This window comes from Coenobita brevimanus, chromosome 14 (assembly GCF_032717465.1).
Source record: "Coenobita brevimanus isolate Jiangsu-jjx chromosome 14, ASM3271746v2, whole genome shotgun sequence".
Lineage (NCBI taxonomy): Eukaryota > Metazoa > Arthropoda > Malacostraca > Decapoda > Coenobitidae > Coenobita > Coenobita brevimanus.
Genome location: NC_136967.1, coordinates 27,221,138 through 27,365,316, shown reverse-complemented (window position 1 = coordinate 27,365,316; position 144,179 = coordinate 27,221,138). Strand labels below are relative to the sequence as shown.

General features: G+C 43.2%; 2 protein-coding genes across 2 annotated transcripts in view; one reads left to right on the top strand and one right to left on the bottom strand.

Moving 5' to 3' along the window:
• LOC145390263 (uncharacterized) overlaps positions 1-43,827 on the top strand; it is a 355,704-nt gene extending 311,877 nt beyond the window's left edge. Inside the window, exons 6-7 of the mRNA XM_080265244.1 lie at positions 8,160-8,242; positions 43,690-43,827. Coding sequence (XP_080121370.1) covers positions 8,160-8,242; positions 43,690-43,827 — 221 coding nt within the window. The remainder of the gene's footprint in view (positions 1-8,159; positions 8,243-43,689) is intronic.
• An 18,432-nt stretch (positions 43,828-62,259) lies between these two features.
• LOC145389591 (carotenoid isomerooxygenase-like) lies at positions 62,260-134,355 on the bottom strand. The gene is made up of 12 exons (XM_080264846.1): positions 134,281-134,355; positions 92,786-92,883; positions 90,526-90,637; positions 89,665-89,805; positions 77,567-77,711; positions 77,044-77,179; positions 76,319-76,518; positions 75,580-75,759; positions 70,162-70,308; positions 69,731-69,862; positions 63,527-63,625; positions 62,260-62,573 (listed from the first exon to the last, which is right to left on the bottom strand). Coding segments are annotated over exons 1-12 (1,566 nt in total). The 5' UTR covers positions 134,283-134,355; the 3' UTR covers positions 62,260-62,399.
• Between the last annotated feature and the right edge of the window lie 9,824 nt (positions 134,356-144,179).

The following is a 144,179-nucleotide window of genomic DNA, read 5'->3' as shown; positions in this document are numbered from 1 at the left end:
TGGATATTATTAAACATTAATGGGTACACCTGTGGAAGATTGTGTCAGGTTGATAGGTGTAAAAACTGAGTTTTTGATGCATTAAAAACAACAAAATTATTTTTATCCCCGTGAGAGATACGAGCCAAGTCAGACATTAGGTGTGCCGTTGCCTTCCTTTGTTTGTTGAAGTAACTGCTAAGATGGACATTGCGGGAACCGAATGGAAAGGTGAAGGGTGGAATCATCAGTGTACGAGTGGATAGGGTTATGTGTACAGCTTAGAGGGTCATTGATGAATAAAAGGAAGAGAGTTGGTGATAGGACAGAGCCCTGAGGAACACCACTGTTGATAGATCTAGGAGAAGAATGATGGCCGTCTACAACAGCGGCTATAGAACGACCAGAAAGGAAGCTATAGATAAAGGCACAGATACAAGGATAGAACCCGTAAGAGGGCAGTTTGGAAATGAAAGATTTATGCCAGACTCGATCGAAAGCCTTTGAGATGTCAAGTGCAGTGGCAAAGCTTTCGCCAAAGTCCCGAATGGAGGATGACCGGGAGTCTGAAAGGTAGGTGAGAAGATTGCCAGTGGAGCATCCCTGATGGAACCCATACTGACGATCAGAAAGAAGGTTGTACTGTAATAGGAAATATGCTTTAAAATTTTCCTATTAATGATTGACTCGAAAACTTCTGAGACACAGGATGTTAAAGCAGTTGAACGATAGAGGGTTGGGAATAGTCACCTTTCTTTGGGGCTGGCTGAATGAGAGCAAACTTCCAGCAGGAAGGAAAAATACATGTTGACAGACAAAGACGAAAGAGTTTACTTAGGCATGGTGTAAGCAATGAAACACAGTTCTTGAGGACAACAAGAGGAACTCCGTCAGGCCCATATGCTTTGTTAGTATCAAGGTCAGAGATGGCAGAAAATACATCAGCTGAAGAAATTTTAATGTCAGCCATGAGGAAGTCTGAGGGGGAAGTGATGGAGGAACAGCACCGGAATCGTCTAAGGTGGAATTGGAGGAGAAAGTCTGAACGAAGAGATTTGCTTTATCAGTAGAAGAAATAGCTACAGAGCCATCAGAACAGAAAAGAAGAGGGAAGGATGATGAGGTAAAGTTGTTAGAAAGGTTTTTGGCAAGGTGCCAGAAGGAACGGGAAGAATTCAAGTTGGAGAGTTGAGAACATTTAGTACGGCTGAAATTATTTTTAGCAGAGTGATGAACAGACTTAGCACGATTCTGGGCAGAAACATAAACAAGATGTGATTCAGGGGTGGGTTGGCTCCGGTACCTATTATAGGCCCTCTCCTAGTTGCGGACAGCATTAGAACAAGCATGATTAAACTAAGGCTTTCTTGCATTAGTCAGTGGATATGAGAAGGGAATGTATGCTTCCATGCCCGAGAGAATAACTTCCGCAATGCGCAAGGCACACTCAGATGGTTCCCAGCCATGGAAGCAATAATCATTCGAGGGAAAATCTAAGAAGTACTGCCTGAGGGCCTCCCAGTCTGTAGCTCCAAAGTGCCAAAGATGACGTTTCTTTGGACGGTCCACAGGCCGTACCGGAGCGATAGGACAGGTTAAGGTAATAAGGTTGTGATCGGAGGAGCCCAACGGAGAAGAAAGATTAATAGTGTAAGCAGAAGGATTAGTTGTAGGGAAGAGGTCAAGTATGTTGGAGCTCTCTCCAAGGCGGTCAGGGATACGGGTATGGTGCTGTACAAGCTGCTTAAGGTCATTAAGGATAGAAAAGATGTAGGCTTGTTCACCAGGTGAATCAGTGAAAGGAGAGCCAAAGGTGGTGGTGAACATTGAAATCTCCTTGTTGACACATAGGGAGCACGTATTGTTTGGTTGTATGATTACCATCCAGCATTGTAAATGGTTTCTTGGCTTATAGGAAACCATTTGGCTTGTCACTAAATGTAAAGCTATCTGTAAAGGAGAGAAAAGCAATAAGAAGTGACATGAAAGATGGGAGAATTAGGAAGAGAGGAGGGCAGTCACAGAAAAAGAGTGATAAAGGCTAAGGAAGAAGTAGGTAGCACTACTTCATGTGAGTGGATGATGGTCGCCACCACCTACCACCCTGTTCCATCGTAGAAGTAAGATATTTTAGACCCTTCAGGACTGTAGGCTACCTCTACCAACATAATTAACATACACAGTACGTAAAATAATAACACTGACACAATCATTAGTATAAACATAGTACATACCGGAATAACATAAATATAAACATAAATACAGTATATATAAATGGAAAGTATAAATACTTGTACTTACTGAAACACTGTAGGTGAAACTATGTATGCCATGATCATATAGTAGGACCCCAGAATGACTTGTTATTCGGAGTTGGTGTCACCAATGACCTCTGTGTGTGACTGGGTGATACCACTGGGGCCAGGTTGAGGTGACTCAGGTGCAGTTTGAGGTGAGCAGCGTCTGGGTGAGGCGACCATGGCCTGCCAGCCCGTGACGCAAATAAGCTTGAGATTTTTGTCTGGCGGCTCACCTGGTGTTGTTCTTTTATTATTACACCATGTAGCAATATTGATGATATTGCCCGGCCTCAGCCCATGTCTGTGAAATCTGAAATACGGGAATTCGGGGTACGGGAAATGGTGGGTCAAGTGTATTTTAATTTTTTTGTGGAAGGAACAGTTTGTGGGCTTCTAGCCTTTGGTTCCTTCTTCCTTGCATTTATACATACATACATACATATATATATATATATATATATATATATATAAAATTACAAGAGACAGAGATACGACCACATGCGTTGGTGGTTGGACATTGGCAAAAGTAGCAGCTGGGAGATGGCTGCTCCCTCCAGCTGATTGATTCATTAACTTTAATATTTTTTTATAATTTAACTTTGCCACAACATGACTATAGTACTTATGCCACAGCGTGAATCCTTATACTGTGTGTTAACAATCCAGTGGAAAGTAATTATTCAATAGCTGGTGCAATGAAGGCCTTGATAAGAAACAGAGGCTTGAGTGTTGCAGCTGCACCAGGCATGCATGAGGGAGTGTTAGTGCCAACCTTAACATATGGATGTGAGACCATGGTGTGGCATGGAAATGAAAAGTCAAGAGTAAGAGCATTGGAGATGGGACTGCTGAGGAATGTATGTGGAATAGAGAGGGTGGATAGGATACGAAATAATGTGATTTATGAAAGATGTGGAGTGAGGAAGTCGGTGGACACCAGAATAGAAGAGAGTGTACTGAGATGATATGGTCATGTGGAGAGAATGGATAACAATAGACTGGTGAAAAAGGTATATCTGTCCGAATTTGAAGGAGGGAAGAGGTGAGGTAGGCCAAGGAGAAGGTGGAGAAATTTGGTGGATGAATATGTGAGGAAGAGAGGTTTGGAAGTCGGTGAAGCTAGGGAACTGACAAGAGATCAGGTTGGCTGGATGAATGTTGTGAGGAGAAGTGCATGATCAGGGATTTGGCACCCCTTTTTAATGTAGCAGCGTCCAGATTGACTCAACCAGATACGTTTATGTGAAACTACAGAACGTGGTGAATGTTTTTGGCGTATCCGATAGAGCCAGGATTCCGGGGGCCTGAATGATGAGTGAATGGGAGCGTGGCCCATTGGATTGGGCAAATTTGAGCTTTCTGGACATTGCTACTCCTCACCCTGTCCCAGGGTAGGAAAGGAGGTCTGGATGATGATGATGAATATTGTGGAAGGAAGGTAGTGGAAATGGATGTTGTCAGGAATACATCTATATTTTTTCATGCAGATTCATTAGAAACAAAGGATCTGTGATGTGATGAACTGCTTAATTTTGCAAAATTGGAGAACAAATGTCTGTCGTATGTCAAGGGTATGTACTTGATAGGGCAGAGGATGTTGTTGTATCCTTAGTGAGAGAGGATAGGATTTGGATATTGCCTGTACAGTACTAGTTCGTTCAGACAGAGGACGTGTTTTTTGGAAATTTTTTCACCCATTAAGAGGTGTTTTGTGTAAGAATGGTATACTGTATGTGTGCCTATGAGGAATAGTTGTCATTGTTAGAAGCAGAGGATTCAATCACAAAATGGTGAGTTGATTGTTCTGAGTGTTATTTTAGGCCTTGGAACTAACATTCCTTTTCTCGATTAATGGTCCCTTATAAAGACGAGTTTATAAAATGGTATTGCATCTGACTTCATAGGCAGTTAGTCTATTCTGAAAATAATTTATTCAGCATAGTATCTATTGTAGTATAAATAATGATTATTAATAAGCATGAAGCTAAATGTTTCATGCTTTGAAATCCACGAATTAGCAACCACTATTATGGAGTGTTCCAGCAAAGAGAATGTATTGCACTCCAATATTATTAATATAGAATTGGGTGTTAGTTTCTGCAGAAAACAAATTCAGACTCATAGTTACATTTTTGTTGCTAATTTTATGAAGTAATGAATTAGGGTTTTAATATTTCATTTAAATTTGATTATATTAGTAATTGGTAACTCCAGAGAGGATTAGAGGAAAAGCCACATGCTCAGCTTATTGTTGTGAATTCTTCGGAGAGTAAACATCTTAGGATAGTTGCTTCATGACTACTATACTGTCCCACTAGAAATTGCCCTTTCAGCCAGCACCCTGTCATCATTTTGGGTTTGACATCTTGAGCAACGATACTGAAATTTAGAGTTACATCATTCTATCTTTTTTAGGCAGCAAAATAGGTACTTAGTGGAAATTAATGAGTGGTGGTCAGTAAAAGCTCGATTAACTGGAATGCACGGGGATTCTTCCATTCCAGATATGGAATTTTCTGGATAATTGAATGTTACCCTTAGAAATTTTCTGGGAGGTCAAATGAATGAAATAGTACCAAACTTGGGACTTTAATTCATAAAGTTCATTATTCAGTATTAGATACAGTACAGGTAAGATACAGTACAGGTACACTCATGCTTACTAATATCTGCCCAGGGGTGCTCCCTTCCTACCTCAGAATACCGAGGGAAGAGGGGAGGGGGGGACGAAATGAGCTTCACCGGCACTACCCCAGCTGCCGACCATCCCCCATACCCCTACCCAACCCCCCACCCCACCTGTCATTCTTAACTGGCAGATACATCTCAAGCTGATTTCATGCTTAACCCCTTAACCGTGGGTTTGTTGGGAGTGTGCCGTGTGTGTCCCGCGGGGATATTCGCGCTCCGATTGACTTTTTAAAAATATTTGCCAAAAATCTGTTATTAGTCCTAGAATATTATAATTTTATAAGAATATGGCACATACCTTCAGGTTTCTCCTGGGATGTTTGTTGAGCCTTTGTCGTCTACCGTAGGACCTGTGGAGACTTCTGAAGTTGGGTAACGAAGGCTCCACTTTACACTTCCTGATACCCCGTGATATGGTTACCACTGCCTGATATTATAACTACAAACACTATTCTATGAATTTCAAGTACTTTGGAATCCATATTTAAAAAAAAAAAAACTGTGAAAGCAATGTAAATTACAAGCGCATATGAGCTTTCCTCCCCTGTTGGTTCCCCGATGGTATTCTGAGGCGGAGCTGTCATTTAATATTTATAAACACACACTTTATATTCCGAGTACTTTATTACACTTATTTATATATACAGTATTTATCTATAAGTTTCTTTCAGTACTAGTACAGTAGTTTATTTTCACTCTAGGCATTCACTTTCTCATTCTGTAAACTAGCGTAGAGAGCGAATCTTTCACTTTCATTACTCCCAGTAGTTATACATGATAGAGCGAATCTTTCCCTTTCACTTTCATTACTCCTGGTATTTATACTCATATTCTTATATTAATACTTATTTACATTTCTGTTTGCAGTCTTTATTTTATTTACATTATTTACATTTCTATTTTATTTACCCTATGTTATGCACTGTCACTTGCAGTAACTTATAAAACTATATTCCACTGTTCAGTTATATTTACAATAATTGCTTTCACTTGCTGTTTACACATCATTTACACATTATTTACATTTCCACTTGCACTGTTTTAGAGTCACCAGAAAGATCGTAGTCATTGTCCATCATTATCATTGATAAATTAACCAGTTCATGTTCCACAGCAGAGTCACTTAGCCCTTTACCCCTTCCCACACGAGGTTTAGTAGGGGTAGAGGTCACACGGCCCTTTGCATGGGGCTAAAAAGCGGCAGAATTGGACAGGCGCGAATCCGACGTGGTTTCACCTTGAAAGACGACAGTAAACTGAATGCTGTGGCCTAGGGGCAGTGAAGGGTTGCCAATGTCAGCGTGGTGATAACTTCTAATATATACGCTATGAAATGATTGGCAGGAAATCTAGACAATACATAATAAATTAGGTAGTCCCAGGTGAATGTAGATATCACTTAGGCTTCTCCCTTCCTTTCATATATATATTTTTATTATGAGAACAGGTCATACAGCATATTTCAAGGGGAAATAAACAGGGAAAATTAGCGAACGAGTGCACGTGAGGTGTTGCCAGGTGATAATTAGCCCATTCCAGATGTATGGCAGTATCAGTTACCTTTTCTCTTTCTTTTATATATTATTTAGTGTAAGTATAGGGCAAAGGGCTCATTTCAATGGATAAAATGAGTGGAAAAATCCGTCCATGATTTTTGTAGCTCAGCGTAACTGGTCAGGCGGGAGGAGAGGGTAATGGAGGGGAGGTAAGGAGAGGAGTCAAGGACAGGAGAAAAATGGCTAGATTGTCAACAGTGGATGGGAGTACAGGTGACATTAGCAGAACTGAGTGTAGCTGGACACTGGTAGTACTGATATATGATACAAGCCACCACTTGAAGGCCCAGGCGAATTCAAAATAACACAGAATCACAAAAGTGACGCCCTGCGGTATGATCCCTTGCTCCCTAGTGTCACAAAAATGCCGCCCAGTGGTTAAGGGGTTAACACTCTTCGTCCCACTACTAATACGAACAAAGAACATTAGGATATGTTAAAAGAATATAACTATCAACATGTTGCAGCAAGAAATTAATGCATTATGACGACAGTAAGACAAAAATGTTAACAACGGCCACCTCAGGCCTCCTGTGTTGGGTGCACTGCTTTACACACACACACACACACACACACACACACACACACACACACACACACACACACACACACACACACACACACATTGAAAAACACAGACATAAACACACCCAAACATGCAGGCATAGACACGGACGCATACAAACACCCAACGCATGAGGCCTGGGATTGCCGTTGTTAACGTTTTTGTTTTATTGTCAACGTTATAATGCACCAATTTCTTGCTGCAGCATGTTCATAGTCATATTATATACTTTTTACATATCCTAGTTTTTTATATTTGTGTATTAGTAATGTGACTATGAGTGTTTAAAGTATGAGGTTAGCTTGAGATGTAACTGCCAGTTAAGAATGACGTGTGGGGGACTGGGAGGGGTAGGGGCATGGGGGAGGATTGGGAGCTGGGGTAGAGGCGGGTGGAGCTTGTTTCATCCCCCCCTCCCGTCTTCCCTGAGTATATGGGAGTACGAAGGGTGCACCCCTGAGCAGAAATTAGTGATCGTGAGTGTACACTACAATGCACACAAAAAGACAGCAAGAGAAATTGTACAGGACTGAACACAAACCAGCAAACATTACCAAAAATTATTTAAAGAAAAATTTGGCATATGTTACAGGCCATAATAATTTTGAAAACTTAGCTGCATACACTACTTTATCCTGTACTGTACAGAACTACTCAAGAATTATAGGGGGACGACCAGGAATATTTTCGACCCCATGCCGGATCGAATTTGCGTTCTGGTTATACGGATGTGCCGATGCATTGGATGCCTAGTTAATCGAGCTTCTACTGTATTCAGGTTTGGGGAGACGTTGTGATTATGGTAAATAAAGGCTATATGGAACCTTTGCAGTGTGAATAGTTTAGTTTTAGCTGATTAAAATTATCTGGAGGCAGTAAGAATGAATTGAACACTTCATTGAGCTGAAGGAGTCAGTGCAATATTATTTTCAGTGTAATTATTACCATACCAGTATATTAACAAAGTAATTGGAAATATTTTCTGTCCATTTTATTGAACGGATTTACTGACAATGAATTGTAATTACATGTCAGGAAGGTTAACTTTCATTTTCTTTCTTTTCAAAGGTTCAAGTCACTTGGATAAAAATGATGAAGAAAATTGTTTGGTGACTGCTGTTAAGAGTTGCTATGCATCTGTTGAACTTAGTGTAAGTATGAACTCTACTCTACCATACTGTTTTATGATGATGGCATTTAGAATGTTATTTATAAACCACCTATATTGATGTCATTTATGTAGGACAATTAATGCTTATCCGTTCATCATCCAGTCCTTTTCCCCATCATCGGGAACAAAGGGATCTGGGGCTGGGCTACTCAGTCCCAGCATTTAAGGCAAGTGTGACCAGCCTAGGTGACAATATGTGAGAAATAAACCCCAGCCATCCCCCATATGGAAATCCTGACAGGCGTCCTCCCATTAGAACACCTTAATCCACTATACCATCTGGCATAAGTTGGTTACACTCAATCCTCTAGTAACATGGACAATAGGGACTGGAGCAGCTCAGACCCGTGTCACTCATGTATTGTATAACGGTACAATGTGTTCTGGTGACTTTCCAAAACTCTCAGTTTTACCCCATGTTACCATCCTACTACACGTAAATTATCCTCTGCTTATGCGCATCATCAGGTAAAACAGTGAAAGAGATACAGTATTACTGTTGTAATTATCAACATCAGTGGCATTAAAGATAGCATTAACAAAAGCAAAAGTTGGGCTGGGTACCCTTGTGCTGTTGATGCTTAGCCCCCAGAACTGTCCCCTCATCCCCTACCCCCAATATTATTCTCATAAAGCTTCTCTTATATCATGCAGCCTTCGGTAGGGACATCAGGCCCTGTGCCTAGATGAAAAGTTATGGGTTTCTCAGTAGTAGGGGACAAAGTGGAACAAATATGTTTGCTAATCAGAAAAAAATCACTCTTTTATCCATGTGTTCTTGGAAGTTAGCATTCAGTTTCACATTCTCCATTTGATTTCACACTTCCCAACATATTTCAGGCTAACTGAGCAAATGGCTAGTTTTTCTCTCTCTGACATTCCACATAACACCCTATGAGCTTCTCAGTCACCTGCAGGACAACATTATGAACTTTCACTGCTGCCAGGCTCGTATTGCTAGGGTTCCCACACACGATCTTCTTTACCTTCTCCTGGCCCTTCCAAATCATTCTGATGGTGCCCTCATTCATGCAATGCTTTTTTGCCATTTCTACCTGCCTCTTTCCCTGCTCTAACTCCTTTATTATCTTATACCTCTGGGCATAATTTCTACCCACCCACTGCCCTGCTGTGACTCCTTTGCTATCTCATACTTTGGGCATGTAAGAAGATGCGCTGCTCTATGGGTGGCCGGGGCTGATCACGTGGCATGACTAAGAGTCAATATCCTCGCTGGACTTTCAGACACATGCACAAAAAATCTTCCTGCACAGAGCAGGTAGAACTCAGTATGATGGAAGATAGGACTGATAGCTATATGCTCAGTCGGTCTGAAATCTGTTGGGAAGCGCAAAATCAAACAAAGAATGTGGAACTGAACACTAACTTATGAGAACACATGGATGAAAGATTTTTTTTTTTTCTGATTAGCAAAAACTCGTTCCATTTCATCCCCTAAAATTACGAAACCCATATGAGTGTGGGGTAATATTGGAGAGATGCTTGTTCAGTCTGAAATGTGTTGGGAAGTGCAAAACTGAATGAAGAATGTGGAACTGCGTGCTAATTTACGAGAGCACATGGCTGAAAGAGTAATTTTTTTCTAATTAGCAAAAACTTTTGTTCCATTTCATCCCCTAAAACTGCAAAACCCACATGAGTGTGGGGTAGAACTCAGTGAGCTGCGAGAAAGGACTAATAGCTGTATGCATAGTCGATCTGAAATATGTTGGGAAGCACGAAATTGACTGAAGAATGTGGAACTGAATGCTAATTTATGAGAATACCTGGATGAAAGAGTACAGGCAACCCCCCAATTTCGCAGGGGTTAGGGGACACAGACCCCTGTGAATGTGAAATTACTGTGTAATTTTAATACACCCAGCTCAAATGTCCCTATGGTAGCCTGTAACCCCTCTATGTCCTTAGAACCCATCACAGGAACCAAAACTGTCTTAAAACGGCACAAATATATACTGTACTACAAGTCAAGAGTGAGAGCAGTGGAAATGAGTTACTTGAGAGGAGCATGTGGAGTGACGTGGAGGGACAGGTTGACGAATGAAGAAGTGAAGGAACGTTGTGGGGTAGATGTGGATGTGGTTGAAAAGATTAGGAGAAATACACTGAGGTGGTTTGGACATGTGGAGAGAATGGAGAATGAAAGACTGACTAAGAGGGTATATGTAGGTGAGGTGGAGGGAGGGAGAGGGAGGGGTAGACCGAGGATGAGGTGGAGGGATAGAGTTGAGAGGTATATGAGGGAGGGGGGGGTGAGTTGGGGGGAGGGGAGTCAAATGGTGGGTGACAGAGTGACTTGGAGGCATTTTGTCTGCGGCCACCCTTTACGGGATTAGGGCGTCGGGCTATAGATAGATAGATAGACTGCTCTACTGTACAATATACAGTTTACTTCAGTATGAAGTAACTTGTAAATTGGTGTGATTATAAGAATTAAGGCTAATTTTATTGTTGCTGACTGCCTCCAACACTGCAGCAGTGTGCATAGACTTTAAAAATCATATCTGGACACCATAAAACATCACAAATGTATACTGAAGTATTGTATAAAAACTTAATTAACAAATAAGCATTTAATGCGTATGACTAAAATAAGTTAGGGCAAATTATTTACCTGGTGACTTCCACCAGGTAAATAATTTGAGAGAGAGTTCTGGACAAATGTAGAAGTGTGCATGGAAAAGTTTGGAAGGAATGAGAGAGTGTTTTTGGTGATATGAATGGTAAAGTGGGGAATGTGAAGGTGGATGAAATAGTTGTTGAGTGGGGTGTGCCTGCTGAGATAGATGAGAGTGGCAGTGCGTTAGTGGACATTTGTGCCGGGAGGGGGTTGGTGATAGCCAATACCCTCTTCAGGCACAAAATGATCCACAGTATACATGGCGAGTGATGAGAAGGGTGGGTCGTGAACTGAATGAAAGGATGGCAATGATTGATTATGTGTGTGTGTGGATGAAAGGATGCGAAGATGTGTAGTGGAAGCAAGAGCTTGTAGAGGTTGGGGGAGTGGACTTTCTGACCACTACTTGGTGGTGGCCAGAGTCAAGATCCAAGTAAGATGGAGAAGTAGAAGAAGCGTAGGATGGGAGGAAGGAGTAGTTGCAAGGAGAGTGGAAAGGTTACATGAGGATGAGAAAATGGCAGAATATAAAAGAGAAGTGGAGGAACGATTGGGTAAATATGAATTGGAGCAGATGGGGGACGTGGGAGGTGTGTGCAAGATAGTCACAGAAGAAATATGTGCAGCATGTGATGTGGTGTGTGGGGTGAAGAGAAGGCAGCAGGGGGTGCAAGGAACAGCATGGTGGAATGAAGAGGTGAGACAGGCTGTGGCACAAAAGAAGAAAGCATACAGTGAATGGATGAGAAATAGGGGCTTGGAAGAAGTTGAGAGGTGGAAGAGAGAGTTATATGTAGAAAGGAAGAGAGAGGTGAAAAGAATAGAGAGAGTGAGAAGAGAGTGGATGAGGAATTTGGAAGGGATTTTAGCGTAAAGTGGAGGAACTGTAAGAAAATATTCTGGAAAGAGGTGAAAAGAGTAAGACAGGGTGGCAGTGAAGTTAGTATGGGAGTGAAAAAAAAAATGATAGATTACTTGTGGAGAAAGGAGAAAAAATGAGCGGATGGAGAGAACACTTTAAGGAATTGTTGAACATAGAGAATGGAAGTAATGCGAAAAAAAGTGGCTGGGGAATGGCAGGGAGAAGGAGGGAGGTGAGAAGACAGGAAGAAATCAGTAGCATAGAAGTTGTGGAAGCGATGAAGAAAGTCAAATTGGGGAAAGCCCCAGGAATTGATGGAGTGTGTGATGAAATGCTGAAGCATGGGGGAGAGATAGTAGTAGAATGGATGTGCAAGATGTGCAGATTGGCCTGGGAGGAAGGTAGAGTCCTGGAGGATTGGAAGTCAGGTATAATTATACCCATGTACAGAGGAAAAGAGGAAAAACAAGGGTGTGGTACTCATAGGGGCATTTGTCTTCTTAGTTTAATAGGAAAAGTGTACAGTAGGATGCTTATTGACAGAGTTAGGGAAATAACAGAGGAAATAGTTGGAGAACAGGGAGGCTTTAGAAAGGGAAGAGGTTGTGTAGATCAGATATTCATTCTTAGATCTTTAGTGGAAAAGTTTCTAGAGAAGGGAAAGAACTTGTATGCTGCCCTTATGGATTTGGAGAATGCATATGACAGGATGGGTAGGCAAGGATTGTGGAAAGTATTAAGAATATATGGAGTAGATGGGAAGTTGTTGAATGCTGTGAGGAGTATGTATGATGGTGCTAAGGCTGCAGTGCATGTGGATGGTGAAGTGAGTAAATTTTTCTCTTGGAAGGTTGGGTTGAAACAGAGATATGTCATGTCTCCATGATCGTTCAGTTTGTACATGGATGGGGTAATGAAAGAGATACAAGGTAGGACAGTGGATGTTGGAGTGCCCCTAGTGAAAGAGGGTAATGTTTGGAAACTCCCTGTACTGTTGTTTGCAGATGATACTGTGTTGTTGAATGAAGACGAAGGGGAGCTGCAGGGCTTGGTGGATGAGTTTAGGAGAGTGTGTAAGAAATGGAATCAAAAGGTGAATCTAGGGAAGAGTAAAGTGATGGTCTTTGAGAGAGGTGAAGTCAGTGAATGTACAATGAGGCTGGATGAGGAGGAAATGGATAATGTGAGTACGTTTAAGTACTTGGGGAGTGCGATGAGTAAGGATGGAAGTTTGGAGGGTAAAGTGCTTGAAAGGGTACAGCATGGAAGAAAGTTGCTGGTTCCATTAAAGCAGTGATCAGAAATAGGGAAGTGAGCATGGAAGTGAAAAAGTTACTACATGACAGTATTGTGATACCAACTCTAACGTATGGAAGTGAAGCATGGACGTTGTTGGAAGGACACAAGTCAAGAGTGAGAGCAGTGGAAATGAGTTATTTAAGGGGAGCCTGTGGAGTCACATGGAGAAACAGGCTGACAAATGAGGATATAAAGGAGCATTGTGGTGTGGATGTGGATGTGATAGGAAGCATTAGGAGGAACACACAATGGTGGTTTGGACATGAGGAGAGGATGGAGGGTGAGAGACTGACGAGGAGAGGGTATGTGAGTGAGGTGGATGGGGGGAGAGGGAGGGAGAGGCCGAGGATGAGATGGAGGGATGGCGTGGAGAGGTATATGAGAGGGGGGGGGGGTGAGTTGGGAGCAGGGCAGTGAAATGGCGGGGAACAGGGCGATGTGGAGGCAATTTTTTTTGTGGCCACCCCGTATGGGATTAAGGCGTCTGGCAATAGATAGATAGATAGACGTCCACCAGAGAGGTGCGGGGTATGTATGGGTGCGGCCTCCTCGTGAAACTGCGCGGCTGCCTGAGCGTGGGAAATAGCCGATGCCGCGAATGCCTCCTAGTGCTTTCCGCGGACTCAGATTGGTGAAAATATTTTTTGCTTGGGGAAAATCCACGTAAAAGTGGGGGCCGTGAAATTCACACCTGTGAATTTGGGGGGTTGCCTGTAATTTTTTTCTTATTAAGATATATTTTTGTTCCATTTTCATCCCTTAAAATTACAAAACCCATAAATTTTCACCTAACCATGCAGCCTTGAGTGTGCCCAGGACAGGTACCCGGATGTAAGCCAGCCAATCATGGCGAGTCTGATGCAAGACATCTGTAATGGGGTACAGTCATCCCGTAACATTCGCGGGGGTTAGGTAACAGAAACACCCGCGAATGTTAAAAATCTGCGGATATCTGCTGCCCCCACTAAAAACACCTGAACCCACCATTTCCTAACTAATGAAAAACCCTATGTGCGTATTTACAACCACATTTAATACAAGAACAGTAAAGAACCACTTTGTTTAATACAAGAACACTGAAAGTTAAAAATAATGAATAGTGAATGCATGGCCTCTTCTGACTACTGTACTCATCCCAGCTCCCTCCTCCAGCCTCCCCATCATCGACACTGCTGACAACAAAAACAAATGTTCCATGAGTACTGTAACAGCAACCTCCATTTCCTATGTACTGTACATCTTTACAAACAATAGTACAGTAATAAGGGCAAGAGAAGCTATAAAAACAGTTAAAATTTCCATGTTACTGCTTCTTCTTCTTCTTCTTAGGTTGAAAGGTAGTGAAGCAGTGAAGCTTATACACTCTCCCCAGGTGGAGGTGGTACACCGGGAAGTGGGGCCTTGCAGGGATGACCATGCACTAGCGATCAGTTGAGATCTGGAAAAAGCAGTGGAGACTCATGTCACTAACAGGGATTACAGGCGTCGAATTTGACCTGTGATGCGGAGGAATTGTTTCATGCGGCGTAGCACCTTGGTCTTGAGGTCCTCTGGTAGCCCGACACCAGCTAGCAGAATGGGGAGCATGAAGTCATATGCACTACAGGCAATCAAGGCTGAACGGAGAAAGGTTCTAGCAGAGAAGAATCTCGGGCACCAAAAGACGAAGTGGAGGATAGTCTCTTCTGTGTCATCGCACCATGGGCACGAAGGAGTAGGGGAGAAGCCTATCCTGTGCAGGTGTGCATTGAGTGCAGTGTGGTCAAGCTGTAGTAGAACCAATGCAGTGTCCAGGTCGCGGCTGGGGGAGCGAACCCAAGGTTGTGGGACAGATGAGGAACGGTATGCCGAGAGTGTGGTGTTGCGGAGTAGGTCAGAGATAGCAACATTCCATAAGGTGAAGAGGGTGCAAAAGTTGTGTGATGAGAAGGAGGAAAAGTCAAGAGGATAGGAGTGAATATCTGTCATGTCATGTGCCAGTGTGGCCGCAGCATCAACTACGTTTCCATGGATGCCAGTGTGGGAAGGGACCCACTGAAAATGTACTATATAACCTTGTTCATGGAGAAAGAGAAGAACAGAGTGACAGTTGAAGACTAGTTTGCGATGAGAGGATGGACGCCTGGAGCACAAAAGGGCTAGGGAAGACTGGGAATCGGAAAAAATGACGACTGTCAGGGGAGGAAATGTCTCTCTGATAAACTCCAAGGCGCCCAGGATGGCATAAAGCTCGGCAGCAAGGATAGGGTGAAGCCCGTCTAGTTTCCAAGTTTTATACAGAGAAAGGCAAGGGACAAAGATTGCTGCCATCGTGGAGGGTGGGGAGGAGTCATGAGAGCCATCTGTAAAAATTTGAATAAAGTTAGCATAACGGAGGGACACTAGATCACCAAAGAGGGGTAGGGCATTGGGACAGTCAGTGGACTTAGTAAACAGGACATGGAGGTTTAAGTTAAAAAAGGAGGGGAGTGGGAACCAAGGGGAGACTGGAGAGACAAGAGACATGGGGAAAGGATGAGGCAGAGGCAAGGACAATCGGCAAAAGGATTGCAATGCACAGACGAGGAATGGAACACAGGAACGTAGAGGCCAGGATGGATCATCATGGGTGATACTAGGATGGGCATAAAGTATAGCCAAGGGATGGGAAGGGGAGGAGGAGAGACTTCTATATAGGAATGAGCAGTCTTGGAACACTCGCCAACGCTCCAGGGGTAACACATTTGCCTCTGCATGCATTGCAACGGCTGGCGAAGAGCAGAGTGCTCAAAGTGCTGTCCGGAGGGCAGAGTTTTGAATTGTGTCAAGCTTACGTAAAATGGAGGGGGATGCAGATCCATATATGGTACAGCCATAGTCCAGTTTACTCCTGATATACGTACGGTAAAACTTCAACAGGATTTCCCGGGAGATGCCCCATCGGAAGCCAGTTAAGCATTTCATGAGGGAAAGGCACTTCATGCAGGAGACCCGTAAGTAATCAATGTGTGCCTTCCAAGTTAGAACTGGGCCATCAAGTCAGGGCCCCAGGAAAGTATGGTGGTGCCTGAGAGGGACCAGGGTGTCATGAATATGAATAGTGGGCAGAGAGGGTAGTGCACGTCTAAGGGTGAAAAACATTATAACACTCTTGTCTACATTAACCCTGAATCCCCAGTCTGCAAACCAGGTTAGTAGGGTGTTAATCCCCGACTGGAGACAGTCCTGTGCCTCTAACAGAGTGGATGCTGAGCTAAAGAGGGTTAGGTCATTTGCATATACTAGGAGGGAGGTGCCTGGAGGATGGGGAAGTGTGGACAACAACATGTTAAAGAGGAAGGGACTCAAGACCGACACCTGAAGTATCCCTCTACAAGATGTTATCCCCCCAAGAGAAACTGAGAAGGTTCTACCTGAGAGGAAATTATGGAACCAAGTCAGAGGCTTCCCCACTATCCCCACTCTCGATAAATTATAGAGGATCCCCTCGTGGGAAGCAGAATCGAAGACCCCGCCCAGGTCAATAAAAAGAACCAACATGACTTCTTTACTTCTATATGTAACATGGATGAAATGCTCAAGTTGATGAAGGACATCCAGAGTGTCGCATCATGGCCGGAAGCCACACTGCTCCTCCAGAAGACCCTTTCTCTATGCCCACCAATGTAACCTATTACTCACCACTCGTTCCATGAGTTTTCCAAGGCAGGAGAGAAGTGCTATCGGCCTGTAGCTGCTAAGCAGGGTGGGGTCTTTCCCTGGCTTTGGAAACGGGAGAATGGAGGCACGTTTCCATGTCGTGGGAAAGACGCCCAGCTGCCAGCTGTCCTTTAGCAGCTTTAGGAGGAGATCATATCCCACTGAGGGAAGGTGAGTCAGGAATTCATACGGTATAGTATCCGGTCCAGCAGCTTTGCGTGGTGGCAGAGCACGGATTGTGACTGACAACTCATGGGAAGTGATAGGGGACGACAAATCTGTGGGGGAGGGCTCTGCTTCAGCTACCACAACCACATGCATGACCCAGGGCAAGTCAGGGAGGGGAGCAGGGATAATAATAGACATGCTGTAATGTCGTGCAAGTGCATCAGCTTTCCCCGTGGTAGTAAGTAGATCAACACCATCTTGAGTTAGTGGATATGAGAAGGAGGTCAGCTTACCCTTCATGGCCCACAAAAAACGCCAGGTGCATGTGGAGGAGGTGGAAAATGATAGCGAGGCTACGAAAGTTGCCCAGGCCTTCCGTTTTGTGGCTGTGACAGTACGAATGCCTTCCGCATTTAGCCGACGATACTGAATCCTGTTGCCCTCAGATAGGCAGGTCTGCCATGCGTGCCAAGCCCGGCGCTTTGCTGACACCACCCGGTGACACTCCTTTGTCCACCAAGGGACACCACACCTTGGGATCCGACGGGAAGTGACTAGCGAGAATGTATTCTTGCCTGCCGCTATCAACCAGTCTGAAAAAGCACCCGCAACGATATTTAAGGAAGACTGAAGCACCGGCGGAGAGTTCGTCAAGTTTGCGGAAAACTTTGTCCATCCACCATCCCACAGACGCCAACGCGGGCTCATGGGAATCAAGGTGGAAACAAGCATGTCAGGGAAGTGGATTATCAGTGGGAGATGATCGCTACCCGTAAAGGGTCCCACGGTAAGCTCCACCCCATGAAAGTAAACATCCCCTATACACAGGTCTGAAGCTGAACCCACTCCTGTGTGTGGATCGTAACGGGTCTTGAGGTCCGTCGGGGAGAGAAGGGTGTATCTATCCGACTGTAGCAGCTAAGAAAACAGGGATGAACTGGAGGCATTGACAGAGCTACGAGGGAGGTCAGGTTCCCACAGGGAGTGATGGGCATTGAAGTCACCAAAGACCAGTGCCGGCGAAGGGAGCTGATCAAGGTAATAAGTTAATTCGGCGACTGTGAGAGTGCGGCAGGAGTTGTATAACAGTATTAGGGAAACTCAACGTCCCTGCAGCTCTACCTGTGCACCCAAGGTCTCCAGAACTCCATTGTGACAAGCAGTGAGGGGAAAGGACCTACAGTGAATGCCTTCCCTAACCAGTAAAGCCAAACTTTCCCCTTGTTGAGCCAGCCTATCTTTTCTTACTACAGTGTATCCCCTAAGGTTAAAGTGAAGATGTAATTGTAACCATGTTTCACTCACCCCAGTAACTGAAGGGAGTAATTCATCCATATTCATCTTAAATTTGTGGGTTTTTCTCGGTACTGAACGAGCATTCCACACCACCATGGTAAAAGACTGAAAAGTGGAGTTTAAGAAGATGGTGCGAGGGAGAATAACCTGGGCATGAGTTGCTCACAGATCTCCTTGGGTGAGGTTCCCTGAAGATAAGTGGAGATGGGATCAATGATGATCTGGAGAAGGGCAGCAAGGTCCATAGCGGGGAGAGGTTGCAGCTGGCTACCGAGGGGAGGGGGCGGTGAAGTAGGTTGCTGGGGTCTGGCTGTCGGGGTATGGGTTGCGTGGGCACGATGAGGGGCCCGTTCCTGTTGTTGACCTGAGGAGGGGAGTGGAGCTGGCAAGATCTCTTCCATCGGGGTCCTGTCTACTGGGAAACATGGGTGATGACGATGACATTCAGGCATGTGAGGGTGCTTTAACTTCGGGGACGAGTGGACAACCGCTGAATATGATAATCTCTGGGCGGGCGTATCAGCCTGTGTGGTTGGCGAGGGGTCTGAATCCCGGGTACCTAAATCCGTTGTTACATTCCTGTTGTCCTGTTCTTCCAAGACGCCAAACTGATTCTTAATGGTTATTCCCACCGAAGGAGGAGTCAACCTCAATCCTGAGGATAAGGAACTACAGAGGGCAGGGGCACGCGAGGGGACCCTGAAGCCGTTTTGGGGGGCATTTTCCAAATGAGCCGGTGGATGTAACTTTCCACTGGAAACAAGATGATCCAGTTGGTAGGTGGCTGGAAGGGCACGCAGGGTCTTATTGATGTCTGCCATGGGTGTTGAAGAGGTCCTGCCTTCATGGTCGATATTCAAGGCCATGCGATAGACCGGACACACATGCGAGACCGGCCTATGGGCACCACCACACAAATAGCAGTGTGGGTCTAAAGCACAAGTGGTACCATCATTCTGTTGAAATTTGTGGTTGCCACTACACATAGAACAACGATAGCCAGATTTACATGTGGCAGAACCATGACCAAAAGCATGACACCGAGAGCAACGATAAACGGGAAATGTATAAGGCCTTACCCAGAAAAACACCCCACCGTAAACCACACGCGATGGTAGGGGACCTGTGAATCGAAGCCGCAGTGTTGTGGAATCCTTTGGTTCACCTGGTGCAGGAAACCTGGCTGGGAGCCGAACCACCTCCACCAGTCGACACGACTCCAGGGGTCGATCGTGGTTGTGCTGCAGGATGTTGATGTCTGTGACAAGATCAGCTATTAAACATTCGCGGGCAATAGGGCCTATAGTGCCAAAGGTGTATGTACCTGTACCCACCTCCTGTTCCTGTAGCCTTTGACATTTCACCTTCCAGGGGCCAAGTTGACCTAGCTGTTCCATGGGGGGGTTTATTTTACATAAGTCTGTCTCCCGGATCTGCACCTCCAATGTCATGCCATTTCCCCTGATTAATGTTTTATCGGCATGGCGCCACTTAGCAAAGGGTGCTGTGACCAAATACTCAGTGATCTTGGGGGGGGGCGGTAAATACCCTAGACCCAGAAGCCTCCTGGATGTGGAAAACTGCAAATACATCGCCTTGGGGCTCAGCTGATGAAGTAGGAGGGTGGTAGGCAGAGCCCCTAGTAGATTTTACCTGCGTAGATTCAGAACCATCCCCGGAAGGAGGAGAGTCACGGGTCCTCTTGACACCAGCGGAGGAGGAGGAGTCCATATGTTGTAGTTGCGACACTCCTCCTGGATCCACAGGCGGCTCACACGTCACTTTGGCGTCCTGTAGAAAACTGTATATGAACTAGGTTTAGCACAGAAAGCTAACTATATCGACAAAGCAGAACACCACAACAAACGTCTGCGTGCTATGGCGGTCCTGACAGGAGTACCCATGTTACTGCATTCCGCAATGGGAGGTGAAGCGGGGATGGTGGTGGGTTGAGAGGATTCGGCACTACTGACAGTAACAAAAATAAGTTTTGGTTGTAACTAAAGATAATCTCTATCTATCTATCTATCTATTGCCAGACGCCATAATCCCGTACGGGGTGGCCATTTGACCCTGAGTTATTTGTTTTACAGGGAGGGGCACTAACCCTCCACCAACCCACTTGACACGTAGGGAGCACGTATGGTTTGGTTATATGGTTACCACCCAGTGTTGTAAATGGTTTCTTGGCTTACAGGAAACCATCTGGCTTGTCACTCAATGTAAAGCCATCTGTAACGGAAAGAAAAGCATTCAGTAGTGACAGGAAAGATGGGAGAAATAGGAAGAGAGGAGGGCAGGCACAGAAAAAGAATGATAAAGGCTAAGGAAGAAGTAGGCAGCACTACATCAAGTGAGTGGATGATGGTCTTCACCACCTACCACTATCCTTTGTACATTTTTACAAACAATAAAAATGGCAAATAAAGCTATAAAAATAAAATTGCTAATAAAGCTATAAAAAGATTTAACATTTTCACTTTACCTCTCCTTGGTGATGGTGGTGGGTTGAGAGGATTCGACACTGCTGACAATAACAAAATAAATATTTGTTGTAACTAAAGATAATCTCTATGTACATTTTTACAAACAATAAAAATGGCAAATAAAGCTATAAAAATAAAATAGCTAATACAGCTATAAAAAGATTTTAACATTTTCAATTTACCTCTCCATGGTGATTTTCGATTAGCCAGTGATGGAGGCTCTTACACACAAAGCTTTGGTATGACCAACCAATCACAGAGCTTTCCCCTTGTATCAGCTGGTAAACACAACAAAGTCCTTCACCATGAAGATTGCAAGGGAGAAAATGGAAGAAAAGAAATACTGTACAGGTAATCCCAGCCCATCCTAACCTTTCCCCTGATGAATTAATGACATTAATAAATGAAGTGGCCAAAAGGCAGAGTGTTACAATATATTTCATTCACTGGATAGTGCCATTACTAAAACAGCCATGAACTGTGCCTGGGATAATGTTACAGTGTCAGCAGAGTTCAGCGAGATATATATATATATATATATATATTTTTATTCTGTAGCCATCCACGGATATTCAAAACTGTGTATGTTATAACCGCGGATGTTAAGGGATGACTGTATATAAAAAGCCCGCGTTGCTTAGAGGCAAAGCGGGAGATCCTCTCTTTGGCTCAGTGGTAACATGCACATTTATGAAGTGTGAGGGCCTGAGTTCAAATCCCAACCAGACCAGTGATTAACCCTATCCCGTGAAGGGAGGAGCGTAAAGTCTGGCTGTGCGCGTAACTCTCGCTTGAGAGCTTTCAGAACAGTCGCATAGAAATATTTTACTTCAAACGCTCATGAGAAAGTTACTATTCATCATAGAAAGGCCACTTTGGTCTCATTTTGAAGATGAAGAGTTTTGCTCTGTTGTACATTGTCCAAAAACACAATATATGCAAAATAAACTGCAAAAAAAAGTGAGTAGAAGTTAGCCGATATGCTAAAGTTTTACACTCTCCTTTTAAAAAAATATTTGCCAAAAAAAAAAAACTATTCAAGAAGTAATAAAATTTTTTGCTTCAATACGTAGCAGAATAAATTTTCTTTCCAATAATGCATTATTTTTTGTATTTTCTTAAATAACAACACCGCATATATACGCGAGAAAAGGAGCGTAAGTGTTTGACGGGAGGTCAAGAGGGGTACATCCTACCTGTGAGGAACCTTCTACCATACTGAGCCAAGCAAAGCCAGTGAGCACGCACGCACCAGTTATAGTAGGCTTGTCTCCGCCCACTTTTGCCTGTCATCCAACAAAAATGACGACTCCCTAAATATTTCTTTTTGGATTACATTGGATGACGGGCAAAGTCGTCATACTGACGTCAGAGGTTGACAAATGCATGATGACCCAGATTGTCATTGGTAAGTCTAAGGGTTAATTTGTTAAGTTTGTGTCCAGTTCTTACATTGGTTGGCAGTGGTGTGGGATGTGAGGCGAGGTCCTTAAGCAATGATGTACAGCCTTACATCCTGGAGGGTGAGCTATCTGGTGTGGTCTGCAGCACCCCCATGGTGGCCTCCAATGAGCTGCGCTACCACGTGTGTTCAAAACTGACCAAATTAATCACCAAGGGGAGAAAAGAGTGATGTTATAGGGTGTATAAAAAGCCCAAGTTGCATAGAGGCAAATGGGGGATCCTCTCTTTGGCTCAGTGGTGATGTGCATGCATATCTTTGGCTCAGTGGTAACGTGCGCGCATATCAAGGGCGAGGGCCTGAGATCGAATCTCGGTCAGGACAGTATGATATATTTATCAAGTTTCTGTTTGGTCATTTGGTTGGCAGCGGTGTGGGATGTGAGGCGAGGCCTTGAGGGCAATGATGTTGTTGAGAGCCTTACATCCTGGGGGTGAGCTGTCTGGTGTGGTCCACAGCACCCTCATATGGTGGCCTCCAATGAGCTATGCAACCACATGTGTTCGAAACCAATCAAATTAATCACCAAAGGGAGAAAAGATTGATGTAATGGGGTGTATAAAAAGCCTGCATTCCATAGAGGCAAACTGGGGGATCCTCTCTTTGGCTTAATGGTAACGTGTGCGCGTATGAAGCATGAGGGCCTGAGTTCAAATCCCGACCAAACCAGTGATTAATTTGTTAATTTTCAGTTTGGGCTTTTACATGTCACCACGCGTGACTTTCAAACTTTGTTGCCAGGCCACCTGACTTCCTGGCTGAGGTCTAGTTTTTCTGCATGCTGATAGATCTGTTACATTATCTTGAGCATGTTAGAACAAAAACATGTTACTCAACTGAGTGTTACTCAAGAATCGAGTGTATATGGTTACCACCCAGTGTAGTAAATGGTTTAGGGGGCCACAGAAAACCAGTTTGCTTGTCAGTGTGTAGAATCAGAGAGAGAGAGAGAGCACCACACTGAGTGAGTAGATGATAAGCACCACATGATGACATACATGCCATAAATAACTCCTCTCACTCCTCTCTCACCCAGTTCCTCACCCCTACCCCCTCCTCACTTCTCCCTCTCCCATCCCCACCATCAGAGAGAGAGAGGAAGAGAGGAGGTTATATGGGTCACTTGGTACTTTGATGCTCTTTACATCTCTTGTCTTCCCTTACTCCTTCTTCACAATTGTGTGAATGCTTGTTAAACTTATTACAGTATTATGGTCTGCAGAGGTGTACCATGGTTTGAATAAACTGAATTATGCACCTGGTTTTTGATGTACCTATAGTTAACAATGTACAGAAAAGAACAGTAGTTTGCATATTATTCACTGTCTACTTCACACTTAGGGCAGGTTCATGATTTTCCTCCCAGAAGCATGGTTGTGCCCTATCGTATCATTTATAAAGGTTCTAACATGCTTGTATGTGCTGGTCCAGGTCGCCTAATGTTGGCTTACCATGCTGCTTGGTCTTTAGCTTGCTCCATATTCAGTCCCATATGACAGAGGTTACATTTTATTACCTTGTTCCAGATCTGTTTTTGGTGTGTCTCTTGCAACCCTACCCTTGCTGTTCACACCTTTCACCTCCTGCACCCTATTGTCATCATCTATCCTTGCACATTGCACAAGCCATCTCATTCTACCCCCTTTCATCAGAACACCAGTAACATTCAAGTCCCATCCTTCCACTCAGCTCTTCATTGCAATCCTAGCCCCCCCAGGCCAGTCATTCAAGAATGCACTACATGTCCATCCAGTCATAGTCATTTCTGTACGTTTTAGCTGATGAATATCCTCATTCTTTACTAACCACGTCTCACCACCGCACAGCATTACCGTAGTCTTAACACGTGCCACATACAAGAATCCCATGGCATAGAGAGAGGGAGAGAGAGAGAGAGAGCAATCTCATTGTTAGGAGAGGCAACAGCTCCCTGAACTTCCTCCAAACACCTCTTACTCTAGTCACAGAGCTATCTCCAGACCCACTTCCAGTGTATAACGACCCCCACATAACAAAAGTCCTCCACACACTCAAGAGACTCTCCAGCAAGATCAAGCTTTTCACACCCCTCAATCTCTAAATTCTCTCCCCAACATATCACACACACAAACTCAGCATTGTTTCACAGCCTACCTCTAATATTGCTACATTTCTTGTGTGCACATCTATCATAAGCACTGCACAAGATGGAGTTATTTCCCACACCCTTGTGACAAACTGCACGTGGACACATTCCCGCTTCATTGACATTACTGCCACCAGCCCAAGATTTCATCAGTTGCTTATATGTATTTACTCTCAAGCATATATGTTCTATTCCATCTTTCCAGTTCTTAACCCCCAAACGCTGGGCTATTTTTAATGCAGTTGTCACCTCACTACGGGCAATTTCCTGGAAATTGCTTGTTTTGAAACCATAGTATCTCAAAGTATAGCACAGGGAAACAAATTAAAGACTGTCTTACTCACCAATTCTTCCTCTTGCAAATGAAGGTATCCCCAGGTCTGTAGGTCGTTGCATCGATGAGTAACGATGTGAAGAAGAGAACTAATTTTCGGTGTGAGAGCAGAATGTATTTGTGTGTCTGCCTGTGGTGCCAACTATGGCATTGGTCTCAGCGTGATAACTTTTCCACTCCTAGATAAACTAGACACTGTTGCATCCAAGGCGTGCCTTATGGCACTATCGCTGAGTCCTTTTCTAGTATCCTTGAAAAGAGGTTTGGCAGGGGTGGATGATGCAGTTGGCTACAGGCAGTGTGGATGGAAGCAGATTAATAGGAAACTGAAGACATTGTTGTACACCTGACAAAAGCATAGAACAGACTGACTCTTGCCTGTGTGCTATGGAGGGACTCCCTCCCTACTCATTGGAAATGGCACCTGGTTTAGACGGTGGCTGGTAGACACTTACGTGTATAGCTGCTACCCTGCGGCCATATAGCACCCCGATTGTGACGTGTATAGGCGATACCTGGCAGATAGGGGTTAAACCTTTCCTCTGCCTCCCTTTCAGCCTCTGCTGTCAACACCAAGTCATCAGTGTACAACATCTCCCATAGGAGTCCATTTCTGAAGTCACACGAGAAAGCTTTGGTCATATGACAAACAATTAGGGGCTTGAGACTGACCCCTGATGCTTGCCAACATTCACGGAAATCTCATCACTCAAATCTCCAGTCACATTATCCAGGGTGCAAGTACCCACTTACATAGTCATAACCCCTCCAACCAGCCACACTCGATTTCAAGCTTTCTCATTGCCAAAATCACCATTTCCTTTTTTTGTCCTGTAGTGTCTATTTTTGCTAAAGCCATCAGACAGTAAATATGGCATCAGTGGACTGTTTCTTATCATAAACCCAGTCTCATCATAATTCAGTTTCCCTTATCATACCTTCTAGGTCTGTCTCCATTTCTTTCATTATCTGGTTGAAAAGTTTTAAACCTTTAATTTCCTTTTTCCAGGGCATCACCCTTCCCCTTACATATTTACTGTCAGACTCTTCCACCTTATACACATTTACTGTCACACTTTTCCCCTTTATACACATTTACTGTCACCCTCTGCAACCAGTCATCTGGGACACCACACTCATATGTAAAAAAAAATTGATGTCCAGTCTTCTTTTTATAATAGAAGGGAAAAATTTGCTCCTATATAAAGGCAAGGGAACTGCAAAATATTATATCCGTATCATGTCAGTAAGAGGTGGCACCAGGACACTTTATTATGCAGCCCTTAGCTAGCACACTGATGAGGTGGCTGCAAATGAAGTTCCACACCTAACCCATCCCATCCACCCTTCCATTAAACTGGGCCAGATTTACTCTGCTTTGAAATCCTTCTTTGATTCGAATGCTGGCATTATTTTTCTTGATCTGAGTATATTTCTTATATACCCATCTCCGTTTCTGTAACCATAAACTTTTGCAGATGCTTCAGTCACCAGCTTTACTGTGCATTCAACTGACTGAGTGTGGCTGGGATATTTTGGACACAGCTTTTCCACAAGTTCAGGACTTTCAACCAAATCATGTAGTTCAACATGTCAAATTCTTGAGGAGTGGTGGTTCTGTAATAAACACCACATCCCAGCTGATCAATTGAGTATAATGATCTGGCCCCAAATTCATCTCTGGTACTTTGAATTGTCTTCTTTCTTGTCTTTGGTTGCTTCTTGCTGCTAGAATTTTCTTCACAGCATCTCTTCTGATGTCAATATCTTCATCAGATGCCATGCCCAAAAGCATGTTTTCCAGATGGGCTTAGAAAGCATTTGTTTGAATAACCTGGGTAGCAGCATTATATGCTCCCAAGCATTCATCTTTCATATATTTGATCTTGGTAACAGCATTGAATAGATGTATTGGTCCATTGACACAGGACGGATTTTTTAAAATCTCAAACCAGGTCAGAACATATACAGTCATCAAATATTTGGCTAACGTTTTCAATGGTTTGGAAGGAAGATGGACTAACCAATACAGTCTCAAAATTCTTGCACATGCTGTCAGCCATCTTGAATATGCTAATGGGCCTCGTTCAGCTGAGGAAAATGATGCAGGAAATTTTCCAGATGACCCTGCATACTACAGTCAGAGACAGTGAAGTTTGCCGCCCCTCTCCACCACAGTAATCAGAAACATAAAGTATGGAGTTGGACATGAAAAAACTCCACTCACCAAAACTTTAGTAGTGTGTTGTTTGTCCTCGACGTTTGATTGTTTCCTGAAGAAGTTTGGGAACTGAATCTGCAAGGGTCTGTGACTTCTCTAATGGTATATTATCCCATAACTCACGAATGGCCGCCTCAAGTGGCAGGGAGCTGGTGTCCTTGTTTTGCAAACAACGCTTTATGATCATCCAAAGATTTTCGATCGGATTTAAATCCGGTGAGTTTCCAGGCCAATCATCAAAGAAGGGCACACAACAGTCTCATAGCCACTGGGTAACAGATTTAGCTGTGTGACATGGAGCCCCATCTTGTTGAAATACTTTAGCACGACACTTCTGAAATGAGCTGGGTAAATTGTCACAAAGGAGCTCCAGGTAGTTATACTGGTTCATAGCCACATATTTAGGAAGCACCACAAGTTCACCTGCACCGTAATAGGAAAAAGAACCCAACACCATCAGAGAATCAGGGTGTTTTACGGTGCCACACGTGTAACGAGGGTCAAAGGGGTCACTGCCTTTCTTACGGTACATGTCCTGTCCACGGTTAGAAACTACAGTGAACATGGACTAATCACTCCACAAAACAGAACGCCACTTTTCCTTACTCCACAGCCCATATTTCTTTGCAAAATGAACCCTACGTTGTCTCTGCAGTCGTGTGAGAATTGGCTTGCGACGAGGCCGGCGGCTTCTGTATCCAAGGCGGTGAAGAATCCTGCTCACACTTCTCACAAGCATGTGCTGCAGCAGTTGTTTGTTACTTTGTTTCAAAGTTCTTGCAGACAGTCGAGGATTAGACTCTATCTGCCTCTTGATAATGATTGTAATACGATCTGATGCCTTTCTGGCCCTTCCTGGGCGAGCTTTATGGACCGGCATGTCCACACCTTCACCATCACGAAAACGTTTCACCCAGTTCCGCACAGATCGCTCACTAGCACCTGTTGCTCTAACGATTTCTCTTGTTGGGTGACCCAGTTTATGCAGACCTATGATCTGTGCAACATTATCACTTGATAATGTCTTGTTCATGCCCATAATAAAGCGCAAAACCACAAAACACTGAGGCAAAAACGGGGGGGTGCAAGGGGAGGCAGGACATATAAAAATCACACAATCTGGTCACCACAGCTGCCAGAGGCAAACTGATCCTACCCCAAACCCTCCCCCCTCCACCGTCCCTCCCTTATGCTGCCTCATGTGGCAGCAAACTGCACTGGCATATTTTATACCATGTCTAGGAGGATGGTTCGGTTTACGCCATATCAGTTTGCCAGCCATCTCAACCTGGCAAACTTCAATGGCACCGATTGTATATAGTCAGAATATATTTTTGATCCTAACTTAAATTTAGCTCTGAACAGGTCTCATGAAACTTCTTCGCATCATCTACTGGGATTGGTTCAGAATTTACCACAGGGAGGTTACTAACTGTTTCTCCTATCTTCTTCCCAGTCTTTCCATTGAATACTGTGGGCCCTGAGGTTTCACCATCCAAGTGTTTAAATATATACCGAAAAGGAATCTCATTGAAGTTTAACAAACATATAAGCCGCTGCAAAGGACAGTTAAGAAAGTCTTCAATCAATTATATTGCTCCTCCCTTTGTCCCTGTATTAACAGGTGTACCATCACACCCTATTGCAACAAGCATCTCAGTCTTCAACCCACAGTTCACCAAGCGCTCAGAAATAGCAGTTGCTGTTCCCCCATCAGGAGTTACATGGTCAAAGTATTCAGAGCCTGGATGTTTAACTAATGAAATGTGTTCCTCAAATTTTTGCTTACTTGGTGAATGGGCAGACAGTCATTTTCATCTTTTCTCTCTTCCAGTGTTAATGTTTTGTCTTTTTTCCCTCAAAATACAGTGCTGTTTATGTCTTCCTTTTCTAAATGCTGAAGTCTTTCTCTGCCTGAATTTCTGGCATATCTTACTTTTGACTTTAACGAAATTCTTGTTTTTGGGTGAAACAAGTCCAGCACCCACCAGGGCAGAAGTGGCAATTGAAGCGGCACCTCTGGCACTCACACCAAATTGATCAGCTTCTCTTGCAACCAGTTCACAGTTGATTTGCGTTCATGATATCTTAATTTTCTTTCCCCTTTTTTTTCTACACTCAAACAATATGTTTCATCTGTACCATCATTTTCCAAACGATCATCAGTATCACTCATTTCCTCCATCCCACTTTGAGCTTTCTGGCAAAAATAATCGCAGGTTTTCACTGTGTAGTTCTCTGCATCCCTTTTTGCACGTTTGTATGTTGTAGCAGGATTTATGGTTCTTTTGTATCCACTTTTTCAATGTACATCTGTCTGTTTCCTCATTGATCTGGAAGGAACTCTCTTTCACTTATGGGCAGCTTTCATTTCTTTGAACACACACACTCCTCAAAGGATTTACATTTGCAACAGGAGATATCAAATAGCTCCTTCTGCATATGAGTTTTGTAGTTTTCAAGCTGTTTGTTGTAGCAGTTTTTCCCTTTGTTTTTCACCAGGATCTTGTACTTAGAATGGTTGTCCAAAACCGGCTGTGTAATTCTTGTTAGGTGAACACAAGGAACTGAGCTGAAGCTTTTTTCCAAAGATGCATAAGTTCTGATCCAAGATCCTTCACTATTTCCTTCACTGGCATTTTTTATTTTTCTGTTTCGGGAAAAAGTGTCTTTCCACATCCCACTTCTTTGGAAGTTGCTTGTCAGCATAGTTCTTAAAGTTCCATAAATATCATGAGTTAAGGCAGAGCAAGTAGTGTGAGCCATATTTGTAGTTCACCAAGATATTTAGCAATTAAGCATTAATACCAGAAAATGAAAAATATAATATGAGAGCAAAGAATAGATGATTAAAAAAAAAACACACACACAAAATACAAAGTCTGACCCATAAGACTCCTGTGACAGCACTGGTGCGCCAGATTCAGCTAATGGCAAGATATTGATGAGGCAGGCGCCACCTCTATATGAGCATAGATTAAACCAAAATTTTGCATAGATGATAATTTCATTGTAGATCAACTTTTCTTTGGCATTACAGTTTAAAATTCACAAGTTGGATTTTTCAGCCCGGTCTAAATATATATACAGTATACATATGTATGTATATATGTACAGATGCATATATGTGCCATTTCAGTGGAAACTGATGATACATTAATCCCTCGATTATCCGACTGAATAGAGCCAAAATCATGTCTGGGTGATGGCTCCATCTGGATAATAAATTTCTCTGTTGTTCCCCCTTCGTACATAACTTAACTTTGAAAACCTGTGTAAAAGGCCACTACAGTACATCATACAACACTTGTTCCTGTTGTTTAACACTACTCTGATCAAGCAGGTCTATAAACCACACCTAAACAACTACTGTGGTCGAGCAGACCCATCAACCACAGACAAGCAATCACCACTGTACGGCCATATCCTGCAGTGACATGAAGAAAACTTGAAATAAATGGCTACACAAGAAAAATGCAGTGGGCACACAAAACATGATGGTAAGATGGAATGAAATCATGGTAAAATACAATAAAATCAAGGTACAGTACAGTGAGCTAGAGTAAAATCAATGTCAGTATTCATGATTTGACCATCCTGCATCAATCATACCCAGGATCTGATGCTTCTCCAGAGTCAGCACTACCCTCTTCCTTTTTTCCTGGTGGAGAAGCCATCATCACACACCCTAGGAAGAGGCATGCAAGGATTAGCAAGGCCTTAAGCAGGTAGGGAACAGCCACGAAAGCCACCATGTGCAGTGCCATAACAACTGTCTGAGAGGAGCTGTTCACTATACTGTTGCTGCGTGGGAACTGAGAACGACTGAGGGGGTCTCTAGCAGCCGCAGGGTGAACTGCCTAGCCAGAAAGGGTGGCACCACCAGGCTATTCCTGCCTGGCCAGGCGAAAATGTTTGTGTGGCCATAATTTCCACTCAGACGCATGCAGTTTGTCTGGATAAAATGACAAAATGTACGAATAATGGTTTTGAAGAGCCAGATCACAGTATCCGGGTAATGGATTGTCAGGGTAATGGCTATCCGGATAATTGAGGGATTACTTTTTCTTCCACGTTTGTGTTTTCCCTGTTTCTGGAACCAGCTTTCTCTATATACTGTATTACAGTAGACCCTCGCTGTACCATACCCTGCTAGACTGGCTATCTTATTTAATGAACACTTTGAAGACCCGTGGACAAACCATTGTACATATTGGATACCATCTGGTAAATAGGAAAAAAAACATGCGTACCTGTCAGACAGCTCTGGGCCCAGCTGACGCTTTTATGCATTTAACATATACTATCCATTACATAGGGCGTATGGCGCAGGCTTACCAGATCGCTTCCCCTGCTTGGGGTGACCCGGAACACAGTTACCAACGCTGGTGACAGTTTTTCTCACCCGCTTGGGCTAGTCATGAAGAAGTGCCAAGACAAGGGTGTGATATTAATGGGCCAGGTAAGTGTAATGGGTATAGGTATTATTTTTCATACTAGAAAATGTTATATTCCTCACTTATTTTCATTATGTGCTTGAAATCACACGTCAAGGAGTGACCATTGGACACACCGGATTATCAGCCTCATCGGATCGGACTTCCTCCCAATTGATCCGGTATCGAGGAGCTCTACTGGATATGAAAATTCAGTGATGCTGACTTTTTCATCAGTTAATTTTACAGGTACAGTAAAACCTCGATATAATGGACTTCAGTAGACTGGAATTTGCTTTTATCAGAATCAAGGAGCTATCTGTCAGTCAAATCTATTGCCAGACACCTTAATCTCGTAAGAGTGGCCACAAACAAATTGCCTCCATGTCGCCCTGTCCCCTACCATTTCACTGCCCTGCTCCCAGCTCACATCCCCCTCTCTCATATACCTCTCCACTCCATCTCTCCATCTCATCCTTGGCCTCCCCCTCCCTCTTCCCCCCTCCACCTCAGTCACAGATGCTGTCCTCATTAGTCTCTCACCCTCCATCCTCTCCACATGGCCAAACCACCTCAGTGTACTTCTAACACTTCTCATCACATCCACACACACACCACAACGATCCTTCACTTCCTCATTTGTCATACTGTCTCTCCATGTGACTCCACATGCTCCTCTCAAATAACTCATTTCCACAGCTCTCACTCTTGACTTCTGTCCCTCCAACAAGGTCCAAGCTTCACTTCCATACGTTAGAGTTGGTATCACAATACTGTCATGTAGTAACTTTTTCACTTCCATGCTCACTTCCCTGTTTCTTATCACTGCTTTCAAAGAACCAGCAACCTTTCTTCCTTGTTTTACCCTTTCAAGCACTTCACCCTCTAAAATTCCATCCCTACTTATCACACTACCCAAGCGCTTAAAAGGACTACATTTTCCATTTCCTCCTCATGCAACCTCACTGTACACTCACTGACTTCACTTCTCTCGAAGACCATAACTTTACTCTTCCCTACATTGACCTTTAGATTCTGTTCCTTACATACTCTTCCAAACTCATCCATCAAGCCTTGCAGCTCCCCTTTGTCTTCACTTAACAACATGGTATCATCTGCAAACAACAGTACAGGGAGTTCCCAAACATTTCCCTCTGTCACTAGGGCTGCTCCAACATCCACTGCCCTACCTTGTATCTCTTTTATAACCCCATCCATATACAGATTGAACAACCATGGAGACATGACACATCCCTGTTTCAATCCAACCTTCAAATAGAAAAATTCACTCAGTTCAGTATCCACACGCACTGCAGCCTTAGCACCCCCACACATACTCTTCACAGCATTCAACAACTTCCCATCTACTCCACATATTCTTAATACTTTCCACAATCCTTGTCTATCCACCGTGTCATATGCTTTCTCCAAATCCATGAAAGCCGCATACAGTGTCTTTCCCTTCTCTAGAAACTTTTCCACTAAATATCTAAGAATGAATATCTAATCTACTTAATCTCTTCCCCTCCTAAAACCTCCCTGTTCTTCTCCAACTATTTCCTCTGTTATATCCCTAACTTTGTCAATAAGTATCCTACCATATACTTTTCCTATTACATTAAGAAGACAAATGCCCCTGTGATTACCACATATTTTTTTTTTTTCCCCCTTTTCCTTTGTACAGGGGAATAATTATACCTGACTTCCAGTCATCCGGGACTCTTACCTCCCTCCCAAGCCAATGTGCACATCTCCCATATCCACTCTACTACTATCTCTCCCCCATGCTTCAGCATTTCACTACACACTCCATCAATTCCTGGGGCTTTCCCCATTTTAACACTCTTCATTGTTTCCACAACTTCCACCCTACTGATTTCTTCCTCTCTTCTCACATCCCCCAGTTTCCCAGCCATTCCCCAGCCACTTATACTCGCATTACTTCCATTCTCTATGTTCAACAATTCGTTGAAGTGTTCTCTCCATTTTCTCACTTTTCTCCCTTTTCCTGCAATAATCTACCATTTTTATCTTTCACTCCCCAACTAACTTCTTTGGCACCCTGTGTAACTCTCTTTACCTCTTCCCAGAACATTTTTCTTACACTCCCCCCAATTTATACTCAAATTCTTTCCAAATTCCTCATCCACTCTCTTCTTACTCTCTCATACTAATCTTTTCACCTCTCTCTTCCTTTCTACATACAACTTTCTCTTCCTTCTCTCAACTTCTTCCATGCCCCTGTTTCTCATCCACTCATTATATGCTTTCTTCTTTTGTGCCACAGCCTGTCTCACCTTTTCATTCCACCATGCTGTTCCCTGCACCCCCTTTCTTCTTCTCTTCACGCCACACACCACCTGACATGCTGCACAGATTTCCTCTGTGATATAAAGTATCAGAAAAAGTCCAATAATGCCAGGAGCAGTCCGGACTGCCTCACCACTTCAGCTATATTCACCACAATAAGGTAATAAAAGACATGTTTATCAGTGTACAGTAGAGTATTTATGTATATATTATACCATTTGATTATTCTAGTGAATGTAGAATAGAGTACAGTACACCAAGCCCTCGTTTTTCGACCAGTCGTTATTCGACCACTTGATATCACCACTCTGAAGCTTGTTATCTGACACCACTATACAAGGTGTAATGCAGCATTATCTACCAAATATTGACTCCTTTGTATCATGCCCTGAATGAAAGAAAATAGACAGATAATGCGACCACCACTTCGCTTTTCATTCTCCCTCCCCTACCCACCCTCCCTCCCCTCCCTCACCCTACCCCCACACTACCACTCATCCCTCCACCCACCTCTCTCTCTGTGGCTCCCCCCTCTCAGCCCCTCTTACTCTGCTGTGAATTGCCGTGCATAAAGGAGCTAGCCTGAGGCACGGAGTACCGGAGGATAGGTGATTATGACCATGGCTGTATAGGCAAATCCCGGTTTAACGATGCAGTTGGTTAAGTAAAAACCCATTGCTAGGCAGGGTATCGTCTCTTGAGGTAGATTCAACATGTAAATTATAGGTATGTGTTTTTGAGTCTTGGGTTTCCCTCTCAACCAAGTCTTAACCTGTCACGTCCCGTCCACTTTCGCACCTCCGACACCCCCCAGTTCTGACCAATTTTGGAAAAAAAAAATTTTGGCTAAAACCTCCACTTTTGGTGAGAAACATCGAAAATTCATAGAGAAATCGCTCACCTGAGGTTTAAAATACTCGATACAGGTAGGAGTACCTCCTTACCTTACAGGGTTTTCTATCAGGCTGGCTGCAAAGAAAATGAGTTTTGTGGGAGGATAACTATTCCACACCACTCCTAAACGGTATTTATTTATTTATTTGGTACGAATTTATATGTAGTACTAGAGTATATTGGTTTTCAAACAGTAATGTAGGCATTATGAGCATTGTTTCACTCACTATCTCATCACCATTCCTGACCTTCTTTTGCCACATTACCTGATCATCATTTCTGACTGTTTCTTCCTCTAATGCTATGTAAACTTTGTCCTCCACATTGTCATCAATTGGGGAATCACTCTGGCCCTGAATGTCTTTATTGGCCAGGTCACTGGTAACAGGTGAATTGCCAAGACAATGGCGTGCGGAGGGGGGGGGAGGTTATGCGGTGTAAGGCATTGTCCCTGCTTGGCATCTTGTAGAGGAATAGAGGAAGGTGTCCCGTGTATACTCACGAGAAATCACGCGCGAAAATTGAAAATTGTCAAATTAGGGACCTTGCAATTGCAAAACGTACCAGTACGTCGACGGGACTGGCAAATGCAAAATGTTGCAACGTACCCATACATCGACGGGACGTCTCGGGTTAAACCCACCCAAATGAGTCCAAAAACAAGTTTAAAGCCAATCTAAATGGCCTAATAGCTAACCTAACCGAAAGCCTAAAACCAGTGCCTGTCTCGCTCGTATCCAGTTAAGGTCACTCAAGAATGCGATCTCCGACTTGTATTCAGACTCAGTAGGGAAGAAGCAGCAGCATTATATACAGTTCCTCCATCAGGGAGTCCCAGGACGATTAAATAAACATATGCATAATAATAATATATGAATGAAGTAGAATCATCCAAGGTGCAAATTGTTGTGATGTAGAATCGTCCGTGTTTTGATGGGGAATTCTCTTGACAGGGAATGCAATCAATGATTCATTCGGGATAGCCTTTTCAACGACCCCTCTTTATGTCGTTTTAGTTATTGTTCTGGTTGCTGAGCTCCTTTATTTTCTTCTGTCTTATTTTCCAACATTTATTTAGAAATTCCTTTGTATTTTCAAAGCATTATCCCTTAAACAGCCCAAATGTAAACACATGATATATTGATCGATGATGTGATCGGGATAGACTTCTCAATGGCCCCTCATTATGTCATTTTAGTTCCTGTTCTGGTGCCGAGCTCCTTTTCTTCTCTCTCATTTTCCAACGTTTATTTAGAAATTCCTTTGTATTTTCGGAGTGTTTTCCCTGAAACAGCCCGAATGTAAACACATGCTTTTTCGATCGATGATGCGATCGGGATAGCCTTTTCAGTGGCCCCTCTTTATGTCATTTTAACTACTGTTTTAGTTGCTGATCTCCATTATTTACTTCTCTTACTTTCCAACGTGGTGTTTTCAAAGCGTTTTTCCATAAGCAGCCTAAATGTGAACACATGATTTATTAATGTTACAGTAACTCTTTAAGGCATTCATAATTCTATCTATCTATCTATCTATTGCCAGATGCCTCAATCCCGTTCAGGGTGGCCACAAACAAATAGCATCCACGTCGCCCTGCCCCTCGCCATTTCACTGCCCTGCTCCCAACTGACACCCCCCCTCTCTCATATACCTCTCAACCCCATCCCTCCATCTCATCCTCGGCCTCCCCCTTCCTCTCCCCCCCTCCACCTCACTCAGATACACTCTCTTCGTCAGTCCCTCACCCTCCATCCTCTCCACATGGCCAAACCACCTCAGTGTATTCCTCCTAATTCTTCCTATCACATCCACATCCACACCACAACGCTCCTTTATATCCACATTTGTCAGCCTGTCTCTCCATGTGACTCCACAGGCTCCTCTTAAATAACTCATATCCACTGCTCTCACTCTTGACTTGTGTCCTTCCAACAACGTCCAAGCTTCACTTCCATACGTTAGAGTTGGTATCACAATACTGTCATGTAGTAACTTTTTCACTTCCATGCTTACTTCCCTGTTTCTTATCACTGCTTTCAAGGAACCAGCAATCTTTCTTCCCTGCTGTACCCTTTCAAGCACTTCACCCTCCAAACCTCCATCCTTACTCATCACACTACCCAAGTACTTAAACGTACTCACATTTTCCAATTCCTCACCATCCAACCTCGCTGTACATTCACTGACTTCACTTCTCTCAGAGACCATCACTTTACTCTTCCCTACATTCACCTTTAGATTCTGTTTCTTACACACTCTCCCAAACTCATCCACCAAGCCCTGCAGCTCCCTTTCGTCTTCACTCAACAACACAGTATCATCTGCAAACAACAGTACCAGGAGTTTCCAAACACTGCCGTCTCTCACAAGGGCCACTCCAACATCCACTACCCTACCTTGTACCTCTTTTATTACCCCATCCATGTACAGATTGAACAACCATGGAGACATGACAACATCCCTGTTTCAACCCAACCTTCAAAGAGAAAAATTCACTCAGTTCACCATCCACACGCACTGCAGCCTTAACACCATCATACATACTCTTCACAGCATTCAACAACTTCCCATCAACTCCATACATTCTTAATACTTTCCACAGTCCTTGTCTATCGACCTTGTCATATGCTTTCTCCAAATCCATGAAAGCTGCATACAATGTCTTCCCCTTCTCTAGAAACTTTTCCACTAAAGATCTAAGAATGAATATCTGATCTACACAACCTCTTCCCTTCCTAAAGCCTCCCTGTTCTTCTCCAACTAATTCCTCTGTTCTTTCTCTAACTCTGCCAGTAAGTATCCTACAATACAGTACACCCTTCCTATTATACTAAGAAGACAAATGTCCCTATGACTACCACACACTTCTTTTTCCCCTTTTCCTTTGTACAAGGGAATAATTATACCTGACTTCTAATCCTCTGGGACTCTACCTTCCTCCCAGGCCAATCTGCACATCTTCCACATCCATTCTACTACTGTCTCTCCCCCATGCTTCAGCATTTCACCACACACATCATCAATTCCTGGGGCTTTCCCCAATTTAACTTTCCTCATTGCTTCCAGAACTTCTATCCTACTGATTTCTTCCTGTCTTCTCACCTCCATCCTTCTCCCACCCATTCCCCAGCCACTTATACTCACATTACTTCCATCCTCTATGTTCAACAATTCCTTAAAGTGTTCTCTCCATCTGCTCACTTTTTCTCCCTTCTCCACTAGTAATCTACCATTTTTATCATTCACTCCCCTACTAACTTCACTTCCGCCCTGTCTTACTCTCTTCACCTCTTTCCAGAACATTTTCTTACAGTCCCTCCACTTTACACTCAAATTCCTTCCAAATTCCTCATCCAGTCTCTTCTTACTGTCTCTTACTAATCTTTTCACCTCTCTCTTTCTTTCTACATATAACTTTCTCTCCTGCCTCTCAACTTATTCCACGTCCCTATTTCTCATCCATTCATTGTATGCTTTCTTCTTTTGTGCCACAGTCTGTCTCACCTCTTCATTCCACCACGCTGTTCCCTGCACCCCCCTCCGTCTTCTCTTCCTTCCACACACCACATCACATGTTGCACATATTTCATCTGTGAATATCCTGCACACATCTTCCACGTCCCCCATCTGCTCCAATTCATATTTGCCCCATAGTTCCTCCACTTCTCTCTTATATTCTGCCTTTTTCTCATCCTCTTGTAACCTTTCCACTCTCCTTGCAAATACTCCTTCTTCCTGTCCTTCCCTTCTTCTGTTTGTCCATCTTATTTGGATCTTGATTCTGGCCACCACCAAGTAGTGGTCAGAAAGTCCACTCTCCCAACCTCTATAAGCTCTTGCATCCATTACACATCTTCGCATCCTTTCATCCACACACACATAATCAATCATTGCCTTCCTTTCATTCAGTTCACCACCCACCCTTCTCATCACTCGCCATGTATACCTGTGGATCATTTTATGCCTGAAGAGGGTATTGGCTATCACCAACCCTCTCCCAGCACAAATGTCCACTAACTCACTGCCATTCTCATCTATCTCAGCAGGCACACCCCACTCACCAACTATTCCGTCTACCTTTACATTCCCTACTTTACCATTCATATCACCGATCAAAAACACTCTCTCATTCCTTCCAAACTTTTCCATGCACACTTCCACATTTGTCCAGAACTATTCTTTCACTGTGCTTGCACAATCTTGCGTTGGTGCATACACGCACACAATCGCCCTCATTTGTATTCCAACTTTCAGTCTTACCCACACAATCCGTGAGCCAACTGATCCATACTCTCTTATGTTCTTCTTCCATCTTTTACTCACACAACTATACACACTCCTTCTTTTGCCCTCTTATTCTCACCTACTCCTGCACATATACCCCATCCATACTCCCAATCTCTCACACTCTCACCTTTCCATTTAATTTCAGTTACTCCACATACATCCACTTTCGCACCCTCAGGCACCTGGACAATCTCTCTCTCTTTCACCTTATCATTCTCACCTCTTACATTCCGTGTTGCAATTACCATGTCCTTTGTCCGGTCCTTGGTCGTCATCTCTTGGTTGGTCCTTGTCCGAGGCTTATTGTTCGTCTTTTTAGTTAGTTGTTTTCCGGGAAGGGGCACTAACCCTCTGCCAACCCTTTTAGTCGCCTTGTACGACAAGCAGGGATACTGGGGGAGTATTCTTGAAAAAAAACCCTACCCCCAGTGGGGCATTCATAATTATTAACATTTATTTAAAACTATGTATTCCAGATACATTAGATGTTCGGTAGTCAAACATGAAATATTCCTTGTTGAGTCGCCTAGTTATCTCCACCTATTACTAAAACACATTAATCTAAGCCCAAAAACAGTGTATAAATCAATGTAAACACAAAATCCAAGTCTGTATCATCGAAATTGGAAAAAAAGAATCAGAACCCATCGCAAAACTGGGGGTAGGCCTATGATAGGCGGGCTGGGGTGGTATTTCTACCCCCATCATTATTCTGGGGTATCGCATTTATTGATATTATAAATTGGGGTTTGCCTGTACTATTTTTTTTTTCCTCATTGTTGTGTTAGAAATAAAATAGGTTAAGAATATTCCTTCTGTTTAATGAATAAAAGGTGTAAAATGATTATTGGTATGTTTCCCATCTTTATTGAATATTTTTTAAATGATGAAGGTGGTCAGGAATCTAACCCCCCTATTTCTTAACAATCTTATAGGAAGAATAGGTTTTTTATTCCACTAGTTCGTTATTCAACCACTTTTTATTGAACGCATCCCTGTAGAATAGTAGGGGAGAGGTTTTCTTCAGTGGTAGTGAGAACAGTTTAAAAACCATTGCTCTGATCCGGACTAATTTCTGATATATCAGAAAAAGTCTGGGTTAGCAGGGGAAGGCCGGATGTTGCTTTTATCAGAATTTAGCTTTTTTCAGAATGGCGTGGGCCCCAGTTAGTCTGTTATTGTGAGGTTTTACTGTACTCGTAAAATGCTGAAGCCTCTCTGTAGCTGCTGCTTTTTTTTGTATGTCAGAGCACAGCAATTTGCGGGATGTTTGATATGTCATAGCCACTGCATTGTGAATAATCAGTTCCATTGCTTATCCTAATCATCATCATCATCCAGTCCAGTGTTACCCCTTGAGGAGCATAGGAGCCAGGGCCTAGGCAAGTTGGTTCTGACATCCAAGATGAGAGTGACCTCATCCCCGACTGGTATTACGTGAACAATAGCCCAAACCACTCCTTGGATATAAACCTACACATGCTCAATCCAGCTGGAGTGCCTTAATTGCCCACTAAACCACCAGGTGCCATAGTCTGGTTATTATGATTACCACCCATTGTAGTAAATGGTTTCATGGTGTACAGGAAACCATTTGGCTTGTTACTCAGTGTAGTCACCCATAGAGAGAAGGAAGAGGAAAGAATGAAGGAAAGAAAGACAGAAGAGGAAGGAAGGAAGAGAGGAAAGGCAGTCACTTGAGAGCAGTTTTGATAAAATATTCGACACCAAAAAATGGACCATGCCTTGAATAAAAAGAGGTTTCCATATATCTGTTTTCAGTCATAGCAGAATACTTGCTTTAAGTCATCATTCATTGCCTGTGGGTTTATTAAGATTGAAATACCTGCGCGACGGAGTGAGCCCGACACCACCACCCCAGTAGGACAGTACAAGGGGGTGACACCCACCCCACAAGAAATGACAGAGAGGTTGTTTTCCCCGATGAGCCATCCAGGCAGGAACGGCATATCTTGCCCGTGACCCGACGCCCCTCTTCTTCGCAGCCAGACCACTTGGCAGTGTACAGTGAAAGTACACTACTCTTCAACAGAGGAAACACTCGCCAGAATTAGGGTGGGACTTGCAGAAGCAAGGTCCCAAGCAAGCCCTTGAATGCCTTATCCACTGGTTTGGCCTCCATAAAAGAAGAGGACTCAGGAGGAGCCTTGAGACTTGCTACACCCCAGGGGAGCAGCGACACAGTAGTACCCACCGGGTCTGCTGTGGGTGGAGTAACCACCGGTTCTCCATCCTCTGCCACCCACCTTCGGGAGCCGGCACGTCTTACAGTCGACCTTCGCCAGAGCTCCCTAGGAGGGAGGCAGGCCCAGGGGTAGACTCCACTGGAGATACCACTCGGGACAGGCCACCAGCCATCCTCCAAGGCTGCCCCAACCCCAATGGATGGAGGACAGACTCCACTGGAGCTGCAGCTTTGCCCAGGAGTGCCCACCGGGCCTACCCCTCCCAACATCCCCGGGACAGGCACCTCAGTCCTGACGGCGGAAGAGCAGACTCCACCGGAGCTCGGGCTGTTGCCAGGAGTGCGCACCGGGCCTCTTCTTCCCGCCGTCGCTGGGTTCTGCGGCACCAGAAGGAGTCCCCTCGGACCCCTCCTCCACCCCTGTCCCGTGTAGGACCTCAGGCAGTGCCCAACGAGGCTGCCTGGCGGAGGGAGTGTCCCTTGGACCTCCTGCGTGCACCCTGGACCGGAGTTTCGGCAGGGTTTGTCAGGCCTGCCAAATCGGGGAGTAGGCCCTCGGCTGCTCTCCCTCTGTGAGTCCCGGAGTTCCTACCAAGGGTAGTGCCTCTTGCTCAGCCCGCCCCTCCTGTGGAAGAGCGAGGCGCCCCTCTCCCTGCCTCTATCCCTGAGAGGGTGGGATCTGCTCCCTTGCAGGTACAAGATGTCCCCGAGGCTAGGTGTCCTGTCACTGCAGCCCCTTCCTCCCTGCCCCCAGGTGCTGTCGGACTCCACTGGAGCGAGAGGCCGCGGTCCACCCCTGACGGCCTCCTCCCACAGGCGAGGCCGCAGCCTCCGGAGTCAGCGGGCCACCTCCGATGCCCACTGCAGCCTCCAGACCTCACCCAGTGCAGGCTGCCGCAGTTTTCTCCTGACGGTTTCCCCTGCCAGATGAGCCCAGCCAGGGCGCCGCTCTCTCCGCAGCCGACCCTCAGCCTGGGCCTTCCCAGGTCTGCCCCCAGAACCCCGACTACGACTAAGGGCCAGCACCGTGCGGCACACCTCCTGGACCCCTTCGGCCCTAGCCCAGAGAGCTCCGTATCACTGAGGGACTATAGAAAGAGGGCTACCCACCAACTCCTACGGGACTCGTGACGACTCCACAGGTGACCTACCCCTGGAATACACTCCAGATGGCCCACCCCCGACACCCGGACGCCACCTGTGGTTCCCGGCGTAAGGGCCTTCTGCCGTCCGTGACCCGAGCACCCCTCTTCGCCTGTTCTGTGAGTAAAAGACTCTGAGGTTATTTGTCCCCCAGTTTCTGTGAGCCCCTACCCCAGTGCACCAGCCCCCCCCCCCCAGGTCCCCAGTGGCCCCCCCCCCCCCTCAGTGTTACCTTCCCCATGCGGAACAGTGAACTCCACGCAGAGAAACTCACGTGTGAAGTGCATGGCGCTAGGCCACGGTTCGCCTCCAAGTGTGACTGTCCTCCCCCCCAGTGTTACACCTGACAAACAACACCAGTTCTGTGCCCTCCCCCCCCCCCCCTTGCTTTGTCCATAGCAAGGTAAATCAAAGGTGACATATAAGGTATATTCCCAGCAACCAGCCCCTGTCACGCGGATAGATCGTAAGTGCTGTATTCTCCTGTTCTATGTAATGCGCACGTAGCATAAGGGTAGCTAGGGTATCGTCTGTCACGCGGATGCATATAACTAGCATAGAAGGCCGTTTATGTTACACGAGTATATATATAAGGCCCTGAGTATATACTGCCGTCTATGTCACGTGTTTGCGTATACTGAGATATATGTGACTGTATTTGCCATATACCTGAGACAGAGCACACCTGGCATATTGTGTGAGTCATATGCACAACACTGAATGGGAATTATCCTGTGTAAAGGTCAGACTCACTGAACTAGGCTGAAATATTTATTGTCAGAGCTAGCCTTCTGAGATTGTCTTGTTATTGTAAGTCACATAGTTTTGATCACAGATTGTGTGTGTAATTGTCTATTGTTAATATATAAGTGTGCCTTTGACCAGTTGTGTTTGGACTTTCCTTCCTTGCCTGTGACTGACGTGGTCGAGAACAAAGAACCCGAGGTCACACCGTACCTGAGCTCGAGAAGTTGGGTCTCAGACTACGCTGCATAACAAAGATTTTTTTTTTTAATCCATGGTTGATGAGAAATTATCCAGAATAATTTACATAAATCATCAGCTTCATTCAGGAATTAAAATAGCCTGTGGATACTGGAGTCGTCATTCCACTTGCAGGTGATAAAATGAGGCAGAACGATGATGATGATGATTTTTTTTTTTTTTTTTTTTTTTTAATGTGTCCGACTCTGGGCAAAGGCTCAGGGCCTATTTCTTGGGGGCAGTTGCCTATCCCAAGGCCCAGTAGTCCTCCTACACCTCCACATGTCACCACTTCGGCGCTAACACCCACCGTCCATATTGAATACATGCTAGGGCTGTCTCATACAGGACTGGTGATTATGATGATGATGATGATAATGATGATGATGATGGGTGTTGGAGTGTCCAGCATTTTGGCTTACCAAGGTAATGCAGTTTGTGAGGTTTCAGTCATCATTCTTTGGGTAAACTTGTATTTTTTTTTTTTTTTTTTTTTTTTTTAATAAAAATGTAAGGAACTGACTCCTGTCAAATCCCTTCTGTAAAATGCAGTTTTTTTGTACTGTGCTATCTTAACTAAAGTTATTTCTTTCAGGGTGAAATTACACGTGGACAGATGGTGATTGACCATCTGCAGAAGGCACATCAAAAACCGAACATCATCTTTATGGATGATGTAAATAGTCCACGGTATGTGCAGTATCTTCAGATGGCTTTTGGTGGACAGTTTTAAATTTACTCATGCTTAGAGGTTTGTCCTTTAGAGACTGAGTTGATAAGGGTTCCATGCTAGTATACGTAAGACCCTCAGTTTGCATGGCTAATGCATCCTAGAATTTTACTGTGTAAATTGAAATACGTAAATCACGCCATTGAAACTCGTTTTATATCGCTGCTAGTACAGTAACTGATATGATGAAATCCCAAAATATTCCCAGAGTACCCCCTTAGGCCCCGTTAAAAAATTTTTGCCCCCTCCTGATCGTACCTAACATTCATTGTAGTAGCGATCATGCATTACTAAATTATAACTTCAGGATAACATATGACATAGTAAACAGCAATGACAGTTACAAAAAGAGCCTAAACTATAAAAAGGGAAATTATCAAGACCTAAAGAAGTATTTCTTAGAAGTTGATTGGGAAAATGAGCTTAGAGGACAAGATTTAAATGCTGTATATAAAAAATTCTGTGAATTTTATGAAATAGGAGTCCAGAAGTACATCCCACAGCACAAAGAAGCAGATAAGAAAATACAGAAATGGTTCAATACAGAATGTAAAAAATCAAAAGAAAGAAGAGATTTGTTGTGGAATAGATACAGAAGACATAATAGTGAAAGGGCGTTTAATAATTACAAACAGACAAGGAACGATTATACAAGAATAAGGAGGGAAGCCCAAAAACAGTTTGAGGAGGATATAATAAATAAAAGTAGTGATCAACCAAAGCTGTTTTACAGCTATATCAGAAGCAAAACCAAAGTAAAAGATATAATACAGTCCATTACGGACAAGGGAATCACTTATACACAAGAGAAAGATATTTGTGAAGCACTAAATAAGAATTTCCCATTAGTTTTTACAGAAGAAAAAAATTTTGAGAGGGACTATGTGGAACATGCATGTCCACACATACTACCAGATATACAAATAGCAGAAAAAGTAATACAGGAGGAGTTAAGTAGATTAGACAGAGGAAATGCAAGTGGTCCTGATGAAATTTCATGTTGGGTACTACGAGAATGTGCAAAGGAGTTAAGTAAACCATTATTTTTAATTTTCAAGAAAGCCTTGAGTTCAGGTAAACTACCTGATATTTGGAAAAAAGCAAATATTGTCCCCTTATTCAAGAAAGGAAATAGACAAAATCCACTCAACTACCGACCAGTATCACTGACCAGTGTTGTAAGCAAGGTATTAGAAAAGCTTATAAGAAAAGCTTGGGTAAATCATCTAGAAGAACACAGTATGATAACAGAAAGACAGTTTGGTTTCAGAAAAGGAAAATCATGTGTTACTAATCTGTTGAGCTACTATGACAGAGTAACAAACACAATACAGGAAAGGGAAGGATGGGTGGACAGTATCTATTTAGATTTCAAGAAAGCTTTTGACACAGTACCACACCAAAGACTTTTATGGAAACTGTACCATCAAGGAGGAATTCGAGGCAAACTGTTTTGTTGGATGCAAGACTTTCTCATAAAAAGAGAAATGAGAACAGTACTAAGAGGAAACTACTCATCATGGAAAGAAGTGACTAGTGGAGTACCACAGGGTTCAGTGCTGGCACCAATCATGTTTTTAGTGTATATAAATGATATAAACAGTAACACTGGAAATGAGAGCTATCTGAATATGTTTGCAGATGATGCAAAAATACAAAGGAGAATTACTAACACAGACTCTTGTAAAGAGCTACAAGAAGAATTAAATAAACTTCATGAATGGAGTAGTACATGGCAAATGGAATTCAATGTGGACAAGTGTCATGTAATCAAGTTTGGTAAAAGTGGAAAAAGACCTGATTGGGATTATAAGTTAGGAAATAAAACCCTATACACATCAGAAAGAGAGAAAGACCTAGGTGTGATTATCAATAACAGACTATCTCCGGCTGACCACATCAGCGAGAAGGTACGGAACATGTATACACTGCTTGCAAATATGAGAACAGCATTCACATACATAAATGAAGACATGCTAAGAAGGATAATAACATCATTCATTAGACCAACCCTGGAATATGCATCAGTAGTCTGGAGTCCTCATCTCAAAAAGCACATAGACAAGATTGAAAAAGTTCAAAGGGCCGCTACAAGATGAATATCAAGCTTAAGGGACCTAAGCTACGAAGAAAGACTAAATAAACTGAATCTACCAACACTACAGGAGAGAAGGAAAAGAGATGACATGATAATGCTGTATAAGTGCATATCAGGGAAGGAGAAAATAGACATAAATGATTACATAACATATGGAGAAGCATCAGCAAGAGGACACTGCAAAAAACTGCATAAGAAGAGAGGTGATAAAGACGTAAGGAAATTCAGTTTCCCAAACGGAGCAATTGATCAATGGAATGCACTACCGAATGAAATAGTGTGTGCCAAAACAATTCACAAATTTAAGGATATGTACGATAAATATGGTTTAAGACACGGGACAGTACGAGCTTGACTCATTCCTGTAAAGATACAATTAGGTAAGAATTAGGTAAGAACATATAAACTCTTGGAATATTGGTGGACATAAAGAAGGGTTAATTAGAGTGTATAAAGTGGTAAATAAGTGATGATCACTTACCATGACAGAAAGTAGAGCAGTGTTGGGGTGTTTGGGAACGGGGTATCTTCAGGTGATGACTTACTGAGAGGTAGGTGAAAAACTGTTTTAGTAGTATAAAGTAACCAAAAACTGAAAAAGTACATAGTGAGTGGTGGCAGTGAGGTGACAGACAAGAGGCAGACAGCAGGTTATTCTGTGTGTGTGTGTGTGTGTGTGTGTGTGTGTGTGTGTGTGTGTGTGTGTGTGTGTGTGTGTGCATTCTTACCTAATTGCATCTTTACAGGAATGAGTCAAGCTCGTACTGTCCCGTGTCTTAAACCATATTTATCGTACATATCCTTAAATTTGTGAAATGTTTTGGCACACACTATTCCATTTGGCATTGCATTCCACTGATCAGTTGCCCTATTTGGAAAACTGAATTTCCTTACGTCTTTATCACCTCTCCTAATACAGTTTTTTGCAGTGTCCTCTTGCTGGTGCTTCCCCATAGGTTAAGTAATCATTTATGTCTATTTTCTCCTTCCCTGATATGCATTTATATAGCATAATCATGTCACCTCTTTTCCTTCTCTCCTGTGGTGTTGGTAGATTCAGTTTATTTAGTCTTTCTTTGTAGCTTAGATCCCTTAAGCTTGGTACCCATCTTGTAGCAGCCATTTGAACTTTTTCAATCTTGTCTATGTGTTTTTTGAGATCCACTCACTTGATGTAGTGCTGCCTACTTCTTCCTTAGCCTTTATCATTCTTTTTCTGTGCCTGCCCTCCTCTCTTCCTATTTCTCCCATCTTTCCTGTCACTTGTTATTGCTTTTCTTTCCTTTACAGGTGGCTTTACATTGAGTGACAAGCCAAATGGTTTCCTGTAAGTCAGGAAACCATTTACAACTCTGGGTGGTAACCATATAACCAAACCATACGTGCTCCCTACGTGTCAACAAGTGGGTTGGTGGAGGGTTAGTGCTTCTCCCCGTAAAACAAATAACTCAAAGACAAATGGCCACCCCTTACCGGATTATGGCGTCTGGCAATAGATAGATAGATAGACTCCAGACTACTGATGCATACTCCAGGGTTGGTCTGATGAATGATATTCTCTCTCTTAGCATGTCTTCATTTATGTATGTGAATGCTATTCTCATATTTGCAAGCAGTGTATACATGTTCCTTACTTTCTCACTGATGTGGTCAGCCGGAGATAGTCTGCTATTGATAATCACACCTAGGTCCTTCTCTCTTTCTGATGTGTGTAGGGTTTTATTTCCTAACGTATAATCCCAGTCAGGTCTTTTTCCACTTTTACCAAACTTGTCCACATTGAATTCCATTTGCCATGGTGGGGGTGCTCACCATCCACTCACTCAATGTAGTGCTGCTCTCGGGTGTTTGCCCTGTCCTCTCCTCCATCCTTCTTTCCTTCCATCTTCTTCTGTCTTTCTTTCCTTCATTCTTTCCTTGTCCTTCTGCCTACGGGTGACTTTACACTCCCTCTTAAGTCTTTCTTTCCTTCATTCTTTCCTCTTTCTTCTGCCTATGGGTGACTCTACACTGAGTGACAAGCCAAATGGTTTCCTGTACACCAGGAAACTATTTACTATGCTGGGTGGTAACCATATAACCAAATTTTGGCACCTGGTGGTTTAGTGGGTAATTATTGTGCTCCAATCGGATTGAGCCGGTGAAGGTTTATATCCAAGGGGTGGTTGGTGTTTATTGCTCACGTAATGCCACTCAGGGATGAGTGAGGCTGGTCACTCTCATCTTAAATATCAGGACCAACTGTCTAGCCCCGGGCTCCTAGGCTCCTTATGGGGCAACGTAGGATTGGATGATGGATGGATACTTCATTCATGAAGTTTATTTAATTCTTCTTGTAGCTCTTTACAAGAGTCTGTGTTATAACCTGAGTACTAAGTTTTGGGTGCATAAAATTAAATAACTGTGATGAGGCAGGGATGAGTCTTCTTGGTTACCAGTCAAATTAACTCTCCAGTCTGACTGCACTTGGCCATCAACCAAACTAAGAGGTAATGAATCTCTGCCGGGCAAAAACAAACTGTCAACAGTATAAATCAGTGGAAATGTCAAGGCACCAAAAAGCTTATTGTTTTATAAACAGACAGCCAGCAAAAAGGACTGGATGCTGGATGGATGGATGGAGATATCACAAATTCCACTAAAGTATACATGCTATACACATACAGTATACAGTATACTGTATAATAGATATAATCCAAGCACAATACCTAACACTACCCTGTGCAGTAGAGCTAATCATTGATCTAAAGTGGCTACTGTATTTGCATGTTTCTTAACCTATGGTATGAAAGCATCACTGTCATTTACAAATATGAAGACTAGGTAAATACATATGGTAATATGTACAAAACGTGTCATACAACATGTTGATGAGAAAAAAATAAGTGAAATACATTATCATTACTCATGTTTCATAACCTTCAGTCTAAAGAGTAAGGACCCACATCATTGCAAGTCTACTTCAGTATGTGGGTTTCATGCATAAAATACAGTATTTTTCAACCTTATCTGCAGTATGTATAACAGATGGTTGAAAGTAAGTGTCATGTTTGGTGCTGTGCAACAGAAATCACATATACAGTACTCATAGAAAATACTGTAGCTCCAATACAGTATGTCAGTTTTAAGTGCATCAGGTATTTACTGTACTGTATAAGCATAATGTTCTTTAACCTAACCAACATAATCTATCACAGTTGATTGGAAGAGTTTTATGTGGTGTTACACATATTCCAGTTACTGCTGTGTAAGCACTACTCATTTTTTTTCTTTTGTCTTTTCTTCATTTGGATATTGTTTTTGCATGACATTGATATCTTGGATTAAAATATGATGTTAATAATGAGTTGGCAACATTTTGGTGGCATTTCAAGAGTTATTACATTTAATGAAAATTTTATCCAGTATTGGTACAGCTTCACTAAGTTTTTCCCTTACTGAGGAGCTCCTCAACATTAAAGCAGCACGGGTCATGATGATTGCCGCTGCTTCTGAATGGAGGTCTAATACATCAGTGGATTGATACACTAGAATTCCTTTCTTATAACTAGTCAGCAAAAGAAGGTTTATCAGTTAGACACATTTTTTCTTTGTTACATATAAGGATCTACTGTCAGTCATTAACCTTAAAATTATTTTTTCACAAGTAAGCTTTAGTCTACACACCCATCACTGAAATGCTCTACATGAATATTGAACAATACCTTAGACAAAATACAGACAAAGATCTTTCCAACCAAACTCTTGATTTTATAGCTAGTAAACAGGAAAGTGTAAAAGTTGGAGGCTCTAATCACAAGGTCCAGCATATAACCAACCTTATTTCCAATTCATTTATGAAGATATCATGTGTCCTTACACTGCCTTTTTCAGTTTATAACAGCTTATTTCGTAGAAGGGCCAAATACATGTAGAATAAATAAAACTTACCTGGGAAAGCCGATGACGCTCACTTGTCCAGTTTGCTCTTTGCACCTTAATTTCCCATAATTTCCTTCTTGTTGGATCACAAGGGAATCAGAAAAGCTGCACAGAAGGTCCAAGAGCATTACTACACACAAATGCAGCACAACCAACCATTAATAACAAAAAAAAAAGAAAAGAAAAAAGAAATGCCACTACCCTGACTTGGCAGCTACCAGCAGTCTGGTTTGTCAAAAGTTAACAATAACATTAAGATTCGCCGATTATCTCGGTATTTACCATCGATATATATATCAGTGGTATTTACATGCACTTTGATGTAAAATCCATATGTAGAGATGAACATTAAAGCAAAACTTAGCAGCTCAAATTAATAAAGTATATCACAGTCAAACCGACATTCTGTTTATCAACTGATCATCACCTGGCTCAGCTTAGTAAGCAAAGAACTGGCGGCTGTGAACATATAACTATGTACAGAAAGCCTAGATGACAAAGTACATTTAGCCAGTAACAGAGCAACTCGCAATGCAACTACTGAACGCACCATGTTTGCATAAGATGTGAAGGCGTATTGGATGATGATGATGACATGTATCATAGTTGGCGAGATGTATTTTTAGATGTACCTGCAGTCAGCCACCACCTGGGCTGTGAGGAGTTTGCACAAAAAATGACGCAATGTCAGCTGACCAATCAGCAAGCACCTGAAAGTATTAGCTGTCCTGTCTCTCTCTAAAGGGTCTCTGCTGTGACTTACCATACTTCTAACTGTTGTATTCAATATGTATTTTGGCATTTCATCATTTTGCCAAACATGCCATCAATTCCTGGTTCTCCCCCCATTTTGGTTTCCTTCAGTTCCTCACTCACATCCTGGGGAGTGGGATGGCACAGTGGTAGAAAGATGGAGAAATGAATTCCCCGAGCTAGGCAACTAAGGCCATATAGCCCCGCTAGGTAACAGGAGAGCATTATCCCTCCCGGCATGGCAGACCCGGGTGCGGCTCAAACTCGCGACCCCCCGGCCCCAAGCTCGATGCTCTACCTCTTGAGCCACTGTGCCCCTGCACAGTGGTAGAGCACTGGACTCAGATCACTAGGTCAAGAGCTTGCGCCCCGCCCGGGTAGCTGCCTTTGCTGGGAGGGGTAGCACTCTCCTGTAACCCCATCAGGGCTATATAATCTATCAAGGTTTAGCTCAGGGGAATAATCCCGTAATCCCTCACTCCCTTCTATCCTACTGTCTGTAGTAGTGTAGTGTAGCTTGTTTGTGTGATTTGTAATTATTAGAAAATATTTAGAGTAAATAATATTAATGAGCACCTATAAGCATTAATAGAGTATGGTCGTACAACACTTAACATTCTTCCATCCAGAAGTAGTGCTGTGAGTTACTTCTAGCTGATGTATTCTGTATGGTGGCCACAAAGACCTCGAGGCAACTAATTCCACAAACATGGGAGAACACAGCCACTCATCCAATGAATGGCTGAAACTTCTGTTGTTACTGAAGCACACTATTACAAAGTCTTTCATCATGTGCAAAAACAGTAGGTCATTGCATTTTGCATATAAATAACATCCTTAACGGTAATAGAACAGTGGCCAATCTGTCTACAATATTGTATGGGTATCTGAAACTTTTCTTTGTACTTAAGCACACTAATACTGAGCATTTCATCATGCGCAAAATAATAATTCATAGTATTTTTACATGTGGCTAATTTACTCAGTGGTAATGGGAAAGGGAAATGTTCCCCCAAGCTAGACCTTATTAGATCATATAGCCCTGCTAGGTGACCGGAGGGCGCTACTGCTTCCAGCATGCCAGCTACCGGCGTGGTTTAAACTCACAACTCTCGGTCCCACGTTTGATGCTCTACCATTGAGCCATCCTGCCCCCCTTAGTGGTAATGGTAGACTGTGTACTAAATTGGTTGCTGAGTCTTTTATTATTTATGCACATTATTACAGTACGTGTCAAGTGGGGTTGGTGGAGGATTAGTGCCCCTCCCTGTAAAAACAATTAACTCTAAGCCCTTGACCACCCTGTTTGGGATACATGGCATCTGGCAATGAATGAAATGAATTTCATTATGTGCAAAAAAAGTAGTTCATTGCAATTTACATATGAATAATGTCCTTTTGGTAATAAGACAGTGGCCAACCTGCAAACAGTATTATATGGGTATCTAAAACTTTTGTTAGTACTTAAGCACAGTAATACAGAGCATTTCATGATGTGCAAAATAATACAGTAATTCATAGTATTTTTGCATGTGGATAATTTCCCTAGTGGTAACAGTAGACTGTGTACTAAATTGGTAGCTGAGTCTTTTATTATTTAAACACATTATTACACAGCATTTTCAGATACATTCCACTCCCAGCTGCCTTCTCAGCTGTGCTAAAGATGTTCCATCATCTGACCTAACTCCACATACCCGTTGGATCATTCTCATGCTGTTTTGTCCCAGTCTCACTATATTCTCCACTTTTACACTGCATGATTCACTGTCATTCAGTATGACACTCCTAATGCAGGTACAGTACTAAACATTTTCCCCATGGCGGACATTGAGAACACTTGCAATGTCAGGATGAGTGACAATTATCAGAACTTTTTCCAACCACTTACATACCTCTGTGATGGCATTCTGCTCAGCATGATGACATCACTTAGGTCGCGGAATTTGTCCACAGTTTCAAACATTATGCTAAAGGATTACTGAACTTCATTGCACATGTGGTACTACCCTTAAAAAGATTTTGTTGCCCTCACCAACTTCCTCCTGCACCACAAATGTTATTCCGTAATCCTTCCCAATCCATTGTCATATGCCTTCTCCAAGGTCATACATGCTACATTAACCATCTTAATCTTTGCAATGTACTTCACTAATGTTTGCATTGTAAATATTTGCGTACATTCATTTCTCTTTCAAAATCCACCATATTTCTCACCTATGATAATTTATGCATCCTCTCAATAAGCCTTCTACCATACAGTATACCTGTCCTGGTGTAATGGGTTCTGTAAATGCCTGCATTGCCCAGAGGCAAAGAGGGGATCCTCTGTTTGGCTTAGTGGTAACATGCGCATGTGTGGTGTGTGAGGGCCTGAGATTGAACCTCAGCCAGACCAGTGATTAATTTGGTAAGTTTCATTTTGGTTATTATTTGGTGGCAGTGGTGGGATGTGAGAGGAGGCTTGGTTGGCAATTTGATGTTGTTCCTTGGTTAGCTGGCAGCATCCTTGTCCTTACATCCTGGGGATGAGTTGTCCAGTGTGGTTCGCAGCATCCCCAATGGTGGCCTTCAATTCTACATGACCTTGTGTGTGTGAAACTCACCAAATTAATCATCAAGGGGAGAAAAGAGGGGTGTATTGGGATCTATAAATGCCTGCATTGCCCAGAGGCAAAGAGGGAATCCTCTGATTGGCTCTGGTAACGTGTGAGCGTGTGGAGCATGAGGGCCTGAGATCGAATCTCGGCCAGACCAGTGATTAATTTGATAAGTTTCATTTCGGTTATTACAGTGTCATTCCACGAAGATGTCAACCTTTTGTGTCAAAATTGGAATTGCTTAAAAGTATATAAATTATACATCATTTTAAAGCTTAATCATTGAATTTTATGAATCTGAAGAGAAAAAGAGCCTAAACTGTCAACTAAGGGAGCTGCATAAAAAATTGTCATATTATGTCACCGAAGAAAAATCAATGCTGAATTTAGCAATTTTCATAACATCATTGGCTAGAGTATGTTATTGTTTGGAATGCTGACATTGTGTTTTATTGAAAATGCGTCTGTTTGAGTTGAGAGTTGACACTACAGTTGTTTACATATACTGTATGTTGTGGTCAGTATGTAGCATAACCTTTAAATGGAAGTATTTCAGGAGTAACGTGTCACGTTTTTTCCCCATTTTTCCCATGCACAGCTAATGAGCCGGAGAATACCAACATAACATTATATTACAAATAGGCATCCCAAGGCCTTAATAATGTAACATTGGGATACTTGGAAACAAACCCTGGTAAGCCATATGGTCCGTCACACACGTTACATGCCGACTGTGAGGAATGTTACAGGAAAATGATGTAACGTTTCTCACGTACACCTTTGAACAAAAAATCAAAGTAGCTGCACTGAAGTCCAATGATAAAACCCCTGTGTTTATAATTTAGTATGTTACCTTTAAGTTTTTATTCTTTCCAGACAGTAAATTAATTTTGCCTGGTACCTGGTGAGCATGCTTTACCATCATGTCTCCAGTGACTCCAACCACTGGGTCATCTGTGACTTATTTACATTGCGGTTGTTCATTATGTCAGAGATGGAGGGATTGCTGCAAAGCCATTAGCAGTAATTTCAAACACAGCCTCACACTCTAGCCTTGAAGTTCAGGTGTTTAATAGTGCTATTTTTGATTATTTGAATTCTGCTGGTATTCACTTTACACGTGTATCATTGTGGACTGATGGGGCAGCAGCCCACTTCAAGAATGGGTATTCTATGGCAGCTCTAACCTTTTACAAATACCTCCACAACAGCACTGCTGAATGGAACTCTCAAGAAAGTTACCATGGCAAGGGCCCTCATGATGGGATTGGGGCTTTACTAAAATGGAGTGTGTACAGGCGAGTTTTGCAAGGTCATTGTACAATAAGGTCTGCTGTAGAATTTTATGAGGAGGCTGAACAAATAACAGATAAAACTGAACTAATGTATGTGTCTACTGAATATATAAACACTGAGAAGTCAAAATATGTAGAGATCTGGAAAAACTGTAGGGCAGCAAAATCCATTCAGCAGTGCAGGTCAGAAAAACCTCTTGGCCACTATAATGTAGCATTGTATCATTCGACTGCAGACCAGTCACCTTTTAAGCAGTGCTGTCTTCAGGAGACTGGCTATGACCTACAATCTGACTCCAGTACTAGCAGTGATATGGAAAGTACACCATCTCTTGCAGAAATGTCAGAGTCATTCATGTCCCAGCCTGAGTCACAGAGTACTACTGATATTAAAGTAACACAAAAACCATCCCCAGGTAACTGTGTACTAGTTCATTACACTACCAAGAAGTTGTCGAAGCATTATGTTGCAGTGGTAGAATCAGTTCTGGAGCCAGGCATGTTCAAAGTTAATTATTTTAGAGAGGCACTGACAGAATGGGTGATAGCCAGTTTCATTTTCCTGACAACCTGGACAGAGACAAGATCTCAGAGGATATGGTTGTGCAGGTATTGCCAACTCCTCATGTGTCAAGAATGACACACACATGCAGAGGGGTGAAGTTGCCTTCCTCAATCAATTAGTGTAAAAGGATGAATTTTCCATCTTCGATGAGCAAGTAGTAGTTCTTTAATTTTTGTGTTGTTTATATCATTGGTGTGATATACAGGTAAGCTTATCATGTAACTTCCACATCAGTTACTGGCTGTAGGGTTACCTACATGTTATAATGTAATTTATGTTCACAACTTTCAGAATTACATTGTTCTTTCCCACTGTATCACCCCCAACCCTGCTTTACAAGAATCATGTTTTGGTCAATTTATCATGTGTTTCACATCAATACATGACTTGCATTGTTTTGTGATACTTACAATTACTGTAACCTTCATAAGAGATGATTTTGTAATTATATGAAAAACAAAATTTGCACAAGTAATGTTGGCGGAGTTTTACTTCCCCTCCCCGGAAAACAAGTAACTAAAAAGACGAACAAGAAGCCTTGGACAAGGACTGACCAAAAGATGACGACCAAGGACTGGACAAAGGACATGGTAATCGCAACATGGAATGTAAGAGGTGCGAATGATGAGGTGAAAGAGAGAGATTATCCAGGTGCTTGAGGGTGCGAAAGTTGATGTATGTGGAGTAACTGAAACTAAATGGAAAGGTGAGAGTGTGAAAGAATGGGAGTATGGATGGGGTATATGTGCAGGAGTAGGTAAGAATGAGAGGGCAAAAGATGGAGTGTGTATAGTTGCGAGTAAAAGATGGAAGAACATAAGAGAGTATGGATCAGTTGGCTCAAGGATTGTGTGGGTAAGATTGAAAGTTGGAATACAAATGTGGGCGATTGTGTGTGTGTATGCGCCAACGCAAGATCGTGCAAGCAGAGTGAGCAAAGAGTTCTGGACAAATGTGGAAGTGTGCATGGAAAAGTTTGGAAGGAATGAGAGAGTGTTTTTGATTGGTGATATGAATGGTAAAGTAGGGAATGTGAAGGTGGATTGAATAGTTGGTGAGTGGGGTGTGCCTGCTGAGATAGATGAGAATGGCAGTGAGTTAGTGGACATTCATGCTGGGAGGGGGTTGGTGATAACCAATACCCTTTTCAGACACAATGATCCACAGGTATACATGGCAAGTGATGAGGAGGGTGGGTGGTGAACTGAACGAAAGGAAGGCAATGATTGATTATGTGTGTGTGGATGAAAGGATGCGAAGATATGTAATGGATGCAAGAGCTTATAGAGGTTGGGGGAGTGGACTTTCTGACCACTACTTGATGGTGGCCAGAATCAAGATCCAAAAAAGATGGAGAAACAGAAGAAGGGAAGGACGGGAAGAAGGAGCATTTGCAAGGAGAGTGGAACGGTTACAAGAGAATGAGAAAAAGGCAGAATATAAGAGAGAAGTGGAGGAACAATTGGGCAAATATGAATTGGAGCAGATGGGGGACGTGGAGGGTGTGTGCAGGATATTCACAGAAGAAATATGTGCAGCATGTGATGTGGTGTGTGGGAGGAAGAGAAGATGGAGGGGGGTGCAAGGAACAGCGTGGTGGAATGAAGAGGTGAGACAGACTGTGGCACAAAAGAAGAAAGCATACAATGAATGGATGAGAAATAGGGGCGTGGAAGAAGTTGAGAGGCGGAAGAGAGAGTTATATGTACAAAGGAAGAGAGAGGTGAAAAGATTAGTAAGAGAGGGTAAGAAGAGATTGGATGAGGAATTTGGAAGGAATTTGAGTGTCAAGTGGAGGGACTTTTGAAAATGTTCTGGAAAGAGGTGAAGAGAGTAAGACAGGGTGAAAGTGAAGTTAGCAGGGGAGTGAAAGATAAAAGTGGTAGATTACTAGTGGAGAAGGGAGAAAAAGTGAGCAGATGGAGAGAACACTTTAAGGAATTGTTGAACATAGAGGATGGAAGTAATGTGAGTATAATTGGCTGGGGAATGGCTGGGAGAAGGAGGGAGGCAAGAAGACAGGAAGAAATCAGTAGGATAGAAGTTGTGGAAGCAATGAAGAAAGTTAAATTGGGGAAAGCCCCAGGAATTGATGAAGTGTGTGGTAAAATGCTGAAGCATGGAGGAGAGATAGTAGTAGAATGGATGAGGAAGATGTGCAGATTGGCCTGGGAGGAAGGTAGAGTCCCAGATGATTGGAAGTCGGGTATAATTGTTCCCTTGTACAAGGGAAAAGGGGAAAAGAAGTGTGTGGTAATCATAGGGGCATTTGTCTTCTTAGTATAATAGGAAAAGTGTATTGTAGGATACTTGTTGACAGAGTTAGAGAAAGAACAGAGGAATTAGTTGGAGAAGAACAGGGAGGCTTTAGGAAGGGAAGAGGTTGTGTAGAGCAGATATTCATTCTTAGATCTTTAGTGGAAAAATTTCTAGAGAAGGGAAAGAAGTTGTATGCGGCTTTCATGGATTAGGGGGGCGCGGTAGCACAGTGGTAGCGCGCCGGACTCGTAATCGGGGGATTGCGAGTTCGAGCCTCGCCCAGGCTGCCCTGCCGGGAGTGGTAGCTCGCTCCTGTAACCCTAGCTGGGCTATATAGTCCAATACAGGGCTTAGCTCGGGGGAACTCCATTTCTCCCATTTTTTTTCATGGATCACGAGAAAGCATATGACAGGGTCAATAGACAAGGATTGTGGAAAGTATTAAGAATATATGGAGTAGAAGGGAAGTTGTTGAATGCTGTGAAGAGTATGTACGATGGTGCTAAGGCTGCAGTGCGTGTGGATGGTGAACTGAGTGAATTTTTCTCTTTGAAGGTTGGGTTGAAACAGGGATGTGTCATGTCTCCATGGTTCTTCAATCTGTACATGGATGGGGTAATAAAAGAGGTACAAGGTAGGGTAGTGGATGTTGGAGTGGCCCAGGTGAGAGAGGGTAGTATTTGGAAACTCCCTGTGCTGTTGTTTGCAGATGATACTGTGTTGTTGAAGGAAGACGAAGGGGAGCTGCAAGGCTGGGTGGATGAGTTTGGGAGAGTGTGTAAGAAACAGAATCTAAAGGTGAATGTAGGGAAGAGTAAAGTGATGGTCTCTGAGAGAGGTGAAGTCAGCAAATGTACAGTGAGGTTGGATGGTGAGGAATTGGAAAATGTGAGTATGTTTAAGTACTTGGGTAGTGTGATGAGCAAGGATGGAGGTTTGGTAGTTGAAGTGCTTGAAAGGGTACAGCAGGGAAGAAAGGTTGCTGGTTTCTTGAAAGCAGTGATAAGAAACGGAAGTGAGCATGGAAGTGAAAAAGTTACTACATGACATTATTGTAATATCAACTCTAACATATGGAAGTGAAGCTTGGACGTTGTTGGAAGGACACAAGGCAAGAGTGAGAGCAGTGGAAATGAATTATGTAAGAGAAGCCTGTGGAGTCACATGGAGAGACAGGCTGACGAATGAGGATATAAAGTAGCGTTGTGGTGTGGATGTGGATGTGATAGGAAGCATTAAGAGGAATACACTGAGGTGATTTGGCCATGTGGAGAGGATGGAGGGTGAAAGACAGACAAAGAGATTGTATGTGAGTAAGGTGGTGGGGGGGAGAGGGAGGAGGAGGCCGAGGATGAGATGAAGGGATGAGGTCGAGAGGTATATGAGAGAGGGGGGTGTGAGTTGGGAGCAGGGCAGTACAATGGCGGGGGACAGGGCAACATGGAGGCGATTTGTTTGTGGCCACCCCGAACGGGATTAAGGCGTCTGGCAATAGATAGATAGATAGAAAACGTTTTTCGCTTTTCCTGTAACGTGTCTCATGGTCACATTTTCCTTAACAGTAGCAAAATTCTTAGGAGAATCAGAATTTGCTGGGTATGGTTATGATCCTCATACATTGGCATATTACTGATATAAAGCACTTCTTGACTGAACTAGTAAAATCACAGAGTTATTGAAAATACTCATGCAAAGTAAAAGGTGGGGTAGCATCATGGTAACGTTTCTCACATCACTTTTAAAAATCTATATAAAATCAGAATAAAAACATATGAATAATCTGATTATGGCATAATGTAGTGTGAGGTGTTGGTAGTATACCTTGCAAATGGCATTTATTTATATTGCCTACATAAGAAAATACAAGTGAGAGTAGATCAGTAACTTGTCTCTGAATGTAACGTTTCTCAGGATGGAATGACCCTACACTGTTATAATACCAAGTAATCTAATCCTTGTAATTCTTGTGCTCTTCCGTATTCCCTTTTCCTTTATACAGTGGAACTACTGTGCCACTCCCCACTTGTTCCCCAGTTAGATTAAATCCAGAGATCTTGAATGGTGAATAACGGAGATTTTTTTTTTTTAAGAGAACTCCACAGGTGTAACCTGCTTGGTACCAAGACCCCAACTACTCGAGGGCAAAGCTGGCTGGTGCTTGCATTGCATTTTATGAAATTAGCTGATACCTGCACTCTTGATCATGTACACAGGTTTAAGACATTATGAATGTATGGTTATATAGTATGGTTCGAGTTATATAGTATGGTTACAATAATAATCACACTATGACTGCCTTTCTCCAATCCTTTTGGTACTTTCCCCATATTCCACACCAGCCAACACACATTGCATTATGCTCCCATCCTCATCACCACCATATTTTTCATTTCTTCATGAATGCCATCGTCTCTTGGTGCCTTATGTGGCATCAGCTTAATGCTTAAAGCATTTCTTCTCTACTACACATAATTGGTCCATGCCCCAAACTACATTTTTTTTTCATATCTACTGCTACCATAGAACTAAAATAAGTTCTCCATCTCTCAGCTAGATCATCCTTAGCTTCTAGCACACTACCATCCACACTCCAAATTTTACCCCCAACTTTCCCTTTACCTTCATTCCTGTAGCTGCCTTTGTCTCAATCATTTTTCTTTCTAGCATTCTTGTACAGATCACTTATTTTTCTTCCGTACTCATCAGTCACTGTCTGGCTTATTCCCCATTTTACTTTTTTTTTTTTTGGTCATTCTTACATTTCTGCTTCCTTCCTTCTCTCCCTCCTTTAGGTACAGTTATCAGAAGTAGTTTCTTCAATATCTTTTTCAAAGGCTACATCTGTATTACTTTTAGGCCAAACATTACTGCTTCTTACCTCATTTCACTGTATTTTCACCATACAGTATACTGCTTCAGCTGCTTCTGTCATTTCCTTCTTTACAACTTCCAATATTTTCTCTTTCTCAGAGTTCTCTAAATATGACAACATACTGAGTGAGTGGATGGTGGATGCCTAATATGAATGATAAGGGGGAGGGGGGGGAAGGAATTTTACAAAGCCAAAAATATATTGTGATGCAACATGCAAATATATATTTTCATAATATTCGTACATCAACAAAATACATATCACACATTTATATATTGTCTGCTAAAACAAACAACACACGCATGGAAGTACCATCACTGGTAAACATCGCTTTACTGTCCTGCTAATACATGTTCTTCATTGAGGCTACTTAATGCAACATAACATAGCTAGTAAAAGCTAACGATGTTCCAAGATTCTCCCATCTAGCCATCAGCTCTGTCATCATAATACCCATTTTTACCCACCTAAAGATGTGGTGAGGTAGCACTTACATAATTATGTTGGTCCCAGTTAGTTATGTTCATCACTGAAGTTATTTTCGAAAGCCATTGCATGCAGTTTAAAACATTCAGTGTACAGTAGCCTACTAGTATACTGTGCTGAATTAGTACGAGTATTGAACTACTGTATTAAAAAAAAAAAAAAAGTCATAGCTTGTGCTTTAACCTGTTCTGTGCCGTGTCCGTATATATACAGACACACCAATAGCGTCAAAATTGCCGAGTCCAGATATATACAGACTAACTCCTAGTACCCTAAATTGCCGAGTCTACACATATACGGACATGATTTTCCTCACACCTGCGCAAAATTATTTGAGTCTGCCTTTGGTGTGTGACAGAAAATGGGATGACAGACATCCCTCCTCCCCTCCCATGGCTTATACCAATATACTGTAATATAAAAAAAAATTGAATGTGATAATATGTACAGGTATAATTAGCACGGAACCCAAACTTCCCATTATCATAGTTTCGACTGTGGCCGCATTACCTAAACCAGGTTGTGTTTCTAAGCTACAAGTACTCCATGCATCCACCCATTCCATACCAAAATGGACTATCTATCTACATCAGCTGCTGATGGTAGCTGAAAGTAACCATCTGATGCAAATCTGGGTCAATCTGCCCTGCCAAAGATATTATGCTTACTCCCGATTTGCAGTCGAAGCTGGAGAACTTCCATGTGATGAACTAACTGATGGTGATGCATAAATAGTGTATATAATGAACGTAATATACGGTAAGTAAATATAGGCAAATATAAGTAAATAAAAAAATCAAGTAATGTAAGGAAAAAAACATAAGAAACGTGTGATTTACTGTAACTAATGTGACTGTGTGTAGCATGAGTGTTTATTGTGCCATATGTGAGTGTTTATAGTGCCTCATACCAATTAAAAAAAAAAAAAAAAGTGACTACGTAAAATTAGCACGGAACCCCATATTCACATCATCATAGTTTCAACTGTGGCCACATTACGTAAACCAGGTTGCGTTTTCATACTACAAGTACTACATGCATCCAGTCACTCCATACCAAACTGGACTATCTATCCACATCAGCCACTGGCGGTATCTGAAAGTACAGTAGCCATCTGATGTAAATCTAGGCATGCTGGACCAAAACACCTGTTTTGGGGCAGCAAACAGTCAAAGTGAGCACTTATACTATCACTAGGCTTATTCTGACCACTTTTCAGATCTTTATTTAAAAAAAAAAAAAAAAAAAAAAAAAAAGGCTGGCATTCTAGGTAACTTTGCTGCCCAGACTCTCGGCAATCTAGGAACAAAAGCCAAAACAAAGGCCCCGGCATGAAACGGGTTAAAAAGAAAAAAATGTGCAACTTGAGTAAATACTTTCCAAAAGTCATTTGAAAAAACAAATAGCATCTTGTGCACCCAGTAGCTAATCAGATTGTGGTTAAAAGGTACAAATGATAAAACCAAAGTAACATTTTAGAATCTGATATTTAGTTTTGTGGTTACTTTCTTGGGTGCAAAATTATTACAGTATTAGGTGATTTGCAGTTTGGTATGACCAGGATATGAATAGCTTACAGTATAATCAGATCACACAAAAAAGCAAAAACAATCCTACCAAAACATACTCGCAAAATACAATCATTATGAAATTTATTAGCTACATCTCAAATTTTACCCTAGCATTAGCACCTTCCAGTCATAATCACAGGTTTCCAATCAACGCTTTACTGTTTGAATGGGATGAAATAAGGATGGAGGGGCATTGGCACAGCTGAAGGAGTTGAGAGGCTTGCTCGGAAGAGCTCAGTCATGTTAGCAGCATCTAAACCCAAGAGGACAGCTTTGTTTTCATCCTTGGAGTCAAGACACAGCACTAGCAATACCCCCTCGTCTTCACTCTGGGGACAAAACAGTACAGGAATTTTGTTTTATTCTCTTTGTCTTGAATTTCCTAAAAGCCTTAGCTGCAAAAGCTTTCCGTTGACTGAATATAACTACTGTATTTCGTATTGGCTACAATAAAATATCTAATCTCAAATTATGGTGCTGCAACAAATTTCTTTGACTGGTACTTAGTCATTTCTTACTAATTATGATACCTGCAGTCGAAGGATTAACTCCTTAGCTGTGGGGAGCTTCTGTTTGCTAAATAAAACTGCCAGGTATGAACCAGAGTAAAATAACAAATGCAATTAGGTATCTGAAGGGTTTTGGTTTCAGCTGGAGGCAAAAGGAGGTACTATAGTTACCTAACTGCACATCAGGCTTATTTTTAATTATAACACTGAAAATCTTTAGCTATATCCATTTAGATGGGATACAATACTGTTTATATAACTCAGACCATTCTTTCTCATTTTGTTTTTGGATGTAATTTTACACAATTATATATACTGTACTTTTAATAATGGGATGTCTGTACTTTTAATAATGGAATGTTGTACATACTGCACGCTGCTATCAATATACCAAAAAATTGAGTTGAGAAGAAAGACAGTCAGTGTGGCTTACTACTGTTGGTAATTTAAATTACTTTTTATCCTAGCTGAGCTGATTCTTTGTAAGGTATTTTACCTCCCCTGAGTCTGTTTTATAACCAGTGTAAACTGTAGCCTATCTCTTATGAGGTTTGCAGCATGGCTCGTGAAGAGCTTCGCTGTTCCTCATGTAAGGTCTGCAGCTCGGCAAGGGCTGAGAGATATATATACATTATACAGTACTCTAAAGCTGGGTCAAATATTTTCACACTGCACTGTACAGAATGGTACTGTAATTACAAGTACTTTCAGACTGCACTGTACAGTAGGGTACTGTAATTATCTGTACTGACAGAAAATGATTTTGTACTTACAGTAGCACCAGGTTTTGGAATAAACTCAGGGGCACTGGTGTAAAGACCATCTTCTGTGAACTTAAGCATTTCCCCGGAGTTAATATCCATCTTCATTACCTGTGGGTGCCCAAAATACCAAAATATGTACCATGCAAGATTATATATATATATATATATATATATATATATATACACACACACAACAGTACACAGACATTACCATTATGATCATTACCCTGGTCTTAACTCTGTTTTATACAACAGTATTATAAACAAGGTAGGTATGATCCAGAAAAGAAATTTGAAATGAAAAAGAAACTATCTGAACATGCAGTGAAATGGGCTACACATTAAAGTCATTCACTCTTCATTCCAGCTTTTGAAATTCTTGGCTACATCTCTTAGGCAGAACTCTTCACAAGAGTGATCATCATCATCATCATCATCATCATCATCATCATCATCATCATTACCTAATCCAGTGTTTTCCCATGAGAGGCAGAGAAGCCTGGGGCTAGGCAAGTTGGTCCTGACAATTAAGATGAGAGTGACCAGCCACACTCTTCCCTGAATGGCATTACGTGAGCAATAAATCCCAACAACCTCTTGGATATAAACAAATATATATATATATACTGTATATATATATATATATATATATATATATATATATATATATATACATGCATATATACACAATTTGTTTTCGTTTTTAAAGGCTCCAACATGCTTGCATGTGTCGGCCTTGGTCACCTAATGGCAGCTCTCCATGCTGCACGATCCATTGTAGCCTCCCTGTTCAGTCCCTTAACCCTGAGGTCACACTTATTGACCTCATCCCATATCTTTCTCGGTCTACCCCTCATAACCCCACCCCCAATATTAACACTTCTCACCTTCCCCACCCAATTATCATCCCCCATCCTCTCCACATGTCCAAACCATCTCAATCTACCTCTCCTCATCACAACACCAATACACTCCAGTCCCATCCTACCTCTCAACTCTTCCATCGTAAACCCAGCCCCTCCAGGCCCTAGACGCAGGGACACACTGCACATCCACCTAATCATTGTCATTTCTGTACGTCTGAGCCGGCGAATATCTTCCTCCTTCACTGCCCAGGTCTCACTACCATACAGCATTACACTCCTAACACATGCTGCATAAAAAAGACCCCTTAGCACGTAGGGAGAGTCCTCTCAATGTCAGGAGAGGCAAGAGCTCCCTGAACTTCTTCCAACCACTTCTCACCCGAGCCACAGAGCTAGCTCCAGCCCCACCTCCAGCACACAACATGTCTCCCAAATAACAAAACTCTTCCTGACACTCAAGAGATTCACCAGCAAGTTCAATCCTTTCACGTCTGACAATCTCCACCTGCTCACCCCGACACGCCGTACACATAAAATCAGCATTATCTCGCAGTCTACCTCTGATACCACTACATCTCTTATGCACCCATTTATCACACACACCGCACAAGATGGAATTACTTCCCACGCCCTTGTGGCAAACTGCACATGGCCACTCTCCCTCGTCTTTGACAGTACCGCCACTTTTGTTTTATCTGCATTTACCCTTAAACCCTTGTGCCCCATACCACATATATATATATATATATATCATTTTTTCATTCAATGCCAGACGCCATGTATCCCAAACAGGGTGGCCAACGGCTTAGAGTTAATTGTTTTACAGGGAGGGGCACTAATCCTCCACCAACCCCACTTGACACGTAGGGAGAACGTTATGCCAACAGCATCTGGTGTTCCCAGGCGGTCACCCATCCAAGTACTAACCAGACCCAACGTTGCTTATATATATATATATATATATATATATATATAAATATATATATATGCCACTGGATCCCAGGGGTGCTGGCGAGGCATTGCACTGGGAGGGCACTAAGCATACCGCCCTCCGCCCATCGGCTCATAGTCACGAAGCTCATAGGTCCCTACCTGGGGGTTCCCTACTTTATAAAGACTTGAAGAATCCCAGATCTGTCCAATACTCTGGAAACTGGGCTCCAATGGGTTAAAGAGCCTGATAGGTTTGCCAGTCATTATTAAAAAAAAAAAAAAAAATTATATATATATATATCCATCATCCAATCCTACATTGCCCCATGAGGAGCATAGGAGGCCGGGGCTAGGCAGCTGGTCCTGACATTTAAGATAAGAGTGACCAGCCTCACTCATCCCTGAGTGGCATTACATGAGCAATCAACCCCAACCACCCCTTGGATATAAACCTTCACCGGCTCAATCCGACTGGAGCGCAATAATTACCCACTAAACCACCAGGCGCCAAAATTTGGTTATATGGTTACCACCCAGCATAGTAAATGGTTTCCTGGTGTACTGTACAGGAAACCATTTTCCTTGTCACTCAATGTAGAGTCACCCACAGGCAGAAGGAAGAGGAAAGAATGAAGGAAAGAAAGACAGAAGAAGGAGTGTAAAGGTATCCGTAGGCAGAAGGACAAGGAAAGAATGAAGGAAAGGAAGACAGAAGAGGATGGAAGGAAAGAAGGATGGAGGAGAGGAAAGGGCAGACACCCGACAGCAGCACTACACCGAGTGAGTGGATAGTGATATATATATATATACAGAAATGACAATGATTAGGCGGATGTGCAGTGCGTCCCTGCGTCCAAGGCCTGGAGGGGCTGGGTTTACAATGGAAGAGTTGAGAGGTAGGATGGGACTGGAGTGTATTGGTGTTGTGATAAGGAGAGGTAGATTGAGGTGGTTTGGACATGTGGAGAGGATGGGGGATGATAATTGAGTGAGGAAGGTGAGAAGTGTTAATATTGGGGGTGGGGTTATGAGGGGTAGACCGAGAAAGACATGGGACGAGGTCATTAAGTGTGACCTTAGGGTTAAGGGACTGAACAGGGAGGCTGCAATGGATCGTGCAGCGTGGAGAGCCGCCATTAGGTGACCAAGGCCGACACATGCAAGCATGTTGGAGCCTTTAAAAATGAAACGAAACGAAACGATATATATATATATCCATCCATCCATCTGTCCAATCCCCATGAGAAGCATTGGAGCCCTGGCCAAGGCAAGTTGGTCGTGACATTTAAGATGAGAGTGACCAACCTTACACATCCGTGAATGGCATTACATGAGCAATAAATCCCAACCATTCCTTGCATATAAACCTGCACAGGCTCAATCTGACTGGAGCACCTTAATTACCCACTAAATCACCAAGCGCCATTATTTGGTTATATGGTTACCATCCAGCATAGTAAATGGTTTCCTGGTGTACAGGAAACCATTTGCCTTGTCACTCAGTGTAGAGTCACCCATAGGCATAAGGAAGAGGAAAGAATGAAGAAGGAAAGAAAGGCAGAAGAGGACAGAAGGAAAGTAGGAAGGAAGAGAGGAAAGGGCTTCATCTGATAAAGTCCTTCAGTTCTGTCATACATTTCCAATTTTATTATTGCCATTTCCAGATGATTTTGTTTACCATACCACAAACTTTTCAAAATGGAGGAGCTCAATGAGACCATCATTCATCCCTTAATATATCTTATCCTAAGCTGAGTTGTCTCAATACTGAGAGAATAAAATAAAAAATCAAGCATTTAGTGAAGGGGTTAAAATACATGTGGGGTAGGTAGACTCTTCTGTTGACCATTATGTTTTACGACAATTGTAACCATTATATTGTATACAGTATTGTGTATGGTAGGTTACTTATAGACAGAGTTAGAGAAAGAACAGAGAAATTAGTTGGAGAAGAACAGGGAGGCTTTAGGAAGGGAAGAGGTTGTGTAGATCAGATATTCATTCTTAGATCTTTAGTGGAAAAGTTTCTAGAGAAGGGAAAGAAGTTGTATGCGGCTTTCATGGATTTGGAGAAAGCATATGACAGGGTGGATAGACAAGGATTGTGGAAAGTGTTAAGAATATATGGAGTAGATGGGAAGTTGTTGAATGCTGTGAAGAGTATGTACGATGGTGCGAAGGCTGCAGTGCGTGTGGATGGTGAACTAAGTGAATTTTTCTCTGTGAAAGTTGGTTTGAAACAGGGATGTGTCATGTCTCCATGGTTGTTCAATCTGTACATGGATGGGGTAATAAAAGAGGTACAAGGTAGGGTAGTGGATGTTGGAGTGGCCCTGGTGAGAGAGGATAGTGTTTGGAAACTCCCTGTACTGTTGTTTGCAGATGATACTGTGTTGTTGAGTGAAGACGAAGGGGAGCTGCAAGGCTTGGTGGATGAGTTTGAGAGAGTGTGTAAGAAACGGAACCTAAAGGTGAATGTAGGGAAGAGTAAAGTGATGGTCTTTGAGAGAGGTGAAGTCAGTGAATGTACAGCAAGGTTGGATGGTGAGGAATTGGAAAATGTGAGTACGTTTAAGTATTTGGGTAGTGTGATGAGTAAGGATGGAGGTTTGGAGGGTGAAGTGCTTGAAAGGGTACAGCAGGGAAGAAAGGTTGCTGGTTCCTTAAAAGCAGTGATAAGAAACAGGGAAGTGAGCATGGAAGTAAAAGTTACTACATGACAGTATTGTGATACCAACTCTAACGTACGGAAGTGAAGCTTGGACATTGTTGGAAGGACACAAGTCAAGAGTGAGAGCAGTGGAAATGAGTTATTTAAGAGGAGCCTGTGGAGTCACGTGGAGAGACAGGCTGACGAATGAGGATATAAAGGAGCGTTGTGGTGTGGATGTGGATGTGATAGGAAGCGTTGTGAGGAACACACTGAGGTGGTTTGGCCATGTGGAGAGGATGGAGGGTGAAAGATTGACGAAGAGAGTGTATGTGAGTGAGGTGGAGGGTGGAAGAGGGAGGGGGAGACCGAGGATGAGATGGAGGGATGGGGTGGAGAGGTATATGAGAGAGGGGGGTGTGAGTTGGGAGCAGGGCAGTGAAATGGCGGGGGACAGGGCGACTTGGAGGCGATTTGTTTGTGGCCACCCCAAACGGGATTGAGGCGTCTGGCAATAGATAGATAGATTGCCATACATACATCATCCACCATGATAAGGCAACTGTGGGTGTATGTCTAAATTCTGAATATCAGGCTTAAGAGAGACTTACTGCATACTGCATACTGAAAGTAAAAGAAAGTTATGCAGTCTGTGACTGAACTACTGGATCCCAAACTTGGAGCTCAGGTCTCCATCAGAGCATTATTAGATTAAAAAACCATATACCAGTACATAAGCTTATATTCTTACCAATTCCTAAAAATTTGTTGCCAGATCTGAACCTAAGACATGACTCAATAACATCTGAGCTATCTGCTTTAGCCTGCTATAGGTTAATGGCAAAGTTGCTGTGAAGCAGTGATGAAGATAAGACATATGCAATACACAGAGCATCATAATCAATGGGAAGATCAAGCACAAACCTGACAAAATGTACAGTGCCAAACATCTGCAGCTACTCCTTTTAAAGTTATTAACATCAAAGTATTTACCTAGTGACAGGTTAGGGATAAAGATACCTGCATAAAAATAAGATGGTACAGAAGAATTGGGTGTTGCCTTAAAATACAGTACTGTCCAGTAACACCATAACTTCTCTGCCCCTCAAGGGGCAGTCATATATATCTTGTCCCATCACATACTGGTAAATGTTCTGTAATCACATACAGTATTAATATAGCCTAATAATAATAGCTGGTGGGTAGGGGCGCTCACCATCCACTCACTCATAGTGCAACTTTTGGGTGGTTGTCACTTCCTTTCCTCTCATCCTTCCTTCCTCTTATATCATTCTTTCCTCTTCCTTCGGTCTACAGGTGACCCTACACTGAGTGACAAGCCAAATGGTTTCCTGTGCACCAGGACACCATTTACTATGCTGGGTGGTAACCATAGAACCAAATTATGGTGCTTGGTGGTTTAGTGGGTAATTAAGGCACTCTAATCAGATGAGGGCTGAGCAGGTTTATATCCAAGGGATGGTTGGGGTTTATTGCTCACATAATGCCATTCAGGGAGACGTGAGGCTGGTCGCTCTCATCTTAAATCTCAGAACCAACTTGCCTAGCCCCAGGCTCCTATGCTCCTCATGGGGCAACACAGGTTTAGATGATGGATGAATAATAATACTGTAACACTCTCCACCACATAATGGAACTGTATATACAGTAATTAGTCTAAGCCTTCCAACATGCTTATTCCAGGATGACAATGCCCTAATTTGAACAAACACTCTGTGAGAAGATTTGTGACAGTTGACTTACAAAGCCAGAATCATTCCCTTCTGGACTTGGGCCCATTGCCCAAATGAACTGGTGCTTCTGACCTGCTTTGCCCGAGTTGATGCAGGGGTTTTCTACAGTGATCTCAGACAATTTTTCACTCTGCAACACAATCTGAAAAGGACCAGTTATGTATTGGTCTAGGATCTGTAGCTACACTAATTCATCCTCCAGCAAGATTACTTTAAGCATTAACAGTTTCATAACAGTATCTGCACTCACTCTCTATTTATACAGCACAATATCATTTACCAAAAAGTATGATTAAACCTGATCCTACCCATATGATATACCATGCTTATATTGCATTTTCCAGCAATATTATAAACTGAAAGGAAAATCTGTCATACATATCTACATATACATGTAATATACTGTATATTTATACTTGTTTGTTTGCAGCACTGTCTTACCTCTTGGCCAGCCCATGAGGCAGTGCATGAGGTGTCAGGGAGAGTGATAAGTTTGTCCTTGCCCTTAGTGTTCAATGGCACTACCACCCTGTGCAGAGTGGACTGGAAGGAGGATACATAGTCTTCACTGTTCTTCCCTCGCTGCTCCTGAATGCAGGAGATAAAAATATATCACATAACACTTTTCACAAACTGCAATACCATATTTTCTTATAATAATGACATATCATATCTAGCGGCAAACCTGCAAAACAGATGTATATCACTGCAATGAGTAACATTAAAAATGAAAGTAATGTATAGAATAATATGATTAAGTCATCACCATTAACCCCTAAAACGCGGATCGTCGCTTTTGCGACGGTCGGCCCAAAGGGCAAAACGGCGGGTCGTCGCGTTTGCGATTTGAGTTAATTTTGAATAACCGCGGGCAAGCAGGCTCAAGCTGGTATTGTCTCTCAGTCCCGCCACCCGTGAGCTACTTTTAGCACACTTGACCTTTGTACTACTGACCTCGGTTGTTGCCAAGTCTCATTTTTTTTACCCACGGACGCACCGATGCGCGGCCCTCCCTCGTCGTGCGATATGGCAACGCGCGGATGGCTGATTCGTGTCAATCTGCGCCGTCATCTCACAAGCACTTTTTGCTATTGGGAAACGCTTGTTTCCCCAGTTGTCACACTGTCATTTTTTCGCGCGGTTTGCCCCAGATTAGCGTCAGTCCACGCAAATCTGCCACGGTGACACCATGTCAGGCTCTAGCTCTTCTAGTTCCGTGCCTTCTAGCCCTCCGAAAAAGGGTTTTGTTACCTCTACGCCCTTCAAAACTTTACAAGTGACTACCAAGGGGCTAAGTGACTCGGCCATAGCATCTGAACTGCTGAAAGCCTCTATGGACTACGGCAGTGACGTGGGTGTTTTGTCTAGCCTGGCTGAATCAGAGACACAATCGAGTGCTGATTCAGCCCCTGAAGTGATGATTTCTGTGCCCGAGGAAACTGTGACTGTGCCCAGCACCTCTACAGGGAAGGCCCCAGTGAAAAGGGGCCTCGAATATGGAAAGGGAGAGAAAAGGAAGAGGAGCGGAGACAGCAGTGCACCGCCATTGTCCACTACGCCACGCCACACCACCGCAAGCCCGCCACGTTCTCCCAGCCCTCTTCTCTCGTCCTCCTAGTCTGCTGTCCTGTCTCCTGAGTCATCGGAGTCTCCATCACCACCGAGAAAGGGAAGTAGACGAGCAATGTTACGTATGAGAGGTTATCGTAGGCCTAGTGTTCGTGTCAGTAAAGTTAAGTCCCCTAGGCTAACTCCCACTAGGCAACTCAGGAGTCACGCCACCGCGGGTGACTTTGACCCAAGCGATAATCTCCCTCCAACCACCACCACCACCACCACAACACCAACACGGCCTGGGATAACCTCTCCCTTACCTACTATTGCCCAGCCTGCCTCACCCACTCCCACACGACCTGCCTCACCCCCCGCCGCCCCAAGCACCTCCCAGCCTAGGCAGGGAACTTTAGATGCTTTTGTGTGGTCAGAGGGATCAGATTTTGTGCCTGAAGATCTGCCCTTTGACGAAAGTGAGTGTGGACTTCAGGCTGACTTCCCTGTGGACGACGATGGTGAATGTGTTGACTACCTGTTGGCCTTCCTTGACGACGAGGTTATGGAGCACATCTGTACCGAGACCAACAGGTACGAGGGGCAATGTGCGCCAATTCGCGAAGAAGAAGGTGAGGCTGCGACGCCATCCACGTCGCGGATGGCATCATGGGTGCCTTTGACGATCCGCGAGCTTTTTGTATTTATTGCCTTGATGTTGCTTATGCCGCACAACTGGAAGCATAAGTTGGAAGAGTACTGGGGTTCCGACGAGCTGTGCCCAACACCAATATTCAATAAATACATGAGCCGCGATCGTTTTAGGCAGCTGATGACTTATCTTCACTTCGCGAATAATGATGAGCCTTCCCAAACTGACCCATTATGGAAAGTGAGGGGAATCCTGAACATGATCAAAGATAAGTTTACGAGGTTCTTGCGCCCTTTCAAGAAAGTCGTGATTGACGAGTCTTTGGTATTGTTCAGGGGCCGTCTTCGGTTCGTCCAGTACATTCCAAGCAAACGCCACCGCTTTGGAATCAAGTTTTTCGTGCTGTGCGACTGCAAGACGGGGTTCATCCTTGACTTCGTCATCTACACCGCCAGCAATGTCGACTTGGATAAGACTGACCCCCTTGGATTCTCTGGTTCTGTGGTGAAAGTGCTTTTGGAAAAGTACTTTGGCGAGAATCATGTCCTGTATATGGACAATTATTATACAGCTCCAAAACTCGCCAAGTACCTTTCTGAACACGGCGTCGGCTCCTGTGGCACTGTCAGAAGTGACAGGGCACATTACCCTGCCTTCCCAGAGGCTGAAAAGTCAAAGCGGGGAGACGTGCACCTGAAGAAATCTGACAAGATGCTTGCGATCAGGTGGCATGATAAGAGAGTCGTGAACATGCTCACCACAGTACACAAGGGTGAAATGCTGGCAACAGGGAAGGTCGACAGAAGGACTGGCGAGCCTGTGATGAAGCCTGATGCTGTAATTGACTATAACGTCAATATGCGGCTGGTGGACAAGTCGGATATGATGATTGGAGAGATTGACTGTCTGAGGAAAAATCGTCGTTGGTACAGGAAGGTGTTCTTGCACTTGATTGACATGTGCATGTTGAACGCCTTCATCCTGTATAAAATCAAGAACAGGAAGCCAGCCAACTACTCTCTCAGAAGATTCTCCAAGACTTGTGTCTACCAGCTGCTTCAGCGTTATGGCCAGGTGCTTTCAACAGGTCCCAAACGCCACCCTCACACACCTCCAGACCGCCTACAGTGTATGGCCTACCTTCAGCGACGCCGCCTGGAGCCACTGCCAGCCACTGCAAAGAGGGGGAAAGCACTGAGGAGGTGTCATGTGTGCAGCCACACTACCAGGCAGGAAAGAACTTTTAGGCGCACCTCCTTGCAGTGCAAAGAGTGCAAAGTTCCCCTCTGTGCTTACCCGTGTTTTTTCGACTACCACAGCCTAAGTAGATTTTGAAAATAAGGGTAAAAATATTGGGAAAAATACTGAGAGTGACAGTGATAATATTGTTTAGTTTTCTTTTACGTGCTGACAGTGACAGCCTGATGAGTGTAAATTAGTGTATGTACTTGTAAAAGCACTGACAGTTACAGTGTTTTTTGTTGTAAATAATTGTACATAGTAATCATATAAGTATTGCGAGTGACAGTCACTCCAGTGTAAAAAGATAAAAGCATATTTTCCTATTCTATGTTCTGAACGTAAAAGTTTTTTGTGTATAAAATATTATTTTTATAACACTGGACAGTGACACTGATGAATAAGGCAAAAAAAAAAAAAAAAGATACAGTGAAAGTGAGCGATAGAAATGAAGTGCGAGTGGCCGACAGGAGCGAGAATAAAGTGCCTGCCGTAAGGCTGAATAAACTCGCGCCGCGGTGGTCTTCCTCAGTCCCAGTCCACAATACTGGCAGTGACATTGATTTTTATTACCGTAATAGTGACAGGCAAACGTTTGCGAAGTCCTATGATGGAAAAAAAAGGAGTATACATGTTTTTTGCCGAGAAAAGGCAAATGTGACAATATTGACGGGAAGATCGCCACCGCGCTGCATGTCGGCCGTGCGCTCCGTCCATTTTAGCCTTATTTTCAGTTCTTATTTACAAATACGGATTCCAAACAACCTGTACGTTGTTGTATAAAGTGTACTGTGACAGATTGAGGCTGTGGTAGAAAGAAAACCGGGTTTCTGGAGGTGTGAGAGTGAAGACTTTGTTACCCAACTTTGCAAGTCTTCACAAGTCCTTGGGTAGTCAACGAAGGCTCAACATGTGGCTCAGGAGATAGCTGAATGTAAGTAATATATGCCATAAAAATTTTAATGCTCTAGGGTTAATCTATGATTTTTGGCTAATATTTTTCCACAGGTACTCAGACCCCGCTACAACCCCGCCACAGGGGGGGGGATCGCGCGTACACAGCCGCGTTTTAGGGGTTAACATTCCAATCCTGTTTCTCATGTTCACATGACGTGGGATATTGAAGAGAAAGCTCTTGAATCTACTCTGGGATACAAGAGGAAAATGATGGTGTAGTTATGTTTACCCCTATGTTGTGTCACTGGGGCTAAGAGGTTGCTTACAACACAAGCACTGGGTTACTGTGTCTCCCTGACCAAGTTCACATTCCCTGGCAGGACAGGCATGAGCAGTAATGATATTATTTCTCCTTTGTCCTTATGGATAACAGCTAAGGTCACAAACACATCATCATCATCCAATCCTACATCGCCCCATGAGGTGCGCAGGAGCCTGGGGCTAGGCAAGTTGGTCCTGACATTTAAGATGAGAGTGACCAGCCTCACTTATCCTGGAGTGGCATTAAGCGAGCAGTATACCCCAACCACCCCTTGGATATAAATCTACACTGGCTCAATCCGAATGGAACACCGTAATTACTCACTAAACCACCAGGCACCAAAATTTGGTTATATGGTTACCACTCACCATAATAAATGGTTTCTTGGTGTACAGGAAACCATCTGGCTTGTCACTCAGTGTAAAGTCACCCACAGGCAGAAGGACGGGGAAAGAATGAAGGAAAGGAAGACAGAAGAGGGAGTGTAAAGTCACCTGTAGGCAGAAGCATGAGGAGAAAATGAAGGAAAGAATGACAGAAGAGGATGGAACGAAAGGAGGACGGAGGAGAGGAAAGGGCAGACACCCGAGAGCAGCAATACATCGAGTGAGTGGGTGGTGAGTGCCCCCACCTACCACAAACACCATGAAAAATGAGTGACATCTGATTTGGGAATATTGCTACAGACATCAATGTGTATTTATATGCGTACAGGTACTATGCCTCCATCACCAAAGTTCATCTCATCCCAAATGGAACAATCAAGTTCTGAGTCCTAACACTATAACATACATAGTATTGATTCAAACTATCCTTTCCATCAGTGCTGGAGTCATATAGTGCACTGTTCAAGGATAGTAGTGAATTCAAATAAACCAAATCAAGCTGGGGTGGGGGGATTACCCTCTATTTTTGGCGGACTGATGATTACTTATAAAGGAACAGTGTTATTTACCAAAGTACATGCAATAAATATTGCCCTTGCACTTGCCTATCTTACTGTACTCCTATGACCACAAAAAGTAAAATAAAAGTGCATGTTTATTTGTTTTTTTAAATGCTTTAAGTGGCAATTTTGCTTGAATTCATGTCCCCTCTTCCCAAGTGCTGGATCTGGCCCCAAAATCTTTGCACAGGAAGTTGTGAGGGTAAAGGACATTATATATATACAGTATGTATATATATATATATATATATATACCCTTAGTGTGGAGATGAACATGTTGTGCAGGAGTGTTGAGTCCTTGTACGTAGGTACGTCCAGCACAATGTGGTCGCCATCCTCATAAGCATTGGCAACGTGCATGAAGAAGAATGGGTCCATAACGTAGCGTGTCTTGACTGGCTTCCATGTCTGTTTGTCAATTAAGTGCACCAAAACCTGCACCAAAAATGAAACACATTAATATTTCATCAACATGTACAGTACTGTAATTCACAACATTCCAACCATAATCCCCCTATTACTCATCATACACATAATATACACGCCTAACTGTACACATACCATATACAGTATTACTGCTATTAAGTGCAACAGATACAGTGTCCCAATCACCCTTAACCTCTAAAGGATGGCAGGCACAAAGTAGAATTTATTCTGGCTACTGACAAGACAACTTCTTGTTCAGAAGAAAGCACCCCACCCTTAAAGGTTAAGGTTGATGATGGTTACCTCCTCAAATTTTCATATAAATCTCATGACCAAAGCAATGACTAAATGTTTACTTGATCTTTTTAAACATACCAGTACACTCACTAACACATATACAGTACAGTATACACAAGGAAAAAGTGAGATAAATCACTGTAGTTGTGAAACCTGACATAACTTTAATAGCTAACCTAAAATGAGGCTAACAGGCCAAAACCATAGTAATGATGATATCTACCTATACTTTCCTTATAATTTACATGCATATAATCCTTAGTATACTTACAGGTTCATTGTGCCACTTGAGCCCTTCAATGAAGGGAGCATTATTGACAATATCACTGAGCAACTCTGAAAGGGACACTGCCAGGGGTTGCTCTATCAACACTACATAGTTGTCAGTCACAGCCATGGAATGCATGTATGCAGGGGAAAGCCGCCACCTTGCCCCAAGTGATGCCACCACCTTGCCTTGCTTAAGATTGCCTGTAATTAAATGTGGTAACAATTAACATAAGGCATGGTTGGGTTGCATGTGGTTGTAGTTTATGGCAGTTGCATATGGCTGATATAATCTTGTTCTTGGTCATGGTTGTGATTAACTAAGAATACTAATCCCTCAATATAAATGACATTATATATTATTCATGAGTAGGCAAATGGACCTCATATCAACAAAAGGTGTAGGGTTCAAGCTTACTGAGCCAAAGAATTTTAAATGCCAATATAAACATATAGTTTAACTATGGTCTATAAATACAGAAAAATACTTTTACAGAAATAAAATTATGGATATACTTACCTAGAAGACTTCAGTGTTACTCCTATTTTTAGTAGACAATTTCTACTTCAAGCAAGCGCTTAATACTTTTTCTGCTAAGTTAACATTCTTCCTCATACAGGATACGGTATATTACTTTCTGAAACGTTTGAATAATGGTTAAAAAAGTCAGTTGTATTGCCAGATGATGATACCTGGTGGGAAGGAGAGTGAGAGAGACAGAGGCTTACCATCAAGGGGATAGCGGAGAATATTATACTTTGGTCCAGTAACACCAACGCCCTGGCCAACTGTGTACACTCCATCATTGGAAACAACCAGGTGGGGGCTCTGTGTCATCAACCCATAACGCTTATGGATGTTCACCTGTGCGAGACATAATAACATAAAAGACATGAGTATCATAATTCAGTGCAAATATTATTAGACTTCCATAACACAGCACATAATATGTAGATGGTTCTAAAGAGGGATGCTTTCACATGGTGGCACCAACATAACAGGGCAGCTCCAGTAACCATCTATACAAATATCCCTCATCTTTACAATCCCCAAATGGTATGTGATGGACTGCTGGAGAATGGAAACTTCAGCCTGCAATCCACCAAGATCACATTTAGATGAGACTTGGGCCACAACAACAATATGGTATGTTCACAAAATAAGAGAGGTAAGATTAATGAAAATTCACCTTCATTATCTATTTTGCATTTTCACCAAGATTACTCAACAGCAACAAAAACAACAACTCACCCTTTCCTTTGTTTCAAGAGTATCAGAGTCAATTTCCAGCATGAAGGGTGTTTCACACATGGCAAAGTGGCGGTCCCCAATTCCAGCCACACAAACAAGTGCATTATCAGAAAACATCTTCTCAGGATCCATTGCATCAAGGAGCCTTGGTGCAGGTAAAAATAAGAACATACAGTATAAGACTTGCTTTCATTATATATATATATATATATATATATATATATTCTATGGAAGAAGGGCCAACCAACCAAAAATTATAAAAAGGTACAGGTTCCAATACGCAGTGATCTCCTGGCTTAGATTACATGTTTTTGCCCCCAAAAGAAATTAATATTGGCCCTTTTAGCACTGATGAGAGTCTACAGTCTGGACCCCCAGCAGCCGAGCCTAATGCATTCAGATGGCCCAACAAACAGTGCGCACATGGGGGAGGAAAAATTCTTGGCCTGATGCCTATTCCAGTTCCTGTCAGTCTTATTTCTTACCCGATAATTTACCCATACTGTATATCAGCTACAATGATGCCCCTAAAGTGGTGCTTTTGGGGGGGTGGGGTGGGGTAAGGGGGAATTTCACTTATTAATTTTTTTGGGGGGAAGGAAGACCACAAGTATTACATATCAATAGTCTTGTCATTTCATAACCTTCAAAATGGGATGGGTTTTGACTTTGCGACGCATAAAAATAGGTGCTATCAATCACCCCCCCTTTTATTGTTATAAACAGTTATTATTATGAGCAGGCAGTAAAGGAGATGAAAACAGGGAAAGCTGCAGGTATGGATGGGTGTGCTGTGGAATGCCTGAAGGGTGGTGGAGTGACTACTGTTGACTGGTTAGTAAGATTGTTGAACGTGTGCTTTGAGAAAGGTATGGTGCCAATTGACTGGGCAAGTGCTTGTGTGGTCCCGTTGTATAAAGGCAAGGGTGATAAGTATGAATGTACTAGCTTTAGGGGTATAAGTCTGTTGAGTGTTGTAGGTAAGGTGTATGGTTTTTTTTTATTCATTGCCAGACGCCATGTATCCCGCACGGGGTGGCCAAGGGCTTAGAGTTAATTGTTTTACAGGGAGGGGCACTAATCCTCCACCAACCCCACTTGACACGTAGGGATGCCAACAGCATCTGGGTGTTCCCAGGCGGTCACCCATCCAAGTACAGTACTAACCAGACCCAACGTTGCTTAAAAGTGTTAATTATGAGAGTTAGAGAGGGTACAGAGGGAGTGATTAGTGATGAGCAGTGTGGCTTTAGGAGAGGGAGGGGATGCGTTGATCAGGTGTTTGCTGTGAGACAAGTGTGTGAAAAGTATTTAGCGAAAGGCAAGGATGTGTTTTGGGCATTTATGAATTTAGAGAAAGCGTATGATAGAATTGATAGGGAGGCTTTGTGGACTGTTTTAAGATTGTATGGACTTGATGGTAGGTTACTAAAAGGGGTGAAAAGTTTTTATGTAAATAGTAGAGCGTGTGTAAGAGTGGGAAATGCTGTGAGTGATTGGTTTCCCATGAAAGTGGGGCTGCGACAGGGATGTGTGATGTCGCCTTGGTTGTTTATTATTTACATGGATGGTGTTGTAAGGGAGGTGAATGCAAGAGTTTTAGGTGGTCTGAGTCTGGTAAATGTTGATGGAGGAGAGTGGAATCTGAAGCAGCTGCTGTTTGCAGATGATACTGCACTGGTGACTGATTCAGAGGAGAGATTGAGACAGTTGGTAGAGGAGTTTGGAAGGGTGTGTGAAAGGAGGAAATTGAAAGTAAATGAGAATAAGAGTAAAGTGATGAAGTGTACGAGGTTGATAGATGGTAGGGGGAAGAATATAGTTTTGAATGGTGAGTTGCTTGAGGAGGTAGATTGTTTTAAATATCTAGGGTCACATGTTGCTGTGGATGGAAGAATAGATGCAGAAGTGAAGTTTAGAATAAATGAAGTAGGAAAGGTGCTGGGAGGAATGAAAAAGTGTTTAAATGTCGTTTGCTTAGAATGGATGTAAAGAGAAGGCTGTATGAGGGTGTTGTGGTACCGACTGCATTATATGAGGCTGAAACATGGAATATGGGTGTAGCAGAGAGGAAAAGTTTGAATGTAATGGAGATGAGATGTCTGAGGAGTATGTGTGGAGTGACGCGTATGGATCGAGTGTGAAATGATGAAGTGCAAAGGAGAACTGGAGTTGTTCGGGAGATGGCTGGTAGAGTTGAGCAGAGGGTGTTGCAATGGTTTGGGCATATGGAGAGAATGGATAATGAGCGATTGGTGAAAAAGATAACTAGATCTGATGTGAGAGGTGTAAGGCTGAGAGGAAGACCACGAATAGGATGGATGGACAGTGTGAAGAGAGCGCTGGATGCGAGAGGGATGTCTGTTGAGCAAGGAAGAGTGGCTGTGCGTGACAGAAATAAATGGAGAGAAACTGTGAATGAATAAGTGATGACACAGCCCTGAGGGGATATTCTCCCGCATTTGGTCTGATCAGCTAGTCAGGTCAGGTGCGGGTAAGGGGATGGGTCTATTATGATGTGGCAGGGGTAAACCAGTTCTGCTGTCGGGCCCTGCTGCGGATGTCACTGATTGCATTGCGCAGTTGACCCTTGTGCGGTGTGGTGCGGTGAGGATCTGTCCTTTCTCCCCTTTGGGGCTAAGATGCGAATGAATGTGTTTGAATGGATGAGTAAATGGAGAGTGAGTCGTCCTGTCTCGGCTACCTCCCTTTCCCTGGGGGAAGCAGCCTAGGTATATAGATAGATAGATAGAATGATTGTAAAAACATTTACTAGTTATAATAAGAAAGCCTATTAAATTTGCTGATTTTTTGGTGGGTTAAAAAAGAAAATTGAAGCAGCTGTTACAGAGATATTAACTTTCAAATCTTTCAATACATTATTCTCCAAATCTTGTTTATGGTTGGCTGGCCCTTCTTCCATGGAATGCTTCATATATATATATATATATATATATATATATATATATATACAAGATTTAACAGGATTTTCAGGTGTTCACAAACAGTTTCATAATATGATATCACACTGATGAATTTAAAGAACATTTACAAATTCACACTTGTGCATTGATGTAATTAGAAAATTAAAATTGGGACTAAAAAATGTACAACCAGGAGCCACCAAGAAAGCTATAAAATGATAGGCACCCATAAATTCACAAACAACTCAGATATCTTCCTATATCTATATCTAACATTCCATTATCTCTATATTCATTCATCATCTAATCCTGTGTTGCCCCACGAGGAATGTAGGAGCCCAGGGCTAGGCAAGTTGGTCCTGACCTTTAAGATAAGAGTGACCAGCCTCACTCATCCCTGAGCGCATTACTTGAGCAATAAACCGCAACCACCCCTTAGATATAAATCTGCACAGGATCTATTTCTATATACATAATCATATGTATATCTCAACCAGTTAACTACTGTACCTATCTATATGTACAATTTATACAAGTGCTCATGGGCCCTTTGGGCCCCTCGCACTTGCTCCTGCGGAGGGCTCTCGTGCTGCTGTTGCTATGGGGAAAAAATTCTATGGAGATCCTATGCTGCGTGCCAAGAGCAGCGTTTTTTGGTCAAAATGTGATTGCTCATTAAATATAGTAAAAGTTTTTCAACTGTGATGGGACGAAGTTTTTCACATCAGCGATTTTGCGATTTTTGTGCCAATTTTGGTGCGATCTGAATGTGTAGTTTTGGCTGCCCAAAATACACACACACACACACACACACACACATGGCTAGTGCTATAGTATATATATATATATATATATATATGTATATAAGATATATATATATATATATATACTGTATATATATATATAATCAAATTTTGGCGCCTGGTGGTTTAGTGGGCAGCAGGTGTGTCTGGGTTGACTGCCGAAACGTTGAAGGCCTCAGGCGATATAGGGGTGAGGTTAGTCACTGACCTGATAAACAGGATTATTTATGAGTGTGTTGTCCCAGATGATTGGCTGAAGAGTGTAATTGTAAATGTGTATACAGGGAAGGGTGATGCCCTGGAAAGAGGAAATTATAGAGGTATAAAGCTTTTAGATCAGATAATGAAGGTAATGGAGAGAGTTTTAGAAGGTATGATTAGAGAGTGAATATTGATGAGATGCTGTTTGGGTTTATGCCAGGTAGGGGCACCACTGATGCTATATTCATTGTTCGACAACTTCAGGAAAAATATATTGGTAGGAGAAGGGATCTTTATTTTGTTTTTGTTGATTTGAAAAAGGCCTTTGACAGAGTCCCTAGAGAGGTGGTGAAGTGGGCAATGAGAAAGCTTCGCTTGGAGGAGTGGTTGGTTAGGGTGGTTATGGCTATGTATGTGGGTGCTCACACCCAGGTAAGAGTGAATGGAGATTTGAGTGATGAGTTTTCCGTGAATGTTGGTGTGCATCAGGGGTCAGTCTTGAGTCCCATGTTGTTTATCATGGTACTTGAAGCCCTTTCACGTGACTTTAGAAACGGACTCCCGTAGGAGTTGTTGTATGCTGATGATTTGGTGCTGATTGCAGAGAACGAAAGGGAGGTGGAGGAATGGTTTAGGAAGTGGAGGGATGGTATGGGGCACAAGGGTTTAAGGGTAAATGCAGATAAAACAAAAGTGATGATGTCAAGGGTTGGTGGCGGTACTGTCAAAGACGAGGGAGAGTGGCCATGTGCAGTTTGCCACAAGGGCGTGGGAAGTAATTCCATCTTGTGCGGTGTTTGTGATAAATGGGTGCATAAGAGATGTAGTGGTATCAGAGGTAGACTGCGAGATAATGCTGATTTTATGTGTATGGCGTGTCGGGGTGAGCAGGTGGAGATTGTCAGACGTGAAAGGATTGAACTTGCTGGTGAATCTCTTGAGTGTGTGGAAGAGTTTTGTTATTTGGGAGACATGTTGTGTGCTGGAGGTGGGGCTGGAGCTAGCTCTGTGGCTAGGGTGAGAAGTGGTTGGAAGAAGTTCAGGGAGCTCTTGCCTCTCCTGACATTGAGAGAGGACTCTCCCTACGTGCTAAGGGGTCTTTGTATGCAGCATGTGTTAGGAGTGTAATGCTGTATGACAGTGAGACCTAGGCAGTGAAGGAGGAAGATATTCGCCGGCTCAGACGTACAGAAATGACAATGATTAGGTGGATGTGCAGTGCGTCCCTGTGTCCAAGGCCTGGAGGGGCTGGGTTTACAATGGAAGAGTTAAGACATAGAATGGGACTGGAGTGTATTGGTGTTGTGATGATGAGAGGTAGATTGAGATGGTTTGGACATGTGGAGAGGATGGGGGATGAAAATTGGGTGAGGAAGGTGAGAAGTGTTAATACTGGGGGTGGGGTTATGAGGGGCAGACCGAGCAAGACATGGGACGAGGTCATTAAGTGTGACTTCAGGGTTAAGGGACTGAACAGAGAGGCTGCAATGGATCGTGCAGCGTGGAGAGCCGCCATTAGGTGACCAAGGCTGACACATGCAAGCATGTTGGAGCCTTTAAGAACAAAAACGTTAAAAACGAAAGCAATCGGATTGAGCCAGTGAAGGTTCATATCCAAGGGGTGGTTGGGCTGAAGAATGTGGAAAGAATGAAGGAAAGAAAGACAAGAGGGAGTGTAAAGTCACCCGTAGGCAAAAAGAGAAGGAAAGAATGAAGGAGAGAAAGACAGAAGAGAATGGAAGGAAAGTAGGATGGAGAGAAAAGGGCAGACACCCGAGAGCAGCACTACATCGAGTGAGTGGATGGTGAGCGCCCCCACCTACCACAATATATATATATGTGTGTGTGTGTGTGTGTGTGTGTGTGTGTGTATGTATATATACACACACACACACATATGGAAACATATAATATAAACATAACATATAAATGGACACATATAATAAATTAGTGGAGAAAGTGAGTAAACTGGAGAAAACTTTTCAAATGCAAACAGAGGTAATCAGAAAGGAACTACACCTGAAGAAAGGGAAAACTGAAGAATTAGTAAAGGAAATAAACAGAAAAGAACTACAACAGATGAGTTATCAGTTGAGGTAGACTCACTGCGAAAGAGAACAAGTGAAATGGTGAGTACAGTGGTCAATTATGAGAGATTGTTGGAAGAGTGATACAGATAAAATTAAGCATTCAAGCAGTCTGACAGAACAAAGCAGTGATATTGAAGAGAAAATGGCTCAAGCAAATGGAATGATGAGAAATTGCACACATGAAGCATAAAATACATATGCTGAGGTCTTAAAAGTGAAACAAGAGTTAAAAAACAAGGTCAAAGAAAAATGTATAAAAAAAGAAAGTGAAAGAAATCATATAAAACAGCCCAGAGAAGCTTTAGGAATGAGCTGAGATCAACAAATCTATAGTAATCACTGGTAAAGATGAAGAAGATACGAACAGAATTTCTAGAGACCAAAAGGAAATGATAAATACAGTAAAATGAACGTATTTAACCCACCCCGTCCCGTCGATGTATGGGTACGTTGCAACATTTTGCATTTGCCAGTCCTGGCGACGCACTGATACGTCGTGCAATTGCAAGGTCCCTAATTTGCACAATTTTCAATTTTCGCGCGTGATTTTTCGTACGTATACACAGGACACCTTCCTCTATTCCTCTACAAGATGCCAAGCAGGGACAATGCCTTACACCGCATAACCTCCCCCCTCTCCCCCTCATGCCACGGTCTCGGCAATTCACCTGTTACCAGTGACCTGGCCAGTAAAGATATTCAAGGCCAGAGTGATTCCCCAATCGATGACAATGTGGAGGACAAAATTTACATAGCATTAGAAGAAGAAACAGTCAGAAATAATGGTCAGGTAATGTGGCAAAAGAAGGTCAGGTATGGTGATTAGTTAGTGAGTGAAACAATGCTTATAATGCCTATATTACTGCTTGAAAACCAATATACAGTACTCTCATACTACATATAAATTCGTACCAAGTAAATAAATAAATACCGTTTATGAGTTTTGTGAAATAGTTACCCTCCCATAGAACTCGTTTTCTTTGGTGCCAGCCTGTTAGAAAACCCAGTCAGGTAAGGAGGTACTCCTACCTGGATCGAGTATTTTAAACCTCAGGTGAGCGATTTCTCTATGAATTTTCGATGTTTCTCACCAAAAGCGGAGGTTTTAACCAAAAAAAAATTTTTCGAAAATACCTCGGGATTGGGGGATGTCGGAGGTGCGGAAAACCTCGGGACGTGACGGGTTAAAGAAGTATCAAACGACATCTGTGAGAAAGATATAAACGAATACAAAAGGCTAGGGAAATATGAACCAACTCAAGGCCCCTGAAAGTAACCTTCCAAAGTGTGAACACTACAGAAGAAATATTTTTAAAAATTGTCAACAAACTCAAGCAATAAGAGGAATTCAAAAAACGGTATGGATAAAAAGATGCCTAACTCAGGAGGAATGGGGATTACTAAAGGAAGAGGGAAGAAGCAAAAGCAAAAAATATGGAAAGATCAGAGGAAGAGAGAAGTCAATTTTTTTTTTTTTTACAAAGTAATAGGGTTACAAGTAAGAAAATGGCACATAAACATCGATCCATCCATCATCCAATTCTACATTGCCCCATAAGGAGCATACGAGCCCGGGGCTAGGCAAGTTGGTCCTGACATTTAAGATGAGAGTGACCAGCCTCACTCATCCCTGAGTGGCATTATGTGAGCAATAAACCCCAACCACCCCTCGGATATAAACCTTCACTGGTTCAATTCCATTGGAGTGCCATAATTACCCACTAAACCAGCAGGTGCCAAAACTGGTTATATGGTTACCACCCAGTGTTGTAAATTGTTTCCTGGTGTACAGGAAACCATTTGGCTTGTCACTCAGTGTAAAGTCACCCATTGGCAGAAGGAAGAGGAAAGAATGAAGGAAAGACAGAGGAGGGACTGTAAAGTCACCCGTAAGCAGAAGGAAGAGGATAGAATGAAGGAAAGACAGATGAGGATGGAAGGAAAGAGGATGGAGGAGAGGAAAGGGCAGACACCCGAGAGCAGCACTACAACGAGTGAGTGGATGGCGAGCACCTCCAAATACAGCAGGGCCTTAAAAAAAAAAAAAAGGAAGGTGGTAAACTCAACCTGTGTCAAATATGTAAACAACATGACTAAGATGATATACTCAAATGTAGATGGAATGGTATCTATATTATTAGAGATAAAAGACCATACCAAAGAAAAGGATCCTCATATTATCTGCCTAACTGACACAAAATTAACCCCAACTATCCAATAACACCCTAAGTTTTTATTAATACAATATACGAAGTTAGAAATTTGAAAAAAAGGAGGAGGAGTTATGATATTAAAAAAGAAAAATCCCCGAGTCAAAGAGACAGAACTAGATGTGCCCTCACAAATAGAATTAATTGCAGCAGAGATCAATACATCTGAAGGGAAAATAATGGTGGCAAACTTATACATGCCATCCAAGACAAACACTTGGGACAGAGATGAATATGAAGACTTGGCTGAAAGTACAATACAGAGTTTGGCAGCCCTACTGCAGAGAATGGAAAAAAAAATCTGAAAGAATTATACTAACTGGAGATTTCAACACATATAAATGTCTGAATACTCTTGATGTAAGAAGCTATGAAAGCTGTTTGGATCAAAAGCTCCTGGATATTATGCAGGAGTTTTTCCTAACACAACATGTAAAGGAAAACACCAAAAAAAGGGGACCAGAAGAACTATCACTATTAGAAGAAAATGAAACTGACAACATAATGTATCACCCTCCTTTTGGCAAAAGTGACCATGCAGTATTAAATTGTAATTTCAGAACAGCATATGATATACCAGTGGTTGGCGATAATATAAGCTACAAAAAGAGCCTAAACTACAAAAAAGGCAACTATCATGACCTAAAGATGTACTTGTATAGAGACAGATTGGGAGAAGGAGCTTAGAGGACAAGACATTAATGTTATATATAGAAAATGCTATGAATTTTACAAAATAGGGAGTCCAAAATTACATCCCTCAGCACAAAAAACAGAAATAAGGATAAAGAAATCATTTAATATTCAACGTAAAAAAAACAAAAGGGAAAAAGAGATTGCTGTGGAATTGATACAGACGACATAATAGTGAAAGGGCATATAACACCTATAAGCAGACATGAAATGATTATACAAGGATAAGGAGAGAAGCTCAAAGGCAGTCAGAGCCTTGAGGAAGGCATTATAAATAAATGTGCTGATCAACCGAAGCTGTTTTACAGCTACATACGAAGCAAAACTAAAGTCAGAGATAAAATACAGTCTGTCATGGACGAGGGGAAAATCTATTTCAATGAAGAAGATATCTGTGAAGTACTGTACAAAGAATTCCAATCAGTTTTTACAGATGAAAGTAGATATGAGAGTGATGAAAAGGAACAAGCATGCCCACACATATTAACAAATATAGGCATATCGGAACAAGAGGTCCAGGAAGAGTTAAGCAAATTAGACAAAGGAACAGCAAAGGTCCTGATGAGATTTCAGGATGGGTAGTACATGAACGTGCAGAAGAGTTAACCAGACTAATATACGAGTATTTAACATTCAAGGAATCCTTAAGTCAAGGTAAACTACAGTACCTGATATTTGGAAGAAAGCACGCATTGTTCCACTATTCAAATAAAGAAACAGACAAAATCCTCTACCAACCACTATCACTGACCAGTATTGTAAGTAAGAAAAATTTGGGTAAATCATCTGGAAAAACACAATATGATAACAGGAAGACAGTTCGGTTTTAGAAGGGGAAAGTCATGTGCTACTAATCTATGAAGCTACTATGACAGAGTTGCAGAAACACTACAGAAATGAGAATGATGGTAGACAATATCTATTTGGATTTCAAGAAGGCATTTGGCAGAGTACCACACCAAAGGCGTTTATGGAAACTGTACCATCAAGGAGGAATCCAAGGTAATCTGTATTGTTGGATGCAAGATTTTCTCAGAAGAAGGGAAATGAGAACAGGTCTAAGGGGAAATTACTCATCATGGAGAGAAGTGACTAGTGGAGTTTCACAGGTCTCACTGCTGGCACCAACTCTGTTTTTATTATGTATAAATAACACTGACAGCAACATGTAATGGAAACTATCTAAATATGTTTACTGACGATATAAAAATACAAAGGAGAATTACAAACAGACTCTCGCAGAGAACTACATCCATCATCCAGTCCTATGTTGTCCCATGAGGAGCGTAGGAGCCCAAGGTTAGGCAAGTTGGTTGTGACATTTAAGATGAGAGTGACCAGCCTCACTCATCCCCGAGTGGCATTATGTGAGCAATAAACCCTAACCACCCTGTGGATATAAACCTATACAGGCTCAATCCGACTAGAGAGCCTTAAGAGCCTTAATTACCCACTAAACCACCAGGTGCCATAGTTTGGTTATATGGTTACCATCCAGAGTAGTAAATAATTTCCTGGCATACAGGAAACCATTTGGCTTGTCACTCACTGTAGAGTCACCCATAGGCAGAAGGAAGAGGAAAGAATGCAGGAAAGAAAGACAGAAGAGAACTACAAGAATAATTAAATAAGCTTCATGAATGAGGCAACAGATGGCAAATGGAATTCACTATGGACAAATGCCATGCAGTCTAATCAAATTTTGTAAAAGTGAAAAACAATTAGACTGGGACTAAGCTAGGCAGTTCAACCCTACACATATCAGAAAAAGAGAAGGTCCTAAGAGCAATTATCAACAACAAACTATCTCTGGCTGACCACATCAATGAGAAGTACAGAACATGTATGCACTGCCTGCTAATATAAGGGTAGCATTCTCATATATAAATGAGGACATGCAAAGAAAGATAATCACATTGTTCATTTGACCAACTCAGGAGTATGGAACAGTAGTCTGGAATCCACATCTCAAAAAACACATTGATAGACCGAAAAGGTGCAAAGGGCTGCTGCAAGATGGGCACCATGCTTAAGGGATCTAAGTCATGATGAGTAGAAAAATTAAATCTACCAACATTACAAGAGAGAAGGAAAAGAGGAGACATGATTATGCTATATAAATGTATCATAGGAAAAAAGAAAATAAGACATAAGTAAGTATATAACCTATGGGGAAGCAACAGCAAGAGGGCTCAGCAAAAACCTACATAAAAAGAGAGATGATAAAGACTTAAGGAAATTCAGTTTGCCAAACAGTGCTATTGATCCGTGGAATGCACTACCGAAAGAAAAAGTGTGTGCCAAGACTATTCATAAATTTAAGGATATGTATGATGAAATTGGTCAAAACACAAGACAGTACAAGCTTTACTCATTCCTGTAAAGCTAAAATTAGGTAAGAACATACACACACACACACACACACACACACACACACACACACACACACACACACAAACACACACACACAAACACACACACACACACACACACAAACACACACAATCTCTTGATTAAAATACGAGTGGCATTCCATTACTGTACACGGATGAGGAAATGATGAAAAAATTGATAGTGGCCATGATCCGCCCCAGTTTGGAATATGTGGCAGTAGCGTGGTCCCCACACAAGAAGAAAGATATAAATAAGGTCAAGAGAATACAAAGAACAGCAACCAAGATGGTCCCCAGCCTGGCAGATCTGTCTTATGGAGAGAGGCTGGAAAAGCTGGACCTGCCTTCCCTATAAGAAAGAAGAGAGAGAAGCGACATGACTGCAGTGTTCAGGGCCATGATGGGACTAGATAAAATTGCTAAAAATGATCTGTTTGTATGGGAAGGGAAAGTAACATGAGGACATGGAATGAAACTGAAAAAGCCAAGTTGTTTGAAGGATATCAAGAAATATAGCTTTCCATATAGATGCATAGACGTGTGGAACAGCCTGGACAAAGAGATCGTCCAGTCTAAAAACTTAAATGAGTTCAAAACAAAATCTGACTTAATGAGAAAATGAGATAGGACCCCACGAGCGTAGCTCAGTTCCTGTATATCACAACTAGGTAAATACACACACACACACACACACACACACACACACACACACACAATGGGAACTTCCAAGATAACGAGAGCTCAATACGAAACAACCCAGCAATGCTAAACAATAGAACCTCACCTGGAGAACATGCCCTTGTTGGCAGGTGCGGGAGTGCCAAACTCTGCTCTTGTAATTTTGCCAGCTGCTTGATTCTGCTCATACACCTTGGACCGTACGAAGCGGTTGCTGTACGTGACATTGCCATCCTTGATCTCAAATCTATAGGGAAAAGTTACCAATGAGTGTGGGGTGGTTTATGCAGAGTCTAGAGTAAACAACTACCATACACTACTATTTAAGGATGATTATTAAATTACAGGCCTGTTCTCTAGATTTTCTGTACCAGAGGAAATAATAATGGGGAACTTGATTTTTGGCTGGTGTGTCACAGTATATGTTGCACCTCAGAATGCCGTCATACTTGAAACTCAAATCCTAACTAAGTGTGGGCAAGTAACATATTAAATGTCATAAAAAAAGTAATGCCCTGGGGTGCTACTCTCATGGGAAGCACAGGAGCTAATGTGCAATCAAATGCAAAAGACCAATTGCCTTCTCCATCTCTTTCTCACTGCTGGATTCATGGATGCTGGGACCATCACCCAGACATGAAAGATATTACTGGTTTGCTCATATCTACACACCTATGAATCCAGCAATGAAACATGATGCGGGGGGGATGAAAGAACTTCATTACTGTATTTGACTGCCTGAAAAGTTTTATGCTTGGGATTTAATATCAATGAATATGGTAGTCAGTCTACATGGCTGTTTGTGAACAGCATTCATAAAATAGTACTGCATCACACAGTATCCAGCCAGCATATTTTCTATTATAATAAGGAACTTCAAGCAATAACTGATATAAGTCTGTAAGCAACAATATCATGTACCCATGAGAAGAATTAAAGCCTTCCACCCAAATCCATGGGTTCTTACTTCTGTAGGAGGGCTGATGCATCAAAGGCATGGCGATACTCTTGCTGCCCCACCTTGGTCAGCCCAGGCCCATTGTAGATAAGTTTCCCCTTCAGCCATTCTGGTATGGTTCCTATGGGGTCAGGGACAGGTTAGTACGTAATAGGTGATTAAGAACAATATTATTGATACACCCCTCTGTGTGTTTCAGGTTTTTGAACAGGGGTCAGAGTGAAATGAGAACAACTACGGTATAAATCCGTGTTTAAGAAATATGCATAGTGGCTACCCAGTAATGTATGATGCTTCCTGTATATGGATAATTATGACTATTAAAGCATTAAGTTAGAGTACTTTCACGTTAGGAGTACAGCATAGTGTAACCACTCACTCTAGGATTAAAACAGGCAGTGAAGGGAAAAAAAAGGGGGGGGGAGGGGGGAGAATATAATCAACAACAACAGCACCCAGAATAAACTGCACTTTTTTAAACCCTTGAATCCGGTGACATGTATATATTTCTTCTTGCTATCTCCGGACGATTTTAATAATCTTAATGGAGACTTTTCTAATGGGGGGCAGCCGCAATGGCAGTCTTCATTAACCCTTCAATACTGTGATGCTCCTAAGATGAATAAAATCGTCTGAAAATGGCAAGAACAAGGCAGAACTACCACAGGATGTTGGGGTTTAACACTGCTACGTTACCCAGTACACATTCAATCTAGCTATAATTCTTGCAATCTGCACTAGAAACATCCGAACCAAAGTACGTGATTAAAAAAAAAAGACAATAGACCTGTGGCACTTATGCAATAATACTGCAAACTGACTAATCTAGTTCAACACCTAACCTTGCCTAACCCACCCACTTGCATGTCATAAACAAACTTGGTTCACCACACTGGTTTGATTTACTTCTTGTCAAAATACTACATAACATATTGGAATACTGTCCAAAATTTTTAGCATTAATACGTTGTTGATGAAAATACAGCTCGATATTTTCTGTCGTCTTTCTCTCAGTTATTAGATTTGAGTGTTGCACCTATGATACTGTTCAGAATGACCTAAAAGCAAGGGTATCTTCAAAGTTCAAACAGAAGCATGATTAGGACTGGGATGATTTCTGGGTGGATGGTGGAGGGGGACTGGTAATTGAAAAATACAAGAACTCTGTAACTGTCCTATGGACGGTCACTAGTCTCCACGTACCGGTACTGTTTCATAGTGGCTTTGACCCCAATGGGGAGATGTGGATTTTTTTTTTTCTATCAGAAATGGTCCATGCAAGGACACATAACCTGGGCCCCTCATTCATCTATGCCCTCAGATTCCTTGAGTCTTCGGTTCTCCTGAAATCGTGAGATTCTGAGGCCGAAATAAGAAAAATAAGGTATTATTTTGGAAATACACCCAACTAACGTAGAGTGAAATTCAGATGGTAGTCATTTGGTTTATGCAATTTTAATAATTTTTTCTTCTACTGTAAAGTACACCCATCGCAAATTCACTTTTCAGCACCAAGTTGATAAGCAGGGGAAGTGGGAGTTGTTCAGTTCGTAGCTCTTCTGTTAGCCCATTGAATCTAGGTCCAGACTAGATTAAATTAGGTTAAGTTGTTAGATTAAATTAGGTTCGGTTAGGTTTAGGTTAAGTTAGATGCAATGAAAGACGGAGATAGGAGCTGGAGATTTCGGCCCCCCATCCCCCCCCCCCCTTTTTTTTTTAATGTACGAAGGGCATTTGTGACGAATGCTTATAAGAGAAAATGCTTAGAGCTGCTTTAATTCAGCAATAAGCATACTGTATTAATGTCAGTGCCAGTTAGTTGGGTGTATTTCCGAAAATTTACCAAAAATAATTCCAACGTAAACAAGTCCACCTACGTAGTTGGCAGGGATAAGAAACAATCTTATCCTTGGTAGTTGGTGGAAACTAATAATAAAAGGAAATTAAACTCTTAGGAATCGGTCTGCCAAGATTCATCTACTGTCCTTCGGACAGTCACTAGTATCCTTCTACTGTTGCTTACAATGACGACCTCATTGGGGAGATTTATTATTTTTTTTTTTTTTCTATCAGCAATGGCCCACGCCAAGACATATACCCTGGACCGTTCAGACTCCCTGCTCAGTTTCCGGTTTTCCTGGAATCGTTGCCGGACTCTTGAGGCGGGAATAATAATAATACCAACGAAAACAAGTCTCTACCTCTGTACTGTAGCAGGTAGAGACTAATTACAGGATACGACACCATTTCACCGTGAGGCAGACCTTACCAGAGAGCTGACATGGGACTGGGTCTGGGGTTTCCTTATCACAGTGGCGGCAAAGCACGGAGTAGTCATATTTGCCGCAGTTGTCCACAGCTACAGACCTGAAATGGACAGGTTGATTTTGATAACTTGCAACGGGACATCTGAATATGTTAGTCATGAAACTCAGTCTCCCGGTCCTAAATTACGGCTCATTGTAAAAAAGCGTTTAACAACATATGCTTGTCCAACAACGTCATTAAAAAAAAAAATCCAAATCACTTCATGTACAGGGAAGAGAATATCTCCAACCAATTTCACCATGATCCTTCCCACAGGCCTATTTCCTAACAGCCCCCGGAAATTATTAACTGGCCTCAAGAACTCGTGGTTTAGCCTACACGTACGGGTATTTGTGGTCATCAAAAAATAGATATTGTACAATGCCAGAAATAGTAACAAGAAAAAAAAAAAAAAAGCTTATTCACTTTATCCAGCAATTAACTTTCTCCCTGCCCCTAATTTTACCAAATTTTAACACGCATAGCCTACAGATTGTATGAGTTACCGATCACTCTAAGAGCAACACTTTATAATTAGCAGCGCAGAAGGCTGCCTTGCCAGCCACTCACCCAAACTGGATTTTCTGCGCTCTCAACATGGATACATGTAATTGCCTTCTATTAAATTATTGCCTTGTGAATTACAGCACCTACTGCTTGTGCCAAGAACAAATTACACTCAACCCTCGGCTATCACGCCTATATAAAAAACTACCCAAATACCTTTATCACGCACTAAATGCCTGCTATCACGCACTGCAAAATGTTTGAAAATTTCAAAAAGGCCAGGCTCCAGTGCTCCACCCAGCCAACAAAAGATTCACTCTGTGATTGGTCGTGTGACTTCAGCGCCAGCCGAGCACTGATTGGCCACCTGACCGAGTCTGCTGCCCACCAAACCATTCAAGTGCGCGCCCTCAGACCGTGAACAGTGATGGCGAGAACAATAACCTTTTTTATGATATGACCATGGCCAACGTACCCCCTCCCCGTCCCCCTACCATCACCCAACATAATGCTGCGGCACCTGGCAGGGAAATAAAGAAGAGGAAGAACCTATGTTATGCAGATAAACTGGAAATGTGAAACTTATAGAGAATGGTGAGACCAAGCGAAGTGTGGGGAAGAAACATAACATCAATGAGTCAACTGTGAGGGGTATTTATAAGAATACTGTATTGTTGAGTGAAGACGAAGGGGAGCTGCAAGGCTTGGTGGATGAGTTTGGGAGAGTGTGTAAGAAACAGAATCTAAAGGTGAATGTAGGGAAGAGTAATGTGATGGTCTTTGAGAGAGGTGAAGTCAGTGAATGTACAGCGAGGTTGGATGGTGAGGAATTGGAAAATGTGAGTACGTTTAAGTACTTGGGTAGTGTGATGAGTAAGGATGGAGGTTTGGAGGGTGAAGTGCTTGAAAGGGTACAGCAGGGAAGAAAGGTTGCTGGTTCGTTGAAACCAGTGATAAGAAACAGGGAAGTGAGCACGGAAGTGAAAAAGTTACTACATGACAGTATTGTGATACCAACTCTAACGTATGGAAGTGAAGCTTGGACGTGTTGGAAGGACACAAGTCAAGAGTGAGAGCAGTGGAAATGAGTTATTTAAGAGGAGCCTGTGGAGTCACATGGAGAGACAGGCTGACGAATGAGGATATAAAGGAGCGTTGTGGTGTGGATGTGGATGTGATAGGAAGCATTATGAGGAACACACTGAGGTGGTTTGGCCATGTGGAGAGGATGGAGGGTGAAAGACTGATGAAGAGAGTGTATGTGAGTGAAGTGGAGGGGGGAAGAGGGAGGGGGAGACCGAGGATGAGATGGAGGGATGGGGTGGAGAGGTATATGAGAGAGGGGGGTGTGAGTTGTGAGCAGGGCAGTGAAATGGCGGGGGACAGGGCGACTTGGAGGCGATTTGTTTGTGGCCACCCCAAACGGGATTGAGGCGTCTGGCAATAGATAGATAGATAGATAGATAGATAGTGATCACATCATAAAACATGCTCATTTTTAGACTATTATATATTAATATGTGGTACAAAAAAGGTATCTTAGGGGTAAATATTGAGGTCATGGCACCAATTAGAATTATTACCATAAGTTCTTCAATTCGGCTATCACGGTTTCAGCTATAGCGCAGCCATAGCGGGACCAACTGGGAGTGAAAGCCGAGGGTTGAGTGTACTTCTCCCTTCACCTACGACACCCATCTCCTAAAGAATCCCGCCATCTCTTCTGCACAAACTCTCTGTCCTTGGATTAATACATTATCTTACCTTCTTGCTTGTCGTCCTGCAATATTCCTTATGTAATAACACACACACACACACACACACACACACAGTGGGAGTCACAGATAGCAGACGTGCGACCTCGGCGCTCCGAACCAACACGGCCAGTGGCATTACCTAAATTAGTATCTTTATATGAGTCAAGCTCTGTACGAGGTTAGACTAAATGATTTTTCATTATTAAAAGAAAAAAAAAAAATAAGAAGTTTAAACAAAACTTGTTAAAAAAAAAAAAAGAGAACCAAGAGGCGAAAGAATGCGCTCAGTCAGCTGAGGTTTGTTTAGACTACAGCTGCACGGGGTAGGTAAGTACATGTACTCTGTGCTTTTAGTATTGCAAAATGGACACATACTTTAGTAAAGCAATTTTGGAAAAGAAAAGGGATAAAGGTAGAAAGCAACAGCCCAAAAGTCATTAGCATATAACTCTTACTTAAAATCAAAAACATCTGAATCACTCTCCCAATTTAAAATTGCTAGAAATCATGCAAAAGCTGTATTAAATCTATCTAAATCAAACTTTCTTCAAAAGCAAGCATCAAAACTACTTAACAACCCAAATGACAATAGAATATTCTGGTCAACTCTTAATTCTTTCAATAATAACTTTAACAAGTCATCTTCCATTCCCCCACTAAAATCTTCAGATGGCAATATTACAAATGACCCACGTGGGAAAGCAGATATCTTTGCTAGTACCTTTGCCAGAAATTCTACCATAGATGATACCAGCCAGAATGTCTCAGTACTGGAACTTGACTCTCCCGAAATTGCCCCACTTAAAATACAGACAAGATACGTAAAATCCATCCTAGACAATTTACCTACCAACAAAGCTCCAGGCCCAGATGGAATTCCGCCAATTGTTTTGAAAAAGTGTTCCCCTGAACTTGCCTCTGTCCTAGCTAAATTATTCAAACTATGCATACGTACTTCTTTATTCCCAAATTCATGGAAAGAAGCCAATATCCACCCAGTTCCGAAGAAAGGGAGTTCGTCTGACCCCTCCAATTACAGACCAATAGCTGTCACATCTTCTCTTGGTAAGGTATTTGAAACTTTAATTAATAAGCATATTGTTAAACATCTTGAATCCAACAACTTAATTAGTGATAGACAATACGGTTTTTGCCACGAAAGATCCACCATTGACATACTCAATCTCTTAACTCATACCATTCATCAATCAATTGATCTTTTTGGAGAAACTCATGCAGTAGCTCTTGATATCTCTAAAGCTTTTGACAGAGTATGGCACCGTTCCCTGCTGTCCAAACTCCCTTGCTATGGACTAACGTCTTTTGTTCCTTTGATTTCTTCTTATCTTAGTGACAGGAAAATAAGAGTAAAAGTAGATGATGTATATTCGAATTTCCACTCAATTAACGCCGGCGTGCTGCAGAGATCAGTTCTGGCGCCAACCCTATTTCTGGTTCATATTATTGATCTCTTATCTGTCACTCACAATCCCATTCACTCATATGCAGATGACTCAACACTACATAGTTCATTCACACTCGGACATCCATTTACAAAGTATAATATCTCTACCTCTCAACTCAGTACAGCCATCTCCATAAATCAAGATCTATCTACAATCAGTGAATGGGGACAAAACAACCTTGTCTCTTTTAATGCTAGTAAAACTAAATATATACAGTTTACTAATAGACAGATATTGCCAGATTCGTACATTGCCTTCAGTGCTACTAATATTCCCACCTCCAAAAGTATTGAAATTCTTGGTGTCTCACTTAACAGTGCCCTCAGCTGGACCTCTCATGTTAGATCACTTGCTAAAACCGCCTCAAAGAAACTTGGATTATTATACAGAGTCCGTAACTTCTTCGCCGATGAGCAGTTGGCTATAATTTATAAGAGTCATGTGCGCTCTCAGCTTGAATATTGCTCACCCTTGTGGAATGGTTGTGGAAAGGTTGCATTAAGACAACTAGACAAAATTCAGAATAAAGCTGTTAGAATCATTAACAACCCTGCCATTACATATAAACTACCTCCCCTGCAAGTAAGAAGGAATGTTGCCTCCCTTGCATTATTTTACAGATATTTTTTTGGCAAATGCTCAGACGAAGTTGCGTCCATGGTGCCACCTCTCCATGCCTTCCCTCGTGCTACACGGGCATCTGGTAGTGCTCATGACTGGAATGTCACTCAACCATATTACAGAACTTCTGCCCATCAGAATTCTTTCATTCCCCGAACTGCATCTCTCTGGAACTCGCTTCCCCAGAGTTGTTTTCCTCCAAATTTCAACCCACAACTGTTCAAGTCTAACTGTTACAGATATTTTATGAACAGAGGACACCAGTAATCTGGTGTATGGATTATTTTTTTTCACCCATTGGTTTTCCTTCCTCCGTTCTGTTATTTAAAAAAAAAAAAAAAAAAAAAAAAAAAAAAAAATTCTACCAAGAACTGGTTGAAGTGGAGACGCACAATAGACTGGTTGAACGTTTACACAAACTAGAAATGGCTTTCAAAAATGAAATTGATGAAATAAAGAAGCACATGCACTTGCAAAAGGAAGAAATAGAAAAACTAGGAAGGGAGGCCAACAAGAAAGACACAACCATCAGTGAACTAACAGTGGAATTGAGTACACTTACGAAGAAAATGAGTGAAATGGCAAGTACAGTAGTCAATCACGAGTGTTATGGAAGAGTTCAAAAATGATACAGACACAATTAGGCAAGTAAGCAGTCTGATAGACCAAAGCAGTGATATTGAGGAGATGATAACACAGGTGAATGAAGCTGTGCAAAGCTACAAAAATGATGTGGAAACCACATATGCTGAAATGGTAAAAGTAAAGAAAGACTTAGAAACAAGGGTGGAGGAAAAAAGCATTAAAAAGGAAGTGAAAAGAATAATCCAAAACAATCCAAAGTTAGTCAGAGATTCAGTAGATATAAACAAATCTAGAGTAATCACTGGTATAGAAGAGGAAGAAGTAAAAAACAAGATCACAAGAGACAAAAAGGAGATGGCAAATGTAATGAGCTTACTGAAAGAAGTATCAGAGGAAATCTGTAGTAAAGACATAGAAGAACATAAAAGGTTAGGGAAATACGAGAAAAGCAAGACAAGACCTCTAAAGATGACTTTCCTGAGTGTAAACACTGTGGAGGAGATACTAAAAAATGCAAAGAATCTTATGGAAAAAGAGGAGCTCAAAAATGTATGGATAAAAAGATGCCTAACACAAGAGGAACTGGAATTACTGAAAGAGAAGAGGGAGGAAGCAAAAACAAAAAATGAGGGAAGATCAGAAGAGGAGAAGAACAATTTTTTTTTACAAAGTAATAGGATTGCAGGTACAAAAGTGGTACATAAACAGGATGGAATAAAAAGGAGGAAGGTAGTAAAACCATGTCATGACAAGTATATAAACAATATGATAAAGTTGATGTACTCAAATGTGGATGGAATAGTATCTAAATTACTAGACATGAATGATTATGTCAGCAAAAATGAACCACAAATAATATGCCTAACTGAAACAAAATTAACACCAAGGATATTGAATGACATATTAAACTTAGAGGAATACAATAAGACAGAAATTTAAAAAAAGGAGGAGGAATTATAATAACTAAGAAAAATCTAAAAGTCAATGAAATAAAACTAGATATACCATCACATGTAGAGCTGATTGCAGTCGAGATCAACACATCCGAAGGGAAAGTAATTGTAGCCAATTTGTACATGCCACCCAGATCAAACACATGGGAAAGAGACGAATATGAGGACCTGGCAGAGAGTACAATTCAGAGTTTAAGATCATTACTACATAAAATGGAAGAGAAATCGGAAAGAATTATACTAACTGGAGATTTTAATACAAATATAAATTGGAATACTCTAGATATAATTAGCCAAGAAAGCTGTTGGGACCAAAAGTCCTGGATCTCGTGCACGAGTTTTTCCTAACGCAACATGTGAGGGAAACCACCAGAAGAAGAGGACTCGATGTACCTTCAGTGCTAAATCTAATATTTACTAGGCAAGAAAATGATATTGACAGTTTAATATATCACCCTCCACTCGGCAAAAGCGATCATGCAGTACGAAATTACAACTTCAGGATAGCATATGACATAGTTAACTGCAATGAAAGTTAAAAAAAAAGCCTAAACTATAAAAAGGGAAATTATCAAGACCTAAAGATGTATTTCTTAGAAGTTGATTGGGAAAATGAGCTTAGAGGACAAGATTTAAATGCTGTATATAAAAAATTCTGTGAATTTTATGAAATAGGAGTCCAGAAGTACATCCCACAGCACAAAGAAGCAGATAAGAAAATACAGAAATGGTTCAATATAGAATGTAAAAAATCAAAAGAAAGAAGAGATTTGTTGTGGAATAGATACAGAAGACACAATAGTGAAAGGGCATATAATAATTACAAACAGGCAAGAAACGATTATACAAGAATAAGGAGGGAAGCCCAAAAACAGTTTGAGGAGGATATAATAAATAAAAGTAGTCATCAACCAAAGCTGTTTTACAGCTACATCAGAAGCAAAACCAAAGTAAAAGATATAATACAATCCATTACGGACGAGGGAATCACTTATACGCAAGAGAAAGATATTTGTGAAGCATTAAATAAGAATTTCCAATTAGTTTTTACAAAAGAAAGAAATTTTGAAAGGGACTATGTGGAACATGCATGTCCACACATACTACCAGATATACAAATAGCAGAAAAAGTAATACAGGAGGAGTTAAGTAAATTAGACAGAGGAAAGCAAGTGGTCCTGATGAAATTTCATGTTGGGTACTACAAGAATGTGCAAAGGAGTTAAGTAAACCATTATTTTTAATTTTCAAGAAATCCTTGAGTCAAGGTAAACTACCTGATATTTGGAAGAAAGGAAATATTGTCCCCTTATTCAAGAAAGGAAATAGATAAAATCCACTCAACTACCGACCAGTATCACTGACCAGTGTTGTAAGCAAGGTATTAGAAAAGCTTATAAGAAAAGCTTGGGTAAATCATCCAGAAGAACACAGCATGATAACAGAAAGACAGTTTGGTTTCAAAAAAGGAAAATCATGTGCTACTAATCTGTTGAGCTACTATGACAGAGTAACAAACACAATACAGGAAAGAGAAGGATGGGTGGACAGTATCTATGTAGATTTCAAGAAAGCTTTTGACACAGTACCACACCAAAGACTTTTATGGAAACTGTACCATCAAGGAGGAATTCGAGGCAAACTGTTTTGCTGGATGCAAGATTTTCTCATAAAAAGAGAAATGAGAACAGTACTAAGAGGAAACTACTCATCATGGAAAGAAGTGACTAGTGGAGCACCACAGGGTTCAGTGCTGGCACCAATCATGTTTTTAGTGTACATAAATGATATAAACAGTAACACTGGAAATGAGAGCTATCTGAATATGTTTGCAGATGATGCAAAAATACAAAGGAGAATTACTAACAGACTCTTGTAAAGAGCTACAAGAAGAATTAAATAAACTTCATGAATGGAGTAATACATGGCAAATGGAATTCAATGTGGACAAGTGTCATGTAATCAAGTTTGGTAAAAGTGGAAAAAGACCTGATTGGGATTATAAGTTAGGAAATAAAACCCTACACACATCAGAAAGAGAGAAGGACCTAGGTGTGATTATCAATAACAAACTATCTCCGGCTGACCACATCAGCGAGAAGGTACGGAACATGTATACACTGCTTGCAAATATGAGAATAGCATTCACATACATAAATGAAGACATGCTAAGAAGGATAATAACATCATTCATTAGACCAACCCTGGAATATGCATCAGTAGTCTGGAGTCCTCATCTCAAAAAACACATAGACAAGATAGAAAAAGTTCAAAGGGCCGCTACAAGATGGATACCAAGCTTAAGGGACCTAAGCTACGAAGAAAGACTAAATAAACTGAATCTACCAACACTACAGGAGAGAAGGAAAAGAGGTGACATGATAATGCTATATAAGTGCATATCAGGGAAGGAGAAAATAGACATAAATGATTACTTAACATATAGAGAAGCATCAGCAAAAGGACACTGCAAAAAACTGCATAAGGAGAGGTGATAAAGACGTAAGGAAATTCAGTTTCCCAAACAGAGCAATTGATCAATGGAATGAACTACTGAATGAAATAGTGTGTGCCAAAACAATTCACAAATTTAAGGATATGTACGATAAATATTGTTTAAGACACGGGACAGTACGAGCTTGACTCATTCCTGTAAAGATACAATTAGGTAAGAACACACACACACACACACACACACACACACACACACACTATACCCTTCTATGAGGGAGGGAAGAGGGAAGGGTGGAGACCCAACCATATTCGCAGATTCCAACAATTCTGAGACATCTTTTTTTATTCAGCTACAGTGCAACTGCATCACTACTGCTTAGTATGTTATGCTATGTACTGGCTACAGGCGCCGTTATGCTCTGCAATCACTGAACGCTGAAAAGGAATGCATTTCACAGATGCGACAGAGATATGAAAAGGGGCGTCTAAAGCCCAGTCACTGAGAAATTAAATTTAAAAAAAAAAGTACGAAGAATATCCCAACAAAGATTTTCTGCGGGAATTTCAACTGATTCACGCCTGCTCATGAGCTAAGTTCCTTTACTCCTGTTGCCCTTGATTGTACTTGAGATTCCTTGACTCTCGTGGCATTACAAAATGGGTCTTAATAGAAAGTAATAGGTACCTCAATTAAACCCGTGTGGGGTAGTTTTCAAAGTAATGGTCAGTGTACAGTGCAGGCTACATTTCACCCGTTTGTTTGCTTGTTTGTCTGTTAGCAGGATTACTCAAAAACTAAAGGAGAAATCTGGACCAAATTTGGTGGGCAGATAGCCAATGTCCCAGGGAACAATCTATTAACTTTAGGGACTGATCCAGATCATATTACAGATTCTGGATCCAGAAAACGTGCAAAACCCTAATCAGTGATGAGAAACCCAAACCCATTATGAAGAGTGGTTTAGAAACTGCGCTTCCCTTGTTAATAAAACGTGACACGAGAAAACCTAACCGATTATGAAGTGTGGTTTGGAAATTGAAATGTGAGATGAGAAAACCTATTATGAAGTGTGGTTTGGAAATAACCTTGCCCTTGTCGGAGAGATGCGCTCCATTAAGTGCCCTTCTAGTTTTTGTATGTTATTCTTTTATCCCCCCCCCCTCCCTTTTTGTATATTAAGTGGTCATTACTAAATAAAAAGATAGTAAACAGCTCATGCTAATAAAAAAAATTCAGCCTAGAACTATATGACATTAAAAAAAAAAAAAAAGTAAGCATATCCAAAAGGAAGCAGTTTAGCTGGTCCCCAGGATGATTGATCTTCCTCTGTGTCCCCTGAATCACACAGCCTATACAACAAAACGCGGCGACAATGAACCCTACACTCTAGCTATACCCTGCGACTGTCTCCCGTAACAGCAGCCACTTCAGATCAGGACCGAACCCTGCACTAATGAAAAGGGAAAAAAAAAAAAAAAAAAAAAAAGTACCGGTATCCTGTATAACCACTTCTCTGAATCCCCCAAGCCACCGCCCCAGGCTCATTCTTGAGACTGGGTGGCCAGGTAGTGAATTGGCTTATATTTTCACATCACTTCTAACTTTTCACTCCACACTAACAGCTACAAGTAACAACCCTGGGGGTACAAGTATAATCTTATGAATAAACTGCATTCAATAATGACCCTATAACAGTACGATTCTTGGTTGAATTGCGATTCCAACATCCACCTTACTCACTGCCCCAACCCCCAAGACTCCGAACCTGCCACGACTAGAAAGGAGGGGGGGGGGGGATAGTAGGTGAGGGGAAGGATAGAGGAAGTCCGTACACCAATATTCACAACAGCAGTTTTGGCAGGAAGGCCTACACACAAACCAATTCGATTAGCGTGATCTCCACTAGGGTATGCCGAACTCTCCAATGACAACACAAATTACAAAACAATCTGCTCAGATTGACAATACTCCTTGTTCATTTCTGGTGGTCATAGTGATTATTTTATGCAGTGACAAAATCCACAGCATGGTCTGTATTACCTTCTTAATCGGTTAGGTAATTACATTAAGGTGTGACTCGCATCTCCCAGCACTACTTAACATCAGCCATGGAGGGCAGGTATAGTGGGAGAACGGAGGTGAGAAAGGCGATGAGGAACGAGGGAAATCTGGGGAAAAGGAGTGGTTGCAACGAGGAAAAGAGGAAGGAAATGGGATACAGGGGAGAGCTGGGTGGTTTAGAAAAAAAAAAAAAAAAAAAAACGAATACAGATGGAGAGAAGGGGTAGCTACGGTCTGTCAGCCGCTTCCACATCCTGCCACTGTACTTGTCAGAAACGGATTATTTTTTTCCCCCTTGACTCATATCTTGTTGGACTTTCTCCACCGCTGCTTTCTCTTTCCCCTGCTAATTTCAGCGAATCCCATTAACTTTTCACGAATTTCGTTCAAGACGACTCTTCTCTCATCACAACCGGAACGGCAAATGAACATCACAACGTATTTCAGTTGTATTAGATCGAAGTGTCATTTTGGCCCAACAAGGGATGTGTGATGCCACACAGGGGAGGGACTGCTATGATAATACCGAAAAGAGAGAGAGAGAGAGAGAGAGCAAAATGGATAAAGAGGACGAGGGGAAGGTATATCAGCTGACCGTATTTTGGTGAGTGAGGGTGAGTGAAGGGATGGATAACGCGACTGAAGGGGAATTATGAGTTATCGAAAGAGACTGAGGATACAAAGTATATACGGCAACGAAGAGGCAAAAGAAAGATCAAGTTTAGGAAGACACCCAACAGATGCCAAAGCATCTAGGCCTATGCGAAAAGGAACATCTACAGTATACTGTAAGGCACATAATGGATACCGTCACCGAGACATAATATCACCATTTAAAGCCAGCCTTTTAGCTACCCGTTAGTTCCATTGAAAATTCACATGTAAAAGTTAATGGTTTACAAGACCAGCAGGTCTATCTATCTATCTATTGCCAGACGCCTCAAGCAGGTGAAAAATCTAATAAGATCTGGGATAATTTTGAACTGGTGTTGAACGCAAATTTATGCGTAATGAAAAGGCTGAGTACATCTTCTCATCTTACGCTATATACAGGAGTAAAATGCCATGTTCATCATATGTATTAGAAGGTGGAAAGAGTAAAATGCAGTATAATGCCACAGAGGGCGACCTAACACCCCCAGAAGGAGCCCACCGAGGAGCATCGACAGCGCGCCGGGACTCAGGGCGACAACGACACAAGTCCGCCCGGGCCGCGCGCCCCTATGACCCGGAGCTCGCCCGCCGCCACCATAGCAGGAATTGGGGTAAAATAATATGGTTGTTTTTAATGCATCTAAGAGTCAGTTCTTACACATATCAACTTGACAAAATCTTCCACAGGTATACCCACTAATGTTTAATAATATTCAGCTTAATCCTGCATCGTCCTTGAACATGCTTGTGGTTTCATTTACTTGGGACTTATCTTGGAAAGATCATATTACCAGGTACATCTCTTGTAAAATCTGCTTCCAAGAGATTGGGTGTGCTAAGCCGACTCCGCTCTTTCTTTACCCCTGCACAATTGTTGACTCTATACAGGGGTTTTATCCATCCCTGTGTGGAGTACAACTCTCATGTGTGGGGAGGCTTCCCACATACAGCTCTTCTCAATAGGGTGGAGTCAAAGGCTTTTCGTCTCATTAACTCTCCTCCTCTTACTGACTCCCTTCAACCTCTGTCTCTTCACCGCACTGTTATATCTTTATCTCTTTTCTATCGCTACTTTAATGGTCACTGCTCCTCTGAACTGTCTGCTTGCATTCCTCCACCTCTACGACGGGCACGTAGCACCCGTCTGGCAGCAAACTCTCATCCCTTTTCTGTCCAACTCCCTAATGCAAGAGTTAACCGTTACTCCCAGTCTTTCATTTATGCAACAGGTCAACTTTGGAACTGTCTCCCTCTGTCTGTATTTCCTGCTGCCTATGATCTCCAGTCTTTCAAAAGCATTGTGTCCAGACATCTCAAAATGATCGGATCTTGAATTTGGCTCTCTATTGTATTTTGTTTTTCTCTTGGAGGGAACTGTTACTGTGGACTCATGGCCTTTGGTTCCTTCTTCCTTGCATTTAAAAAAAAAAAAAAGACTACCTGCCGGGCGAGCCGATCCCAACCAACATCGGGGTGGAGCTGTTACTCCAGCTCCAGTCAGCACCCCTGAGACAGCTGGTAGCTGCTCAACCCTCATACAGGAGACAGCCTGCAGCCGCTTTGGAGGTAAACAGGAGACGGCCTGTAGCCACTCCTGCCTTTGTCAGGAGATGGCCTGTAGCCGCTCTGAAGGTGCCCCTAATGAGACGGCCTGTAGCCACTCAACCCTCCTGCAGGAGACAGCTTGTAGCTGCTCCCAAGGGAATCAGGAGACGGCCTGTAGCCGCTCTGAAGGTGCCCCTCGAGAGACAGCCTGTAGCTGCTCAACCCTCATGCAAGAGATGGCCTGTAGCTGCTGCAAAGGGAATTAGGAGACGGCCTGTAGCCACTCCCGCCTTCGTCAGGAGATAGCCAGTAGCCACTCTGAAGGTGCCCCTGAGTCGGCCTGTAGCCGCTCCTCTCCCTAGGCCACGGCCTGTAGATGGGCCTTAGCAACGGCCTGCAGTCGCGCCCCCAGAAGGCCACGGCCAGTAGCTGGGCCCTATGGCAGGTGACAGCCGTTAGCAGCTCCTCTGTCAGGTGCTGACTCCTGCTCATCAACCTATGACCCACTCCCAGAGGGAGCTCCCAGCCTGAAGGAGTACTGGAGAGGCCCCGTGACTTCCACTGGGCTCTTCTCCCTGCAGTTGGATGCAGAGAGGACCCACCTGATGGACCCCGACATAGGCCGACGCCGCAGCCCCCTCCTGACGGCATCTCTGAACACAGGGGACCGCAGCCCTTGGGTCCTCCAGACCATCCCCAGAACCCCCGGGTGGGACCTACCTACCCCCAAAGGCCGGAGATCTTCGTCCCCCGTCAGGCGCCTGAGCGAGATTCAGGCAGTTATTCAGCCCCAGCCCCAAGGGCTGTACTCCCATCCCAAGCCCCGAAAGCGCGGGGCCCTTTGCCACCTGCAGCCCCAGACGAGAGAGAATGCCCCTACGCGTGATACCTTGGTCCCTGAACACAGAAGCCCCAGGCGGTACCCAGCCCCAACAGTAGGGAGACTGGGCCACTTCTGCCACCCTTGTACCTGACCGCCATGACGCCCAGTGTTCTAGCACTGACATTTTTTTCCACATTGGAGCATGTCTCTCACTACTGTACACATATAATTCATATTTAGAGAAAATGTGTTGTAGCATTGACATAAGAGTCCAAATACCACTTTAGTGTAGTGAGGTGTGGGAATGAAATGAGCACTAGATTTTGCAGAGCCCAGCATTCTCTATCATAAACGATGAAGGTAAAGGGAAGGCGATAGAGAAATATTAATTGTATATGTGTTTAAAGTCTTGGGGGAAATATTTACCCTGTTGATATACTTTATTGTAAAGAGGTGAGACAGGCTGTGGCACGAAAGAAGAAAGCATACAATGAATGGATGAGAAATAGGGGTGTGGAAGAAGTTGAGAGGCGGAAGAGAGAGTTATATGTAGAAAGAAAGAGGTGAAAAGATTAGTAAGAGAGAGTAAGAAGAGAGCGGATGAGGAATTTGGAAGGAACTTGAGTGTAAAGTGGAGGGACTGTAAGAAAAAGTTCTGGAAAGAGGTGAAAAGAGTAAAACAGGGTGGAAGTGAAGCTAGCAGGGGAGTGAAAGATAAAAATGGTAGATTACTAGTGGAGAAGGGAGAAAAAGTGGGCAGATGGAGAGGACACTTTAACCCCTTAAACGCGGCTGTGTACAGTCGTTTCCCCCCGAGTGGCGGGGTTGTATCGCGGTCTGAGTACCGGTACCTGTAGGATAATATTCGCCAAAAATCAGAGATTAACCCTAGAACATTATACTTGGTATAGCAGATAGTACTTACATTCAGCTTTCTCCAGAGACAGGTGTTGAGCCTTCGTGGACTACCCAAGGACTTGTGGAGACTTGCAAAGTTGGGTAACCAAATCTTCACTTTCACACCTCCAGCAACCCAGTTTCCCCTCTACCACAGCCTCATTCTGTCACAGTAAACTTTATACTACAATGTAAAGGTAGTTAGGAATCTGTATTTGTACAATAAGCACTGAAAATAAGACTAAAATCAACAGAGCGTACGGCCGACATGCACAGTGGCAGCGGTCTTCCCGTCACTCAACAAACATTTCCATTTTCACAGCTAAAAACATGTATACTACATTATTTTCAATCATATTACTTCCCAAAAGATCACCACGGCGCGGTTTTTATTCTGCCTTACGTCCGCCACTTTATTCTCGTTCCTGTCGGCCGCTTGCACTGACTGTGAAGAGCTAGAACTCGCCATAATGTCACTTTGAAAGCCTGCGGTAAACTGACGCTAAACAGGGGCAAACCGTGAGAAAAAAAGCTAGTGTTACAACTGGGGAAACAAGCGTTTCCTAGTAGCATAAACTGCTTGTGAGAGGAGAGCGCAGATTTACAGTTCTGAGCGCTCAGAGCGCTGCCATGTATCACAGCCAGGCTGGCCGAATGCGATATTTGGCAACAACTGAGGTCAGTAGTACAAAGGTAAAGTATGCTAGTTGTAGCTAGAGGGTGGTGGTACTGATAGACAATACCAGCTGGAGCCTGCTTGCCCGCGGTTATTCAAAAGTTACTAGAATCGCAAACGCGACGACCCGCCGTCATGTCCTTTTGGCCGAGCGTCGCAAACGCGACAATCCGCGTTTAAGGGGTTAAGGAATTGTTGAACATAGAGGATGGAAGTAATGCGAGTATAAGTGGCTGGGGAATGGCTGGGAGGAGGAGGGAGGTGAGAAGACAGGAAGAAATCAGTAGGATAGAAGTTGTGGAAGCAATGAAGAAAGTTAAACTGGGGAAAGCCCCAGGAGTTGATGGAGTGTGTGGTGAAATGCTGAAGTATGGGGGAGAGATAGTAGTAGAATGGATGTGGAAAATGTGCAGATTGGCCAGGGAGGAAGGTAGAGTCCCGGAGGATTGGAAGTCAGGTATAATTATTCCCCTGTACAAAGGAAAAGGTGAAAAAGAAGTGTGTGGTAATCATAGGGGCATCTGTCTTCTTATAGTAGGACTCGCCTAAGTTTGCGGCTGTGGTGTGGCCCGCACCTGTGTACAATGGTGCCGTTTCCCCAACTTCCGATGTGAAACGGAAGCTATTTATGTACAAGGCAACACAAATACGATAAATTCAGATGAATAAAACTTACACTTGTGTATTTTGATGGATGAATCAACAGTAATCTTATTATGCATAAAATATTTATACAGTAACACAGAAACATGGCATACATATTGTACAGTGTTGCTAAAAGAAATTGTAGTCACTTTTAATGTTTTTTTGCGTAGTTTTAGGGTGGGTAATAATATTACAGTTATGGATATAAGAGAATGAGCCTGAAAAAAGAAGAAATATGCCAATATCCAAAGTAAAAGAAATAATTCATATAATTCTTGTGAGTGGCAACACTGACACACTCAGTCTGGCCTAAGGTAAAGTGCGTACCCCTCCGTAGACCCAAGCATAGCTAGTACAGGTGTTGCTAGGGAAAAATGCTCACATTTACTGGCTTTTACCGTAATTTTAAGGGCGAGGATTAATCACATTTATAATCATTAGCTAGTATGTAGGACAAAATAGTAGGCATATGCCAATACTGAAGTAAAAAAAAAAAACATTATTCACTCGCGAGCGGCAACACTTCCACACCCAGTCGGTGGCCTTGATCTCAGGGGTGGTGTGGAAATGATGTCAAATTTACAATATATACAATATTATGTAAAAGAAAATATCCAAAATGTCTCTTGCAATAAAAGAGAGAGAGAGAGAGAGAGAGAGAGAGAGAGGCAGGCAGGAGAGGGGCAAGGTTGAATGCATTGTCGGCATGACGGGGGGGTGGGGTGGAGGCATTGTCAGGCTGAGAGAGAGATGGAGGAAGGGGAAAGAGAATGAATGAATGAAAATCAATCATGGTACTGCAATAACGGGTCATCTGTCGCCGTATACAAAAAATGATAAATATCACTAAATATAACAAAACCAAATTAACAAATGAAAGCACAATTATAAACAACTTATAAAAGAATCAAAAGTACTCAGGGTGGCTCACATCTCCCGCCAGGAGAGAGAGAGAGAGAGAGAGATAACGGTATAGAAAACGTGGCAACACTGTACACAGGTGTGGGCCACACCACAGCCTCAAACTTAGGCGAGTCCTACTATAGTATAATAGGAAAAGTGTATGGTAGGATACTTACTGACAGTTAGAGAAAGAACAGAGGAATTAGTTGGGGAAGAACAGGGAGGCTTTAGGAAGGGAAGAGGTTGTGTAGATCAGATATTCATTCTTAGATCTTTAGTGGAAAAGTTTCTAGAGAAGGCAAAGAAGTTGTATGCGGCTTTCATGGATTTGGAGAAAGCATATGACAGGGTGGATAGACAAGGATTGTGGAAAGTATTAAGAATATATGGAGTAGATGGGAAGCTGTTGAATGCTGTGAAGAGTATGTATGATGGTGCTAAGGCTGCAGTGCGTGTGGATGGTGAACTGGGTGAATTTTTCTCTTTGAAAGTTGGGTTGAAACAGGCATGTGTCATGTCTCCATGGTTGTTCAATCTGTACAAGGATGGAGTAATAAAAGAGGTACAAGGTAGGGTAGTGGATGTTGGAGTGGCCCTGGTGAGTGAGGGTCGTGTTTGGAAATGAGTGAGGGTAGTGTTTGGAAACTCCCTGTACTGTAGTTTGCAGATGATACTGTGTTGTTGAGTGAAGATGAAGGAGAGCTGCAAGGCTTGGTGGATGAGTCTGGGAGAGTGTGTGAAAAACGGAATCTAAAGGTGAATGTAGGGAAGAGTAAAGTGATGGTCTTTGAGAGAGGTGAAGTCAGTGAATGTACTGCGAGGTTGGATGGTGAGGAATTGGAAAATGTGAGTACGTTTAAGTACTTGGGTAGTGTGATGAGTAAGGATGGAGGTTTGGAGGGTGAAGTGCTTGAAAGGGTACAGCAGGGAAGAAAGATTGCTGGTTCCTTGAAAGCAGTGAAAAGAAGCAGGGAAGTGAGCATGGAAGTGAAAAAGTTACTACATGACAGTATTGTGATACCAACTCTAACGTATGGAAGTGAAGCCTGGACGTTGCTGGAAGGACACAAGTCAAGAGTGAGAGCAGTGGAAATGAGTTATTTAAGAGAAGTCTATGGAGTCACATGGAGAGACAGGCTGACAAATGAGGATATAAAGGAGCATTGTCGTGTGGATGTGGATGTGATGGGAAGCGTTAGGAGGAATACACTGAGGTGGTTTGGCCATGTGGAGAGGATGGAGGGTGATAGAATGACGAAGAGAGTGTATGTGAGTGAGGTGGAGGGGGGAAGAGGGAGGGGGAGGCCGAGGATGAGATGGAGGGATGGGGTGGAGAGGTATATGAGAGAGGGTGTGTGTGAGCTGGGAGCGGGGCAGTGAAATGGCGGGAGACAGGGCAATGTGGAAGCGATTTGTTTGTGACCACCCCGAACGGGATTGAGGCGTCTGGCAATAGATAGATAGATAATAATCAATACTACTTTATTGAGGTGTGTAATGTGCATGGTAAAGTTGTCAAGCTTCTATTCATGTATAAATCCCAGTCATTTGTGGGGTTTGGCACCTCTGAATATGCTGACCTCAGCGCCACTTCCAGAGGGGACGCCGGCCAGCTAGGGCAGAACGTACTTATCACTCAAACAAGAAGGGCTTATATACTCTGGGCTCTCTCTGTGTCGCAGTTGTATCTTTCTGTGGCCAATAGAGATAAATCTGCTCAGTTTTCAGTTCAACTGCACACGTTACCTACCTCTACAATTCCTTCAGCAGGATCTACACCGATTCCCATCATCTCGAGTGTGTGAGAAAGACATTTGGTGGAGAGTGTCAGCCAGAAGCGACTTCGACCAGGCAGAACATTATTAACCTTGCTTGGAACAGTGAGGTCATGTCTACGCTGATATATAATTGGTGATCAGCTGTGGAGTTCCAATAAGCTCATATATTAGTGACCAGTTGAGGAAAACACACACACCGACACATAATACAGTATTTGTGTTCAGTGCTGGGATACCGTATGAAAAGGTGCTAAAGGGATTTGTCCAGTGAAAAACCCTTGCAACTGCTCATAATGAAACAGAAAATCTTACTCTCCTGTTGCAAAGGGACTAATTGCAGAGCGAGTAAGTGGAGCAGATATACAGTAATCCCTCCACTATCCGATGTAATAGAGCCAAAGGCATGTCCGGAAAGTGGTCCTGTCTGGATAGTGGGCCCCTAGGCCATATTCTTAAAAATAATTCCTTCCCTAAACTTTTCCTTCCCTTCGAAGGATTTTTCTTTCCCTTCAGTATGCGTAAAGATTTCCTTGGAAGGGAAGGAAAAATGTTCAGGTTGGTAGCCCTGTTAAACTAAAATGACCCATCCTGCTGATATTTGGTATGATGGAGCGTTAAATTTATAAACTAATACATCAAAACACGCATATCTCGTGGTGGATAATGAAAGCACAACACATTTGAGACGTGGGAGGTCGCCACCACATCTACAGTATACTGTTGGTTTGTATTCAGCCATAAATGCCATTCTGGCCAACACCGCAGCATGTTCACTCCTCAAGACAATATTTTGATAAATTATATTCGAGGAATATTATTACGCTTAACGTTGTTATTAGTAAGTGTAAGAATCACTTGTTAACGTCCGTCTCGTGTACTCGCATGGCGGCGCTCACTTGTTTTTTTCCAGCTGGAAGACATGAGCCGAACCACACGTGTGACCTTGATGGCAGATTTTTCCTTTCTCAGGCAAATTAACAACCAAAATGTTTCTTGAAATGAATCCTCGTTTGACCCTGGCCATAATGTATAAGATTTGTCAGTGTCAGATCATAAAAGACTGGATGAATATCGGAGGTAGTATGTCGTCTTCTCTGTTTATGTCTGGCTTATTGCCTCAGCCGACATGGGTAACACTTTTAAAGAGACACAAATAGCGCTTAAACATCAGTATAGCGTTGTAAACTGCATCAATAAAATTATACAGTAACTTTTGTCAACATTTTAAATATATATAAGGCAATGAACCACAACAGAAAGCACAAAATTTATGAAGGAATTTTTGAAGAGAAGGGTCAAGGAATTCCTTCAAGTTCCAATAATTTCTGCTGCCCAGAGGAAAAATCTTTCCCTTCGCGCAGCCCAGGAAGGGAAGGATTTTTTAAAGAATACCAATTCGGCTAAAGATTTCCTTCCCATGCCTCTACAAGGGAAGGAAATGTTTAAGAATACGGCCGCCAGCCTCCTGGACTTGTACTTAAGGACCCTAACTCAGAAAAACACCTATACAACTCCCTCTGGACATGCATAGCACCTATTTAAGACCCAAATCTCACCAATAAGGGACATAAAAGACTGAAATAAATGCAAAAGAACCAGAGAATGAGGTTTTAGAGGTGTGATTATACAATATTTAACATTCTGGGTACTTACAACAAGTCTCTGGCTCCTGGACTGGTAGTTATGGACCCCAACCTAGCCTAACTCAGAAAAACACCTCCCTACTGCACATGTATAGCACCTAAGACCCTATTCACACCAATAAGGGACATAAAAAAGTGAAATGAGGTTTTAGAGGTAAGTATGGAAAATACAGTACAATATGAAACAGTCTGGGTACTTACAACAAGTCCCTGGCTCCTGGACTGGTACTTAAGGACCATAACCCAGCCTAATTTTGAAAGCCAGCTAAATAACTCCCTACCGGACATGCATAGCATATACTTAAACCTATTTAAGACCCTATTCACACCAATAATGGACATAAAGCTTGAAATAAACGAAAAGGAACCAAAGTACGAGGAATTAGAAGTGACTGTACCTCATCCAGGGTAATTACAGCATGTTTGTGGCCGCCTTTTGCAAGGTTTCGGCAGTGGTGAAAATGCTCTTGAAGCACGTACTGTAATCCAGTGTTGTGCTGCACTTACAGTAATTCTTTGCACTGTGAGTTGTAACTGTTTAACACTGCACATTGTTAATTGCACCAGGCCAGTTTCAACCGCCATTTGCACTCCACAGCTGATCCTTTGCACTCTAAATTCTAATTTCTTAACACTGCACAACATTGTAAATTCCCATGTGGTCTAGTGGCGAGGTATTGCAGTTTATTCACAAAAAAATGAGCACGTGTGGCTCCCATTACGATATGCTACATCCGCAATCGAAGTCAGGTAATAACTGTTTGGGTATTGGTGAGGGGGAAGCAGAGTTGCCAGATCACAACAGCCACATTACCAAATTTAACTTTTCATTACCAAATTCATAAAGCTAGCATTTATTCTTCACTAATTATACATACAAGTGGAAATACATGTAATCACTCTTTGTATAATTAACAGCATGTTGGTTATTTTCACGCTATGTATGTTAGCAGCTTAATCAGAGAGAGCAAACAATCCACCATCTCCATTCTGTGTATCCTCATACATGTGAAAAATCCATTTGGTGATGCATTACTCTGATTCATTACCAAACGAATTTTTCATGAACAAATTGGCCCACATTTGGTAATGAAAAATACCCAATGGCAACCCTGACAGGGGAGAGGGGAGAGGGGAGGGGGGAGGGTCCGTGGTGTAACAGCTGTTCGGCGCTGCGTGGCAACTTCAAATTACAGGTGGGAAAAAATTCAGATTTGGGGGGGATTTTTTTTTTTTTTTGGCCATTTTTGGGTTCCAAAGGTCCAGGCCCACAATGTCCGGTAAGTGGGGATGTCTGGAAAGTGGGCATCCAGATAGTATGGGGATTACTGTATCAGAGTAATTAATCTCGTTCTCTATCTCTGCCTGAGAGAGATATCTCTAACTTCAAGCACGAACTGGCAATTATCTCACTCTGGTGTGCGAGATATCGACTCACCGAGGCCAGTGCGGTGAAGGGTGGTATCGTCTAGACACATCTGGCAACTCTGGGCGTGGAGGCTGGAGTGAGGCAGGATGAGTGTGTGGTGTGTGATGGGCTGTGTGGCGCGGTGTGGCATCTCGCAGTTACCCGAGGACCAGCGTGGGGAGAAGATCATCGTGTGGTTGGAGAAGAAACCTGGCAGAGTGTGTGGACTTGCAGTACGAATCTACCGGGAACTTCAGCATCATATGACACCTAGGTAGTGTACATGCACAGTGAACCTTCAGACACACTTTTTAAGCAACACATGTTAGTTAGGTAATGTGTGTAAAAAAATAAATAAATAAAGGTTTCTCAGTTTCCCCTAAATAGATACATTTTCTGTATGTCTTGTCTGTGTCCCAGTCTCTATTGCTAAAAGCCATAACTAATCTATCTGTGTCAGTTTAATTTTTCCTGTGGCTGGGAAGGGAATAAATTCTGACAAGGTTAGATGGATACAGTGAAGAGAAGTGGGGACGAAAATTAAGGGGAGATTCAGAGAAACCAGCCACGACGGACAGTGAATCAGACTCAAAATTATGTGAGTGGACTGAAACTCTGGACAAGGGAATCCAAACTTTACCCTAGTGAGGGACATATTGGGGCTGGAGATGGTCAAGACACTTCTGAGGAACTGGACAGTGGGAACTTGAACACTTTACATTTGCATTCTGGTCGTTCTTATTCTACAGTTCCTGAAAGTTCAGTTAGGTCCAAAATGGCCACTAGTCTTGCTAATAAGGGTACTCCTAGTGAAGAGACTGGGGACGTTGAACAGGCTACAACAGCACCCGTGGTCACTCAGGATACTCAAGGTCCAATAATCTCAACTAGCAATGCAACCACTAACACACCCACTTACACCTCAGGCAGGTTCAGTTCATCATTAACCTTTGGACAGCAAGGACAAGACCATTTATTCACTAATGTTCCTTATGCTAATCCATGGGGCATGAATACTAACAGTATTGAAATGCAAACCCAGGATCTTTGTGCTAATCCATGGGGCATGAATACTAACAGTATTGGCATGCAAACCCAGGATCTTTCTGCAAATCCATTGGGCATGAATACTAACAGTATTGGCATGCAAACCCAGGATCCTTCTGCTAATCCATGGGGCATAAATACCAACAGTATTGGCATGCAAACCCAGGATCCTTCTGCTAATCCATGGGGCATGAATACTAACAGTATTGGCATGCAAACTCAGGTGAATCTTCCTTCTGCATGGCATGAACCTAATATGGCAACCACTTATCATAACCAGCCCAAGGCTAAAAAGCCAAAGGTACAACGATGGTGTGTTATCCAAGGGCAGTGTCCTCATTCTTCAGACTATTGCCCAATTGATCTTGCCAATCGGAAAAAACTGGGCAACCAGGTTAATTCGGGAAAAGTTCAGGGCCACGCGCAGAAGTAAATGAAATCGTACAGTCCACCTATGCATGTGTGGCAGCTATTAAAAAGGTGGATTTGCTCTCGATACCTTGGATCTTAGGGAAAGGCCAGGTGTCTTTGATAGTGGACACCGGGGCATGTACAAATATTATTTCTAGTAAAGTGCTAGAGAGGCTGAAGTATGAAATGACTCGAGCTAATTGGACATTTTCAGCACCTGACGTGATCTTGACAGGTGTGACAGGGAGTAAAATGATGATTGTAAGCCAGGTACCGTTGACACTGAGGGCAGATAAATGATCTGTGTTACGCGCTATATTTTATGTGGCTGAGGATTTCCCTCTGCCAGCTGATGGGTTATTGGGCTTTGAATCCATGGAGGAGTATAACATGATTATACACGCTCGGAGACATTCTATTTCCTTTTAATGGAAAGGAGTTTGTAGGCCTTAATCCCTCAGCAACACAAACTGGAACTGGCATCCAGTCAGCAGCCATTCAATCAGTTGTGACCCCGACAAGTGAAGCGTCAAGGGAGTCCCCGGACACACACGAAACAGACGGTATGGATTGGAAGCAGGTCAGGGCTATAGTGAGTGGGAATCACCACTTACCCAGTCAAACTGTCTGCAAAATTCCTGTCCGAGTACCTGATGTGTCGGTGATGTGGCATGTTTACCAGAGACTGTAAAACGTAAGGCATTGTTGCTGGAGTCCACCCTGAGTAGTGTCGGACCAGACCAGAAGACGCCCCTCTTCATCGCAAATATGAGTGGTGGCGCAGTTAAGCTCAGAGATGATGTCCTATGGTGCCCCTGTGAAGGAAGTCAATGACGTACCAATGATCTCTCCCGCAGTCACATCACAAACAACGACTCTGTTGGAACCTACACGTCTTGGGAGAGGAAAGTTGTTAGAACAATACATGAAGGTAACAGATAATATTGCCCATAAAAAGCAGTTGCTAGCATTTCTTAAAGAATTCTCCGACATAGTGGCACTTCCAGGAGAACCGCTGGGTAGGACGGACAAGGTGAAGCATCATATTGAGTTGTGCCCTAGTACAATTCCGATATATGTGCCTGCATACCGCCTACCACACAGTCAAAGGAAAGCAGTGGAGGAGGAAGTTGAAAAGATGCTTCATGATGAAGTCATTCAGCCTTCTTCCTCACCTTGGAATGCACCACTCTTTCTAGTGCCTAAAAAGGATGGTGGTGTGATACCTGTTGTAGATACTCGGCAAGTGAACAAGGTAACCATATCGGATTGTTTTACCCGATTCTGCATCTCAGAGATTTACTGCAGTCCTTGGGTAAAGGAAATACCGTGTTCACCTGCCTAGATCTAGCGTCAGGGTATGGCAGGTGGAGATGACCGAAGAGTCACGTCCCATCACTGCCTTTAGCACTCACTGTGGGCACTTTGAATTTCTCCGGATGTCTTTTGGACTGAGTAATGCTCCTTTGACATTTCAGAGGATGATAAATCAGTTGTTTGGTGATATGATTGGGCAGGACGTCCTGACGTATCTAGATGACTTAATAATTGTGAGCAAAGACATGGACACTCATTTTAGTAAGTTAAAACGAGTGATGGAAACCTTAAGATCCACGGGTCTGAAAATCAAGCTACCGAAGTGCAATTTTCTAAAGCCAAATGTTAGAATTCTAGGGCACTTAGTTGATGGCATTGGCATCAAGGCTCTGCCGAATAAGGTTACAGCCATGGTAAAATTCACTACACCCAAGTCCAAGGATGACGTTCGGTCATTCCTAGGGCTCACTGGTTTCTACAAGAGCTTTGTCCACAATTATGCTGCTATCGCATCACCATTGACGATGCTACTTAAGAAGGATGCTGCATGGCAATGGGGACCATCGGAAGAGAAAAGCTTCAACGACCTCAAGAAAGCCACAACAGAGGCACCCGTGTTAATGTTTCCTAATTATACTCAACCTTTTTACCTTTGTACGGATGCCTCAGGTTTGGGACTGGGAGCAGTGTTACATCAAAAGGATGAGGAAGGCAAAACGCATACCATTGCATATGCCAGGAGATTACTAAGACCCCCAGAAAAGAATTATTCAGCAACACATTTGGAGACATTAGCAGTCATGTGGGCGTTAGGACATTTCCGGAATATCATCATCGGGTACTGGATAATTGTCTTAACTAATCATGCACCCATATGCGACTTGCTTAAGGGGAAAAACTTGCATGGTAAGGTCGCGCATTGGTTCAGCAAGGTAATGGAGTTTGACTCAGAGGTCAGATATTTACCAGGCCGACAAAATGTCGTTGCCGACGCGCTGAGTAGAAACACTCCTGCTGCCATATTTGTGGATATCCCTCTTTCTGGGTATTCCCTGGACACGGTAAAAACAGAACAACTTAAGGATACGATGTGGTCTCAAGTCATCTATGCCTTGGAGTCTGGCGACAAGTCATGTCTACCTGAACTCCCGGTACCGATGACTCACTTCCATCTTCAACGGGGCCTTTTGTATAAATAGCCCCCGGGGAAGGACACTGTGTATCAATTGGTTGTTTCTGCTACACTACAGCAAGCTGTGTGTTGGTTCATGACGTACCTCAAGTGGGTCATCCTGGACGTGACAGATGCATAGGCCCACGTGAGGCAAGAAAGAAATACTATTGGCCGACCATGAGGAAGGACATAGAAGCCCATGTTAGTCGGTGTGTCAAGTGGGTGGAAATGTGAGGAACGATGGGACCTCCGACTCCCATTTTGGAATATCCCCTACCGGAAAAACCGTGGGATACAGTCTCCACTGATAACTTAGCATTGCCAAGGAATCATCAAGGCTCAGGCTATGTATTGGTGGCAGAGGACCATTTTTCGCGATTCACTGTTTTAGTACCTTTACAGACGAAAACTGCAGAGGAGGTGGTGCACGCTTTTGTAACCTCAGTGATTTGTCCAACACCTAGGGTATTGCTCAGCAATAATGACAGTGAACCAAGTGTTAGAGGAAATCTGTCATACGTATGGGGTAAGGCAAGTCTTTATTATGCCTTACAGTCCCAAGAGCAATGGCCTGGTGGAGAGGACAAACAGGAAGATACTGGAAGTCTTGAGACCAGCGATAACCTCGCAAGAAGACTGGCAAGGCTGGTTACCACATGTAGCGGTGGCCATCAACTCAGAAAATTCGTCAACGAGGAAATCTCATTATATCCTTTATGGAGAGGAGAAGGTGTTACCCTACAATTTGCTGGCTGGACCTCCTACTCCAGTGAATAATCAAGAGAAGTACGCCAAAGTTCAGCTTGCAAAGTTCCAACGCATACATAGCAAAGTACGAAAAAGATTAAAAGCCTCAAGAGCGGGGATGATGGTGAAACAACACAAAGGTAGTCAAGAAAAGATGTTGGAAATAGGCCAGAAGGTTATGATAAACTACCTTGAGAGAACTTCCAAGCTCAAACCTAAGTTCCGCGGACCATATACCATTGTGGAACACGTGCATGGACATACTTATCAAATAAGGGATGATGATAATGGAACTCAGGAGGCAGTACATGCTGACAGGATCAAACCAATAAGTCAAGAGTTAGGCCTAAGTAACCAATCGTCTGACGTGCTGTCCCCTCTGTCTTCGTCGCAGTCTATGTTGTCATCCATACCTGTCCCTAACCAAGAGTATTGCAGCAAGCTACGATCCCACAGTAAGAGCGATTAAGTGAGTATCTTCTCTTACAGACATGTGGCTCGCACTTGGACTCCACTTGCGTTGCTTGGAGTGGACCTATGGAACGACGTCAGACATGGACACGACTGCGTTGATGCCAGGAGCACTGAGGAGCCCACTTGGAGAGGCAGTGGTAGTAGAGGATGCAGTATGTCTACTATCCAATGAAAGGATATCTCCAAGCTCTAGATACTGTTAAAGAAGTCTCTAAGAGATTGTTTCACCTCAGACAGCAACTGTTGGAAGTCGGCAAGTTTTTTAACTGACACCCACAGTTGACGACCTCGGACAGTGAAGCTTTGGTACAAACCTTGCATGGTATAACCGAGCTTCACACTGGACATATAGATAGGCTCACAGACAGGCTCACTAAATTGCATGTCGCTTTACCTAATGCAAATTCTGATCTTTCCATGCATGTCCATGCATGTACTAAGAGAGGTTTGTGGATCTCCTTGGTATCCTGTCTCAAAAGCTTTTTGGTACAGTGCTAGACAAGGACGTATTGCAATTGGGTAGACAGATGCATGATTTGGCACTGGCGGTTAAGGCAAATAACAGGCTAATCGTACACACGTATGAACAGTTAAGTGAGTTCACTAACAAAGATAATGAGATAATTAAGACTACCAACCATCTCGCAGGAGTTGTGAACAACATCCAAACCAACTTACCAACCCTGGCTAACTTAGTGTTAATCGCTGAGTACTTACATGCTCTCGACGAGTCAACCACTGCTTTGGAGTCGCATGCAGCCAATATGGTGGACGGCTTAATCGATGCAAGGTTGAATTGGGTTAATGCTTTATTGCTTCCTACTCACATTTTGATCAATGCTCTTGACGTAGCTATGGTGAAGCATGGGTTTATGCCACTTTTTGGTATGAGTCAACTGGAATATTATTACCCATTGTTAGAGGCCCGGTTGACCCATGATGGCATCCTGCTATTGGTACCTATGAGGAATTCTGTAACATACCATGCAAGGCAGTTCATTCCCTTCCCTTTTGCTCCTGCTAACAATACACTTGTCATTCTGAATGAGGAACCAGAGGTGCTAGTTGTGTCGGATGACAAAGGGTATATAGCAGAAATGACTGTGGATGAATTTGAGAAGGCCTCATTTCTTGATCTCCATGTATGTCCTGCTTTCCATTTTGTCTTCATTCCATCAGGGGTAAAGAAGTTTAAGATGACCTTGTTGGACACAAACACTTCCTCTGCACTGCAACATTACACTTTCCAACTCATTCAATTGAAGTCAGTTTTCCATGCTCATGTACATGCAAAACAATACTTCTTTCCTGAGACAGAGGATGTAACACTCACATGTGCCTCACAAAACCAGTTCCTCATGGAAAAGGGTTACTATGTTGCACCCGATTATTGTGAGTTGCACAGTAAAGGGATAGTAGTTCTACCTAACAAGCACCATCTAACCTTGTCGGTGAACTTCTCGTCCCAGTTACGACCCTTTTTACCTTCATTCAGTGTTTCTTCCTTGAATGTGAACAGGCTGTGTCATGTGCTCAAAGAGATACAGTTCCTCACCCACCTGAACAAGACTGATTTAGAACCATATGTTCTGTCTTATCTCCCTTCATACCTTTCTCCTTCCTATTTTGGTCCTGGCGTTGGTCTTCTACTTATTGTGGTCTCGTCCAGTGTTTGTGTTTAAGGCTACTATCTACAAGGCCGAATGAGAAACCCACTAAAACCACGGGTCCGTACTCACGGATCGCAAGTGGACTTGCCTGCATAGTTAGCTACCCTACACATTAGTTAGGCTACACGGTAGTTAGGACAACAATGTCGACGGGGACGTCGAAGAGGTGTGGCCGAGCAATGTTCAAGTGTCTGACATTTTTCTCCACACTGGAGCATCTCTCTCGCTACTGTACTCATCATATTATTCACATTTAGAGAAAATGTGTTGTAGCACTGAGATAAGAATCCAAATACCACTTTAGTGTACGGTAGTGTGGTGTGGGAACGAAATGAGCACTAAATTTTGCAGAGCCCAGCATTCTCTATCATAAACAACGTGGGTAAAGGGAAGGCGATAGAGTAATATGAATTGTATATATGTTTACAGTCTTGGGAGAAATATTTACCCTGTTGATATACTTTAATGTAATCAATACTACTTTACTGAGGTGTATAATGTGCATGGTAAAGTTGTGATGCTTATATTCATGTATAAATCCAAGTTGTCTGTGGGGTTTGGCACCTCTAAATATGTTAACCTCAGCACCACTTCCAGAGGGGACGCCGGCCAGCTAGGGCAGAACGCACTTATCATTCAAACGAGGGACGTATGTTACTCTGGGCTCTCTGTGTCGCAGTTGTATCTTTCTATGGCCAATAAAGAGAGATAAATCAGCTCAGTTTTCAGTTCACCTGCACACGCCACCTACCTCTACAATTGCTTCAACAGGATCTACACCGATTCCCACCATCTCCAGCGTGTGAGAAAGACATTTGGTGGAAAGTGTCAGCCGGAAGTGACTTCGACCAGGCGGAACATTATTAACCTTGCTTGGAACAGTGAGGTCACGTCTAAGCTGATATATAATTGGTGTTCAGCTGTGGGGTTCCAATAAGCTGATAAATTAGTGACCAGTTGAGGAATTCACACAAACCGACACACCAGACCCGAAAGGAGTAACAGTGACAGCACAGTGTCTGTGACTTAGTGACATGAAAGCAGAGCAGTGAATTAACCATATAAAGGTAGTCAGTGCGAGAAAACACCAGTGACAATATAAAAGTGGTAGAGTACATAAAAACAACAGTGAAACCGTGAACACGGCCAAACAGTGGAATACGGGTCGATTACAGTGAATACGCTACCATCTAGTAACGCCGCATCACGCTAATCTCATACCCAGACCCCAGTGTTAAAGTAATAGTTACCAACAGTGAAATAGTGCCACGCACTCCACAAATATCTAACCTGGACTTCCTGCAGTAATAATATATAAACCTCTGCCCTAAGTGCTATACACCCTACCCGACCTTGACCTAAGTAGTATCCTCCGCGATACTAAAAACCCATATCTAAGCCTAAGAATTATAATTGTCCAGTGTATCTGTATTCGTGACATCTACTCGCTCCACTGTAGAATTTAGTAATACACGTGTAAGGTTGTTGCCTTGAGTTTTTGTGTCCTGCCTCTCTCTTATTTGTCTAAGCTCCGGTCTAGAAAGAGAACCCAGCAACACACTAGGCGTTACAGGGAGGGGAAGCCGACCCTAAAACACCTAGCATTACAAAGAGAATACAGTACACACGTTCCCTTTGAGGCAAGAAATATCAAAACTTTTTTAGTGCTATTAATTCTTATTTTCAACGTAAAAAAAAAAAAAATAGTATTTTTCTTTCTCAACGCATGTTAAAAAAAAAAAAAAATAGTATTTTTCTTTCTCAACGCGTTAAAAAAAAAAAAAAAAAACAAGAGAAACGTCCTGAGGCCAATGATATGAAACAGAAGTTAACATGACAATTGTGAAGACAGCGTGGTAGGACGATGGGGTGTTGATCAAACGTTTGTCCACGAGGAAGAAGGCAGTGCTCTCATATACGGTATCTTATATTTTCCGCAATAGTATAGGCTATAGAAGCAGAGGAGAAATTAGGAAATTCTATTAATTAGCTAATTATATACTTCTTCGATAAACGGAATACGACCAAACGATGAAAAAGTAGTTACTGATGAGTTGTAAGGAATTAAAGGATATCCTAATCAGCCTATCCTTGCTATAAAAAATGAATTAACACCGGTGATTATATATATATATATATATATATATATATATATATATATATATATATATATATATATATTGTTACGGAACAGAGAAAGATAATGTACCCTTTAAGTGAGAATACTAAGAGTCACTACTGTCCCGTAAAGTTCCAGGTTCAAAACAAAAGAGTTAGGTAAAATTACAAGTTAAAGTTTAATGCTCAAACTAACAACAAAACCTTCAGGACTCATAAGGATAATGTAATGGCAAATAAACAGGTTAAATATATGGTTAACTGCAATAGCCTCTATTAACACGAAATTAGCAAGAGTAAATTTATCTAAGTCAGCCCTGATAAAACGAAAACACTGGGTAATGCTCAGTTAATGCAAGATAAATTATTACAGATACAAAATATTATCAAAAATGACTGATATAAAACCCTACATTAATCACAAAGACCTCACTAGGCCTAAGAATTAACCTTATGCTACACAGTACAAGAAAAAATACAACAGTTATACTCAAATTACACACAGCTGCTAGATGTTTGGAGATTTCTTGAGCACTCACAATAATAATAACTGTACAGGGGAGGACAGAGATGTGAACAAAATGAGGAGCAGATCTAAGTGGCAATGATGCAGAGACTGAGCTCATTATATAGGGGCCGGCAGAGCTTGATACAACTTGAAAGAAGGACGCGCAAATGAAGTCATGGGGACAAAGAGCTGAAAATCCCGCTCTGAATAACAGAGAGAACGACTTACTCTACTATAACGGTAGAAGGGGGGGACTGAGGCAGAACACGCTCGTGATCAAACATGCAGCAACTGTGCGTTAAAATTACACAAAGGATGATGAAATCATAGGCTATGTAACACCTCCCCACAAAGAAAAAAGAAATTTACAAAGGAAATTTCTTATTACTCTAAAACAATCTGTATATGGCATTACAGAACATGCAAAAGTCTTTCCTAATGTTACAAAACATGAGATCTCCCTAGCACGTTCAGTCATAGGTACTTGCCAGTATCCCTTTAACAAATCAAACTTACTTATGTACCTAGCCTTTCCGATCTTGTCTATGCAATCTTCCACACGAGGGAGAGGGTAAGTGTCTGTTTTGGTTATCTGATTAACACGTCTGTAGTCAATGCAAAGCCGCTGTGACCCACCTGGCTTAGGGACCAGAGTGACAGGAGAACTCCACTCGCTCTGACAGGGCTCAATCATCTTGTGGTCCAACAGGTAGCCAAGCTCCTTCTGGATGAGAGGAACTTTCACTGGGTTCACACGGTAAGGAGGCAATTTAATTGGCTTTGCGTCTCCAACATCGACATCATGCATCAACACAGTGGTTCTTCCTGGAGTGGCACGGAACACTTGCGGGTACTCCTGCAGTAATGCCGAAAACTCCTGCCTTTCCTTGGGAGGTAGATGAGAAAGCTTAGTCTGAAGATCATTCATGATATCAGGATTCTTCCCCAAACTATCACTCAGGCTCATACTGCATGGGAGAGCTTCACTTGCAGACTCGGGTGGAACAGCTACAGTGCAGACTGGATTATTTTCGTCCCGCCTGTGATATAACTTTAGCATGTTGATGTGACATAGTTGCTTGCTCTTTCTACGATCTGGTGTGGCGATGACATAGTTGACATCATTGAGTTTCTTCTCCACGAAATAAGGGCCACTAAACTTGGCTTGAAGAGGTTGCCCATGAACTGGTAGCAGAATCAAAACCTGATCTCCTGGCTGAAAGTGGCGTAACCTGGACTTCTTGTCATACCAAGTCTTCATCTTCTCCTGAGCAGCTCCTAAATTCTCTCTCGCCAGCTGTAAAGCAGTGGACAGCCGTTCTTTGAACTTCATCACATACTCCAGCAGGTTGACGTCATCTTCCTCCGACAGCCAGCATTCCTTGAGTAACTTAAGGGGTCCTCTTACTTCATGGCCAAACAGTAGTTCAAAAGGTGAGAAGCCCAGTAATTCATTTGGAGATTCTCTTGCGGCAAACACAACGAATGGAAGACCTTTATCCCAGTCTTTCTGATGTTCCAAACAGTATTTCTTGAGCATCGATTTGAGTGTTTGATGATATCTCTCCAACGCTCCTTGGGTCTGGGGATGGTAAGCTGAAGACGTGATCTGGGTGATGCCCAACTCTTTCAGAGACTGCTTGAAAACGTTTGACATGAAATTACTTCCCCGGTCTGATTGTACCTCCTTGGGCAGACCAAACTTTGTGAAGAACCCTAGCATTTCCTTAACCACGTTCTTTGCTGAGATATTTCTAAGTGGAATGGCTTCAGGATAACGAGTAGCCATATCAATCAGGGTTAACACATAAGAAAATCCTGAAGAAGTCTTAGGAAGAGGGCCCACAATATCCACCAACACACGGGTGAAAGGCGCCTCAAAAGGAGGAATGGGAACTAGAGGTGCAACCTTTTCGGTCTGATTACACTTCCCCACAACTTGACAGGTGTGACAAGACTTACAATACCAGGAAACATCCCTGAAGATACCTGGCCAGTAGAAGTGTTTCAAAATGCGTGCCACAGTCTTCCTCATTCCAAGGTGTCCTGCCAAACTGGAATCATGAGCCACTCGAATGATAACCTTGCCTACAAACACGAGGGATGACAACTTGATGTACAACCTCCCATTCACAGTCGGCTGATGCTGTTGGGGGTCTCCACTTCCTCATAAGTACTCCTGACTTTACATAATAACAAGTAGAAGCACCGGCTGACTCTTCTTCACTGTAAGCAGAGTTAGCTAGACCTTTCAACTCAGGGTCAGCAACCTGCAACTCAACCAACTCTTGACGAGACAAATTATCAACACTACGGGGTACTGCCTCATCTGGTGAGTGGTCCAAATTAGCAAGAAAAGTGTCAGCTAGGATAACATCATCATCATCATTATCCTCTAAATCACCAGTAACTTTAGACTTAGCCCTAGTGACAGCACATGCAGGGAACACATCAGGGACATCACAATCCTGGGTCGCAACCACTGGCTCACTAGACAACTGAGGAGCTGGACACACTTGACTTCCACCAATATCATTTCCAAGTAAGAAAGTTACACCTGACATTGGGAGTGTCTCAACCAACCCAACCATAACGGAACCATTAACAAAACCAGACTCTAAATTCACTCTGCACAGAGGGACAGAGAAGTAATTATTCCCTACACCTTGTAAGATTACAGTTTCATCAGAGGAATTAACATTAGAGCCTAGAACACTGGTCAGCATAAGGGATTGGCAAGCACCTGTATCACGATATATTTTAACTGATTTCCTGTCATTACTGTCCAGAGGACTGACAAAACCATCAGACAGGAAATTAGCACATGAACTCTTGAGAGTGTCACCCACGTTACTGCTCAAAAGAGGAGCTCCATCATGAGAATTTAAGTTACCCCTCAAAGCAGGTTCAGCTAACTCAGTTAAAGAATTCTGGGAACTCTCAAGAGTGGACACTAGACCAATTGACTGAATATTTAAAGACTCCTTTTTGTTCACATCACGCTGTCTCCTGAAACATCTCTCCGTAGTATGACCAAGCTTACTACAATAAGTACATTTACTTCTCTGAAATCTAGAGGTGAAACTGGTATTTACTTCCTGAGAAACATCATCTTTATTCTCTTTCCTGTTACCTGTACTCTGAGTAGAGGCAACGTACTTACTCTCAGCTTTCCCTTTTTCTCTAGAATATCTCTTGTGAGTGAGAACATACTCATCAGCTAAAACTGCAGCATCAGACAAATTATCTATTCTTTTCTCATCAAGATATAGGCTTACATCTTTACTAATACACCTTTTGAAGGCCTCCAGCAAAATTATCTGCTTAAATTTGTCAAAATCAGAATCCACATTCTTAGAATTTAACCACTGCTCTAACAGATCTTCTTTGATTTTTGCATACTCAACATGGGATTGCTTATCTTGCTTGTAAGTTGTCCTAAATTTTACTCTATAGGCTTCAGGAACAAGCTCATAGGCCTTAAGAATCAAGCTCTTAACTACATCATAATTATCAGATTGATCCTGAGGCAAAGATGCATAAGTTACTTGAGCTTTACCGGTGAGAACGGTTTGAAGGAGTACTGGCCAATACTCCTTGGGCCAATTAAAACCTGTAGCTACCCTCTCAAACAACTGAAAATACTTTGTTAAATCAGATTCATTAAAAGGAGGGACAAGTTTAACATTTTTAGCCACATCAAAATCATCAGAGCTAGATGATCCAGTTCCACCTTGTTTCATGCGATACTCATGGTCTGCCTGAATCCTAGCAATTTCAACTTGTGCCTCAGCCTCCTTAGAACGTGCTTGAAATTCAGCCTCCTTAACACGAGACTCCGCCTCCTTAGCCTTAGCCTCCTGCAGGGCTAGCTGTAACTTAGCTAATTCAATCTGCGTTTGCTCATTTGGAGGAGTTACATTAAACAAGCTTTCATTAATCATGTCAACAATTTGATCTTTAGAATGATGAGAGCGAACAGCAATTCCCAATTGTTGAGCAACAAGCTTTAGTTCATTCTTTGTTCTGTTTTCTACATCACACACTGTTTGCACATTTGACAAAAAATCTTTGGCTTCATCAAGTGTAGTAATAGTAGACATCATGAATAAGTAACAGTCACGAAATATCAAGCAATATCCTTATGATAATATCCTGAATATCCTGATATGAGGTCGCCAAATTTATGTTACGGAACAGAGAAAGATAATGTACCCTTTAAGTGAGAATACTAAGAGTCACTACTGTCCCGTAAAGTTCCAGGTTCAAAACAAAAGAGTTAGGTAAAATTACAAGTTAAAGTTTAATGCTCAAACTAACAACAAAACATTCAGGACTCATAAGGATAATGTAATGGCAAATAAACAGGTTAAATATATGGTTAACTGCAATAGCCTCTATTAACACGAAATTAGCAAGAGTAAATTTATCTAAGTCAGCCCTGATAAAATGAAATTACACCGGGTAATGCTCAGTTAATGCAAGATAAATTATTACAGATACAAAATATTATCAAAAATGACTGATATAAAACCCTACATTAATCACAAAGACCTCACTAGGCCTAAGAATTAACCTTATGCTACACAGTACAAGAAAAAATACAACAGTTATACTCAAATTACACACAGCTGCTAGATGTTTGGAGATTTCTTGAGCACTCACAACAATAATAACTGTACAGGGGAGGACAGAGATGTGAACAAAATGAGGAGCAGATCTAAGTGGCAATGATGCAGAGACTGAGCTCATTATATAGGGGCCGGCAGAGCTTGATACAACTTGTAAGAAGGACGCGCAAATGAAGTCATGGGGACAAAGAGCTGAAAATCCCGCTCTGAATAACAGAGAGAACGACTTACTCTACTATAACGGTAGAAGGGGGGGACTGAGGCAGAACACGCTCGTGATCAAACATGCAGCAAATGTGCGTTAAAATTACACAAAGGATGATGAAATCATAGGCTATGTAACAATATATATATATATATATATATATGCCTACCCGACCATGGATATATTCGTATTACATTTTTTGTGGAACTTAAAAAGGACGAAATAAGACCATGGATATATTCGTATTACATTTTTTGTGGAACTTAAAAAGGACGATATTTCTCGTATTAAACACTGATAATTATTAGTGTTCATAATTCCGTACAAACTGATCCCGAAAAGGTTTGTGCCTCCACGTACTGTATATCTTCACAATACGTAGCCTATTGCATGCAACCTGACTGTGTAACTTGGGCTGATGCCGCTAACCCTCCAATTGAAAGCGACCAGGCGGACCACTAAGCCTGAACAAGAAATGAATCATCACGTCAGACACTGGCTCTCATGACTGCTAATGCCGAGAGCCCCTTGAAAGTTTGTCGGTACCTTTCCATTAGCGAGGGGAAAACTGGAGATTACTGAACGTGGTGGGCGAGTGTGTGTGATACTGGTAGAGCTGCATGTTCCCGAAGCCACTTTCATCACCGTGCACTACGTTTTCTCTACCTAGGACGATTTTGCTCACTTTACTCAAATTCTAACTCTTTTAGAAAAAATAGTGCCAGATTCAACTACGCTTTGGAAACTTGCTGTGTGGGAGCATTATGTGCCCCTCAAATGTACGAAAGCGTGGAATAATATATCTTGACACCCTGCACATGCCACAGCTCCTCCAGGATGGAAATTTTAATCCATCTTCGGTAAATACAAATCTTGCCATCAAGTAATCTGCAGAGAACAACAAAGCTTCTCATAATGGCTCAACAAGGAAGTTGAGTGATGTTAATTTGGTACTCTCCACAGTTATAGGCTTCACCCATGATATGAATGATGCCTAATAGTACCTGGTAGTGTTGTTGTCAAGCTGACCATCTGGTCTTTCTTTCTTGCTTCTTCATTTCTCATTTTTTCTTCACTATTTTCGTATGTTACTGTCCTCTCATTTTCTGCTACCTATAACATCTACACGTTACGACCAGCCCTTAAGCAACAGACGCGGCGTTCTCATATAGCTGGTGCGTTCCGACAGAGGAAAAATAGATAATGAACATGCCTGTCAGTGTATGTTCTCCTTTGTTAACGAGAGATGAATTGAGCGGTTGCTACTTTTGCTGTCAATAGGACGTGAGCATCGTGTCACGGATTCCATGTAGCACTACGGTTTTGTCTTTTTTTTTTTTTCTTTTTACAAGTTCGTTTTATTAGATGATGGGTAGTTATGTAAAAGGGAGTTCGACGGTTTGGTCATGTGTCCATTATGTAGAATACTATATACTATTACGAGGACATTCCACTGGTAATATTTCGAGTTGTAGAAACGGTGGCTATACTGTATCTGTTATGGCGGAGAGCATGACAGCTTTGCGATTACTTACACACATGAGGAACGTCAGTGTAGGTACAGTCGTCAACCATAATTTACACTCATCCTTTACACTATCCATGGTTGAAAGGAAGTCGTATATAAGGTTTCACACCAATGAATGACCTGTTGTTGATACAACCTTTTCTAGGCCATAAGTAAAAGTCATAGCGAACTGTTCTCGTGTAACCAACCGAAGCTTCCAACTACCAGTTTAACACTGGACAATATGACTAGACTTCCCTTCAGCCGGGGTAAATTTAGATAGTGAACAAAGGGTATGGCCCGCAAGTCCTGCAGTAGCGGTCAAGGCTTTGAGTGTACGAAGAGCGATGACATCAGCTGGTGGCATCTTGGATCACCGCTGGAAGACAGTGGGACGGTTAGAGCTGGCAGCAGATGCAAGCCACAACACCGCTACATCTCCGCAGCACCATAGTTTCTGAACTGTCACTTAGAGTACCAAAGGGATTTTGGGAAGTGGTATCTTGTTTTCATTTTTGGGGGGGTGGAGGGTGGAGGTGGGCACATAACGGCAATGGCCATGTTTGACAGTGATTTTGTTAACGACTGTTTTTCTCCTGGGTTTTCTTGCTTGCATCTCAGAAGAGCTTAACAGACACCCGCTGTAATGCTGTGAGTGGCAGGAATAACGTACGAGGTAACCAGCAGGAATTTCAGTTGACACTGTCCAGTTTTGTTTTGTTTTTCCTCCATAATTGTTGCCTCTTCCAGACGATAAATACCTTGGGATAAATTTTTCGAACTATAATGATTAGATATAGCCTTCATCAACCTTTTCATTACAATATGCCAGTCCTTAGTTGAGTTACGTCTGAGAGTTGCTATGAAAAAAAAAAAAGTCACGGTACTCGGGCTGTGTCTAATAAAGGTGTGCCACAGTTTCCCAGACCCTCTCCCCTCAAGCTGTCTCCCTCATGCCCTTCCTCCCTTTCTGTCTCTTGGACACATCACTGGGTTTCGAAAGTTACTGCTTACTATGACCGCAACTATACATTATCACTACGAGTACTTATACCATAAAGTGTACAGACTGCATGGGTGAATTAGTCCGGTGAAGCCGTACTACAATATTTTCTAAATTGTTGTCAATTTATTACATGCATGTTGATATTTAATGAAAAGATAAGATTCAAGAATGCAATCTTCTTAGAATTCTTATGGAAACTAGTCTCTCGATGGGATGGCGCCAGCAAAGCACTGATCTCCCATACTGTAATTTCAGTGCCAAAATAAATGTTTTAACTGCAGTATTTTAATTTCTCATCTCTAAATAAGACGTTATATAGGCTTATTCTACAGGGCGATGTCAAACGAACGAGGGAAAACAATAGTTCCGCGTCTCATTTTGGCAGCAACTTCTGCAAGCCCTTATACAACAGTCAGCCCTGAGATGGAGCATGATATTATTAAGATTATGATGACGTTTGCAATATATTTATCCTTTAATGAAGATATTATTAACAGCAGGCCTGCAACAGCATATGCTTTACTAATGCCCTACGATCACTACTAAACCATCATTATCAAGAGTAAAGTGTTTTTGTTTCAGGTATGTCATATCACTGTCACACTACACCTGTTTATGGATGACATATACCGGTGTGTGTGTGTATATATATATATATATATATATATATATATATATATATATATATATATATACTGCTGTAAATATTGCATTTCCTTGGATAGTCATATTCATTGGCACAACATAAACTGGTGAAGGAGCATATCTCACCCCTATACAAGTGAGCCAAGAAGTGGGACCAACCAACACAGCTGTACTGTGAGATGGATCAGTATTCTTGTTGGTATTATGACTTGTAACATCCTTTTCTGGGTGATTTCTTCTGCAGGTTACATTTTAATATTCGCTTGCATAGTTTTTAAATCTTTCTAATACCACAACAGGACTACAGAAGTGTTTGCTAAGGTTTAATGAAAGATAAACATTCGGGAACCGAATGCTAGCCTAATCGCCCGCCAGAACAGCCTATGCTGCTGGTAAAGTCCAAGAGTTTGACTATATCTTTATACCCCGCAGGTTTCATGTTGATAGACCAAGCCGTTCATGTGATATAATGGTGTTAAAGGCGGGTGATAAAAACTAGTTGACCTTTGGCAGCCATTTTGGTGACCTTGACCCCAAGTGCCTATTTTCGAACTCGGCCAAGATTTTGGCCATATCTTGAATTCTTGATACCCTGAAGGTATTATGTTTATAGCTCAAGCCGTTCATGAGATTTAATAGGAACACACACACACACACACACACACAAAACATTATCGTTCCGCCTTCTAAAGGCAGGCAATAAGAAACATTACCGGTATAGATCGCTGGCGTTCAGAAACCTCGGAACAAAAGACAGGGCCCATCACGTTAGTAAATATCACTATCCCGCGTCTCTCCGACTCCTGCTGTGTGATGAGGACAGCAAAACCTTGTTATCTCGGACCATATTTAAAAACTCTCCTAATTCTAAGTTGTTTATAAGAATGCATGCAATTTTTTTTTTTTAATACAAATACCAAACACTGAAGACAGATTTGAGGAGTATTTAATAAAGAATAAACAATGTGATCTGCAATTTAACTGTTATGGAGACTTGTTAATCATGTAAATCGATCGGGATGTTACAAAAACGACCTCTCATCCCGTCACTATCTCAGCCACAAGGAGATGCCTCTGAGTCAACTGGTGGGGTGTGACTGAGTGCGCTTGTACTAGCGTGACCGCTAAGAAAATTACTTAATTATACTTTGTTCAAATGATTTTGTATACTATATGATTTTTGTAAAACAAACTCTGTAATTGCTGTGGTCAATAAACTATCTATCTATCTATCTACGTCAGACTGGGACCCGCTTGGTGCAGTGCTGGCTCCAGTCGGGGACACAAAAAGTTTCCCTACCGTTCCATTGGTGCTTAATACTTTGGGTGCGTCTGTATGCTTCCTAAAATGACATATAAAGGGGGATCATCTATGGCCGTAGAATCATAAGCTATCAAGCCTCTCTCTGCATATATACTGTATTACAGCCAGAAGAGGAAAGTGAACAGAAGTGAAATACTGGACAAAATCTGTTCCTGACTATACATTGGGGGTGACACAGCATGCATACAACTGCGGATGGATGAAACAGAAGTCTATCAAATTACATATAAGAAAATATCTGTGATTCGGAGTCAGTTTTATTTTCCGAGACAAATCTGCATGCATGATGCCAGCATTACTATTACCAGTTGATGTTTATTTTCTGTCCGCTTATATCTGGCCGACGATTTCTAACTAATTTGGGCTACCGGTGGTTATACCTGAATCATCAAGTATATGAACCATTAACTCACTCGTTATATAAAACTAAAGGTATGTACACTACTTCGTGGTCTATCGAATGAAAACGATATAATCATTATAACTAATTCACCTAATAACTATTATCTAACAGGCCTACCGCACGCACTTTGTATATACTGGGGGATGGCAGAAAAATGACAGGGTGGCTTTAGATGATGGTATTAATATAAAATAATTTTCTGAACTAAAGCTTAAAAAAAAAAAAAAATGGATTTCAGTTTTGCACATCCGTAGAAAACTTAGTTCATCTAGGATGCACGTAGGAATTTTGGGAAATATTTAGGTGTTGTTCCCAGGTTATCATTTTTTTTTTTTCTCTAACACTGCAATAGCAGCAGTTTACATACGGTTGTTCCCTGAATGAGATCATTATCCCGCTCAAGAATCAGATGAATGTGACAAGCAGATACCGGTAGGCTATCTATTAAGCAGCAAGCGTTGTCATCACACACCATCACCCTAGACTTTCCCCCAGCTATTCATACGCTTAATGGGCACCGTGCTTGTTGGAGAGGACGAAGTTGCGGAAATCAATAGCCTCCTGTGGACCGAGAGCATCACATGCCGAGCTGGTGTCCCTGTCCATCCTGCAGTGCTCACAGTCCTCTCCCCACCCTTCTTTTTTCTCCCTCCTCTCTCTCGTCTCCGAGGGCAGGACATAAAATTATTATTTTTTTCTACCGTAGATTGTGAATACACATAATCGTTGACTGGTCTTATTCAATTTTTTAAAAGTGAAACCGTAAACTGAAAACAGATGAATCCCATACGCTTTTCTATTTTAAAGAGGCCCTAGTGTAATACACATGATAGTTAAACCTGATGATTCTTTAAGTATGTATTCTCGATAACGAAAGTTCATCTTGCACTTACATTATAGAGTATAGGCGTTTAACAGAGATTACTTTAACACCAAGTGTTGCACACTCCAACTACGGGTAGAATCTGTCAACTGACTCCGAGGGGGAAGGGTGCCGTCTAAATAATAGTGGTGTCTGGCAGCGCTGCCAAGCACAACGCCCGCGTCCTGCCGTATGATAACTTTTCCTACAACTCGTGAATGTTGAGGAGGTGTGCACTACTGCACATTATGTCACGGGGCTGTCACATCACACATGTGAGAACTCACTTTTTATCGTGACGCTAAGTTATAGATCAGTAATTCATCTTGGTGTACGATGTGTATCATGTTCCGTTTTAATTGAATGCTTGTCGTGTTCGTGAGAATCAAAATACAGTAATCTAATAATGTAAGCTATGGCACTTCGCTACTGGGTTTGTGTACTGTAATGCTAGGTGAAATTAGGCTCGACTTCTCGTTCCTATTTCACCTAACGTGGAGCGGGGTCCTCTTTCGAGACCGGAGCTTAGTGCAATAAAGAGAGGCAGGATACAAAAACTCTAGGCAACAACCTTTACACGTATATTACCACAATCGACACAAGACAAATCAGCAGATATTACAGTACAGTACATAGCAATATAAAACCTTACCTAGGATATGTGTATCTCGCAGGATACTTGCTTCTCTGATAGTAATGACAACACAATCAATCCTAGTGTATCAGGAGTGCAGTAAATATAGGCGCGCGCGGGGGCGCGGGAGGGGGGTTGAGTCTCACTAGGAGGAGATAGGGGAGGTGCGGGGAGTGAATTGTGACGGCTAGGGGAAAGTTATGGTAATATTGGAGGGCAGCAGATATTAGCCGTGAAGTTTATATGGTTTCCACTAGCCAAAGGACTTTGGTAATTGATTTTATTCTTGATTTACACTTACTCGGAATATTGGAGTGAGAGAGGGTGATAAACAAGATTTATGGGTAGCGTGGGGGAGGGAGAGAATATCATTAATACTTCCTTTCACAATATTCCTTCACAGTAATGGGGGTATGTCTTTATAGGGGAATCTCCCGGCGGCACAGGCTTATTAATTGTATAACACGGATGTCACTCATAAGTATAGTCAATCAGATCTTGTTCCACACTCTCGTCCTTTAACTTCTCACTGTGATCTTATTTACCCCGATATTCACTATATGAAATCACTGCACAATACTTACATTAGGGGAAATCACACTTAACCTAAATCACTCGTGCTACGATATCACACGTATTCATCAGGGGGATAGGCAGGAACATGTCGTCGGCGATCCTGCCGGGCTAGGGGCACCGCCACTATGAGGCGTGCCGAGAGGGCACGGGATGACTCGTAAGGGCGTCCTCTCGCGTCCTGGGCTTCCCATGGCTTCCGGGCTTGGCTCAGGCGTGTGGTCCTCGGGACTGGGGCCGAATAGCTCCAGGAACCTCTGTGATAAGTCCTGGCGTCGTAGGGGCATAGAGAGATCACGCCTGGGTGTCCTGGGGAGAACCGGGAGAGACTGTGGGCTGCGGTCTCCAGCATCTAGGGGCACCGACAGGGGAGGGCTGCGGCAGCGACTTCCACTAGGGTCCGTCAGGTGCGTCTGCTCTAGAGCCTGGCGTAGGGAACAGAGGCCAGGGGAGGCTGTGAGGCCTGTCTGGGTCACGCTGGGACAGGAAGCCTGGGCTCTAGTCTCCTGCCGTAGGGACGTCTCTCTCTTTACCTCTCTCTGCACACCCTCAGAGCGACAATTGATCGTCTCACGAGGAAGGGAGCGACCACAGGTCGTCTCTACCAAGACACTCTCGGAGCGACCATAGATCGTCTCACGAGGATGGGAGCGACCATGGATCGTCTCTACCGGAGCACTTTCGGAACGACCATTGATCGTCTCACGAGGATGGGAGCGACCATGGATCATCTCTACCGGAGCACTTTCGGAGCAACCATAGATCGTCTCACAAGGGTGGGAGCGACCATGGATCGTCTCTACCTGAGCACTTTTGGAGCCACCATAGATCGTCTCACGAGGGTGGGAGCGACCATGGATCGTCTCTACCGGAGCACTTTTGGAGCGACCATAGATCGTCTCACAAGGATGGGAGCGACCATAGATCGTCTCACAAGGATAGGAGCGACCATAGATCGTCTCTACCTGAACACTTTCAGAGCGACCATAGATAGTCTCACGAGGATGGGAGTGACCATAGATCGTCCCTACCGGAGCACTTTTGGAGCGACCATAGATTGTCTCACGAGAATGGGAGCGACCATAGATAGTCTCTACCAGAGGGGCGCCGTCTGGAGTGTCTTTCACAACTCCACCCCTAGTTGACTCAACAATTCCACTCCATGAAGGTAGTGTCCTTCTCCTACAGCGGCGACGGCGTGGTGGCTGCATGACACAGAGGCGCACGGCCCGGGCTGACATATGTCGCTGTTGCTGGGAGTGGTGGTGACTGGTGGCGGCTACCCTGTGGGGTCCGTGTAGGGGTGTCAGCGCATCCTCGGGCATACTAAGCTGTGTTTGGTTTGCCCCGTCATCGGGGTTACTATGGTATTTTTCGGGGGCACTGTTCTTTAAGCTACGCATTTTACCACTCTCTCCCTGTAAAAAGTCACGTCCTCGTGGCTGGAGGTGGAACGCTTGTGTGTTGGAGGTAGTGTAGACGGGCTGGAGGTGTTGCAGCGCAGTTTGCCAGGCGACAGTGTAGGGGTTCTCTTCTTGTGCTGGGTCGCAGGTAAGGAAGAGTTTGGAGGTGGCAGTGGTAGACTGGAGGAGGTTTAGCAGGTGGTGTGGCCCGCGGAGTCTATGGTTCCTGCCAAGGGTAGGTGCCCATACGGCCCGCTTCACTCTCATCTTGCTTGGTGTGGCTCTCGGTGTGGTTGGGGGCTGAATGCTGGATACTGTGGGTAAGGGCCGGGTTTTGTGCCGTGGTAATGCAGGGTTGAGTCTCTGGGGAGTACAGGTAGAGGGAATTTGGGCTTGATGTAGCTTGATGGTGTGAAGTTGTGGAGAGGTGGGTGGTGTAGGGGTGTGTGAGTATCGGGCGGGTGGGCATGAGAGGCAGCCCGAGCGGGTGGTGATGGTCTTGAGGGTCGGGGTGGGGGGAGAAGTGGGCATCTGGGATGGGCAGGTTGTTTTGCGTGTTGTGGGAGCGGTGGGGTGCGGTGTTGGCGGAGTGGGTGTACGGATGGTGGGTGGGGGAGGGGGGGTGGTAGTGGGTTGTGGTGAGGGTGTGGTGAGGGGGAGGCCATGGAGGGAAGGGGTGAGGGTGAGGGAGGGGTGGAGGAGGAGGCGTCAGGTGAGGTGCTGGGAGTGGTGGTGGCCGAGGAGCTGGAGATGGTAGGGGGGGCGGAGTGGGAGGGTGAGGAGGAAACATAGCACTCATATGTGACTGTAGAGGGCGGTGCGGGAGCCAGAGGGGGCTGGGGGTGTGGGGCCGGAGAGGGGTAGGTGGGCGTGCGGAAAGGCCGCACGTGACGGTTGCGGAGGGTACGGGGAGTGCCGTGATAGTCTACGACTACTTGGTATGGGTTGGGGACTTTGGTGATTGTGTGGGGGCCCGTGAAATGGGGGGCGAGCTTGTGGGGAGTGGGAAGTTGGGCGACGACGACTGTGTCGCCCGGGTTGAAAGGGTTGGAGGCTGTGTTGGGTCCAAGGTCTAGGTTCTTTTGCAGGTGGTATATCCGCCCTTTTAGCAGGTGTAGCGGGTCTGTAGTGGGAGTGGAAGCGGGCGGTTGCAGGTGATGGCATAGGTGTAGTAGGAGGGGGGTTTCGCCAAAGATTCTTTCGTGGGGGGAAACCTCATCTTCTCGGGGGCACGAATTCGTGCCCCATTGGACAATTTTTACATGTGCCAGCCAATCGTCGTCTTTTGTAGCCTCGATTCTGGTGTGTAGCTGATTGATAAGGGTACGATGGCTACGTTCACATACCGCATTCCCTTGTGGCCAGTATGGTGAGGAGTGGGAGATCTTGTACCCGAAAATCCTGGCTAGTTCTTCCCAGACGTTTCCGGAGAACTCAGGGGCATTATCGGAATGGATGGCTTGGGGAATGCCAAAGTAAGGGAACACATGTCGGAGCAGGGCATCGGCGACAGCGACAGCATGATGTTCCTTAGCTGGGCAGGCTACTACGAATTTGGAGTACGTGTCTACAAAAGTGACCACGTATTTATATCCAGATTTAGGGGGAAGAGGCCTACTACGTCGATCGCCAGGAGTTGCCAGGGCTTGTGGGCGGTGATATGGCCAGATGGCCCGGCGGTCCGGGTGATATCTTTCCCAAGCGCGCAGGTGCGGCAAGTCCGGATAATTTCCTTGGCGAGTGTGGAGGGATTTGGGGCCCAGTAAATATCATTGAACACCTGTAGTAATTTTTTGGTGCCCATGAGGATGCCGTTGTGGGCATGTAGGTGGCGCAGGGTGTCACGTGCCGCATCGGGGGTCAAGAGGATGTGTCCAGACGGGGTTAGAAGGTGGTCGCCCTGTCGGCACAGCTTGGGGAATTGGTGAGCCAGGATCCAGGGGGGCCATTCCTTGTGGTGCCAGAGTTGTAGGAGGTCAGGGTCCGGTTGTACCGCATGGATGGGGAGGCGGGAGAGGGCATCTGCATTGGTGTGGAGCTTTCCGGGTCTGTATGAAATCTCGTACTGAAACTCCTCTAGGGTGTCACGCCACTGGACGAGTTGGGAGTTATGGGAGTCTGATTGGTGCAACCACTGGAGTGATTGGTGGTCGGTGATTATCGTGACTTGGGTCCCGGAAAGATAAGCCCTAAAATATTGGAGTGCCCAGATTATGCCGAGGCATTCTCGCTTGGTGGCGGCATAATTTTTTTCGGCTGGGTTCAGAGTGCGGCTGGCGCAGGCGATGATGTGTTCCTGGCCGGCCTGTACCTGGGCTAGGACGGCGCCTATCACGGTAAGGGATACATCCGTGTAGAGGCGAAAAGGGAGGGCATAGTCGGGGAAGGCCACGATGGGGGCCGAGATAAGCTTGTCTTTTAGCTGTTGAAAAGCAGCTAGCCGATCCTTGGTCCAGAGGAAAGGTTCCCCTTTTTGTGTCAAGTCGTGAAGAGGCTTAGTGATCTGCGCGAATCCCTTCACGAAGCGACGGTAATAGGACGTGAGTCCCAGGAAGGCGCGGACGCCGTGGACATCCTGCGGAGGTGGTATGTCCGCTATGGCACGGAGCTTGTCGGGATCTGGGGAAATTCCTGCTTGGGAAATCGTATGTCCTAGGAACGAGACAGTCTTAGCGGCCAGGACACATTTAGAAGGATGTAGCTTGAGGCCTGCCTGGCGAATTCTGGTGAAAACTCGATGGAGGTGCTGCAAGAGGTCGGCCCAGGTCTGGCTAAAAACAATGATGTCGTCAAGATAAGCTAAACATATTTCCCAAGTGAGGCCGCTCAAGACAGATCCATTAGTCTGGAGAAAGTGGCAGGGGCGTTGCAGAGGCCGAATGGCAGAACATTGAATTCGTAATGTTTGCCATAGCTGGTGGAAAAGGCCATCTTGCCTTGATGGTCCGGGTGGACGGGGACCTGCCAGTATCCAGACTGGAGGTCGAGGGTAGAAAACCAAGACGCCCCGTAGAGGGAGTCTAGGGAATCGTCAATGCAGGGGAGGGGGGTGGCATCTTTAATGGTGACGTCGTTCACACGGCGGTAGTCGATGCAAAACCGCGTCGTGCCGTCATTCTTTTTTACTAGAACGATGGGGGAGGACCACGGGCTGGTGGAGGGGGAGATAACACCGGCCTCTTCCATTTCGTGCACCTGGCGGTCCTCCTCTTCTCTCTGTCGGGGGTTCTTGCGTCAGGAAGGTTGTCGTATAGGTGGGCCTGTCATATGGATTTCATGCGACAGGTACGTAGTATGCCCTATATCTGCTGGTCCTGTCGCAAACAAATCCTGGAAATCCAGGAGGAGGCGACGTAAGGTGTCTGACTGCTGGTTGGAGAGATGGTCAGGGATGGGGGGTAGAGGGGTGGGGAGGTGAGAGGAGGATGAGGCACAGGGCTCGGCTTCCTACATCTCTCCGATGATAAGCCCTTTGGGGAGGGTGAGAGGGGACGGGACGAGATTGGCAATGCGGATGGCAGCGTGGTGGGGAGGGAGGAAGGTGGGGGACACAAGGCAGGCAGAAAGGGGTCCGGAGGGGAGGAGGGGGGAGAACAAAATGGATGGACCTGAGGGCCTGTTAAGGGGCACCCATGCCTCATGGTGGGAGGGGATGGTAACGGCGGCGGAGATGGTGGCAGGGAAAGAGGGGGCAGGAGTGGGGTGGAAAGGCACGGGAGGGGGAGGAGAGGGAGGGGGAAAAAGGGGGGAAGAAGGGGGGCACTGAGGGGAGGAAGAGGGCGAATCCTCCGGCCAGGGCCGCGGCGTGCATGTGCAAACGGCTGGGGTGGAACGGGGTGGGGAGCGGAACTGGAGTTGTCGGTGGCGACAGTCGATTGTGGCTCCAAGTTTTTGGGGCAAGTCTAGCCCTAAATACCCGTCATAACTCCGGCAGGAGGAATAAAAAATGATGAATGGATGTTGGGTGGACACTGCCTGGTGGGAGTCGACCCGTAGGGTCCGAGTTTCCCCACGAATGGGTAGGGGGCCCTCCCCCGTGTCCACAAGGTGAGTGGTAGTAGGGCGGAGTGGGCCAAACCGCGATTTGTAGCGGGAGAAATAGTGGCTGTAAAGGCAGGACCTGGCTGCTCCCGTATCGACTAGTAGTCTGGCCTTCACGCCGTTTATTTTCATCTTGTGGTATACTGGGGGGCGATACTTAGGGGTGATGGCCCCCGCCACCGTGGGTTGGTGCGGGGGCGGGCCTAAAAATCCAGCTGGCTAGGGCTCTCATTCTCCTGTTCCTGCTCTAATTCTCCTGGATGGGGCTCATCCACGGGCGTCAGCTCGTCCCCTGGGGCCTAGCCTTCTAAGGCGGACACTTTACGCGAACCCGGGGCTGTGATTCTGCGGCGAGCAGCTTTAAGCTGGTCCCGTATGTCATGAAGGGGGCAGCGGGAGTTGCAGGCTGTGAATTCCCACGGGTTGATAAGAATTAGGTTCGGGTTTTCTCGTGGGGCGGGGCGCCGATGGGAGGGGTGTGCCCTGGGCGGGCTAGGCGTCAGGGTCGGGCTGGTGTGAGGCAGAGGTGGATGTGGTGTGGCTGGGGGAGCCGGGGATCGGGTGGGGAATTTCTTAACATTAATTTGTTGTGGAGAAGGGCAGGCGGTCAGGAGGCGCTGCATCAGCTGTATATCTCTATCCATGTCTCCTGTTGGGTCATGGATAGTGAAGTGTTGTTTCACAACACTTGGGAGTACTCTGAGCAGAGTATTAAATGTATGCTGATCCCGGGTTTCCTCATCTGCCTCCGGGTAGGCAGCAGTAACCAGGCGTCTTGCCTGTATCAGGGTATTATCTAAATCCCCACCGAATGAAAAACTATCCAATTTGCATAGAGCCAATACTTTCCCTAATGATGGGGTGATGGCTTGTACAGTGAACTTTGTAAAGTTCTGCTAGGTGAGTTCTGGGACGATTTTTGGCACTATGTTCGACGCCGCTTTACCCAATAGTGGTAGTGTGACTGCAATTTTTTGTTGGTCATTTTCAAAGCCAATATCCAGTAAGGGTTTAATTATTGCCAGATATGTGTGTATATCATACTGGTTGGGGTCAAACTTGGGTAACTGAACGTGCGGTTTGGTTGCCATTTTGCCAAATATTTCCTGATTACCTCTCTTTTACGCCCGGGTCTAGAACCACCGCTGGCCACCAGTGTAATGCTAGGTGAAATTAGGCTCGACTTTTCGTTCCAATTTCACCTAACGTGGAGCGGGGTCCTCTTTCGAGACCGGAGCTTAGTGCAATAAAGAGAGGCAGGACACAAAAACTCTAGGCAACAACCTTTACACGTATATTACCACAATCAGACACAGGACAAATCAGCAGATATTACAACACAATACATAGCAATATAAAACCTTATCTAGGATATGTGTATCTCGCAGGATACTTGCTTCTCTGATAGTAATGACAACACAATCAATCCTAGTGTATCAGGAGTGCAGTAAATATAGGCGCGCGCGCGCGCGCGCGCGGGAGGGGGGTTGAGTCTCACTAGGAGGAAATAGGGGAGGTGCGGGGAGTGACTTGTGACGGCTAGGGGAAAGTTATGGTAATACTGGAGGGCGGCAGATATTAGCCATGAAGTTTATATGGTTTCCACTAGCCAAAGGACTTTGGTAATTAATTTTATTCTTGATTTACACTTACTCGGGATATTGGAGTGAGAGAGGGTGATAAACAAGATTTATGGGTAGCGTGGGGGAGGGAGAGAATACCATTAATACTTCCTTTCACAATATTCCTTCACAGTAATGGGGGTATGTCTTTATAGGGGAATCTCCCGGCGGCACAGGCTTATTAATTGTATAACACGGATGTCACTCATAAGTATAGTCAATCAGATCTTGTTCCACACTCTCGTCCTTTAACTTCTCACTGTGATCTTATTTACCCCGATATTCACTATATGAAATCACTGCACAATACTTACATTAGGGGAAATCACACTTAACCTAAATCACTCGTGCTACGATATCACACGTATTCATCAGGGGGATAGGCAGGAACATGTCGTCGGCGATCCTGCCGGGCTAGGGGCACTGCCACTATGAGGCGTGCCGAGAGGGCACGGGATGACTCGTAAGGGCGTCCTCTCGCATCCTGGGCTTCCCGTGGCTTCCGGGCTTGGCTCAGGCGTGTGGCCCTCGGGACTGGGGCCGAATAGCTCTAGGAACCTCTGTGATAAGTCCCGGTGTTGTAGGGGCGTAGAGAGATCACGCCTGGGTGTCCTGGGGAGAACCGGGAGAGACTGTGGGCTGTGGTCTCCAGCATCTAGGGGCGCCGACAGGGGAGGGCTGCGGCAGCAACTTCCACTGGGGTCCGTCAGGTGTGTCTGCTCTAGAGCCCGGCGTAGGGAACAGAGGCCAGGGGAGGCTGTGAGGCCTGTCTGGGTCACGCTGGGACAGGAAACCTGGGCTCTAGTCTCCTGCCATAGGGACGTCTCTCTCTTTACCTCTCTCTGCACACCCTCGGAGCGACAATAGATCGTCTCACGAGGAAGGGAGTGACCATAGGTCGTCTCTACCAAGACACTCTCGGAGCGAACATAGATCGTCTAACGAGGATGGGAGCGACCATGGATCGTCTCTACCGGAGCACTTTCGGAGCAACCATCGATCGTCTCACGAGGATGGGAGCTACCATGGATCATCTCTACCGGAGCACTTTCGGAACGACCATAGATCGTCTCACGAGGGTGGGAGCGACCATAGATCGTCTCTACCGGAGCACTTTCGGAGCGACCATAGATCGTCTCACGAGGGTGGGAGCGACCATGGATCGTCTCTACCGGAGCACTTTTGGAGCGACCATAGATCATCTCACAAGGATAGGAGCGACCATAGATCGTCTCTACCGGAGCACTTTCGGAGCGACCATGGATCGTCTCACGAGGATGGGAGCAACCATAGATCGTCTCTACCGGAGCACTTTCAGAGCGACCATGGATCGTCTCACGAGGATGGGAGCGACCATAGATCGTCTCTACCGGAGCACTTTCGGAGCCACCATGGATCGTCTCACGAGGATGGGAGCGACCATAGATCGTCTCTACCGGAACACTTTTGGAGTGACCATAGATCGTCTCACAAGGATGGGAGCGACCATAGATCGTCTCTACCGGAACACTTTCAGAGCGACCATAGATCGTCTCACGAGGATGGGAGCGACCATAGATCTTCTCTACCGGAGCACTTTCGGAGCGACCATAGATTGTCTCACGAGGATTGGAGCGACCATAGATAGTCTCTACCAGAGGGGCGCCGTCTGGAGTGT

Coding starts and splice junctions, on each gene's coding strand:
- LOC145389591 (XM_080264846.1), bottom strand. Junction 77,180..77,566: donor CTCTTGAAACAAAGGAAAGG/GTGAGTTGTTGT, acceptor TGTCTCGCACAG/GTGAACATCCATAAGCGTTA. Junction 69,863..70,161: donor CCTCATGGGCTGGCCAAGAG/GTAAGACAGTGC, acceptor GGTCCTTTTCAG/ATTGTGTTGCAGAGTGAAAA.